The sequence below is a fragment of the Haliotis rubra genome, unplaced genomic scaffold, assembly GCF_003918875.1.
Source record: "Haliotis rubra isolate DU_JTF1 unplaced genomic scaffold, ASM391887v1 Scf34, whole genome shotgun sequence".
Classification (NCBI taxonomy): domain Eukaryota; kingdom Metazoa; phylum Mollusca; class Gastropoda; order Lepetellida; family Haliotidae; genus Haliotis; species Haliotis rubra.
Window position 1 is genome coordinate 3,329,940 of NW_025767013.1, and position 144,179 is coordinate 3,474,118.

Below are 144,179 nucleotides of genomic sequence, written 5' to 3' on the forward strand. Positions count from 1 at the left end.
CAATATTGTTCAATAGATTGTATAATGCCTAAATAATCTAAGTAGTTTATGACAATATAGTTTAGCTTACAAAAGTCTATGTAGAAGTAAAATTGTCCCTTTTCGTCTATAAAATCGTTTATGTATCTTACGCCTATTTAGTACAATCTTTCTATAAAGATTGTTTTATATCCCACGTGCATGTTATCATTAAACCACCTATGAAGGTCCAGGTTAGAATTGATCTTCAGCAACCCTTGATTGTCGTAAGAGGCGACTAACGGGATCGGGTGGTCAAGCTTGCTGACTTGGTTGACACATGACATCATATCCCAATTGCGTATATCGATGTTCATGCTGTTGATCCCTGGATTATCTGGTCCAGACTCGATTATTTACAGACTGCTGCAATATAGCTGGAATATTGCTGAGTGCGTCGTAAAACTAAACTCACTCACTCACCCTTTGTAAAACAGATTATTTATGTTAGAAAGGAGACACGTGTTTTGTTGTTTCCTCGACATGATTTCATACACACTATGGTTTTTGACACAAGGGGTATTTAAAAAAACAGGTGTTTCCACAAAGCGTTGGTAGTAAAGGCGCGTCTTAACATAGCTAGTTTCTGAGAGTATATAGTTTCTCTTATTTTGGAGCGATTTATTCCCCCATCTGCATTATCAGTCTTACTTAGTTTCCTGCTTCTTCTTGCTTTTGTCCGGCACGGGAAGAGCAGTTTTCACCTATTTCTGGTGGAATCTGACGGGCGAGGAAGCTAGCTACAGCAGGCCAGACCTCGTTCCTGTATCTCTTCCCATTATGTGTGCAATATCAATTTATCATCTCTTTTACTTTCAGCTCCTATTTGTTTAACAACCCATATAATATGTATGTGAGAACTACTCTACTGATATACAACAAATACAATGAACCATACCATATCAAGGCGTATAAAATTACAAACGTCCTCTAGTTACACACATGACGCACATTAACACCTGTCCCCATACACAATCCCGTGTGGCAGTCGTCGTTTTCACGCAGTAAGTTTATCTCCATTCCCAGAAGCAGGAGCCGGTCTGTGCGTTCCTCTGCTTTTCCGGTCCTATACCAATGTATGTATGTTTGTCTTCCTTATATTCTCTGGGCGGTAGGGTAGCCTAGTGGTTTAAGCGTTGGCTCGTCACGCCGAGGATCCGGGTTCGATTCCCCACATGGGCACAATGTGTTAAGCCCATTTCTGGTGTCCCCCGCCGTGATATTGCTGGAATATTGCTAAAAGCGGCGTAAAACTAAACTCAGTCAGTCAGTCAGTCCTTATATTCTCTTGTATGTTACCAGAAGCTTTGTTGTCGGTGACGATGATATCGTTATCTTTGTCGTTATAAAAAACCAAAACAACCTCAACTACAAGAGGGCGCATATTATTTTAAATATGTCGTTGAATGCGTCTCTAGTGCTAGGGTTACACTATGTTCCCGGCCGCCAAAACGGGATGGACGTGAGACAACGTGGGGGGAATGAATGAGCAAACGTGGCAGTCCGTGATTGCCGTGCCAGATTTTTAAACTGTTCAAAAATTTGCCACGACAGTCACGGTACTAATGAGAAACCTAGTAGGCCGTACTAAAACGGGGAGAACGCAACAAAACGTCACAGCACGTAATAGGCCGTAACAAAACCTGTAGACGGTCCGTAGTTGGTCCGTAGTGGGATTGAAGTGGAACGGGTAGGCATGTGTATTCCCCGGTATCTCACGGTCACATTTTGTCACGTTCGGCCACGTTTGTTTGGCGTTTTGTCACGGTTGTTTCACCCTTACTGTACGTTTTGTCCCGGTTCTCACGGCAAGCTAGGTTGTATGGTTGCCGATTCGTCCTGTTCTATCACGATACATCCACGCGTATGACGGTTTACAGGGCCGGCGAGATATGGCACGTTGCGTTCTCTGGCATTCCCTCTCTGCAGCTGATGCTGGCCTTCTTGTTGACACAAGGACTCGATGTATGCCCCCAGCAAACATACAAGCACACAATCTTCTTCATCTTGGGGGTTCATGTTACTCTTGTCTCTCAGGATACAATGACTGCTATTGCTTGGGAGGCCTTATTTTTATACCATGGGCACAAACGTGCTCCAAAGCTGGCCGGCGTCCATCATCCGTAGGAAGTCTTGACAGAACGAGCAAAACGTGTCAAAACCTTGATCAAAACGTGAGAAACGTGAGGGAACCCATCAAAACGCGACAGGCCGGAAGGAAACGTAATGACATCCGTAGTGGACTGCGTGCCGAGCCATAGTGCGCCTTTGAGCTTCCGGGACACTGCAGCCCGTTTATCCCAACGGCCCAACAAGGATACCGTGATAGATCGTGAGAAAACATAGCAGCACCGAACAAAACTTGACTTTGGACGGGAAAACTGGCCAACATCCCACGGCGCACTACGTTTCGGGGAAACGGGGCTGCCGTGGCCGCCGGGAACATAGTGTAACCCTAGCATAATGATGTAGGAATGAGCATGCATCTTCACATCTTCACATTTGTCTCAATCCGACCCTTTCTAGCCCGATCGGATGGAGTGAGTGTGAGTGAGTTTAGTTTTACGCCGCACTCAGCAATATTCCAGCTATTCATATGTAAATAATCGAATCTGGACCAGACAATCCAGTGATCAACAACATGAGCATCGATCATGGGAACCGATAACATGGGTCAACCAAGACCACCCGATCCCATTAGTCGCCTCGGACGGGGTAGCGAGATACAGAAAACGCTCTTCAGAGTAACACACGTTATGGTTAAAGCTATTTCTCATAACCAACTGGCCGGAGAAAGGAAGGTGTTGGGTTTGATTCCCAGCCGCTTCTTTCCAAAATACGTTAAAAGATGGTATTTTTTACCCTGGCTGCCGTTCGACAATAAAGGGATAACACATGGACTGGTCGCCACCGAGTGAGTGAGTGAGTTTTGTTTTACGCCGCTTTTAGCAATATTCCAGCCATATCACGGAATATGGGGACACCAGAAATGGGGTCGCCACGGAAACAGCACAAATTGTGTTATGATATCACAGAGGACATGCACGATCTATTGCAGATATATTGTGCGGACCTGCTTGGTTTTGTGTGTGGTTGACAAACGCTTTAAATGTTTGAGAAAAAATAATTTGGAAATTGTTTGCTTACGATCCAGGATATGTGCTTACTCCTTGATCATTTCATGAAGGGTGAAGAAAATTACTCCGAAACGTTGTGTTTATATGGATATGCACATCCATAAACTCTCTCCCTGATGTGTATCATTATAACGGCCATTCAAGGTTGTTACGACGTAAATTGTAATAAAAACGCAAACTGCAATACTTGCGGCAAATCGTAATAAACTTGACGTAAATTGTAATAAAAACGTAAATTGTAATAAAAATTGACGTAAATTGTAATACGCAAATTGTAATAAATATTTACGTAAATTGTAATAACAGTTTTAATCACTCGTAAATACGCGTGTGTTTGTTTTTCGTTGCATTTATTACATCATATAAGCTTGTTAGGGCGATAACTCAAGAAAGAAATGATGGATTTTGTTCAAATTTGGTACCAAGGTATATTGGCGAGATCCACCGACACAAGTGAAATTGAGTGACCTTGAGATAGCAAAAATCTGAGGGTTTTGCAAATATAAAGATTGTTAGGGCGATAACCCAAGAAAGAATTGACAAATCTTAGCTAAATGACGAAAATGATATTCGTCCTGATATATATTCGATATAAAATCTCTAACTGTTCTCTGTATCATGTCTTTTCGCAAATATCTGTTGAGGTTTTGATATGTATACATATAAAGTGGGGGTGGGTTTCTAACGGGTATATCTAACACACTTACATGCATGTTGAGTCGGAGGGGTGGGTGGGTGTTCTAACGGGGACGTTCAAAAGTAGTCAGCCTCACCTAGAATATGATACAAATGCAGCTGTTTTTATGTATATTTTTTGTGACTTTGTATCTTGGCTTGGTACTCCAAAAAACGGTAAAATCTGCAATAAAATGCATCACAAACTTCAGGAAACAAAATATGCAAGAAATATTTTTGTATGTTTGAGATTGGTAGAAGTCGGCTAGAATCAAACTTAGATATTAAACTGCACAAAAAAGCAATTTGAAACTACAATCGCTTGTTCAAATGACTCCCCCTTCTGTTTACTGAAAGAACTCAAGAAAGAAATGATGGATTTTGTTCAAATTTGGTACCAAGGTTTATTAGACGAGTTTTACCGACAGGATTGAATTTAATGACCTTGAGGTCATTTTAAAGGTCACAGCGAAGTTGTAACAGTTTTGCACATGCCAAGCTTGGTAGCCGCGAACTCAGGAAAGAATTAATAGATTTTGATCCACTTTTATATATAGGTGTATTGGCGGGATTCTCCCAACAACAATTGATTGGGGAACTTGTGCTTTTTTGAAGTTCACAGTGAAAATTGTTTTGCACATGTCCAACTTTTTAGTGCGAAAATACAAGACAGAATTAATATATTTTGCTTAAAAGTAGTACCAAGATGTGTTGGGAGTATGGTCTAACGCCAGTCGAATTCAGTGACCTTCGGATTATTTTCAAGGTCACAGCGAGTATTCTTGCGATATCTCCAAATCTAATGGATGGAATTTGTGATCAAGGCATCAGATGACAGTTTCGGTAACGTTTACAAAATTGTCAGGGTCAGTCAGAAGATTATTGCGACATTCAGATATCGACATGTGGCGGTAATAGCTATGTTTGTGACAAACGCTTTTTCATAAACTAATTATCAAATTTTTGTTAGCAAATGGTTTCTATAATTTCATGTTAATTCTACCAGCTGTGAAATTATTCGTGACACGTCTTAAAAATGCCAGAGATTATTTGTGTATGTTTCGAATATTGGAGTTATGGAGTTATTTTCGATGTTGACGCAAGGACATATTTTACGAGCAATAACTTACAAAGCGATATTTGAAGTTAATTTTATGTTTTGATCATATGTGATTTATTATGATTTATGTTTCGGTCATACATTCATATATTGCGTTGTCATAGTTTAACCTGGTTCGTATTATTTTCTTCATCATATTACTACATATTATTGTATTTTCATGAGAGGGAATTTTATGCTACATTTGCTAAGGATATCATGAATCGCTGGCGCCTGGTTATTCCTTGCCACATAGCGGTCAATCTGTCTACTCATTTGTTGTATTTGATTGATGCATTTAAAATATAATGTAGAAATGCTATTGAATTGTATCATTTGCTTCAAGGAATCGATCATATGGGCTCGTTATCAAAGTTAAGTCAAAACTTCTTTCTGTAAGGTATTCAATGTAACTTGACACCTTAATTGTTATGGATAGACTAAAGAAAACATTTATTTAGTTTCACCGCTCAAAATACAACAAAGAAATCAACGGGTGGCATTAACCTCAAAGAATGATCATAACAATGCTTATAATCTACGAGGGCAAACATATCGGGGATAATTTGTTTTCATGCGATATGCACCGGGTAAAATATCACTTTGTGTTGGTAACATGACATCATGAACAATGTTATGACGTCACGTTGCTTCTAAGAAGCCGCCTTCTAAATACAACGATGACGGGGAGCCTGCCTTTGTTGGAAAGTAGATTATCGCGTAATGTCCTCAATTAAAGACTTCGGTAATAAATAGAAAATTATATTCGTGAACATATCATGCTATGTCAACGATCTAAATATCGGCATATCCCTTCTCTGGTTCCGAAAATACCAAGATTTAGGCAGTTGTGTTGTAAACTCATATTTATCTTCTTTAAGGTCGTCTATATTCAAACCATGAGAAATGTCGTCAAATAATGTCTGATAAGAGTTACCAACATCCCAAAAGTGTCCATAGAGTTTAGAAATCTATAACAAAAATGCACAACCTCACTACTTTATTGATAAATGACAAAGGATTATTCAACTATATTAAAAGGTTTTCAGGCTTGAAGGACGAAGTTCATTAAAAATCTATTGCCAGCTCCTTTTTAGAGACTGATGAAAGGTTCGTAAATGTGGGTCATAAATACATGAAAGTTGTGGTATGTTAGGCCTGCCGCCTCTACAAGTATTTGAGATATAACCGTTAGAACCACCACCCCCTCTTTGTCTTAAAGTATGCTAGATATAAACTCTGTCAAAAAAGAAACGCAACCCCTGTATTTTAGAGATTTTGATCTGAAGTTTTAGGACGACACGGCATTTTTATTATTTAAGACAGAAGTCTGAAATTTGGCAGAATAATAACCCAGATGGGCATGTTTAAAATTGTCATTTCAAAAGTCATCTCACAGACACCAGTTTGTCACCAGGGGGGCGTCTTTCTCAGTATCTCGTATGAGCACCACGCGCTGCAATCACTGCACGGCATCTCCTTGGACAAGAACGGATAAGACGCCGGATTCTTTCCTGGGGAATGGCTCTCCACTCCTCCTGCAGTGCAACGGCGAGCTGTTGCAGCGTCTGTGGCGGCGGCTGACGTTGACGTACGCGTCGATCCAGAGTATCCCACAGGTGTTCAATAGGGTTGAGGTCTGGTGATTTAGAGGGTCATGGCAAGACATTGACGTTGGAATTCTGCAGAAAGTTCATTGTTGCACGTGCAGTATGAGGTCGGGCGTTGTCCCGTTGAAAAATCTGTGTCTGTTGGTCAATAATCGGGAGAAGGTGAAGCTCTAACACGTGGTTGATGTAACGTTGGGCTGTCAGGTTCCCTGGAACGATCACCAAGTCTGATTTCTGGTTGTATGAGATGGTTCCCCAAACCATGACGCTTTCTCCGCCAAATCTGTCCACCTGTCGGACGCAGATGGGCGCAAAACGTTTATGACGTCTCCTATACAGACGCTGTCTTCCGTCGTGACGTTGCAAAGAAAACGTGATTCATCAGAAAACCAGATTCGCCTCCAGTTTTGTAAAGTCCGTATCCTTACGTTGTTGCACCACCTGAGTCGTCGGCGTCGATGTAGGGGGCGTAGTACAGGTCCAACAACTGGTCTACAGGCACGTAAACCCGCTTCTTTCAGACGGTTCCTAATCGTTTGAGCTGACACTCTCCTCAAACCTGGTATTTGTGTGGCAGTCACGGTTGGTAGGGCATGCCGATTACGCAGGTGATGGACCCGGATGTACCGATCTTGAAGGGGGGTCGTGATTCTTGGCCTTCCACTTCTCGGGCGATCGTTGGTCAAATTGAAGTTGTTGTAGCGGCTCCAAAGTCGGGATATCGTTGTTTTGTGAACATTTAGGTGCCGTGCAACAGTTCCAAAACTTTCTCCGGCTTGAACACGACCAATGGCGATATTTCGGTCGGCAGCACTCAATCGTGGCATTTTAACACAGCTTTTCGGCGACAAATGATTGAATATAATACGGAAGCACATGGGCTTTTATACACCCCTACATTAACTGCCATTTTCATGATTTGCATGTGTTTTTTTTGTGCGAAGTCACCATGAGGGTCATTTCATGCGTTGTGACGGAATAAGCAATAAAATACACTTATGCGTACAAATGCAGTTGTTTGGATGGTAATCTTCATTAATTACGTGTATCATTTCAATACATTCGAATAAAATTTAGTTTGGAAGCAATACCTTCATTCAAACGAATTTTTCATATCTGAGGACAGGGGTTGCGTTTCTTTTTTGACAGAGTTTATAACCGTTAGAAAACAGCACACCACTTTTCTTCTCATTTATTCAATTTAGCTAAATCATAATTGAGAGTTGCTTCTATGGATTTTACATATTTTCCCGCAACACCAATTGATGTGTGTGTCATCGGCCAATATTATTATGATATTTTGTAAATTTCCAGGTAAATCATTGATATATACAAGGAACACAAATTAACCACGGACAGACTCTTGAGGAACCCCTGCAGTAACATTTAGTTCTTTTGATAATGTTCTTTTGAGACACACTGTCATCTATCAGATAGATAGTTAGTTAACCAACTAAGTACGTTTCCACGAACACCATAATTTTCTAATTTGTGCAATAAACCTTTATGCCATGCCCCGTAAAAAGCTTTTGAAATATCACAAAATAGCATACAGTAAAGGTGGTGATTATCTAGGACTGAGCATATATTATGATAAATGTCTATGTTGAGATGTAGTAGAATGACAAGCAGTGAAACCTGACTGGAATTTACTTAAAATGTTATGTGCACATGCTTTACCATTATTCTTTCAAGGATTTTCCCAAGGATAGATAATAAACTAATAGGTCTGTAATTGGTTGGGAGGGATGTATCTCCTTCTTTCAAAACAGGAGTAACATTACCCATTTCCACATTGTAGGAAATACAGTTACTCAGTGATGCTAGTATATTATACAACAAACTAAGAGGTTCAGCTATAGATGTACAAATTCGTTTTAACACTCACACTTTAATGCCATCAGGTCCACTAGATTTGTTTGCTGGTAAGGTCTTAATCATCTCAGATACCTCCTTTTCGGTTACAGTGACATTTGTTATACTGTTAACACAGCGATGGCTAACAGGTGGAAAAGTCTTGCCGCCATCAGTAACATTTGAAACAGATACAAAATATTCATTTAGTGTTTGAGCTTTATCCAAATCTGTAAAAACTGAAGGTATCCCAGATCATCAGTGACAAGAGGGGGAATGGGTCCCTATGAAGTAGCAACCACCTGATTAAGTAGACTGAGGTGATAAATAGTTATAAAAATTAGATATAAAGTTTTCCTTGGCTATTCTTTTCAGATTATTTACTTTATTCCTTTGCTTTTTGTATTTAAATAGTTCAGAAGTATTCAGAGATCGATATGTTTTTTTCCTTAGACGTTCTCTTTTCTTTTAAGCATGTTACGAGGGGCGTTGAAAAAGTAGTCAAACTAACTATATTATCGATGTCCAATTGTTGAAAAAAGCTTCCATTTTATTTTGAAGGAATCATCATGTGGGTAATGTGGTTAACGAGATATTAGTCATCACAACATTGGGGTATAATGTTTCTTGCAAATTTGCAGAAAATGGAAAACGATCTGCAATTTGGTATCTAGTAATAGTCCGCTTATATGGCGCTCACATCCAGGCACATTACCTGCTCACGGCGCTACGTACATTACTATCCCCGATCAAAGGATACTATCGTACTTTCCGATACTTTTTCAACTCCCTGGGGATCATACAGCCATGCTGCATGTTAGGCGCAATGAACTAAACACTCACATTGCCAGCACATACTCACGGGTACACATTTTACAGCTGGGTGAACTGAGACAGTGTGGATATAAGTATCTTGTCCAAGGATACTACGCAAATGTGCCCATCCCGGGACCCGAACCTCGGTGCCTCCTCGAAACCGGGCCTTTAGCGTGATAGGCAGACGCCTTACCACTGCACTATTGCGCTATCTCTTGGATAATGGTATGCCCTCAGATAATATCATATAAAATATGTTCAGCATAGTATTGGATGACTTCCCGACATCATCAACATTCAAAGATTTCGATTGCTTGATTTATATTTAGATGGAACTTTTTTTTAGGACACCCTCATTTTAAGTTTTCAAAAACATTGTGTCCAGATATACAATATATTGAGAGCTGACACTTATGTGACCATTCAGTATTTAGTTTGAACCCTTGACATCATGTATGAATAGTGAAAACTTTAGGATGAGTTATATCCTTATGATGGCGTCAACTGAAAGGGGGTCGGTAGTGTCTCCAAAACAAGCCCTTTCAGTAACTATCAAGGGGGAGTCACTTGAACAATTATAGTTTCAAATTGTTCAAATTCAGTTTAATATCTAAGTTTGACTTTTACCAACATACAACATGCTTCTTTCATATTTTGTTCCGGTTGGTGTAGTGGGATTCCCGCCAATACACCTTGATATAAAATTGGATCAAAATCTATTAATTCTTTTCTGAGTTCGCGGCTACCAAGCTTGGCATGTGCAAAACTGTTACACCTTCGCTGTGACCTTTAAAATGACCTGAAGGTCACTAAATTCAATCCTGTCGGTAAAACTCGTCAATAAACCTTGGTACCAAATTTGAACAAAATCCATCATTTCTTTCTCGAGTTCTTTCAGTAAACAGAAGGGGGGAGCCATTTGAACAAGCGATTGTAGTTTCAAACTGCTTTTTTGTGCAGTTTAATATCTAAGTTTGATTCTAGCCGACTTCTACCAATCTCAAACATACAAATATATTTCTTGTATATTTTTTTTCCTGAGGTTTGTGATGCATTTTATTGCATGTTTTACGTTTTTTGGAGTACCAAGCCAAGATACAAAGTCACACAAAATGGGGATCATGAGGCTGCAACATAGCAAAACCAATTTGCTTAAGGCTGACAGATTATATGTAGAAAACTAAAACATAAAAACAGCTGCATTTGTATCATATTCTAGGTGAGGCTGACTATTTTTTGAACGTCCCTCGTAGATATACCCGTTATAACACCCACCCACCCCTCCGACTGAACATGCATGTAAGTGTGTTAGATATACCCGTTATCTCAAGGTCACTCAATTTCACTTGTGTCGGTGAATCTCGCCAATATACCTTGGTACCAAATTTGAACACAATCCATCATTTCTTTCTTGAGTTATCGCCCTAACAAGCTTATATGATGTATGAAATGCAACGAAAAACAAACACACGCGTATTTACGAGTGATTAAAACTGTTATTACAATTTACGTAAATATTTATTACATTTTACCGCAACTAAAACGATTACAATTTACGTCAATTGTTATTATAATTTACGTTTTTATTACAATTTACGTCAAGTTTATTACAATTTGCTGCAAGTATTACAATTTGCGTTTTTATTACAATTTACGTCTTTCTTTGCTCACATGTTATTTTCCCCAAGTTACGCCAAACTGTATATGACAAGTGAGTGAGTTGAGTTTTACGCCGCACTCAGCAATATTCCAGCTATATGGCGGGTATATGACAAGACCGACAAGACCGACAAGGCTGACTGGGTGACTTGTGGCACATCATGGCAAAGCAAGGATTCTGCATTACATTTTCTGCATCTGAGAACCTAATTATTCCGTTTAACGTTCATAGACATCAACATGAAGTATGGCAGCTCTGTCATTTGCATCAGCGTTTTGCTACCTCTAATCAGCGGCGAGATGAAAGTGGTAGACCTTACCTGGGCCCACAAGAAAGGCATACCCGAGTGGCCAGACAAGGGAATTCCAAAATTCAAGTTAACCATTGGAAATCGTGGCTTCCTCGCCAAGCTCTGGTAGGTGTTTTGTGATATTTTTGTCACGGTTGAAAGTGGGATAAAATCCTTTGGGCTGACAAAGTCGATTTGCTAGTCATCAAGTCAGTGAGTGAGTTCAGTTTTTCGGCAATATTCCAGCAATATCACGGCGGGTGACACCAGAAATGGGCTGCACACAGTGTACCCATGTGGGGAATCGAACCCGGGCTTTCGGCGTGACGCGCGAACGCTTTAACCACTAGGCTACCCCACCGCCTCCCTGGTCATCAAGAGATGAATATTATGTATGCAGCTGTTCAACAGCTTCAGCTTCTAAAAGCGGCGTAAAACTAAACTCAGTCAGTCAGTGCGAGTTCGATTCCCGGTTCGCCCCGCTTACCTATCTAGGTTGTCTGCACCGTAGTCCGTGCTGGTGGTGAGCGGCAGTTTCTTAGCGCTCACAAAAAGATTACTCGCCGAGATATACCTGGAAAATATTGATCACATGTCATTTTTTTCTCGTCCACAGGCAAGAATTCAACTGGTTTGTTACCCCCGAACACGCAGGAACGCATTTCGATTCCCCCGCCCACTTCGCCAAAGGTAAATGGAGGGCGCATGAGATTCCGCCCGAGCGTCTGATTGGTCCAGCGGTGGTTATCGACGTGACGTCACAAGCAGAAAGGGATCACGATTACAGAGTAACAAAGTCTGACTTCGACAGGTACGAACGAGAGCACGGTCGAATCCCACACGGTGCCATTGTACTCATGAATTCAGGTTGGGGCGCCCGTTTTCAAGACAAGAAACTTGTTTTCAACAGCGAGAAGGTCGACGACCCCTCTACTTTCCATTTCCCAGGTTACCACGAGGACGCCATTTCCTGGCTGTTGACCAATAGAAAAGTCAGTATGGTTGGGGTCGACACTCCCTCCTTGGACTACGGGCAGTCGACGACCTTCAGAGTTCACGTGCTGACTGGAGAGAACGGAATTATCGGACTGGAAAATGTGGCTAACATTGACCAGATTCCAGTCTTCGGGGCCACAATATTTGTAGGAGCAATGAAGGTGTTCGACGGAAGTGGCGGACCTGCCCGAATTATAGCGACCTTTGACCCGCTTGTTTCCCACGAGTACAGGGCAACGTGGATTGTTGTCATAGTTACCAGTGTATTGTTCGGTATATATGGTATCTATGGTATATATAGCACGTGTTTCGGGATACAGAGAGTAGGTGCGAGACATACTGAATAAATTGTTAGGAGACGAGGGATCATGTTTAATTATTCGTTTAAGGGAGTTACACTGAATCTGGGATAAGTTGTAGTGTGACCAAAAGTTTCCAGTTGAGACGTGTGAATATGGTACACGGGTTGAGGTAATTAACATAACGGTATTTTTTTATCGTGACAATGCCAGTTTATATTTAGTTTCTATATTTCTGTTGAGTATACTCAACAGAGAAAGTTAAGGACCACCCCAATATTCAATATTACTTTAATACTGAAAATTGGGGTGGTCAATACATATTCTTTGTTAATTATAATATTGTTTGCTTGTGTCTGCATTACATTGAACATAAAAACCCTGTTGTAAAGATGTGTGTTGGTCGCCTTTTACATGCAGGAGATCCGTGAAGATCCGGGTTAGAATTGGTCTTCAGCAACCCATGCTTGTCGTAAAAGGACTTGGTTGAGTCATCGTATCCCAGTCCCGATTACTGGATTGTCTGGTTCAGACCGCCATGTTGCTGGAATATTGCTGCGTGCGGTGTTAAACCAACCAACCAGCAGGAATTGAGGTTGAATTCTCACCTGGGTGTTCACTGCCACACCTTGATGCAGTTTAGAAGTAACGTTTCCTCACGAACCCACAACCAGTGCAAATAGCTTCGTTTGAGACTAGCATCAACAATATCCACATAAATACGGGCAGGTCGGCGGAAATGCTCGTCCACTACATTTGGTTAAGCTTATGCACGGCCACGTTTCAAGAAACCACATGTGAAGTGAACTAAAGAACTGTCGGAAATAGAAAACTTTTTTTCACATTTATATCTACAATTTATGTAGTTAATATGTGAAATATCTGTTAAACTAGGTGAGGTGAAAGTGGGTTTAACGTCGCGCTGGAGAATATTTCTCTCATATGACGACGTGCATGCGTGTGTATGTGTATGTGCGGCTGCTTGTACTAGCCCAGACTGAAGCTGGTTTTATAGTGCTAGCCCACCGAGATACCATGCCGCAGTGAAGCATGAATACCCAATTCAGACACATTATACTGACTCCAAGCCGACCAGTCCTTGTGCCGAGCGCCAGGCAGGGACAAACAAGTACCATATTTTAACGTCTTTTGGTATGACGCGGTCGGGGATCGAACCCGCGACCTTCCGCTATCCGGGCGGACGCTCTAACCACTACACCACGGAAGCGGCCTCCGTTAAACTAAGTTCGGCCTAACTACAGTCTCAGTGGGAGGGAGATAGGAAATGTAAAAAGGATTTTACTGAGGAGATATTAGTGCAGAAATGAGCAATGCGGGTTTTTTCAAATCCGAAGGACTTATTTGGACCAGACCATGGCTTTATGCAAAGTAGAGTGCGATGATATTGTAGAACAAATGACACTTTTAGAACGTCTATTTTGAAATTACACTTAGCTTCATTATAAACGATAGCAGGCGTAAAAATAACTTTAATACTGAAACTATTAAGGATGTAGGAGGGATCGTCTCAAAAGCAAAACCAAGACGGGTGTTTGGTGACGGTAGTTGGGGTCGGGCTTGGGGATAGAGATATTACCTAAGATTAGATAATCAATAGAGACATTCAATATACATGAAAAAGCATAAAAAATATTTGAGATGACCCCTTGTGTCTGGGCAGCACGTGAGTCGACGGTCCGTCGTCATACCTGTCTGAGCAACCTAATCTATGGTCTGATCTACTGTTTTCAGCAGCTATTCGTATTTTTTCTAACTTTCGCCCGATTTTACGAGTAAACATGCCTTTCTGGATATCCTATTACACATACCACTGAACGCCCAGTTAGGCCGATATGGGTTATTTCGAAATATGCTATTTGCAATTGTGTAAATTTTAGGGATACAGAGTAACAGCCTAAAAACAGGGTGTTTTTTTATTTTCCGACAGTACTTTAGAAATAAAGTGAATTTAGTTTAACGCCGCCTTTAGAAATATTCCAGCAATATCACGGCGGGGGACACCAGAAATAGGCTGCACACATTGTACCCATGAGGGGAATCGGATGAGAGCTGACGCTAACCACTAGGCTACAATACCGCTCCTATAAATAAAGAATAGCCCTTGGTGTCTGATATCGTTTATTGTGTCACTATGATGGGACGGACTCTCTCCTGTTGAAAAGTACAAAGCTATACAGTGACAGACCCAGCGACATTAAGCACAAGAGGGTCAGCGCCACGACTGCCGGCCAGGGAAGGATCGGCCAATCCGATGTGCCACTGAGCACATCTTCCTTGTTCTGTTTGACAAATGGTCGGTGTGCATCGTCCATTCTCAACAACGGTTGGTGTCTGTCGGCCTCGTCAGCGTTGTGTGGGGATAGATCAGGGTTGTATAGGGGTAGATGAGCACTGTCTGGACCCAGAACGGCCTCTTGGGACATCTGCGGTGGCAAATCGTCCCAATCTGAAGGAAGATTGTCATCTTCGGCCTGTGGTGGGGACAGTTCAAACTCGTCAGCCGATCGATCGTCGTCATTGGCCAGTGGTCGGTGAAGATCGTCCTCATGGGCCAGTGGTCGGGAATGATCGTCCTCATGGGCCAGTGGTCGGGAATATTGGTCCTCATTGGCCAGTGGTCGGGAATGATCGTCCTCATTGGCCAGTTGGTTAACTTTGGGCGATATTCTGATGACCTCTGATACGTGCTTGGTCGTGCCTATTTCTCTGTCCGCAGGGCTGTACATATCCGACTGAATTTGTATGGATCCATGATCTGGAACAGCAAGACATCGATCATGACTTTGCGCAGTTCTCAATTTGCATATTCTGCATGAACGTGTATTTTGGGTGTTCTTTATACAACTTCATATCTTATGTATTTTACCATTGGCTATTCTAGGAGTGGCGTGTTACTTGTTTCGAGTCTTCAGCCGTTGGTACAAAACCAGGTACGTTCATTACAACTAAGCCAATACACTTTCGGGGACAATGTATTTCTACTTTGATCACAATATTTTAGCAACAATGTTCCCACGAAACACCGATCGTAATTATATCGATATTTTGAGTATTTTCTGTTTTTCCGATAAAACATTCAAGTTGAACTAAACGTGGTTTCATTTTATAGTTACCAACAGTATTTCATGCATGCATAATTCTTTCAAAATCGACCGTTGAAGCGCAAAGTTACACACGTCACTTAGTATCGACGTTTACACACCTATGCTCTTGAACCGATATTCATGACGCAAATCACCGGATGTCTGGTTTAGACAAATACTTAAAGCGGCCGTCATATAGTCGGAATATTCCTGACTGCTGTGTAAAACAAACCCTTAATGCGAGTGAGTTTAGTTTAGTTTTACGCTGCACTCAGCAATATTCCAGCTGTATGGCGACCTTAATGCGAAGAGCAAACAGGACAACAGGTCCAGCCGCGCGCTTTGGACAGAGTACAACCACTGCGCTATGAAGGTGGCCAGTCCATAGATGATGGCATCGGTGCAATAGCATTTACAGTGGGTCAAGGGCTGGCATAAAGTCAGGAATCTAGGAGTGTGGATGTAACAAGTTACGCCAAAATCGACATTCCAGGTATGTGACAGCGGCTTATAGTCATCGAATCTGGACAAGGCAATTCCTGAACCGATTTGGTGAAACCATTCACACCTTCGGGAACGATGACTCCCGAACCTGACCATTGGATTGATTTTGCTGGGTCAAGAAAAATACCCTTGTAAGTTGACCCCATTTGATTCGGTTTTCGACGTCCAATTTAGTTTAGTTTTACACCGCACGAAGCAATATTCCAGCTATATGGCGGTTTCGACGTCCAAACAAAAACTATATTACTGCATCCTTGGCCGCGATTCGTCGATTTTCTGTCCAGAATATTATTGTTACGCACTGTTAAAATAATTGCTAACTGAAGAGCGGGAGGACGAACATGACGGAAAGGATTCTAAAATATCATTGAAGTTAAACAGTACAAGATATTAATCCTGAACAGAAAGGATCAAGTCCAGTGTAAAATTTAGGTATCGAGGACGATTATGTACGTACGTTCTCGAGATTCAAGAACAAACCGTCTTCGACGTTCTGTGCGACACGAGCTCTGAAACAAAAACATGAACCTCATCATAGTGGACAAGACCAATGGTTGCCAGCATCATCAACTTGTCGAGGTATTGCCACATATCCATAACGGTACCATACCTCTAAATTAGGCTCATACAAATCTCTACGCTTTTCATACTAAGGATACAAATATTGGTGTAGGTATAGTTTTACGCCGCTTTAGCAATATCACGGCTCGGGGCGGTGGACATGAGGTTCAGATTGTACCCCACATGACTGTCGAAACCACATGGCTACCCAACTGCCGTCCAAACAATACAGAATTGAAAAATCAAGATTTGGGGGTTTAATTCATTCAGGATTAATCAATAGGTGGTCATATTTTGGCTTCTGGTAATAAGCGTGCTTTTTAAAGCAACAAGTTAAATTTGAATTAAAGTGAATATCAAAGTTTATTTTGACGGACACACTAAAATACTAACTTTCCCAAAAGATGTACACAATATTTTCCCCAGGAAAAGTAATGCATGGTGATAGAGTATTTAACCGAGATCGTAAACTAAAGTACTGTCGGAAATAGAAAAAAACCCTGTTTTTTCGCATTGATATCTACAATTTATGTAGTTAATGTGTGACTGTGAAATATCTGTTAAACTAAGTTCGGCCTAACTACAGTCTCAGTGGTAGGGAGATATGAAACGTAGAAAAAGGACTTTACTGAGGAGAGATTAGTGCAAAAATGAGAAATGCGTTTTTTTCTAAGTTCAAAGCGACTTGTTTGGAACAGGCCATGGCTTTATGCAAATTAGTGTGCGATGATATTATATTACAGAGGACAATTTTTAAATGTCCATTTTGAAATTAAACTTAGCTTCATTATAAAAGATACCTGACTTAAAAAATAATAACTTTTAATACTGAAACTATGAAGGATGTAGCTGCCATGGAGTCTCACTATCACTATAAAAAGAAACAGGTAGGAGGGGTCGTCTCAAAAGCAAATCCAGGACGGGTGTCGCAGACGGTGGTTGGGGTCGGGCTGGGGGGATAGAGATATAAGCTGAGATAAGATAATCCTTTAGGGGAAGCAAACGGCATGTCATAACGATTTACAAATAATATCCAGTCCTGTCGATCTTCGGGTGGTCATGCCACCTATATATTTTGAGACATTTAATACGATGGCTGATTTAAGGTTTCCATGGGTATCATACCCATTTACGTATCTCAACATTAACTTTATGATTAATAAATGAGACATATTCAACACACATGAAAAAGCATAAATATCTTCGAGATGACCCCTTTTGCTTGTAGGCAGTACGTGCATTTTATGCCAGGCGAGTCGGCGGTCCGTCGTCATACCTGGCTGAGCGACCTAATTGCCATCTATAGTCCCATCTATTGTTTTGAGCAGCTATTCGTAATTTTTCTAAGTTTTCACCCATTTTACGAGTAAACATGCTTTTCTGGAAATACTATTATGCATCCCCTTGAATGCCCAGTTAGGCCGATGTGGGTTATTTCGATATATGCCATTCGTAAATTTGTCAATTTTAGGGATACAAAGTAACAGCCTAAAAACAGGGTTTTTTTCTATTTCCGACAGTACTTTATAAATATACACTTTCGAAACAGGAAGACCACTTACTGCATTACTGCATATTCTATGAGGAAACAGATTAGATAGAGATTAGATAGATATTTGATAGATTAGTGAGGGAGTTTAGTTTTACGCCACACTCAATATTCATGCTATATGGCGGCGCTCTGTAAATAATGGAGTCTGGACCAGACAATCCAGTGAGCAACAGCATGAGCATTGATCTGCCCAATTGGGAACCGATGACACGTGTCGACCAAGCCAGCGAGCCTGACAACCTGATCCCGTTAGTAGCCTCTTACGACAAGCATGGGTTACTGAAGATTCATTCTAACCCGGACCTTCACGGGTTTAGATAGATTAGAGATTAGATAGAGATTAGATACATTTAGACATAATATATAAAAAATAAATTAAAACAAATCCCAAAAAATCGCATCCAGTATTCAATTTTACTAAAACTTTAAAACTTGTTTTTGCTCACGCTCAGTGAGGACACTTGCAGTGACGCATAAACACGATTGTGATAATATTCAAATTAGATCCATGATGTGTGTCCAAAAGAGACATGGGAATTTGGGGTACGAGTTTTGCGTCGCTTTGGAAAGATTTACCATACTGATACAAAACGAGCACGAGTACCTGGACATACCTGAAACAATCGGGGGACACAGGGATTCAAACCCACTATCACAGGTTTATAGCATAGCAACTCCTGCTCCAGACAAGGTGAGCGAGCCAGACCACCCGATCCCGTTAGTCGCCTCTTCCGACAAGTATTATCCTCGATAATCTCCAGGGTATACGTTACGATCACTCTCCATTATCGAGGATGGACAAGCATGGGTTTCTGAAGACCCATTCTAACCCGGATATTCACCGGTCTCCTAAGATATTGATAATTCACTGGTCCAAACAGTGCCAACTCAACTCACCCCATCACAACTTGTATTGCAGGTTGTGAAATTGCAGTCAAATTTGATATTCTTATCATCGCCAAGGTGAAACGACACGAAGTAAGGACTGAATGAACTTTTGCCAACAGTTGTAAATCCTTCATCCTTCCGGAAAATTATTCCGTCGCCGCAGCTGTAAGAAAATACATTCAAGGTGGCATTAGAACACAGGGGTTCGAATCACTGTTTGGACAATAATTTTTAAAATAAAAGTCTAGACTTTTGCAATCGTTTTTTAATGTTATGATTAACCTATGTTTCAAATTTGAACGAGATCGGTGAAGGAATGAAGTTTTAAGAAAATTCCACCGCTACACTCATTACATAAAATACAAATTTATATAACGAGTGTAGCGGTAGAATTCTCTAAAAAAAAAAAGTCATTTTATTTTTGAAAATTGCCCAGTGATTCGAACCCCTGTGCATTAGACCCAGAAACCGCGACAGTGGCCGATGCGGCAATACAAAGTGTGAAGGCAAGTCCAAAGTCTGTTCTGTGTTTGAAGCGGCAATCAGCAAACTGACGTCTGCAATTGGTCCAGTCTGGATCACACTATCCTGTGATTAACATTATCATCAATCTATCAATTGGTAAACAGTGATGGATCAACCTGTTACAAGGATTGACAATTCCTCACTGCTGAATCCACCAATGTGGAGTTGACAACCGAAGTGTCTCGGAATGAAATCCACTCATTTAATCTTGACACGCCCGAGATGAAATCCTGCTCAGCAAATTGATTCAGAGGACGGTCTCAACTGTGCCCTTTCTTTTCACCGTCTCTTATCCTTCTATAATTTAGGAGATTTCCAGCTGTATGGTCCGTAAATAATCGAGTCTGGACCAGACAATCCAGTGATCAACAGCATGATCAACAGCATGAACATCGATCTTCGCAATAGGGATACGACGATATGTCTCAACCAAGTCAACGAGCCTGACCACCCGGATCGGGTTAGCCACCTCTTGCGCATGGGTTGCTGAAGACCAATTCTATCCTTATCTTCACGGGTCATTCACCACCTGACTGCATACAGAATGGGTTGGGAATATCAAGGCATGACTCATTTTAACATAAATTGTCAACCTAGTCTTGCACATGCAAAGTATTCATAAGTGCATAATCTGCAAGAATTCTACACGTTGCGTTTGTGTGAGTGAAGGTCATGTTTTGATAGTTGTTAAGCTGCTACTTGGTTCATGCAAGGTGTTATTGTCCCACAATGCACCAGATGATCACTATGTACATACCCTGCACGAAGAACGGCATATCTCTCCTTGGAGTTGATCCCAACCACGTCACAGGAAGATACCCTTATGCCCACTTCGCCATCCTTACCTACAGGAAACAGTGAGAATTCACGAGACATGTTTACAATGCACTCACCACAGTTGTGAGCAATCTTGCGTGGATTGGGTGAGAATGGTTTTACGCCACTTTTAGCAATATTCCAGCAATATCACGGGGGGCATCAGAAATGGAATCACACATTGTATCTATGTGGGGAATCGAACCCGGGTGTTCGGCGTGACAAGCCAACGCCTTAACCACTAGGCTACCCCACCGCCCCCTTGTGTGGACCTACCTTGACACCGAAGTGCAAGGTATGATACTAGTATATATACTTATCACTGCCACGGGTGCACGCAGACATGAGGGTACAGTGCAGCAATTCAAATGTCAAAAACGGAAATTTTAAATGTTACACAATGAGTAAAATATTAAATCGATTATATTTACGTTACCTTGACACTATAAAAATGTTTTACAAATGTTTAAAAAGATAAGCATTTTCCGGCGCCTTCTAGGCAATTTAATATACTGATTCACAAAGCGGTCCTAACTATAGTGTATCATAGGCTTAGGAAGGTCCAAAAGCTACGAACGTTTTGTGGATCAACTGTCACATTACTGAGACCGGACCAGATGAACCATTTGGGCAATATGTCATCTGTAATAAGTAAATAGCCCAGTTAAAGCAACCTTCTCTACTTGGCTCTTACATTGGTGCACAGACCAATTCCCCACTCTTTCATGTACAGTTTATCTTCAGCAATGTTTCAGCCATTTTGGGCGACTCCGATCGGGAAGCGTGTACGTTAAGTTTTGTCATAGTGTCATACCATCTGTAGTTGCCTTGATCTGAATCTTCCTCTGGGCTGGGATATTTGGCCCAATACTGGCGCCTTTCACATCTACAAGACCCAGGTGAATCGATGAGGAAAGCCGAGGGCCTTTATTGAACTGCAGCTCTGCCGGGGCGATAAGTCTAAACATGAAGTAACGAGTGAGTGAGTACGTTTAGTTTTACGCGGCTTTTAACAATATTCCAGCTATATCACAGCGGGGGACACCAGACATGGGCTTCACACATTGTACCCATGTTGGGAATCGAACCCGGGTCTTCGGCGTGACGAGCGAACGCTTTAACCACTAGGTTACCCCACCGCCCTGAAGTAACGAGTGAATATGGGATTTTTCCAGTATTGTTTGTGTCGGGCAAACAGGGAACTTTTAGCGTTCAAAACTGGATTTTGCTTAAAAAGGTTCCAATTTTCTTAAATTCAAAATAATGTTTAGGTATTTTAAAGGTATTTTGAAATTCCATTAATATAATAAAGCAAACAGGTTTAATGGTTACGTTAGTGAATTAAAGTCACATGATTCTTTTTCCAATCCAGTGACCAGGAAAATTCAAATATGTTGCTTTTGACAAATAATCACATTAGACAGTTCTATTGTATAAACACATCTTCCCAGTGTATGGGAACTGACTGACCAAAAATAGTTTTCACGCTTGGTCTGCAAATACTGCATCAATAATCTCAACGGCGGTCACCGTGTTAATGACCCGGATGTTGATTTCACCAAGCGATTTTGATTGGCACCAGTCTCGTCAGCCAAATTACAAGACCACAGTACGAAACTAGTTTGGAAAGGTTAGAACCAGTCTTGGTAAAGTGCACTGCCTTGGGATAAATAAACCGGGGCTGCCATGTGTACTACAGAGGTGATCCGATTATGATCGTTGGGACAGCTGCTGAGCAGCGGCACCTACCCGCGTAGCGCCTGTTTTGAGGCGGTGGACTTCACACCGTAGTCGCCGAACGAACAGGAAACCACGTACTGCTCGGCATTCGTAATGATAGGACTTCCTTTTTCGCCCCATGCTACGTAAACGGTCGTGGTGTACACTGTGGCCCCTTCCCGTTTCTGCAAAATGTTAACAACTTCTGTAAAAACAAACACTACCATTACATTTACTATTTGTGCTTACGATGGTTTTGTGTTATGATATTCAACAATCTCACAAATTGTACATACCTCCCGAGATGACTGGGACACCAGTGCCAGTGGCTTATTATTATACAATACGATAAAGAAGAATCGTTGGTTCAAATCTCATTCTGCGACGTGACGTCGATTACAGTTATACAACCTTCGCCCAAATCTGGTTTAATATAAATCTGTAAACGTAGTAGCGCTGTAGGTATACTGAAACTTCAACACTGTTCTTTATTACCAGATGTTCACATTAAAGGGCAAGTTACGTACAACCAATAAAGACGGATTTGGGTCCAGTACACTTCATGATGGAAAATGATGAGCAATTAATACTTCTTTGTCCCATATTTTTATCGATCTTATGTCAAAACGTTAGCCTCATTTCTTCATACGAACGACCAGAAGCAACGTTAAGCAGTCATACAATGATAGTATGCTACCACTCACCGCCAGTGCAAGTTCAAATTACTGTAACTTACCTCCAATACGCAACGAGCGCCGCCATTGTCTTTGAACGTGATTGGCAGGATGCAATGTGCAGCATCGGTTGCATTGAAAAGTTGTAGGCCGTTCTTACATTTTGCTGTCACACGAACACTCAAGTCAGATATTACCTCAATGTTGCCATTTGACTTGCCATCTCCACAATGGGCAACGACTGAAATCATAAAATCAAGTCCGGTAAGATTTTACACAAATCTCTCCCATTCGGCTCCATTGACATTGTTATATTTTTATAAACCTAACCTTGACATTTTAGGAAGCAGCGAGTTGGGCTTAAGAATAATATATATATATATATATATATATATATATATATATATATATATATTCAAGCGTATGGGACTTTCACAATTGGTGAAAGCTGTTACGGATATGTGTTGACAAACCTAGAAACAATCAGAGCGAGTCGATATTCGATTTCTGGCGCGCCTAAGGGGACAACTCCGCCCAGGGAAAGAAATCTACATCAAACACTTATCGAAAATCGGAAACCAATGTTATCTCTGGATGACACGGACATCATTGAGGCCCTCTTATGTGTATATAGAGCAGAATATGAGTGATTCATTGGTTGATAGGACAAGCAGTGAGTGAATATGATTTGACGCCGCCTTCAGCAATATTCCAGCAATATCACGGCGGGGGACACTAGAAATGGGTTTCACATTGTACCCGTGTGGAATCAAACATGCCTTCGGCGTGACGAGCAGGACGCGTCATTAGGCTACCCAACCGCCCCTGTATGACTACGAGAGCATGGCATCACAGACAAAATCAAAGAGGTAACAGTGTAACCGGCGTGTCCTCCGTGGAATGCTAAAGAATTGGTTGTGAATTCAGTACCAAGCGATGTTCAGTTTATTCCAATATCCATCCTCTGATTACATCAGTTATAGTGCCCGTTTTTCCCGATCGTTAGGCCAGTTTTAATTCACTGTATTCATCAATATTAAAGACTGGATTTTTGAAAACATTAAAAGATACATGGGTGGTACTCACCTTTAATGATGAAGTTCGAGGGCAGGCCCGTCACATACACGGGGACCTGAAATAATTTCATGCACACCCCAGGTTTACACACAAAGAATACTTAGTGTTTAACGTTGTTTTTTCAATAAAAAGTCCTAATTGAAGACCCACTTGGGTAACATTTCCGCCCGTATCCCCGCCATATTTTAACGATGAGGAACAATTTCTTTGAGTGGCATTTTTAGAAGTTGGATATGTCTTTGAATATATTGAGATACAATTAAACGAACATGTTAAAACTCATCCTTATCAGATGAATATATATTCAGGTAATTATTTGACTAGAATGATACTTAAGGGGGGCACGGGCGGAAGTCTTTCCAATGTATTTTTATAAGATTCGAGTAAAAGCATGGTGTCACATTACTAACCGCTGTATCGAGTAGTAAAAGCGGCGCGAATTACAGCTACGATTTCCCAACTACCTCATTGGTTACAAATATAATGTAGACAGTTGCAGAAGAAAAGAGGTGAGGTGAGGTGAAATTGGGTTGAACGTCGTGCTTGAGAATATTTCGCTCATATGACGACGTGCATGCGGGTGTATGTGTATGTGCGGCTGCTCGTACTAGCCCAGACTGAAGCTGGTTTTATAGTGCTAGCCCACTGAGATACCATGCCGCAGTGAAGCATGAATATCCCACTCAGACACATTATACCGACTCCGAGCCGACCAGTCCTTGTTCTATCCATTAACGCTCTAACATCTACACCACGGAGGCGGTCACAGAAGAAAGGAAAAACCCAAATGAAAATTCGAAACAGACAATAAACACGCTACTCACAGATATTGCCAGAAGTAACCCAGCAACCCACACAGCCATACCTGCAGAAGACGCCGAGAAGATACATTACAATCTCTGTAACAAACTGCACAGCATATGGGCGAATAGTGGAAACTGAAATATTAATCTCCACATAAAGTTGTATCAAAAAATGTAGCCGAACCTAAACTATTTGAAGAAAATATATTGCAAGCATTGATAAAAATATAGTACGTATTATTACGTGAATATTATGCCAATTCACTTTACAGAATATTCCGCTGTTTGTAAATGCAGAACTCAAATGCTACGTTTCAGTTGGTTTTAATTTATTTGTAACTCAGACAAAATTTTAGAATATTTATCAACAACACATTAAATTCTGAATACATTTGTGTCCGAGGAACGAGCTAAGTATGAAGACAACGCACCTGTTTTGTTGCAGATACAAAACAAGAGCAACAATTTCACCAGTAAAGATAATTTATCTCCGGATTGAAAAACATTCTTACCGACATGGAGTGAAGACACGCTCTGAGCAAGTCCACGGGGTTATGAAGCCAGGGACGGAAACACCAGTGTTACTTTCAGGCAAAACTCGTGCATTGTTATCCAATCAAATTGGCTGTCACAAATAATCTCGTTTTGTTAACCTATCACTAACACCGTTCTAAAGAAGCTCGAAGGCATAAAAGCATGAGGCAGCGCATGGATTTTTCAGGCGTCCGCTGTCCATCGCGTGCTAGGCAGAACTGAACATTTTCAGGTAACACTAACTTACAGCCATTTTGGATAACATCTTTTGATTATTCACAAAATGAAAACAATAATGGTTGCCCGTGTCGTCGATTCTGCTATCAAAGAAATTAAACTGATCCAATGTGAAGCGCTCATGCATACTTCCACGGTCGTGTATTACGTTGAAATATACAATAAACATTATTTTGACTACACGACATGTATACGGCATAGGACAGAACTGAAGGAATATGAACTGATCCGATGTGAAGTGCCCATGCATATTTCCACGGTCGTGTATTACGTTGAAATGTAGGGGAGACCGGGGTCAATTGTAACATTTTTACTTAAGTTCTTGTAATTCGATATTAGTCGACCGCTCACAAAGTTTATCGGTACTAACTAATACATTGGCATCTTGGCTCTAAACCTCGGAGTCATTTAAAGTTCACGATCATGTCGTTACAAAGTCAAAACGTATCAAATGCAATGACTGCAATTGTAACAGATGGATGGGGCAATTGTAACAAAGAAGGTTCGAACGTAAGAATCTGTTTATTTTCCAAAGACAATCAAAATGAAATGTGGAAAGATGTTACCTTGATCAATTGAGGTGGATATGGATTAACATTGAACCTTTGTCACCATCGACATTAAAAATGTTTTTCGTTTAAAATTCTTGTTTTCGTATGCACAAAATATATAATACAAAGACTAACACCAAAATCTTTCACCGGAGGGCTGATACTATCAACATTAGACTGAAAATGTTCTAATATGATGAAACTAGTAAAGAACTAACATAAAACCGACATCATAATTTGCTTCATTATCATTACATAAGGGAAAATTACATGGGGGCAGTTGTAACACAGTGTTACAATTGCCCCCGATGCTAGTAGCCATGTTTCATGCCACGACATATGTTAACAACGTTGGGCTTCTCAAATATTTCTACTTCAAAATAAGTCGTTATACCTCAATTTTACACATGAAAAGTTAATTTGATACCAAGCAACATTTACTGCATTAAGAACGTTTTACTGCGTTTTTTGAAAAATTTACTTATGTAAAAAAGGATGTTTCGTCCACTGTATCTCGCCATGAGCGAGCAGCTGAAAAACGCCCGGATGTGTACCGCAGGAAAGCAAAGGAAAATAACTCTACTCACCTACATTATGCTTGAGGGAAAACTTTTAGAGTAATCGCCTTTACAATTGACCCCGGTCTCCCCTACAGTAAGCGTTGTGCACAAAGTTATTTTGACTACCCGACATGTATACGGCATAAGATAGAATCTTTCATATATTGTCTAGTTGAAACTCATTGTAGGATCGTATGGTCTTGTTCTTTGAGTAACTTGTGTTTCACACACAGGGGCGTGTCACGCTTAGAAACAGCGTTAGAAAGACATATCTATAGACCCTACCCTAGAACCATATAAAAGGAAAGGGATGTAACGACAGAACCACCTCTCCTCAAATATAGATTTCACCACGTAAACTATTTTTAAGGCCCCGCCCACATAGGTGCTGTCAACGTGGATGATAGCTGTTTTCGGTGAGTCGTTGCGTATAACTTTTGAAATAATGATCCGATTGTGACCATTTATAGCTTTTTTTGTAGGGAAATTATGTCGCTTTCGACCCGTAGGCCTCGACTGGGCCTTAAAAAATAGTTTACGTGGTGAAATCTAACTTTGATTGAGGAGGGGGTGGTTCCGTCGTTACATCCCTTTCCTTTTATACACTAGTAGTTCTAGGGTGGGGTCTATATACCTGTCTTTTTAACGCTGTTTCTAAGCGTGACACGCCCCTGTGCTTTCACATGTAACAGGCTGGGCTAGGCATGGGAAGCCTCTGTGAGCAGTTGGGGTGGTTTTAGGCGAGTTTAGTCTGTCATCCTCGATAATCTGCAGGGTAAACGTTCCGATAAATCTGAAGTATACCCTGGAGATTATCGAGGATGAGTCTCAGTGTTCTACTTTATTTCCCCTGATATCTCGAGTTCTTATTTCAATGTGTTTCTCACCCCAAGCAGGCGGCGGAAAACTTATGTAACGTTTTTTATTAAATTTTAAACTTTACATCACTTTAGTCATTTGATTAATTTATGATATATTTCGGGTCGCTTTACTTCAGAAACAAACATGCATATATAGTCCAACTACATGTATATGGCGGCAGTCGTGAATAATCGTGTTTGGACCAGACAATCTAGTGACCAACATCATGAGCATCGGTCTACGCAATTGAGATACGTAATTGACACGTGTCAACCAAGTCAGACAGACTGACCACCCGATCCCGTTAGTCGCCTCTTAGGACAACCACAGGTTGCTGAAGGCCAATTCTAACCCGGATCTTCACGGCTAGAATCTATTTGTACAAGATTGCCACAACCGGTTGAACACGATTTTCTAAAGTATTAAAATGTCTCCACTGGGCTAGGTTGTTTATTACATTTATTTCCCACTTGACTGTTGCAGCAATGGCACCGACTTCAGCCGCCATCACCGTCCTCCTGATGTTTCTGTTGCCGGTACGACTTCCAGGGAGACCGGGTGGGGGGGCTCTAGGTTAGACCAGTCTAATGACTGTCCGATCTAAATTAAAATAGGACCAGGACCACCTTATTCTTTTAGTCTGTCTAATGCATTTCTGCGTGATGCTGAGAGCCCGCCCAAAGCTGTTTTATGAGGATTTTCGAGGGGAAACTTGGGTGAGGTAAAATGCAAATGTGTAGAATCTATATTCCTTTCATAAATCATGTTTTAAAAAATAACGGGTAATTCGGTCTCGATTGGTAAACTGGAGTAAAATGTGTTATATTTTGGGGGATCACTTCCCTTCTGATACTGTTCATGTGGAAGACATGCTCCTGATGTTTCAGCGTCATTTGGTGGCTATTCCTCATCACTTCATAATGAAGGGTGAGTAACTTCTTGGTTCATATTGAGTCAGCTAATACGAACTGCATCATAGGAGTGAGTGAGTTTAGTTTTACGCCGCACTCCGCAATATCCCAGCTATATGGTTGCGGTCTGTAAATAATCGAGTCTGGACCAGACAATCCAGTGATCAACAGCATGAGCATCGATCTGCGCAATTAGGAACCGATGACATGTGTCAACCAAGTCGGCGAAACTGACCACCCGATCCCGTTAGTCGCCTCTTACAAGCATAGTCGCATTTTATGGCAAGCGTGGGTTGCTGAAGACCCATTATATCCCGGATCTTCACGGGTCACTGCATCATAGGTCTTATAAACTGACAACATGCCACAGTGAGATAATATTTAATCTTCGTTACTGCATCGCCTGTTTGCAGCCCGCGGTGTTGGTTAGGTAGCCTACTGGTGAAAGCGTTCGCTTGTCACGCTGAAGGCCCGGGTTCAATTACCCACATGTTACAATGTGTGAAGCCCATTTCTGGTGTCCCTCGCCGTGATATTGCTGGAATATTGCTAAAAGCGGCGTAAAACCACTCGCTCATTTTAACCCACACATCGCGGTTTGTAAGGGCTGGTATTTAAATGGACACGGTCGGCAAGATGTTTTCGGATATCGAAAACCACACAATGACTTCACAAGAACCAGCACGTAATTAGGTATAGTGATGAACTGGTGTCTGGATATCATAGGATATCGACGACTTTGTCCTCTTGTTTCAGCTTTGTAAGACCCTTATTCCTCACTTCAATCTTGAACCGCCCCCAATATTGAACAGGACTTGCATCCAATCAGATTCCTTGTTTTGCCAGTCGCTCCGGAATGTGGTCCTAATGTGAAGAGTGTGGCGAAGATCAACATCGTCACCGATCTGCATATAACGGGCTTTGCCAGGTGCAAAGATGGAAAGAAATACGAATTCCGTTCCAGCAACCGCGTGAACCACTTTCTGGAAGTCTCTTATGCGGGATCTGGTTGTGTTTTCTTTGTGAGTGGAAACATAAATAAGAAATATTCTTATATTCTTTGAACTTTGCTAACGCTCTGCTGTTCGTTCCAGTATCTTCAAATAAAGACCTTTCTTGGAAATATTCCCATCGACGACTGAAACTTGTTTGACCGATTCTATTGTATGTTGCAGTAACTAGCGTTAAGGTTTAATTAAAATGAATTTTTAATTTATATGTAACAGAAAATGGACTCGTCTAACGTGTATACCGTCCCCATTTTCATCCAATGGGGGTCGCCCGCCAGTCCACTGCAGACAAGTGAGGAACAGTACCAAGTCACGTGTACCTTCGACAAGAATGGGGAAAGTAAAAGTGGTTCTAAGATCATTACAGACGCGTGAGTAGATCGTCTTCTCTCTACATGTAGGTCATTAATTTATTATTTCCTAGGCATGTGTCGTGCAGGTGTACCGCCCTACCGCCTGCCAGAGTCCGGTGGTTCGAATGCCAGGTTCACATCCGTATTTCCCGCGTTTTGTCAGCGTTTGCAACCAGCGCCTGTATCGCTCTTTCACTCGAGCCTTCAGAAGTGATGTCAGGAGTCTGTTAAATACTTAAACATTTAATTTCGATTTTTGATGTATTAAATGACAGGATATAATTTGCATCAAAGTGGAAGCAGTATTCAAAATGACCGTAAATTGTTCGTTGTCCTGTTGTCTGCACCCAATTTGTTTCCATTATTTGAAGGCATGGGTCACACCAGTTTAAGCTGGAGACCCTGGTTCGGTCCCCCACATGGATGCAATGTCTGGTGTCCCCTGCCGTGATATTGCTGGAAAATTGCTAAAAGCGGCGTAAAACCAAACTCTCAGTATTTCGTTTCTGAAATACCAGGTAGGATAGTTGTCCAATCGTAACTTTTAAGCAGTCGGTTAATCTTTCAGACTTCTCGCCCCTCGGGAGATTCAGACAAACCTTGGGCCCTTGGCCAAATCTGGATATACCCTGGACATGACAAACGTACTGGGGAACGCCCTGCCCAGCACTGTAGACATCGGGAGGATGGTGAAGCTAACGGCAAAGTCAGATGGTAAAGGCATTTGTCTTGTACAAGATTTGCTCCAAAGCCAGATGTTCGAATTTATGATAACCATATTATATATTTGTTTAAACGGAGAAAAGGCTGCATCCTGGCAAACATGGATTTTATTCATTACTGAAGTGGGTTATTCGATTTGAATGAGAAATACATTTTAAAGTACTTTTAAATAATACTTAAGGATATGTGAAATGTTGAAAGGATTTCTATTAACCAAATAATTCGGCCCGGTGCATAAACCTCTTCATGAACTTCCTACATTTCTTAAACCTTTAATATCTTCTGTTAAGCTGTATTCCAAGATATTTAAATATGGCTTCTTTGAAACATTATTTTCATAAGCAAATATTGTTGCCGATCAATATACGTCATTGAAGAATTACATACACAAGTTGAAAAAAATACAAGTGGATATATGGGTTATGTTATAGTGTTTGGTTTTGTCAGTAACTTGAGTATGTATGTTCGCAAGCAAAGTCAGAATTAATTTGTTTACTGTGATTTATATTCTGTAACGTACGCAACTGGAGCTCTAACGAGATGTAATGTAACCGATACATAATGTACTAGCCTCACTGAATGGGGGCGGTGGGGTAGCCCAGTGCTTAAAGCGTTCGCTAGTCACGCCCGAAAACCCGGGCTCGATTCCCACATGGGTACAATGTGTGAAGCCCATTTCTGGTGTCCGCCGCCCTGGTATTGCTGGAATGTTGTTAAAAGCGGCGTTAAACTAAACTCACTCGCCCCTGCGTAATGGCAGTTTGTTTCTTCCAAAGGACGGGGTGGAGAGTCTGGACTCAGAGCGCTGTCATGTGATGTCGTTGGAGTCAAGACTAACAAGAGATACTCCATCCTTAGAGCTGGGTAAGCAACGGAAGTAAACATCAGAGCTCCGCAAACCTTCAAAATAAAGTCTGGGATGGGATTAAAATATTAAAGAGTTTGTTAGCCCGTAGCTTTGAACGCTTCTAACAGTTAGAATGACATGAAATATTAAACGACCCTTGGCCGTGTTTCTTTTTGAAATTGGTTTAGTCTTCAAATTATTGTCCATCTAAAGAAATATTCATTCGGTTATTTTATACCTAAGTGTTACAATTAATCATGTGCAATAAGCATCATCCGAAATATGATTTCAAAACGAAGCGCATGTTTCATAACACTACCAGTTTCTTTTCTCCTTGTCAGCAAGTGATGTGGCGTTCAAAATAGGTTATTCACGATTAGTCCACCAACCAGACCTTTGTTCCTGGATATATATATATATATATATATAACTCGTATTGTGGCGTTTTTCCAATGGTGATTGTATCTCCCGCACTTGAAGGTCTTGGGCAACCCATGCTTATCGTAAGATGCGATTGGGTAGCCTCGTGGTTAAGGCGTTCACTCGTCACGCCGAAGGCCCGGGTTCGATTCCCCACATGGGTACAATGTGTGAAGCCCATTTCTGGTATCCCACGTCCTGATATTGCTGGAATATTGCTAAAAGCGGCGTAAAACCCAACTCACTCACTCACGTAAGATGCGGCAAACGAGATTGTGTTGTCAGGTTCGCTGACCTGCTTGATGCATTTTATCATACGCCATCGATGCTCATGTCATGTCTGGTACATGTTCGACTGTCTGTAGGCCACCATAATAGCTACCGTATTGCTGTCTGCAGCGTAACAGTAACACATTAATTCATGTCCACTTTACATGGCAGAATCTAGTCTTTCTAACCCTGTGACTTGTGTAAAACTGGAACATCACGTCATTGGACTGTGAAGTGAGTTTAGTTTTACACCAAACTCAGCAATATTCCAGCTATATGGCGGCAGTCCGGACCAGAAAATCCAGTGATCAACAGCATGAGCATCGATCTACGCAATCTACGATGACGTTTGTCAATCAATCCCATTAGTCGTCTCTTACAAGCATGGGTTACTGAAGATCGATTCTAACCTGAATTTGGATTATGAATCATATGCGAGAATAGTATTGCATATTGCATGGTATGGAAACGGTTTACGCATTAACTTTCATCTAAACGTGACAGGGCTGCTATCTGAACCCTGCTTGGTCAACATTAAAGGGGAAAGGATGCTTGTTTATGATGTCGGGTTGCAGTTGCGGTGACGGTATGATCTTCAACAAGACTGCTGGGTTCACCACCAAGGGCCTGACATCCATCAGCCCATACTTTGCCACCTTCAACCTCTTTCAGGACGAAGAAGTGTTCTTTGACTGCAACTTCACTCTCTGCAGAAAGGCTTGCGATGGGGTGAGACCGTCATGCTAGAAGGTCTCAATTGTAATGCCAGTAAAACGACGTTTAACTATATTTTCATATTAATAAACATAACGATTTATTACGTCTTTTGTTATTTCAAAGTATGTGAACTGTTTTGAGGAAAGTGTAATCGTAAGCCTTACTCTTCGTGTTCTCAGAGTTCCTGTGCTACGGTTCGCCGGAAGAGATCAATGGACAATGATCTGTCTGGTAGGTATTTCACCCGTTTTGCTTCAGTTTACGAACGCTGTTCTATTGATGATAATAATAATGCCGAGACCCAAACACCCTTCTGTAAGGCCACTAAAAGTGTCTTGGGTAATTGTGTCTAGGTATGCCAACGATATGTTGGCCGTAGTAGGGCTGGGAAAACTGCGGGAGATGGGATTGTCTTGAATGTTTTTTTTAAAATACATGGTTGACTTGGTGACGTTCCAGAGAAGTGTGTGTTCAGTCATTGATAAATATGATGACGCCGCCAAACAATTAATTTGGGTTAATGTAATCAGATTGTTGTCGAAATATTGGTGCCAGATCTCTGACGGCATGTTTCGACCAACGAGGAAACCCTTAAGAGAATATATGAATACTATAAATTTTGAAATCCACATGGCAATGTGCTTGCACATCCACGAATGGATACTCCGGGTCAGAAAAGAATCCTGTCCCCTTCTTTGATGGACTCTTTTCTGTTTATAGATTGCATGACCCTGGAATAGTTCACGTAAATTAGAAGGAAAGACAAGTTCGTATCTTCAGGAAAGACCATATTGCTGTAACTGCTATTATGGAGATTCACAACAGGTCCTGAGCACCTAAGGCTTATCACTGAAATTAATATCTGAAATTATTACGTTGTGACCTTGACTCTGTCTGAATGTGGTGACGTATGCAACTGTTGATCATATTACAGTACAACCAGAAATTATTGAGAATTTAAAAATTGTAATATTTTTATTTTTTTCTCACATTACTCACGTATTAAATGTGAATATTAGCAGAACATAACTCCAGATTCAAAGACAGGTGAACAGTTAGTATTTTGTCAAGTCACCATGGGCAGCAATGAAGGCTTCAATGCGGCGGGGCATACTACTGATCAAAGAAGTTACAAAGTCGTGGTCCATGCTCTCCCAATATCGGACCACCTCTTCTTTCATTTCAGCAATATTTGTCAGATTTTTCGTATTGACTTTCCTTCATAAGTCCCCAAACATTTTCTATTGGATTTAGGTCTGGGCTATAGCTTGGCCAATCTAATAATGTCATATTTTGGGTCCGAAACCAGGCCTGTGAATGCTTTGAACGATGTTTTGGGTTGTTGTCCTGCTGGAAAATCAAAAAATTTCCATAGAACACGTGAGCAGATGGAAGTAAATGTCCCTCGAGAATATATGTGTACCGCTCACTGTTCATATTCCCTTCATCTACACAGAGGGGCGTTGACCCTAACACAGATATGACACCCCACACGTTAAATTTCAGACTGTACTTGGGCGCTGATACAAAGGTTTTTCAGTATGTTTGGTCCAGAATTTCAGTGTATTAGGAAACAGCCACACAGAACTTTCATCTTAGAAAATCACATTGTCCCAGTTAAATTTTCTATGCTGTAAGCACCAGTTCAACCTTCGCTCCTTTTGTTCAGATTTCATGATCGGTGATGGAATTCCTCGTCTTTTCTGCCAACCCATTGCATGCAGCTCAGTTGTAATTGTCTCCTTACAGACAGCCACAGTTCCTCTATCAATCATATCCAACATTAAGATTTCTAAACGCCTTCGTTTGTTTTTAGAAACAAGAATACCAAGCCGCCTCCTGTCACCGACAGTCAATTTTCTGGGCCTACCTGCGCCTCCCTGGTGCTCAATGCCATATCCATTTGCAATATTTTTCAAAACACGATAAACAGTGGACAAAGGGATGCCTGTTCTACATGAAATAATTTTAGCTGATCTGATGTCCTTGTTATACTACTCTAAAATCAACTTCCTCTTCTCTAAATCATCCATACTGAGGATCACTGAAAATGTCGTCGGCTAGCAAGTAAACAAAGGGATAACTCTTCACAAACTAATGAAAAGGATTAACAGAGTTGTCTCTCTTGAATGAAACCAAGCACTTGATAGCTGGTCAAGGTTGTTTATACTAGAAATCCAATTAAACATGTTCCAAAAATTCTCAAATTCATACTATATCAACCACTGTTTTCCTGCAACTTCATTTACTTGAATCTGACAGCTTTAAACATTCAATCAATTATTGTAACGTTTCAATATCGAGAGCACCTCTTTTTAGGAATAGTATCGACTACACTCATGTGAACTTCTGTTCCAGGAGAAAGTATCAACGGAATCGCCTCAAACACTGTCAACGTGAACGCCTACGACGATGAGCTTGTGGGGATATTAGACCCTAACGAACCCTCACCCTGCAGGAGTAGTGGGCTCTGGAAGGTTCTGGTAACCATACATTGGGAGTATGTGATGCTGTCCTTGTCACTAACCATCACGTTCCTGATCGTCATACTGGTTGTCAAGTCGATTTCAACAAGATCGGTTGTTAAGGAACCAGACATGAAGCCCACTTTACACATGTAAAGGATGCCTATTAAATCATAATAGACCTGATCGTGGTTTGTTTTCATCAAGAACTCAAATCTTATCCAGAATTAGATTTGGTTTTCTAAATGACCACTGTCAACGATTGGAATGCTGCAGTGTGGATCCCTGTGCCTGCTTAACAAACCATACATTAAGATTCGACCCTTGGCTGCATGGTGAGCTATCGTCCAGTTAAGATAATAAACCTTTGCTCTGTTTCACTTACAGGTGAATAGGACGTTAACTTTGTTGAACTTCAGTGGCCATACAGTTCTAACTATGCATAGGGGCGGTGGGGTAGTCTAGTGGTTAAAGCGTTGGCTCGTCACGCCGAAGACCCGGGTTCGAATCCCCACATGGGTACAATGAGTGAAGCCCATTTCTGCTGTCCCCCCGCCGTAATATTGCTGGAGTATTGCTAAAAGCGGCGTAAAACCAAAGTCAGTCAGTCAGTCTAACTATGCATACTTTTGGGGAGTACTCGTGAAGAACCAGGTTAGAATTGATCATCAGTAACCACGGATGTTGTGGCGTTTGTCCCATGTGGTGGTTGTAATCCCCGCCCTTGAAGGTCCTGGGCAACCCATGCTTATCGTAAGAGGCGCCTAACGGAATCGGGTGGTCATGCTCGCTGACTTGACTGATACATGTCCCCTTGTCCCAATTGCATAGATTGATGCTCATGCTGTTGATCACTGGATTGTCTGGTCAAGACGCGATTCTTTACAGACTGCCGCTATACAACTGGAATAATCCGGCGTAAAACTGAACTCGCTCACTTTTTATGGGTACGACCAGCCAATGCAGTTACTCGCTATTCAGGCCTCGTTTAGGTCTGACGGCAACCTATGCTCATTGGACCCGGATTTTATCAAGGTTAGTCAGCCGTGCTCGTGGATTGACCGGAAGGATTTGCATAAAACTTATTTCACTACAGTACTGTTCAAGACATATAGCTGTAGAAATGAGATACAACTGAGAACCACATAGTGGTGCAGGAGTGATCAGCCATAATGTTGACTGTTCTGCAACCACACACGCACAACTACATGAAAGATTAAAGAATTGAGTCTGAGCCAATATGAACAGAAGCTTAGTTGTATGGGGGACTAAAAGTTGTGAGCATACAGGAGAAAGATCGGTTAACGAGCCTGTGGCGATTACAATTTGGCCAGTTGATCAATGATGACTATTCTTAAAAAGTGACCATTATTAACGTGTGAAATATATCCCAAGGTAAACTCATCCATTGCTGTTCAGTCCCTGGTTGTTTTGTGGTGGTTTGTAGTCTTGTGCATAGAGCTCAGGTCACAAATCAGATGAAGTTTGATAAGGTTAGGTGCAGAGATTCCTTGAATGGGTGACCCTGTTTGGCAGCTTGACTCTTGTGACTTTTTAGAACATCAGCCCTGCCCCACATGGAGTGAGTGAGTGAATTTAGTTTTACATCACACTCAGAAATATTCCAGCTATATGGCGGCGGTCTGTAAATTATCATGTCTGGACCAGACAATTCAGTGATCAATAGCATGAGCATTGTTCTACGCAATTGGGATAAGATGACGTACAACAGTCAGCGAGCCTGACCACCTGATCCTGTTAGTTGCCTCTTACAAGCATGGGTTACCGAAGATCAATTCTAACCCAGATCTTCACGGGTCCCACATCAAAGAACATGTGATACATGAAGTCTCACCTTAGGCAAGGTTGGTTTGTTCAAACTTGCCTCTGTTCACCCAGCAGAAAATGGGTACCTGATGGGATAAGTCGTGTGACTATTAACCTTCTAGCGACTCACAGGCAGTTTGGGTTATCCTGGGTAATAATAATCAGATTGTGTGTTAGCTTTGAACATGTACATTATGAATGTAAAAGGTGCATTATAAATGCACAATTATTCTTATTATTATAATAAATAGGAATGACTTGAATGTACATACATTAAAATACTGAAGTCAATTCTTAATAGGTCTTAATCATAATCATACCAAGGAATTTGAAGGGAGGAGGAAGTTGTGCACCAGTGTGTGTACGAACGGACCCTCTGTCATGTAACCATCCTTTTGGTCCAATGGAAAAGCCATAGATAGTACGTGAACAGAACATTTAGAAAAAGTGCCAATGTTCATAAAGTTTGGTCTTCACTATGAATACTCATACTCCAGTGAACTGACACAAAGTGAAAGTCAGTTCTTAAATGACTGGGGCGGTGGGGTAGCCTAGTGGATAAAGCGTTGGTTTGTCACACCCGGGTTCGAATCCCACATGGGTACAATGTGTGAAGCCCATTTCTGGCGTCCCCCGCCGTGATGTTGCTGGAATATTGCTAAAAACGCCGTAAAAACCATACTCACTCACTCACTCAAAAGGGATAGTTGTCATTTTAAAACTCAGTCAGTCTTAAATGACTGTGGTTTTGTGTTCTGCACGTCACCAGACAGAAAGACAGCTGATTCATCAGATCATCATCCATTTTGACAGGCGACTACCCAACTTGAACACATCCGATCAACTAATACAAGCCTCCCATTTTCAGTGTAAACATTTTATTAATAAGTTAACATGTTGTATAGTTTCATTTTCAAAGATGAGGCAAAAACCTTAACTTTGCAGTGCAAACATTTTGTTCCCCATTTAAATGAATCTGCAGACAATCCATATCCATTTTTTTCAGTTCTGTTGCAGTCGGAACTCTACAGTTTCACCTCCTGCAAATTGGTAGTTGTCACCTCCCAGTATACAAATGCCTTGCAGAATTCCTGCAATTTTGACAATGGAAGTTTGTGTTTGATAATCATCATCACTTGGGGCCTTTCCCTGATCCTGCAAGAGAGGATGCTTGTGATGGCCTGTTGATAAGTGATCCTTGAGATCTGGAATGAAATAAATATATAGTTTTCTGAGAGTTATGCTTAGTAGCATCCCTGTAATTTTTGTATTTCCTACACCACAAAGCCCCACAGAAGACCTTGATAATGTCCCAGGGTTATTCTTTGGCCAGACTGCCGTAATATAGGTGGAATATTGCTGAGTGCAGCATTAAAATATAACAAACTAAACCTCTTTGCCCTCACATATTGAAAATGTCAAATGTCTGTGGTTACATGTTCTCAAAATATTCAGGCAATTAAAAAAAAAAACTGGTTTAGGTCATAACAAAACCAGTTAAGAATAGGATTTAACGTCTTATTATGTAGTTACAATTTCCATTCCTAAAAGTATGCTTACCCTTCAAGGACAAAAGCTTATATTTCTATGTGTGTTCACAAATCCAATCCAATGAAATGTTGGTACTGTTACCATATGTAAAGGTCATCAGAAGTTGTATTGAATATTAAGACAGCACCATATTACTGTTAGATTATTACAAAACTGTGGCTCTAAACTTTGCTGATGACCTTCACCTGGATGTAAGTTGTGGCACACTACTAGAGTAGAAGCTTACCTTGCTGACGACCTTCACCTTGATGTAAGTTGTGGCACACCACTAGAAGCTTACCTTGCTGACGACCTGCACCTTGATGTAAGTTGTGGCACTTCACTAGAAGCTTACCTTGCTGACGACCTGCACCTTGATGTAAGATGTGGCACACCACTAGAAGCTTACCTTGCTGACGACCTGCACCTTGATGTAAGTTGTGGCACACCACTAGAAGCTTACCTTGCTGACGACCTGCACCTGGATGTAAGTTGTGGCACACCACTAGAAGCTTACCTTGCTGACTGACCTGCACCTGCCTTTGATGTAAGCAGGTGGCCACCACTAGAAGCTTACCTTGCTGACGACCTGCATCTTGATGTAAGTTGTGGCACACCACTAGAAGCTTACCTTGCTGACGACCTGCACCTTGATGTAAGTTGTGGCACACCACTAGAAGCTTACCTTGCTGACGACCTGCACCTGGATGTAAGTTGTGGCACACCACTAGAAGCTTACCTTGCTGACGACCTGCACCTTGATGTAAGTTGTGGCACATCACTAGAAGCTTACCTTGCTGGCTGACGACCTGCACCTTGATGTAAGTTGTGGCACACCACTAGAAGCTTACCTTGCTGATGACCTGCACCTTGATGTAAGTTGTGGCACACCACTAGAAGCTTACCTTGCTGACGACCTGCATCTTGATGTAAGATGTGGCACATCACTAGAAGCTTACCTTGCTGACGACCTGCACCTTGATGTAAGATGTGGCACATCACTAGAAGCTTACCTTGCTGACGACCTGCAGCTTGATGTAAGTTGTGGCACACCACTAGAAGCTTACCTTGCTGACGACACTGGTGGTTTCTTCTTGCCGGCTTGCCCAGTCTGGCCGGCATTCTGAGCCCCTGCAGCTTGTTTTCTTGAAAATAATAAACATCATTGGCTGAATAACCTGTCTAATCCTGGCAATATTCCTTGTATTGTCCTGGGAGATAAAAACATCTAAACCTCTCGTGTCAAACTCATGACAACCTTTCTCTTCATGGGTAGCAATAAAAAAACTGACAATAAAATGATTGTGATAAAATGTTTGTCTAGTTTCTGGGAAAAGTATTTTTTTAAAGTAACTCCTATGTATAAGTGTACTATGGGTTGTGTGACAGTAATGACTAAAATATGGCTACTGGGTATCTATACTACTCAAAACAAGTTAAGGGTCATGCGATCATGTAATGTTAGTGATGAGGCTGGTTGCATTATGTATAAATAACATTTTACATTCTGTGTATGGTAGTTTATTCAAAACCACTGCAGAACCTGGATAAAGGCTGCAGATAACCGTGGTGCCAATAGTCATCATGTGGTAGGGTGTTAAAAAATGAACAAATTGAAACACCGAGTGCTTCACAGAAGCACCACCACTGTGCGTGTGAAAGATGATGTTTCATCATGAACAACATGGGCACGTGTTCTTCGTGGGATTAGTGCTGTGCATGCTTATTTTCCCTATAAAACTTGTAAATGTCGCATTGTTATTGTCACTTGAAATTCAACAATGGCAAGACGTCAACTGAGCATGACAGACATAGGAAGAGCTCTTGCGTGGCTTCAAGATGGCGAACCTCAACGCAGTGTGGCTCAGAGACTAAATGTGAGTCAGAGTGTCATTAGAAGGTTATGGCACCGGTTTCGTGTCACTGGAACGCTGACTAATCGACCACGTTCTGCCAGGCCTCCATCAACAACTCCTAGAAAAGACCGATACCTGACAAATATGGCTCTTCCACAACGCAGAGTAGCTGCCAGACAATTCCGTGACTAACTGAGAACTGCCACAAGTAACCTGGTATCTGATCAGACTCTCAGGAACCGACTGACGAGGAATAATCTTCGGGCACGGTGACCAGCAATACGACCACCGCTCCTTCAGCGACACACCACGGCAAGACATGACTGGTGTAGACGCCATGTTCGTTGGCAGCGTGCTCAGTGGGCATCAGTTCTTTCCTCCGGCGAGTCTAGGTTTACTCTACAGTACATTGATGGCAGAACTTCCGTGTGTATCGGCGCCCAGGAGGGAGGTTTGCTGATGTTAACGCCAACCAACGTTTGCCATTTGGAGGCGGGGGTGTCATGGTTTGGAAGTGCGTTTTCCTTTCATCAAAGGACACCTCTCTATGTCATTAATGGTACCCTGACCGAAATCGCTATCACGGGGAGATTATCAGACCCCTTGTTTTGCAATGTTTACAACGCATACCGGCGCCGGATCCATATTCGAAGGTGGCAATGCCCAACCACACCGTGCCCATGTTGTGACGGACTTTCGTAGACAGAACAATGTTCAGCACATGGAATGCCCGGCATATTCAGCAGATTTAGCCCCTATGGAACATGCTTGGGACGAGTAAGGACGTCGGCTTCGTAACAACCACGCCCCTCCAATCAACCGTGCAGAACTGGCCCAGCATCTCATTGCAGAATGGCAGACAATACCCCAAGCCTTCTTCCAACGACTGGTGAACAGTATGAGACAGAGGTGTACTGCTTGTCTTACTGCTCGAGGTGGTTACATCCGTTATTAGTCCAATGTTGGCATTTGAATTTTCACTTCTGACAGTTGGTCACTTTGACCTTATTGATCAGCAATCACTGACATTCCTGCTGTTTTTGTCTCCCGTTATGGTTATCATGAAATGTTGGCTCGAGTTGTTATATGATCGCTACATTTTATTGTTATATATATTTGTAGTTATGGCCATTAAAAGTTTTGACCCTTAACTTGTTTTGAGTAGTATATATCTCATACAGAAGCTACAGTGTAGGGAGCGACAGCTCCAGACTTACTTCCTATCAGCCCTGGATTTGAAGACTTTGCTTACGTCCAGCGTACTGATCACTACACTTGTGTCTGTGGCTGTCTTCTCTGGATGCATCTCCGTTATTTCTCCATCCACTTCCAGCCTGATGGGAGCATACATGTTGAACCATTGCTGGAGACAGTAGGTACAGATTGTGGCAACATTCACATGGAACCAAGATTAAATGACTAGTTGTGTGACGATTCATCGATACGCATCGATGCATGGGCCGCCGATACAGTGAATCAATACAACGATTTACATTGTTGTATATCCCGATATGATACTTCAAATGAGCCACGATACATTGATGTTTAACTTTTAATATTGCCAAATCGCGATATCTGTCAAGAAAAAAGATTTACTTTTGTTTAAGGATAGAAATATATGCTTACTTATTTTCCCTTCATAGGTAAATGTCTTCTTGGAAATTCTTGCGTCAAGAACTGTGTCAGACATAGCACTCACATGTTTTCAACATTCAACAAGTTCGTGTATAGACTTAATTATCTTGTTTCGAATGAACATTGAACAACGCTGGCAGAATTTGTCATAATACTTTAAAATTGATTTTGTTTTGATCTTAAGGTGTTTTATAGTTGGTGTCAGAATTAAAGATTTTAGTATCATGTTGCCACCTTTACATCGGGATTTGTATCGTATCGCAGCTTCAGTGTACAATACTTTGGCAATATATCGTCGTGACTAAAATTTTAGTATCGTGATATATCATATCTCAGGTTGTATGCCAATACCAGCACTATAAATGACTGCACACATTCACTTTTTAAACAAGAATATCAATCAGAATTTAGGATACTGTTTCTGATTTCATTAATATCAAGTAATCATAAAATATTATCCTCTGAAAATCGTTGGTTCATCCTACCATTTTCTGAGATATTTCAGATTTTCTAATTCTCTCGAACCCACCCACTCAATAATAATCTCTATAATTCATTGTAGGCCTGAGTAGATGAGTATGGTTTTTACGCCTTTTTTCAGCAATATCACTGCAGGGGACACCAGACATGGGTTTCACACATTGTACCCGTGTGGGGAATTGAACCCTGGTCTTCAGTGTGACGAACGGACGCTTTAACCATTTGGCTACCAACCCCCCACACCCTACACCCCCACGAAAACCCCGAAACCTGTGACACAACTTTAGGCTCCTGAGCTCAATGAATGTGTACATGTTTGTATTTAAATGCCACTTTCAAAGTTCCAGGTATATGATGGTGGACTGCAAATGGTCAGACCTCAGTCACATTTAAATCAGACGGCTGGCTCTGATATGATGTTATATACTTTTGTACATCACGTGAACTCTTGGTAAACCAACCCACCAGTCTGAAGGAAGGATGCATGGGCTAGTCACATATCAGTTTCATTGATGAAATGTCTTTACTACCTAAAATTATGACTTTAAAAACAACTCCAAACAACAGGGTGTATTAAACACCCACAATAATGTAATGGCACTGCATATTATTCTACTTTCGAACCTAATGTTTTAGTTTGCTTTTGAGACACTGAAAGCAGAGATTCTGGTACAAAATACTGCTTAATCATACTAAGAATTTAGTTGCTGATTGGCTGAATAAAAGGTTCACCTTACACAACTTTCTATACAAGGGTCCCTTGGTCTTCGCCAGAGAAGAATCACTCTGAAGAATAGATCTGAGTCCCATTCAACAAAGTGACAGCCTTCGGAGTTATGATCACCTTGGCACTATGATAGCTTTGTGGAAATTTGAATGAGATTGACTGAGTCACTGCCTGTTAACAGAGCACACATGGATCTATGAGGAATGAAAGTGGTCCTACTGAGCATACCCTGGCCTGAGCACTGAGCCCGATGTCTGTGAAGGCATACTGCCACTGTGGCAGCCCCAGGTGCATAAGCATGAGGCGGTAGTACTCCAGGAACGATGAGGCCAGGAAGTGCCACCGTCAGGGCACGGTCCAGAAACCAGATCTCCACGGTGGGCTCGCTCACTCCTACAATAAAATATTCAAATATTAGAAGACAAAAGTCTTGTGCAATACACTAATTTTCATCAATACTTGTCAAAAAGATTTATTTGTGAAAAGCATTGTCATTGTAATATATACATAACTTCCTGAAAAGATTTTAGTAGTTTCATCTAATCAGTTTTTGCTGTTAACCTCTACATGGGTTTGGTTGGTATGTACAGGTGTTTCCAGGAGTGTTCAAGTGTGCAGAGGTGTGTCAAGGAGTGTCTAGGTGTGTCTAGCCATGTCCAGGTGTGTCTAGCCATGTCTAGGTGGGTCAGGCAATGACCAGGTGTGTCAAGGCATGTTCTGGTGTGTCAAGCATGTCCAGGTGTGTCAATGCATGTTCTGGTGTGTTAGCTATCTCGAGGTGTGTCTGCAATGTGTAGGTATGTGTTGGTGTCTAGTCATGACTCAGAGTGTCTAGCCATGTCCAGGTGTGTCAGGCCATGTCCAGGTGTGTCAATGCATGTCCTGGTGTGTCAAGGCATGTTCTGTGTGTTAGCTATCTCGAGGTGTGTCTGCAATGTGTAGGTATGTGTTGGTGTCTAGTCATGACTAAGAGTGTCTAGCCATGTCCAGGTGTGTCAATGCATGTCCAGGTGTGTCAATGCATGTCCAGGTGTGTCAAGGCATGTTCTGGTGTGTTAGCTATCTCGAGGTGTGTCTGCAATGTGTAGGTATGTGTTGGTGTCTAGTCATGACTAAGAGTGTCTAGCCATGTCCAGGTGTGTCTAAGCATGTCCATGTGTATCAAGGCGTCCAGGTGTGTCAAGGCATAACCTGGTGTGTCTAGTCATGCCCAGGTTTGTCTAGCCATATCCAGGTTTGTCTAGCCATGTCCAGGTTTGTCTAGCCATGTCCAGGTGTGTCTAGGAGTGTCTAGCCATGTCCGAGTGTGTCAGGCCATGTCCAGGTGTGTCAATGCATGTCCAGGTGTGTCAAGGCATGTTCTGGTGTGTTAGCTATCTCGAGGTGTGTCTGCAATGTGTAGGTATGTGTTGGTGTCTAGTCATGACTAAGAGTGTCTAGCCATGTCCAGGTGTGTCTAAGCATGTCCATGTGTATCAAGGCATCCAGGTGTGTCAAGGCATGTTCTGGTGTGTCTAGTCATGCCCAGGTTTGTCTAGCCATATCCAGGTTTGTCTAGCCAGGTCCAGGTTTGTCTAGCCAGGTCCAGGTTTGTCTAGCCATGTCCAGGTGTTTCTAGCCACGAACAGGTGTTTCAAGGCATGTCCTGGTGTGTCTTGCCATGTCCTGGTTTGTATAGCCGTGTCCAGATGTTTCTAGCCATGAACAGGTTTGTCTAGCCATATTCAGGTCGTCTAGCAATGTCCAGGTGTTTTAGCCATGTCCAGGTTTGTCTAGCCATGTCCAGGTTTGTCTAGCCATGTCCAGGTGTTTCTAGCCATCGCCAGGTTCGTCTAGCCATGTCCAGGTGTTTCTAGCCATCTCCAGGTTTGTCTAGCCATGTACAGGTCGTCTAGCCATGTCCAGGTGTTTCTAGCCATCTCCAGGTTTGTCTAGCCATGTCCAGGTGTGTCTAGCCATGTCCAGGTTTGTCTAGCCATGTCCAGGTGTGTCTAGCCATGTCCAGGTTGTCTAGCCATGTCCAGGTGTTTCTAGCCATCTCCAGGTTTGTCTAGCCATGTCAGGGTGTGTCTTGCCATGTCCTGGTTTGTCTAGCCATGTCCAGGTGTGTCTTGCCATGTCCAGGTGTTTCTAGCCACGAACAGGTGTTTCTAGCCATGTCAGGGTGTGTCTTGCCATGTCCTGGTTTGTCTAGCCATGTCCAGGTGTGTCTTGCCATGTCCAGGTGTTTCTAGCCATGAACAGATGTTTCAAGGCATGTCCTGGTGTGTCAAGGCATGTCCAGGTATATCAAAGTGTATCAAGGCATGTCACCTATGGTGTGTCTAATCATGTCGAGATGTGTCAACGCCCTGGCATGGAGACATGGTAGCTTCTCAATACCATGCTTCTAAACTGTACATCTGCCTGCAAGATATGCATCCTTCAAATAATCAATTACCGAAAGGAATCAAACACCATCATACCCTGAAAGAAACTTACACTGAAACATCTTCATACACTGACACAAACCATGATATACAAGTCAAAAAGCAACATCTTAGAGATACAACATATACAATGTACCTCTGTGACCATCATCAATAGACAAGGGTTCCAGATATTCTATTGCTATGACCAATTTAACTTTTATGATGAAGTTACAATAAAATATTAAACTAATCACAATAAGCATTGAACTGCAAGGTATGTTTTCCCTGAAAATTTATGATGATAACAAAACTTTGTATGTATTATAAAATATATGGCAGTGTAAGGCTGTCCTGCATCTGTCATTAGCCTATATCAAAATAGGGATGTTATGATTATCTAAGAGAATAGATCATACATGGCAAGCACCTGTGTTACTGGAGTCAGCCTGATTCCCTATCTATAATATCAAAGAATGTAACAACAGCAGGGTGAGGATATTACAGATGCAATAAGCCAATGCTGATAATACAAAGGAAGAAGACTCTTAAAATAGATATATATTAAATACACAAAGCAGAAAATGTAATTTTTAGAGTAAAATTGATATTTTATACTTATCCTGACTCATGCTCTTTTTGCTTGTCTTCTTCTTCTTGCGAACATAGTGGAACACTTGTATCTCCCTAATTGAAGCTCCCTTCAATTTAAAATCACTAATTAGTATTCACCACGAGTTACCTCCTTTCCACAAGGGGGAGGCGAGGAGCAGAGCCACCCACCTCTACCCATGTGCCTCACTCTCTCCTCATATACTGAGCCCAACATTTGAATTTACAGGAAATCCAAAGTGTTATTTGGGGAGGATGGGAGGGCTGACCTCATGAGTCAGGATAAGTATAAAATATCAATTTTACTCTAAAAATTACATATTTTTCCTTATCCTGACTCATGCTCTTGCTTGTAGCATCCTACGGAACGGAGGTGGGAATATCTAATACTTTGGATTTTTAATAATTAGTGATTTGAACTGTGATGATTGTAATAACCCTATGGGAACTTCATAAAGGCACTGAACTGATGAATTCCTGCTGCTAACTTATCAGCTGCCATATAAAGGTTATTACCATGTACTTATTATGATAAAGTATATATAACATTAATACAATGCTTAAGACTAATAGACTTAAGCTTGTTAATATGCTAGTATAAACTCCTTAGAGTTTGTTAGCTAAAATACTTTAAGATATAACATAGTACTAAGCTTAAGATATGATTAAACTTAAGCTAATTATATAATAGCAAACTCTTTAGAGTTTGTTAGTTAATATACTTATATGATATAGATATAATGCTGAGCTTAAGATATGAATAAGCTTTAGCTACATATATAATAGCAAAAACTCTGTAGAGTTTGTTAGTTAATATATTTTTATAATATGAGTATAGTACTGTGCTTAAGCTATAATTAACTTAAGCTACATATATAATAGCCAAACTCTGTAGAGTTTGTTAGCTAATATATTTTTATAATATTAGTATAGTACTGAGCTTAAGATATAATTAACTTAAGCTACATATATATAGCAAAACTCTGTAGGGTTTTGTTAGCTAATATATTTTTACAATATGAGTATAGTAGTGTGCTTAAGATATAATTAACTTAAGCTACATATATAATAGCAAAACTCCGTAGAGTTTGTTAGCTAATATATTTTACAATATGAGTATAGTAGTGTGCTTAAGATATAATGAACTTAAGCTACATATATAATAGCAAAACTCCGTAGAGTTTGTTAGCTAATATATTTTACAATATGAGTATAGTATTGTGCTTAAGATATTATTAACTTAAGCTACATATATAATAGCCAAAAAACTCTGTAGAGTTTATTAGCTAATATGTTTATAGTGTAACCATAGTACTAAGCTTAAGATAAGATTAGACTTAAGCTAAATGTATATAGCAAAATAAACTCCTTAGAGTTTATTAACTAATATACTTTTTATGTTAAAAACATAGTACTGAGCTTAAGTTATGATGAAACTTAAGCTATATATATATAATAACAAAACTCCGTCGGGTTTTGTTAGCTAATACCTTTATAATGTAAACATACTGCTTAAGATATGATGAAAACTTAAGCTAATTGTATAATAGCGAAAACAACCCTTTAGAGTTTGTTAGCTATGATATAAACCTAGTATTGAGCTTATGAAGGAAAACTTAAGCTACATATATAATAGCAAGAACTCCGTAGAGTTTGTTAGCTAATACATGTTATAATGTAACCATAAAGCTTAAAATATGATAAAACTTAAGCGAAATATATAATAGCAAAACCCTCTTTTAGAGTTTTGATAGCTAATATACCTATATGATATAAACATAGTACTGCGCTTAAGATATGAATAAGCTTAAGTTACATATATAATAGCTAAAACTCTGTAGAGTTTGTTAGCTAATACATGTTATAATATAACCATATTGCTTAGAAATATGATGATACTTAAGCCAAATAGCAAAAAACTCTTTAGAGTTTGTTAGCTAATCTACTTATATGATATAAACATAGTACTAAGCTTAAGATATGAATAAGCTTAAGCTACCTATATAATAGCAAAACTCCTTAGAGTTTGTTAGCCAATATATTTTAATAATATGAGTATAGTACTATGCTTAAGGTATAATTAGCTTAAGTTACCTATATAATAGTAAAACTCCGTAGAGTTTGTTAGCTTAATTAACTTAAGCTATGTATAAAATAGCCAAAAACTCTGTAGAGTTTGTTAGCTAATGCATTTATCATGTAACCATAGTATTACTCTTAAGATATGAATAACTTAAGGTAAATATATATAATAACAAACTCTGTAGAGTTGTTAACTTATATATTGTATGATGTAATAATCATAGTACTGTGATGATAAAAGGAACTTAAGTAAATTATATATAGCATGAAGCTATTTAGTATTGTTATAAGATAAGTAAAAATCTGTTAGATTGACTTATCTTCTCCGAGAACTGTCAGCTGTTGTGCGAGGACCATGGGATCGAATTGGTGTATACCTGAGACGTCCTCGGTGGTGATATCTCTCAGATAATGGTTTGCAACCACCATATCGGATTTCCAGAAATAAACCCTCCATTATTTCAATCATATTTGTGTACAACAATTGTAGAAGTTAGAGCTATAATATCATGAGTATTAAGCTCATGGAGGGTCGGAATAGGTCCATCCGCATATGCACGTAGTATGACAGTTCTGATCCAAATGGAGATATAATACATGAGACTTCACTCTGCGTAAGTTGATGATAGAGAAAATAATCTGTTGCATTTTTTCCTCCTGTTTGGTTTGGTGGAGATAAATTTACAGTGCTCTTGCTGGCCATCTTGATAGAATCATCGTATCATGGGGTCCAAGTATGTCATCCAGGCGTGTTCATAAACCTCACTTGTGAGGTGTTGGAGCACTATATTCATATCCCCAGGTTGGGCGTGAAATTTCCGTTTTATTCTCCAAACAGAAGTTTAGTAGGTTTACTAACCATCTAGTTGTGTTAGTCGCTTGATGAAATTCAGCTGTAGTCTGAAACGCTGTGGATTTAGATCCACTTGTATCTTTCGTCTAGGTAATTCGCTGCGAAGTCCTTGATGATGTAGGTGCACAACCAGGTGTGTCTGTCCTCGTTGAACTTTATGTAAAATCGCCTGACTGCCGATCCCTCGTCTTAACTTGACAGGGGAGGTCTCTAATGAAGAAAGGCAGTCTAATCATGAATGTTCAGGTTAACTGGACTGTAATGAGGCTTGCTCGTTCACTGATATATAGTTGTCACTTGTGACGTAAGTCTTGAACTGTGAATAGAGATCGACCTCTGTGTAGGTCGTTGTCCCTCGCGGTCCAATCAGAACAAGGCATTTTGATTCTGTATAATACCCGCGCTGTGATGTCACCGGTGTAGCGGGAAAAAACCCACCTTGAATAAATTCTTGTCGTCGTTGATATTAGCATAAACGTCGGTCTTCACCGTAGCTTCCCGAAGTTATCCGAGTGACCACGTGTTTCGAGGGTTAATGGTAACCGCGCGAAACCTCCGGCGCGAAAAATCTCGCTCTGTAATTTTATGCTGGGTAGGTTATTTTCCTGGTTGTCGTGAAAGTAATTTCAGTTTTGAATATAATTCCGACTTCCTTATATATAAGGGTATAAACAACTTGCAAGTTGTGAGCTTGTAGACTGTATACATGAATGTATCGTCATAATTGTAGAATTAACGTTGAACTTGTACATATTTCTTCTCAGAAACTTTGACGATTAAGAGTTATACTCGCTGTAACAAGGCTGCTGTTCAATTTCGATATTGAATTGTCTGCAGATATGCGTAATGGTCACGCATGTAGATAATCGTATCGTCGTCCGGGATTGTATATTAGCAATTTATACGGAATAGTTGATTTCTGTGAAGATCTATGAAATGTCGTTGACTAATAATACAGCGACGTTCTGTGTTGTAAATAGCCTGAGCAATTATCTTCGCGTAGGCTTATAGACGGCATCTGGCATACAGTTGATAATCAACTTATGCGACGTCTTGAACGGACTGACGAGTAGCTATATATGACGAGTGGCTAGTATATGGAAACCTTGGAGGAGACTTCCTCGGTGAACGCCGGAGACTTCGCGAAGTTCTCGAAGTATCCCTTCTAGATCTTCTGGGTGAAGTAGACTTGGAGCCACTTAGCCTTCGCGACCATCGCGAAGGTGTCGAGTCAAAGCCCGATTAGTAGTATATATATATATATAAATATATATATGAGCGCTTGCTTCGTGAACAGCCTCTGTGTTTAACAGGATGTGGGATCGGCGAAGCGCTTGCCTAAGTAGGGCCGCATGGATCATCTTATCATATTCAGAAGTCGTGTTACGAAGTCTGGTGATAAGTGTCTAATTGATCGTTCTAGATCTATTTAGGCCAGCGAACATACGTCTCGTCATGGATTCAACAGAACCAATATACGATTGTAGTTCTTATACTTGATATCGATGATCAACTTGTCTATGGGTTGATCTTCTCGGAGACTTGTGAGGGGAACGTTGATAGTTTCGCGAAGCTCTTGTATAGTCCCTCGATGTCCTTCTAGATGATGATGATCTGGATTCAGGTGTCCTTCGCGCATGCCTTCGCGAAGCTTCCTCTGCGTCCGGTCCGGGGGAACGACGATATGACCTTCGCGAAGGCTTCCGTGATGTCTGATGGTCCGAGTCCACATCTAGGGATGAAACCGCATAAGGTGATGATCTATCCTGCCTTCGCGAAGTCCTTCGCGAAGGCTGTACATCTAGGTTCTTTCCGCCTTCGCGAAGGCTGTACATCTAGGTCCTTTCCGCCTTCGCGAAGGCCTTCGCGAAGGCTGTACATCTAGGTCCTTCGTCAAGGTGGTCCGTGACTTCCTTCGCGAAGGTGACATCGTCCTGGCTGCTACGTTGACGGGGGGTGCCTCTGGGGTGCTGTCTACGTTGGAGCCTTCGCGAAGGCTCGGACCCTGCTACCGCAGATATTGGTCCTCCATGATGTTCATAATTTGTCGCATCATGTCTTCTGGGATGGTCTGCGACGAGGTCGTCGGTGCTTTATCTGCGGTGTTAATGGAGGGGTCCACCGGAAAATCGTCCGACATCAGTGTAGAGGCATCAGGCTGCATGGTGATCTCTGCTGATGTCGTTGTAGCTGTCACCGGTCGTTTCTTGTGGCGTACGTCGGGGATGATGATCAGCTGATCATCGTAGAGGTCCAGGTCATCGGCTGGAACAATCTCGGTTGAGAAAGTCCTAGTAGACTTCGTTGATTTTCCCTCAGAGGTCGACGCTGCCCTGGGTGTGCGACGTCTGCGTTGAGTGTTGGTAATGATGGGACCCTCAGGACGATCATCGCATATCTGCGTTGGTACATCAGGCTGCATGCTGATCTGTGCCGACATCGGTCAATCTTTGATGTACATCCGGTATGATGACCGGCTGATCATCATACAGGCCCAAAACTTCGATGGGAACGGTCTCGGTTGTTGAGATGTAGTAGAAAAACCCTCTAGTCTTCTGCTGCGACGATGGGATGTCTGGGGAAGCAGGATGCTTCTTGGAGATGGCGGACTACGTCCCACACCTCTCCACCACTCTAGCGGAACACCACACGGGAGGGGAGTCGGCCAACAGCAGTAGACTGGCGAGGGGTTCCGGTGTATCAGTCATACTAGACTCTGCATACGCGACCTATCTGCTGTGCGTGCCAAACGCAAAGTAAATATTAATAAAAAGGTAGAATTGGATAAATTAGTACCGCAACTGCAATGTGAATATAATAAACATGGCGCCGTACATCATATTAAAGGCGGATCAGCAGCAGCATAAAAAACGTAATCTGCAATAGTACAGAATTTTCATCAACGTAATCCACTGAAACAAACACGGCGTCCCGTGACTAAACTGTAGAAAAACGACTAAATATCAATATATAATCGTTGAAGGATACTAGCTAAACCTCTATAGATGTCTATACGAGGTAACTAACTAAATATAATTCAAAGGATATAGTGTGTCGGGAGACACAGGCGCTCTCACGTCCAGCTCACTGGGCGAAGAAGGAGAGAGTGAGGCACATGGGTAGAGGTGGCGCCCTCGTTCCCGCGCTTGTGGAAAGGAGGTAACTCGTGGTGAATACTAATTAGTGATTTTAAATTGAAGGGAGCTTCAATTAGGGAGATACAAGTGTTCCACTATGTTCGCAAGAAGAAGAAGACAAGCAAAAAGAGCATGAGTCAGGATAAGGAAAAATACATGGAAACGCCAATATAAACATAATTAATATGAACTGCCACTTGGCATAGCCCACATGGTCGCTGAAAGAGAGTGAGTGCAGAGTGTCATTTATCGGAACTTTTCCCTTTTCTCTCTTAAATAATCAAATTCTAATCAAATCAAATCATCATGCAGAGCTGACATGCGTGCACTGTAAATATGTTTTGAGCTAAAATCCAGAAAATCCACCTGTAACTAAATTAATATCGGTCGTTTCGATGGAAATGAAGAAAGAGCTAAATTTCAATAGTTACCATCAAAGTAAATGATGTAAGCTGACAATTTTTGTGATATTTTTACAGAAAGAGCTGTTTTGAAGTTTTACTTGCAGACTGTTAAGAATGAGGCTATATCCATAGATCGTGAAACATATGTACAAGGACATGGTCAGGGTCATCCCAAAATATGACATGCATTAGAGGTGGGTAATAATTAGTGCACAAAAATAGTGGATGGAACAAAGATCTGGTCCCTAAGTATCATTAGGATGGAAACATCAACGGAATGAGTGAATGTTGTTTTAAACCAGTAATACTCCAGTTACATCTACGGGCAAGACCGGGAAACAAGGATGATATCAAGATGATAAATGACACACAACAAGCCAACTTTATCACTGAAACTGCTTGTACAAACTCCAGGAGGGGGGACCTATTCCGCTCTGCAATCCCTTGAACATGAACAGCTTGTACAAACTCCAGGAGGGGGACCTATTCTGTTCTGTAATCCCTTGAACAAGACCAGCATGTACAAACTCCAGGAGGGGGACCTATTCCGCTCTGCAATCCCTTGAACATGAACAGCTTGTACAAACTCCAGGAGGGGGTTGAACAGCTTGTACAAACTATTCCATGTTAAACTCTTGTACAAACTCCAGGAGGGGAGGGACTTACTCCGCTCTGCAATCCCTTGAACATGAACAGCTTGTACAAACTCCAGGAGGGGGACCTATTCCGTTCTGTAATCCCTTGAACATGAACAGCTTGTACAAACTCCAGGAGGGGGACCTATTCCGCTCTGCAATCCCTTGAACATGAACAGCTTGTACAAACTCCAGGAGGGGAACCTATTCTAATCCCTCGAACCTAAACAGCCCTTGATGCTGTTTTCAGTCAACAGACAGAGTCAAAATGTGAGAGACAGAAGCATTTCATTGTACATCTCCAGACAACCTTGCAGCAGGGAATATCTGAGATGTTAAACTGGCACTAGGCTGTATATACACAGAATATCAATTTAAGTAAGTATCTGGCTTTTTTGCTCATTGATACAGTGAGTGAGTTGGGTTTTATGTCGCTTTTAACAATACTCCAGCAATATCATGGTGGGGACACAAGAAATGGGCTTCATGCATTGTACCCATGTAGGGAATTGAACCAAGGCCTTCAGCATGATGAGCAAGCGCTTTACCTACCAAGCTACCTGAATGCCCCCACTGATACAGGTGAAGGTGACAATGAAAGTATCTCCTGGACAACAGGTCTTATTGTTTTATATTCTTTTAAATATGAATATTACTTAGCATATATATAAACTACCAAATACAAGGAGAATACAGGGCTTTAGCTGGGATTTTCCAATTGACTTCAGAAAATCCTTACTCTATTCAAAATTCAACAGGTCATTAACATGGGTGACAACTGAAAGCATATTTTAAGACACTACTGAGGTATAACTGCATAGATGTACTAACTGCAATGGTGTAGATTTCCATGTACTATTCTACATGACAGCATTACATATCTTGATGGCCACGCCCATCACATCTCTGTGATCTCCTACATCCTGGGCTGATTCTATTTATTACCTACTGATATACATTTATAATATTATCAGAATAGAGACCCATATTCTCTATTATGTCTATGAATGCTAATATTTATGAATATTATCTGAAAAGAGGCCCATGTGCACTTGAAGTACAGTTTATTTTTCATTCTACAATGTCTACTGGTATGTTCAGTTGTGTACTGCAGTGCTGATGTAAACTGTTGGTAAATTAAGTTGTTATGTCTCAGCTTTCTGCCATAAGGCCACTGACAAATGCAAATACACCACAAGAATTTTTGGTCACATTCAATACAACAATGAGAAACTAAAATACGTAGCATTTTTCTCTGAAAATATAACATTCTAAAGCAAAGAGATTGCTCTGTTTAATAACCTGAATTGGACATTTCTTTCCAAATAGGAACATTTGAGCAACATTTGCTGTAGATATTCAGATAAATCCCTGCTTTACAGTGATTTCATTCAATAACAAACCCTCTGCAATTTTTGCCTGCCACGTGCCAAAGGACAAGTAGCAAGTCAACAACCCCTGTAATACATGATGAAAGATAGAAAAAGAACAAACATACAAAGCTTAGAGCAATGGGTATACAAAGATGACAACTGATGCTATTGAACACTCACATTCATATAATAGACACATATAAATTTTCTTTTGTGTTTCATGAACTAAAGACAATTGAAATCTCCTTAAATAATTGACCCGTGAAGATCCGGGGTAGAATAGGTCTTCAGCAACCCATGCTTGCCACAAAAGGCGACTATGCTTGTCGTAAGAGGCGACTAACGGGATCGGATGGTCAGGCTCGCTGACTTGGTTGACACATGTCATCAGTTCCCAATTGTGCAGATCGATGCTCATGCTGTTGATCACTGGATTGTCTGGTCCAGACTCGATTATTTACAGACCGCCGCCATATAGCTGGAATATTGCTGAGTGTGGCGTAAAACTCAACTCACTCACTCACCTTAAATAATTAAGTTCCATGTGTGAGAGAATTGTTTATGGTTAGTACAAACTGTGTAAAGGAGTAAAGATAAATCAATCCACTAGCAGTGCAATACAAAGCAAAGAGTTTGTGATACAATTCTTGTATTTCTTTACAGTCGTTATCAAGGCATGAGATTACAATGAAGTGCGCATCTCAGCATACTTGCAAAATCAGTGAAGGGAAATTCAAATTCATCTGGACTTGAGTCATCAGAACCTAGTTGGGCTGGTTACATCACAAAGGAAAGTATTTCATGTATATATGTGTGTAAACATAGTTGGTTTGGTCAGTAAGACTAAAATAGGCACCTAGAAATGACATAAAAAATAAAGCTGAAATAAAAATCCTGAAGCAAATGAAGCACAAAAATTTAAAATAAAACAAAATTGCTAGAACTATGACTTGTTTGTTATTACCCGGCAGAAAACAAGGGTAGTCTTCAGTACGACACACTTCAACACAATCAAATTACATCAAATTACAAAAACAGAAGTAATCAAAGAAATCAAACAACATTTATTTCATCATGACAATTGTATATCTTGTATTCAGGAGTTTGAAGAGCCACAGATCCCTACAAAGGGTCCAAGTTTAGTCTAAAGGCCAGTTAATCTTCTTTTAACCCTATATTGCTTCATCTTTAACAAAATCTTTTAAACACATTGATCAAAAGGAGATTTCAATTGAGAAAAAGGACAACTGTCATGACTGGTATAGCTACCAGATAAGAAATTGTTTTAACACAACACAGAGGCATAACAACAAAACAACTATATATATATACAATTTTTGGTAGAATTTTCACTTTCCTGATATCAACAAAATCAGACAAGTCAGACCTGTCTAAAACGTTGCATGAATGAAACTTCGGTTATCTGTTCAGTGACAAAAGGAATCCAAAGAGAAAACTGAGATTAGAAAACCATTTGGAGCATGCATACTTGCAATACATGCAATAAACACACAAATCAACACTACAGCAAGACACACTCATACAGGGTAAAATGCCTGAATTGTTGGTACCAGTATATCTGATGTACTGTAGACGAAGGATATCAATTAAATTCCTACCTGCTTTTGCTTCCTTGTACACAAGACACACTTTGCTGTAGCCATCACAGGAGTCGAGTTCATAGAGCCGATTACGTCCAGTGAAGGTGGGCTTCTCAATGCCTGTAAAAACAATACTAATTGGTGATAAGAACTGGTTGGGATCTACTCATCAGTTCTTATTGGTTAGGAAAGTGGGTTTTTTTGGTGGGGACAGATTTTGATAAAGAAATATGTGATTAGCAGGATAAAATGAAATAATGTATAAAATGGATGGCACAGAATGTTTTTGAGCACCTTGAGTATGATTTGAATTGGCAAGACAAACAACATTATCTTTGTCAGAAAAGAAATAAGTTTCAGTCATATACAAATCCCTTGAGATATTTTTATTATAAAAAGCTCTCTTTGCCATTGTCAGTATGAAAAAATAATTCTAACTGGATTATATTGTTTAGTTTCTGTTGTTCAGGTCCGAAGATCTTACATATTACATATGAGTAAAATGACACTCAATGTGTAACTCAAACATTTCTGTTTCATGACTTATATATATAAGTACATAAAGTCAGCTGACTAAAACATATTTTATCAAACATGCACAGAAACTCCTTTCTAATAATCATAATAAGTGTGTGTTTAGCAGGTTCTGACCTGAGATGGGATCATCGTTGTCAGAGTCTGTGTCCAGGTCGGCCAGGGAGGGTTGAATGTGTGTCAGTTTGTCACTACTGACATCAAGACGGTTGAGCTGCTCCACCCCATTGATGTGCATCTTCCCTACAGGGAGCGTCTGGTCTATAATGCAACAATGTGTCACAAACAGAGAAACATCCCTGATCACATGTCCGGTTGCATTCTCTTCCCACAGAGGTTACTTATCATATCTTCCTACGAACCTCTGTTCTAATACATCCCGTTCATGGTGCCAGTGTTCAGGATTCGTGATTGGTTGCAATCAGATTTAGTTGTGCAGTCAGCGACGTTGTTTCAAATGTGATCAATTGCAAGGCCTCGGTAATTTCCGTATGCTTCGGGAAAACTAGAACCTCTTCTCCTGCGCGATGCGCAAACGTTTCTTCTAGACAGAACTCAGTCGTGAAATGGTGGATCAATGGCGTCTCCATCACCCTCATTGACAACGGACAAGCTAGCCATTAAATGTCTTGTGTGTCACATTAACATATGTCCCCGGCAGAGGAGGGATATTTGTGGCCCCATATTTACTTGCATTAGTCAATTTGGATCTAAGTCGATGTAACACGTGTTCTGATTGGATAGAAAGAAGGGAGATAATTTGTGTTGCGATTTTTTGCCGCTAGGGGATTTTACGAGAACCAGGAAATATGGCTGTATTAGAACAGAGGTTCGTAGGAAGATATGACAAGGAACCTCTGTGGGAAGAGAATGGTCCAGCTGGTACCAAAGACATTTCTTACACTTGACAAATACACAGTCTGAGTGTACAAGGATGGCATTCTTTAGCCCTTTAAAAGTCATGCATCATTCTCAAATTAGAATCATACATGTTTGGTAACCATAATCCTAATATATCTTCTGACAAGTGCCAAAACGTTCAGATTTGTTGTTTCTCTTTAAATGCCCAATGGTACGTATACTTGTGAAAAGGAAAGTTCAAATAACACATATCAGTGTAAGCAGAACTTACTGTCCAGTTTCACAGACCATGTGAAGTGAAAACCATTTGACGTCAGGTAGAAACTTTTTAAATCCTCAGGTAAAAGACAGCAGTTTCTCTGAAAAATGATAGTCATGAAACAGTTATATATACTACACAAAGAACTTAAGGACCACCAAATTCTTTCATAGTTATCTACTTATCATTGCTTATAGTGTCAGTGAGTGAGTTTAGTTATACGCCACACTCAGCAATATTCTAGCTATATGGCAGCGGTCTGTAAATAATCGAGTCTGGACCAGACATTCCAGTGATCAACAGCATGAGCATTGATCTGTGCAACTGGGAACTGATGACAAGTGTATACCAAGTCAGCGAGCCTGACCACCCGATCCCGTCAGTAGCCTCTTACGACAAGCATGGGTTACTGAGGAGCAATATTCTAACCCGGACCTTCACTGGTTACTTATAGTGTGACATCACAGGGGAAAAGCAATGTAATGAATTAATACCATGATGAATGGTCATCCAAACTGAACCACATCTCATACATTTAGTTGTACATAATTACAAAGTGTGTGTGTTATCCTATTTTCCCCCATCGTTATCAAATGACTTTGACTTTGAATTGTATTTTTATAATACTTATCCTAAACAATAAAAATGTCTTGTTAACTCCCCTCTTTCAGACAGGCAGTAAATAAATTAAACAAACTTTTTAACATGTTCAAAGCAGAATATTTCTTTGTTGTAAGAGCTCATAATAACATTCAGCACATGGTTTCCTTTCATGATTTCATGTATAATTTTACACAAACTGTGCCAGCTATCCCTTGAAAAAAGGGGTGGAAAAGGAAAAGAATTCCTAAACAGATGCAAATTGAAACTTATTGTTACAAGCTGTGGCAGTGCTGTCTGCACTACTGCCTCACAAACCTGAGTCAGCTTGTCCAGTCACAAATATTTCCTGTGGGCTAGTAGCAGAGTTTAGGGTTATCGTCATATGTTTACTATATAGGTGGGATGATTTAGTAATTGCAACTTGTTAGCTTGTAATTATAACAGACTGTAACTGTGTGAGGTGTCATTCAAGACCTTTGGTTTTCAGGTCCAATATATTATATGAAATTACCTGTTCCCATGTCAATACTGCATGGCGATCTGCTGGGACTCTTTCATCAAGGGTGATCTTACATACTCCAGTTTTTTTCTCTGAAAATATATATAATCAAATTCAATTCCTTTGCCAAGCCTTTGAAAATTCTTGCTTCTTGCAAGCAGAAATGAGAAAACTTAACTGTCATAACCATTCTTTCATCAGCTTATCTAGGAAGTTGGAGGCCACTTTGTTCAACAAGATGGTTTCACCTTGACTGCACTTTACTGAGAATATTTGAGTTTCCCAATAGCACCCAAACACTTATTCTAACTACCAAGTAGTCAAGACATGGTAGGACTGCATCGCAGCTCTCGGCTAACTACCAAGTAACCCATAGGAAGGTGTGTACAAGCCTTAGGATTGTGACTGTTTGGGGATGTTTGAGCAGACAGGCGCTTAAACAGAACATTGATTTCAACTATGAAAGCGACTCCTGGAGCCAATATAGCTGGTACAAGCAAATGCAGTTTGGGGCCTTTTCTTTCAATGTCAGTGTGGTATGTTTTGCACCATGGATAGTCTATATGAAACAATTATCAGTTTATCTTCAGTAAATAATGAAATATTATCACGGAGTAAATTAGTTCAGCCAGCTAAACGTCTTGTTCATATATAAAGTTCTTTCATAGTGGTATTATGCCAGGAGTTTACAGCTTGACAAAAAGACGTCCAAGGGATAACACATTTCTTCTATATGTTCATTGATATATGTACCATTATATCGTATAACATTAAGGTATTTCAAGTGCAAACCTAGATATTTTTCTATTCCTATGTTCATTTGTTCGAATGAAACAGCTGAAAAATCAACGTCCTCCATTTCTGTCCCTGTTAGTCCGAGAATACGAATGTCACCGTTCCCAAAGCATTATTTGGCAGCCATCTTGTAACTTAGGACGCACCTGTTTGGAGAGTCTTACAAGGGAGGTAACTGCTACGATCGTTCACATTCGTGACCAACTCGTGTTATTCCGGGACAAGCCGAATATATATCGCGATTTTCATCCTTTTTTGTATGGGTTGATTTAGTGGCAAAAATATATGTTAATTTTCTTTTGTGAAGGATATTTCATTTATGCACACAAAAAGTAAATTGTTTGCAATGGCCTCGATGTATTTAACTTTTTTGAAATCATTATGTGATAAGTTAACAGTAGTTTATCTAATAATATTTACTTTAGTTTGCAGTTGTGTCTTTTAATATTGTTAATTCCTAAAATACAATAACATGGAGTGGTCGGCTTAGGGACCGTTCATAATTTATGGCTTGGGGTTGGGGGTTCGGGGCTGGTGATAGGTGGGTGGTGGTTCACCCATTTTGTTCGGGGAAGCAATTTTGTACACATGTACTGTGTGTGTGTGTTGGGGGCAGCGATTTTGTACATTAAAATATTGTCAAATACTGCTTAGAAACTATGGGAAGGCGAGGAGGGGGGTATTGATTTTGTACATGATATGCAAAGGAGAGGGGGGGTCACTTACTTTGTACGTAAATATTAGCGGGGGCATTCACATTGTACATGTTTTTGTATACAAATCATCATTCCCCCCTTCCCCTTGCCATAAATTATGAACGGTCGCTTTTTTTTCCTGATTATGGCCATTTGCTCCAACCGTTCGTAAGCATTGAGGTGCAAAGTCAAACTAATCCCTTCCATTTTCAAATACACAAATGGGTGAAACTGTACACCGCAATACTCCACATATTTTTATGCACATAACTTGTTATTTTCACATTTTAGATACAGTTAGATCGTTAAGTACGTTAATTAGTACATCGTGTTAATGTACAACTTCCATTAGCGACATAGCAGCTGTTGTATCTTGCTGCCAGACGGAATATTGATAATTGGTTCATACTAACAGATAATGGTGTCGATAATAACCCGTGAAGATCCGAGTTCAGCAACCCATGCTTGTCGTGAGAGCCGACTAACGGGATTGGGTGGTCAGGCTCGCTGACTGGGTTGACACATGTCATCATATCACAGTTGCGAAGACTGATGCTCATGCTGTTGATCACTGGATTGCCTGGTCCAGTCTCGATTATTGTACAGACCGCCACCATATAGCTTGAATATTGCTTGGTGCGGCGTTAAACAAAACCAAACAAACACACAAACAAACGTGCGTTTGTGTATGGCATGGTACTGTTATATGAATGGTAGCATTTGTTGACCTTGTCCTAGCGTAGGTTCAGGTTTCTCGTTCAAGTTCGACCCAGTTCAGTCCGTATTCGGACATTGTAAAGACGAACCCGAAGTGTAAATGATAATTATATGTGATTAAGGTGCAATCACTTACTGCCCATCCACCCAAACTGTTCTAGCATCGTACATATAAAGTAGAACATGCATGTCTGTAATCTTCATGGTTCTTCGTTAACTGTTGCTAACACATCACGTAAAAAGGACACTAGTCACGAGCTGTATACACGAGCACCGTACGTTATAGAGCTACGATGTCTCAATGTTAGAATATTGGAATTACTATCATTGCTGCGCTAAGATCGCTTTGTGCAAGTGGGCCCAGCAGTATACAGTAACAGGTGCAGGTAAACGTGTCCAGCTGTATAGGTGCCCAGCAACAAGTAGGTAGAGGTGTCCAACTGTATATTGGTAGATAGGGTCCGTAGGTAGAGGTGTCCAGCTGTGTATTGGGGCACTAGTAACGGTGTCCAGCTGTAGACTGCAAGGCTGTAGGTGAGGTGCCCAGCTATATGCAGCAAGTAGGTAGAGGTGTCCAGCTGTGTATTGGGGCACTAGTAACGGTGTCCAGCTGTAGACTGCAAGGCTGTAGGTGAGGTGCCCAGCTATATGCAGCACAGTGTAAATAAATGTGTGAAGATATTTTAAACAAAAACAAACATCCCATTCATTAACATACTTTTTATTGCAAATGACTGATTACACAAGACACAAGACAGCTTCACTGCTACAATGACAATGAGCAATACTGAGATGGCAGAACAGACAAACCTACAAATAACCTGTCAATACGAATATATTTAATCAGGGTTTGCTGGCAGGAATATATGTATTCTTATTTAAAGAACACAAGAATATGTTTTCGTACTTTAGGAGCACATTATGACCTTCTAGTTAATAATGAGTTCTATATGCATGCCCGGGTTAAGTGTCCCAATTGGAGGAACAGAAATACCATGTTTGATGTCCACAAACACCGCATTACCAGCAGCAAGTGAAGTTCTCCGTGGGATCTGTAGCAGCACCGACGTGTACTGTTAACAGGCGCCATACAATTCCTCAATCCGTGAAGTGTTTACTCTTTGCGAATGATTAAACTCTCACATGAACTATAATCTTCCATGCAGTTCGGAAACTAAAAAAACAGATTGGTGCTTACCACAAAGCCAATGGGGCTTTTAATCGAAAGTTTAATATCTAGAATCCTTAAATTATTTTCGAATGTTTTTAACAAGTTTAATAACTCTAGCGGCATCTTCATCTAAATTAGTCAGACAACATAACGGAAAATGTAAATACGAACGTTTGTTCCTTGTTGTATCCTAAGGTACAAAAATGTCTCTCAATGTTCAATATATAGGAGACTGAACAATAGAATGTTGTGATTAAATAAATCCCAGTAAATAGCATCAAAATACAAACTATTATGCGAAATGACATCCACTGTATGGACTCAGTCCGCGTAAAACAGCCGTCCTTCTCTACAGACACCAAACGACCTGAAACGAGGAATTCAAAACAACTAGAAAGACAATATTAAAGTAAAAAGGCACAAAACAGTAAACTTATTTTCATTAGTGACAACGAAATGTCGGTTGAAGTAGTGGGTCAAATTAATTTAAAAACATAGATCGCAGGAATGCGTCTAAATCTATACAGGATGCAGTTATTGCTGATAAAGTTTACACACATCGTCACAGTTCACATTCTTCAGTAACCTACCACTGAGGGGGGCTCCCACGTAATCTGACACGACACACTGGCTTAGCATTCTGACCCGTGCTGATTCTCTCAATCACTCCCCTTTCTCCTCTGTACGCGCCATTAACGATGCACGTTACATCCCCAACCTCAGGCACAAGAGTCATGAGGTATTTCTGGTCCACCATCAAGATATTGTCATTACACAGCACATGCGCGACGCCAGTATAAGGAGACAGAAGACCTATGATTCTGCACTTCTTCCTGTGGTTACTTCTGCCATACTTGTCTGTGATGATGGTTACCACGATCCCTGCCCGCAGCCAACTGTCCCGTCGGTTCATCCTTTCTTTCTCCTTCTCCTCTTCTTCCATTATTTCTGCGAGTGCGGACTTCCGGTTGCTGTTGGGTTTCACGTGGTTGCTGAGAGATTTTTGTGATAAAGATGTCCTTTGATCTTTCTTGTAGGGAGATCGTCGCGGGGACATTTTGAAGACGACTTTTTCTCGTTTAAGTGTCCACTTCTGATTGTTTTGTTTTAGTGGCTCTGAACCTGTGTTCATTATCGGAGGCACTCTTGTGTTTTCGTCACACTGCGGAGTGTTGTTGCACATATCTTCTTTAGTAGGCGTGAGTCCATTACGATCACTTTGTCCTTTAAAGTTTCTATCAACGTAACGCGGTTTAGGACGTGACGGCAAAACGTGCGCGGTAGCCTCCACTTTCTGGAGATTTTTAATGTACCAGATTTTGCTTGAGTAATCCACAAGGAAACGCCCAACTCTTCCTTGGTATCGAATAAACTCGTCAAGTGTCTTCCATTTCGTTTTGGATATATGAACATTGCCTTTGTTCAACATGTACTTCATGTACACTTCGCTGGCTTCCACTTTCTTGTCTCCATAGCACTGCTGAAGAACATTCATAAATCCATTCTCAAATTTTGAAGATAATCTGTTTCTTCCTTCCTCGCTCACTCCTTTGAATTGTTCCATCACAATGTCGTGGAACAGTGTTAAATCAACAACCGCGCTGTTCTTCTGAAGAGTCTGAATTTTGGCACGCTTATCCATTTGTTGGTGTTGATGCGTCCTCGTGCAGGTTCTGAACTAAATGAGCTACTAGCCTATGTCTCAAACGTTATATATAGGACCCCAATATACGTTCACCGTACGATCCATGACGTACATGACATTGACTTGATGTGGTGTGCGAGTCGTGAACGTTATCACAACGTTTTAGAATATCTAGCATACACATGTATAACTACATTGCAGGGCAATAACCAAATTATCTGTTTGTATTATTAGATGAACAGCTGATATTATTGCTGAGTGGAAAAATAAATAAATTTAGAACTTTCGTGCAGCGTAGAGCTCTATTATTAGAAACCGCGGGTAAACGTATGGAACGTTTTCCTCATGTTGACCACGTGATTTGTTTGGACCCAAATATAGAAATCACATGGCCTGTGACGTCAGACATGTAGAAAATGGCAGCAGGGCCGAACTGGGCATACTCGCCTGGTGTAATTATTGTTGAAATTCTTTCCTATTTGACGCTTCGTGACAGACTCAGAGCAGCGTCTATTTGCAAGAGATGGAGATCGTGCCTTTTCCACCCCTCACTGTGGAACAGTGTTGTGTTTGAACTGGGTGAAAGAGGCAGAGCGAAGTCAAAATTTCTTGCTGACAGATGTGGCCGTTTCGTGCGTGGAGCGGTTGTTAAATTCAACTCGCTCAGTGTCGCTGAAGTGAGAGAATGTGGCAGAATACTAGCTATCCTTTCGGAAAACAAGAACCTAAGGCATTTCTCTCTCCAACCTTCGAGTTGCCACATCGAATGGCCCGACACTGAGGCTGTCCATATTATTGACAAGTAAGCATATTCCACTGTTTATGTTGTGCTTGTGACGTCAGCGGGTCAAGGCGCTCTGATGGAATTTCGTCGAATTGCGCAGTTGCATCAGTTTTTCTGACCATTTATACTAGTGACACAAATCGACATGAAAAAAACATCAGCTGAATGACTACGTTTATACAATATGTAATACCAGAGTACTTATTAGTTGATTATTTTGGTAACATCTGGCCATGGAGGCAGCGGTCCATTTGTAAACAAACAGCTGTCAAAACCAACTGTTCCGAAACACGACGAGGAAGGAGTCGTTTCGTGTGCGATTGAAACGCTGACGAGAAAGGTCAACTCTGTGACCTAATCATATATGATATGTTGAACATTGTTGATGGCGTAAACAGTTGATAAATAATGTAACTGAAAGCTAGCGTATGATTAGGGAGTAGTATTGGATGTTGCTCGCACATATGTTTCATAAATACGCCTGAAAAAGACTCCTAAGGATTAGGCATCACATATTGTTTGAATGCAGGAAATTGAAAACAGGAAAACAAGTGTGCAAACTTAACTGTTGGTGTGCTGCACTGCATGTTGTGTAAGGTTAAGTGCTCACAGGTCAACAAAGGCCTGCTTGGTTGATATCGCTCAAAGATAATGAATTGCACGCTGTTTTTGTTCCTTGTTCTAAATTTCTTTTAATTTTTCAGCATCTTCATTTCCTCATTTTGAAATGCTTTTTAAGGATAATAGCAATGCAACATGGAGGCAGTTTTCTACTGATATAATGGTTCTTTTTCTTTTAATGTTAAAGCATAACTGGATACAGTGTTCGAAATAAATTTCGGTCCTCAGGCCTGAAGCCGACTGAAAACCACTCGGACCCACAGCTTTTGTTTTCTGCAGGTCCTTATGGCCGACAGCTTTTTCATCCCCAATTACTAAGGCTTAAGTTAGAGTATTATTTCCATATTAAAATATAGGACCTACACATTCTGATCGGGACCCACAACTTTTTATGGCTCTGGGCCCTGTTTCGCAAAGCTATCGTAAGCCTAAGATCTCGTAACTTTTCTTGTAGCATTCGTACCTCCTTAGTCCTATTCTGTAACATAGGGAGTATGAATGCTACGAGAAATGTTACAAGATCTTAGGCTTACGAGAGCTCTGTGAAATGGGGCCCAGGGTCCTTAAAGCCTGCCTCTTTTCAGGGTTAAGGGCAAACACTGACTGGAGACTGTCTTAAACACCACATATTATCTACAGTAGATTGCATTAATTTATCAAGACCTGTTCAGGGGCTGATATTCAGCCCTGAGTCTGCAGCAAATGACAATATAAACCTCAAATTAAAACAAAACTTCTCAAAACCTATCATAGCAAGAGTATTGAAACAAATACAATTTTGAACAATATGATTTTTTCCAAATTTAACTGCCAACTTAGAAACTTGGTTTGGCATCCTAATTCAATCCTGGTTTTTCTTCCTTGATAATGTCTAAAACACTACATATTATAAAAGATAGTTCTTTTGTATGACTGGCTCAACTCTTCGTTTCATCTTCATTATATGTGATAGGTAATTCTCTTCTACTGGACAATGTCTAAACACTGCATTATCTGTGTTCCAGGTACCTGGACTTGATTGAATGTCTGATTGAGCACAGTTGTAAACTGAGACACTTGTCTCTTGGATGTGTGGAGGAGCTCCTGGTACACAGCAGTTCCCTCCTGCAGAAGCTGTCCTCCAAACACGGCTCCAGCCTCCAGTCTCTCCACCTGGCCAGTGTCAAGGAAGACAGCGAGAACTACGGCATCATTGACCTCAGCCCCGCCAAATTTCACAACTTCTACCTTTTGCAGAGCCTCAGTTTGGACTATGATTACTTGACAAATGAACTGCTGGATCAGTTCGCTAACCCTGACAGAGCAAAGCTCCAGAAGCTCTGCATCAATGTTCATGGTATTGAAGCCGACCATGAACGCATCACAAATGATACATGGAGGAAGATACGAAACTACAGCCCCAAACTGGAGGTGACCCTCAATCTGATTCATTCCTATGATGGAGTTGCCTCCCTTCTCGACATCTTTCAGCCAGCCATGCCACTGATTCATTTTCGACAGTTCTTCTGCTCGCATGTTAACATGGCTTCCATAAGTTATATCTCGTCACATTATCGGAACAGCCTGAAGACACTCCACATTGTTGATGGTCTGGTAGATGATATGTCTAGTCTCTATGACAACCATGACATGGAGGACCCCTTTGTCATGCTAGCATGGCAGTGTCAGAAGCTTGAGCACTTTACACTCATGGGTAGGTTCACCATATATCATTGACCTTTTGTAATCAGTATAATTACTGCTCTTCCTTTAGTAGTAGATGCCAACTAGATGTGTCACCAGCATGTTTGTGTCCAGTTCTGATCTGGGAAGCCCCACAGATTAATATTGAAGTAAGCTGATTGGTTGATTAGCATCCTCTTAAATTTGATATGGACTTTTATTATATGACCTTATCTGAATCAATCGTCTCACCTCAGCAAGTTTTGGGTTGATTTGAAGAAAGTGACCAGCCAAATCAATAGCCCAGGGCTGAATACCGTTTTTTGAAAAAGGGGGGAGCACGGTTCATTTTCACCCATTTTCACGGGAGTGTCAATGGTCCTTTAATAAACTTTCAGGATTGGATGGGGTGGGGGTGGGGTGGGGGTGTGCACCCCTGCAACCCCCTCTGGATCCACCTATGTAGCCATAATGCACCGTTGTAGTGTGATATAAAGTATAGCTCTAAGTACACAGGGAAGGAATAGGAAAAATCATTGATTATCGAAATCTTGAGAGCTGCAGCAAATGTCAGTAAAATTGCCAAATGTAGAATTTGTGTATCAATATGCAGTGAACTCTGAAATCAAACTGTATATAAGTAGCAGTACTAATGAAGTGTCTCTCCCAACCTGGATAATGCTTGACAGATCCAGAATGCCCTTTGTGGCTTCCGGGCAGTGGAGTAGCTTAAAGGTTAAAGTGTTCGCTTGTCATGCCGAAGACCCAGGTTCGATTCATCACAAGGGTACAATGTATGAAGCCCATTCCTGGTGTCCCGCTCTGTGATATTGATGGAATATTGCAAAAGCGGCGGAAAACTAAACTCACTCACTCAAACACTCACTGACCTGCTTCTCTGCACATGGTGAAGATGGAAGATGAAATAATCAATCAGTCTTCATTGTGAAAAGCTTCAAAATGTAATTATGTTCTCTACAGCGAGTCTGAGTACAGGATCACAAGGATTCTTGCCCAGCATCATGTGTTTGACATATTTACCAGAACCATGTTAAACCTCAAAATACATGTCCTTGTACCCTGAGCATGCTGAGGGCAAAGATTGTTGCTAGAGGTGTGACGATGCAGAAATTTCATGATGCGATACTTATCGCGATATCTTGGAATGATACGATTCGATACGATGCGTATCACGATATGCTATCTTGAGTTATTTTCTTGAAAAGTGTATTTTGATAACAAGTAACAGTGTAAATTTTGACATAACTGTCAATTTCTAGTGAAAATTCACAATTTTTAGGTCAAAGATACATATCATGATACGAAAAAGAGTATCGATATATTTATTGTCAGAAAATGTATCACGATTATCGATACTACGATATATCGTCACAGCTCTAATTGTTGCTTACCTTATTAATGCTGGATTGTCTTGTCATCATTTGATTATCCCCTTGTTATTATGTCCTGATCATGTTAGAAGTGGTACCTAATCATAGCGATGTGGTATCATCAGAAATACATCTCAAGTAAAAACAGCTGCACTGAGCAGTGCATTTACTACTATATTGTTTTGTATAACATACATATTTTTTCGCAGGTTATGTTATTGGGGAGAATGACATTGTGGCAATAGCTCGTCTTCGAGGCCAGCAACTGAAGACGCTCAACATTCCAGCGCGCTGTATCTCCACTGCTGAAGACGAGGAGGAGTCGCACTCATGGTTCTCAGTGGGCTGTGTCAGTCGAGACTTTGCCAAGAAGGTAACAATATCACTCACTGAATAAGTGTCCCTTTTTTGAAAACATGCAACATTATTACTGTACTTGCCATTTTTATTTGACATGTAACATTTACATGTATCTTGATGTATGCATAGCTTCCAAGTGTGGCTGCCATATTACACTCACTAAACTGAAAATATGGCAGCTGGCGCTTTGGCAGCTGCTAATGAGTAATCAGTGGTTAGAATTGGCTTGTATGTTCTTTGTGATTCATTATACATGTATAGTTGATGTAAAAAGTTATCCACTGTAATGTTGGTTCAGTACCTTAGAACAAACGGATGGAGAATGAAGTCCCAATAGTCAGTGTTGAGATGAGTGAGTGGTTGTTAGACTGGAACAGTATAACAGTTAATATGTTGGTGCTTCCTACCGCTGTATCTGCTTCATCCCATTACAGGGGCGGTGGGGTAGCCTAGTGGTTAAAGCGTTGGCTCGTCACGCCGAAGACCCGGGTTCGATTCCCCACATGGACACAATGTGTGAAGCCTATTTCTGGTGTCCCCCGCCGTGATATTGCTGGAATATTGCTAAAAGCGGCGTAAAACTAAACTCAGTCAGTCAGTCATCCCATTACCATGATTACAGTTCACATCAGAATGACCTAGTGCAAACTTTGACCAACCACAAAACAGAGACAGAATATTTACGCATGAGAAAAAAATCAGAATAAGCATAATCAGAAAGTTACTTCCCGGAGCTTCACAGCCCCAAGGGTTGGAAATAACTTCAAAATTACTAGTGTACTCCGGTACAGTGGCACATGTAAAATCACTTGCCCTGATACTTTTTCCACTATACCAGACGTTTTCTTGTTGATTTTATAAATAAACAACATAATTAACATTGGAAAGTCAACTGGACACCGGTACAGTGTGATATACAAATTTGTTTGCCTGATAGAAAAAAACACTGGACTCGGACATCGGGCAATGGGTTATTTCCACCCCTGAGCTCTCAGATTCCCAACTTCCATTTCAGTCACCGCTGTGAAAATTTGCAAACTGAACACAAGATAATCCCAGAAGGCCTAATATATTGTAAGGCAATTTTGATGTGACCTGTAATGAGATGTCCTCAGATCATTGGGACGGTGGGTTAGCCTAATGGTTAAAGTGTCCGCTTGTCACGCTGAAGAACCGGGTTCGATTCCCCACATGGATACAGTGTGTGATGCCCATTTCTGGTGTCCCCTGCTGTGATATTGCTGGAATATTGCTAAAAGTGGGTAAAACCATACTCACCCACTCACTCCTCAGATCGTTGTGTAGTGACAGTGGGCCCTTAAACAAGATTTTAATCAGTTTAACCAGAATTTAATTGATGCCAAGTGTCAAAGGTTGGCAGGCCACTGATAAAAATTATATTTTCTTAAATTGGGTGGGCTTTTAGACCACAAGTATTTTGACTTGACTCAACCGCCAACTAGTTTATCAGCTAAACCTCTAAGAAGGACCAATACCGGTATGTTCTGCATATTGTGTATTTTCTAACTAACCCTTTTCTTCAGGTATCTGAGAGCCTGCGCTACGATTGGCTGCCCATAGAAGATGATGATTTGCCAGTGGCTGTCCTGCGAGATGAAGCGGACGCTGAGGCTGCCTACATGAACACCCTCCTCTCTGACCAGGTGTGGGAGGGGGACTAGATGACACGGGTACCACCTGACGGAGAAGGGGGTGACATGGCTGTGATCAAGTACCTGAGTCAGCACATGGCTGTCAGCAGGAGTTGTAATGTTTCGGGGAACCCATCCTTCAAGATCAAATTTTCCATTCTCTGATGATTTTGCAGGCGTTCTTATTTTTGACCACAAACAAAAAGTTCTGTACATCATTAAATCAATTGGCCATGTTGGGTCTTTTTTAAAGGAAGTTTCCCTGATGATGTTAGATATTGTAACAATTTTGAACTCCTGGGTATTTCTTTAACTTTGGATGGAGAGACTTTTGACAGGTAAAGCTGGGATTGTCTATCAAAATTCCTTACTTGTTGCATGGGTTTCACTCCAGTTCTTTGTAGAATTTCGGTATGATTCTTTGAATGCCAATTTATATCCATGTGAAACTATGAGACCATACTGCTGATGGGGTCATTTCTTTTGCCGGTATATTTTTAAGGAACCAAATTGTGATGTATGTGAAACTGAAATTGATATAAGGCTAAGTTTAACGATTTATGAATTATTCATAATCCTATGATTAATCCAAATTGCTGTTGTGGTTTGTCCAGAAGAATTGTATTTGGTTAGTTTGTGAATTTTCTGGTAGGATAGCCGACTGGTTGTAATAAATTATTCTAAAGAAGGACCACTCGGTTCTTTCATATTACGACAGTTATGGTCATGCTATGAATGATAAAGTACAGCAGTGTGAAAGAATCGAGTAGTCCTTCACTTCTTGTGAGTAATATATTCACTCAACATGTCCCAAACCCAAGTTTCGATTACATACAACTGTACTGTGTGACTCTGTCACTGTTCGAGCTAGGATTGATCAATGTGACTTCATCACAAATCTATTATTAGTTGAACATGCCATGATGTCGATGCAGTATGGTATTGATAAGTTCCATGTTGATACAGGTGGGGCCAGTATGGAGATGAATACTCATTGACGTAATATCAGGAATTGTGATGGTCTGATGTAAACGTTCATAAATGTGTGTAGATTTATTGTCCATAATCAGGTCTGTGTATTAAATTCTGGGCATTACAGACTGAAACAATCAAAATGCTGAGTTTGGGCACTGAACATTCCACCATAATGAATATGGTCAATACATTGATTATCAACATGTTCAATAGTTCTGTATATTTGCGATCAGTATTCATTCAAATGAAACTTAAGGAAATCAAACATCCCCAGCCTGAAAATTATTTAAAATGTTTGAATGTCTTGTAAAATCATGCTTGTGTATGACTGCTCAAGCTGCTTACATCAAACATACACATATGCATTGCTTCAGTAAGCATGTTTGTTAAAAATGAGTTATTATTCTAGAAATACATCATGTAACTCTTTTATTATCATTAGTTACTTTACCAATCAACCATCATGAAGACAAACATTTTGACTTGAAAATTATGAAGTACAAGTACATTTTAACATGGTTTATAAAGAAAATGAACATCTAATTTGTGCAATATGACTATAAGTGAATCTCAGAGGGGGCACAAATTTAAATCAACTTCAAGTCAATGATTGTTTCAGAATGGCATATGTGAGACATGTTGTGCCGTGTCTATGCAGCAGGTGTCATAGAATTGTTTTGACCCACCTCAGTATATATATGTATACATCCACTGTGGAGTTCAGGATTTCTTCTACATTTTCTAAACATGTTCTATTTTGAACTGAACTATTATCATGATTATAAGACCCAATACTGAATAGTGATATGGCCACCTTTGTGAAAAGTGGTAGGTAGACAGCAGGATGGTTGATAAACTGATAAGGAAAAGTGCCTGTGAGATTGAACTAGTTTCAGAGATGGATATACTGTTTAGAATTTGATTTTTAAAGATTATTATAACCTTTTGTCAATCTACAACGTGATTGTCATGTCCAACTTGAGCAAGTAGCTCAGTGCAGTGGCTCCTAAAGGAGGATCAAGCCAGCACTGTTGATTCATCCTCTAGTAAGACGTTAGCATATCACTTGCTAGGAAAGCAAAGATGAATTTGTTGATAGATCTCATGGGGAAGATGCATATGTTCCCAGTGGTATTGGGAAGATTGTGTGTTATCTTGATATATGGAATAAGTATGCTGCCCGAGGCCCACTTGTTTGAAGATACCTGTGTCGTTTTGTCACATCCTTTTACTGGAGCGTTAAAACACATTGTGCTAGTTAAGAAATTATTTCTGCAAGAGGGCCTCGGGAAGGGCCTTTGTGCTCTTGAGACAATACCTTATGACCATGATTTAGTAAAGTGTCTTTTTAACAGTCGTTACACAAAATCTCTATTATTACAGAGTATTCCATATTCTGCTGCAGGATTTCTTATCAGTCTTGTAATTTTGTTTTAGATTTACCAAGTAGTACCTGAGATATATAGGTGAAAAATGTTTTGAATGTAAGAACCATGAAGAGCTTTGACAAGATGATGACCAGACAAAGATGTCAGGATGGTGGCAGAATCTTAGTACAAAAGATTTTGAATTATTTTCCATTTGAAATTTGCTGTTTATACTTCACTGAACTTGTTTATCTTTTTTTCAAAATATTAATTCTAAATAACTGTCCAGGTAATAAGGTGACAGATCTTTTATTCAGGATATGTTTATTGTAATGACAAGGTCTTTACTGTTTTTTCTTTCTTCTACTAGTTGAGCCGAGTTTGTAACTCGTGTGTTTAAAATTGTAATTGCTGTTGAACATGTTTGACCTTTCATCTGCTGGTAAGATGTATTTAGATGTATTTTCCACCATATTTGGTAGTTTCAACCAGTGTGTTAACACATGAATGTTATGAAGCCCCAGATCCTTTGTTACTATCTGTGCATTAGCCTGGTGGTTGTTGAGATTGTGGTGCTTTGTTTGAGACCAGTATTAACGTTAACACCAGTGTCTTTGAGAGAGAATCATTACTGCCTTATATTGGACTTCACTAGGGCAGAGCGTTCGCTACAGCGCAGTATGAAAACTGGCCGCACGACTCTAGTACAACAAGACAATCAGGACTCATTGTTGTTCAAATCATTCAGCGGTCTTTCCATTCCAGTTATTATGTGATATACATCAAGATACCTCGCGCTGGCTGGACCACACTGAATGTTTCTGGCTGCATGGTGTTGACTGACTAAAATCGGTTGGATTTAACTGTGATATACTGCCATACGTGCTTGTGTATTGTTGTCATCGGCATACGTGACCTGTTCATGTAAAGACTTGGAATCTCATGACATACATATACCTCCAAACCACACAAAGACTAACTTGTGACGCCATTCAGAGAGTTGTTGCATGCTTGCCATGCTATGTTTGATATCTATCAATCGGCAGATACGGGTGATCAGGAATCTTGTTAATTCTAGCATTGTGAATATGAATACTGAGGACCAGAAGTCACATGATCCAAGTCCCACAACTCCTTTACCAGCTGTGATACCCACATTTCGTCGACATTGGAGAGATTTTTCAGCACCGAATGAACAGTTTGCCATCTTTTGTTGTTGTTTATGATTATTTATCTCAACTATTCCAGGGGAAAGAGAGAGAAAGAAAGAAAGGGATGAGTGCTATTTCCACCATTGTTTTCACCGTCTTCATGAGTTACAGGAGATTATCATGACACATATGCAACAGGAGTTTTTCATGCCATGGTACAGGCTGTTGATGGAGGCCTGCCCCTAAACAAAGGCTGTATATGTTTTGCCTAGGGGGGCTGTTTATTATGTTCTATTATTATCTTTAACCATGGTCATTTGAGATCTGGGGCTGAACTGATAGTAAGACCATTCAGAAAGGTTTCTCATTCATGCTACATTTTACCGAATACTTCTACAGAATGTTCAAGAACGGGAGAGGCTGTGTGTGTTGAAGAAATGTTTTAACTTGAGGTCAGGAGTTAATAGGTAAACTTTTAATCTCCAGACTTTTTGTAGATACTCCTTAAGTTTTTAAGAAAACCTGAAGAACTTGTAAGCTAATGAAGATCGTTGGTTTATTTTCTGACTGCTTCTGTTCACTGGGTATTTGAAGACCTGCTTTCATATACAACTATTGCAACAACAGAACCCAAGGCAGTGTGCCTAAGGTGTTTCGTATCTATATATTGGAAGCGTTTCAGCCAGTGTTGTAGACCATTCTTTTCCACTATGGCTGATTAATCTAAATTGTCTTTTGACCATATATAAATAACTCAAGTTCCAGCTTTACAAAACGATTTTTAATCTTTTAGTATAAATACAAGAAAATATTGACTTTTTTTAGTGTGAAAATAAAAAAAATATTGTATTTTGTCATGAAGATGGTTGATGTAAAATATTGAAATTCCTGTGTAGATGTGTTTTCTTAAATATTTGTCTGTATATGTAAATGTCATGTCAAAATCTGTGCTGTTTTTCAATGTCATGCCCTTGGACATTACCCGTTTATTGGTGTTTTGAAGATACATGTATCTATAATCCATGTTCAGACCTTTTGGTGTTAGCACTTGGAATGTAGGGAAGGTGCTCATCACATTTTAACTGATAATGCGAACAGAAAATTAAATTTGACTTCACTGTTTTCAGTAAGAGACCATATCTACCTACCTATGTAGTATATATATGAAACATCATTGACTGGGAATATTGCTTCAGGAACATTTTGAAGACTTTCATATTTTAAGTTGCTTAGCAACGTGTATCTTGTCAACTTATTATCACAGGGTTTTTTCAGCAGAATCACTTTTGTGAACAAGTTTATATCTAGTATGATAAGTAAGTGTGAGAAATCTGATGGTTATTTTTGGCTATGAAGTGATTTTTAGAAATGACTAATGGTTTGAAGCGATTTTATTAAAAACAGATCTTTTACTCCAATGCCATATGTCAGAATGTGAGGACACTTCCTTAGAAGGTTGTCAGTGAACCCTGCTCATACTTGACTGTCCAGTCAAAATGAAGGCTGTGTGGACGTAAGACCCAATTCTGTGTTGGCTTTCTAAAACAGTTCAACTTTATTTATTTACTCAGGGATGGCAATTTTCTGCAGATTTCCGTCGATATTATTCAAACTGATCAATTCTGTGAATCGTCTAAATCCGTTGACAAACCCTGAACCCCATTCGATGACACAACATTAAGTTTTCAGCTGAAAATAGATTTTCCTGTTGCCATCCCTGTTTACTGCCTCACATTGGAAACTTAGATCTGCCAAAGATTGCCATATGTACCCTCTCAAAGTAAACTTTGAGCGTAGATGTCTTGCCACTCACAAGTGTCGGAGACATATGAACATCTGGATTCAGACTGATCTTCCACAACTCATGGTTGATGTTAAGGGCAACAAATTGGATTGGTTGGTCAGGTTTTTTGACTTGGTAAATGATTGTCATTATATTCCATTTGCCTAGATAATGCTCATAATGTCTGCTGAGGACTTATATAGCTGGGATATTGGTGATTGCAATGCTACACAACAAACAAGCAAATGAGCACACATAGGCAACAGAATGTATAACATATCCACAACAGTATCGGGTGGTATGCTTTGGACTTCAGATTATCATTTAGGTTTACAAAATCTCATACCATGAATTTTTAAGCCAGAAGATGACTGATGGATGAGAGAGTTCACCTGACAGGACCGCCCATAGAGGTGTCCTAAGATATTCATGCAGTGGAGTAAAAGATCTATTTTAATTAGATTGGGTTGGAGACATATAAACAAGTCCAACTTGATATATATATATATATGATAAGCATTATCAAATATTACATAGTCATTCAGTAGAGCATCCAGATTTTCATGAATAGAATTTCATGCAAACATAGAAAATGTTGCATATTATCTTACAGGGCACAGTCTACTGATTTATACAGATTATTAAATGAGTTCCAGGTTTTTTGGAAGAATAGAGAAATAATTTCAAGCTTGTGTAACATGCTTCAGTTTTCAAAGACTTTAAAAGTAGGCTGGACATAGTATTTATTTCAAAAGCCATTGACAAATAGTAGCATGTTTTTTTGTGGATTATTAGCAGTTTTTGCAGTTTGCATGTTATAATACTTATCTTAAGGGAAGTCTAGTGAATTCTGTTTGACCTCCGTCGTTAACTTGAAATTGTCCATGTTAGAACACTACCTGTAAATCTTCCGAAAGTTATGCAAAGAGCTGCACTGTGTTGACGGAAGAAACATCAGTTGCTTGAGATATGTCTCCAACAAATTCTTGTCCACATTTCGAGGTTTTGGTTTGGTGAAGGACAAAATGATGTAGCACTTTCTAGTCTAGTTTCTAGAGTTACAAACACCGAGAGATTTATCATGTCAGTGTAAGTATTGTGTATATATAATATGTCGTACACACACTAGTGTCCTTTTAGCAGGTTTCTGCAGTGCAGTTTACAAGTCGTTTTTGCCAGATTATACTGATGTCTTGTACCTATTTTATATTATATTGCATGGAAAACATGGCAAATACAAGCTGGGGGAGACAGTCCTGTATACTGACACACTTTGAAAATGCAAATAAGGCAAGGCAAAATGGACAAATCAAGTTGCGGGTATTTTTGTGTGAGATCAACAAACACAGCAATGGATTCAGATCTGATTTAAAGTGCTTTGAGATGAACCCAGTGCAAAAAGACATATTGTCTCATCCACTTTCAATGTGTGTCTGTATGATTTATAACCTGATATGTTAGTTTCAGTTTTGACTTCTGAAAGTGTCCCTCTTAATTGAAATTCTTGTTTCAAGAGTGCTGTTCGAGAAGGGGGCGGTGGGGCAACCTAGTTCGCTAATCATGGTTCGGGTTCGAACCCAGGTTCGATTCCCCACATGAATACAATGTGTGAAGCCCATTTCTGGTGTCCCCTGCCGTGATATTGCTAAAAGCAGCGTAGAACCAAACTCACTCACCTGTTTAAGAGGAGGTGAGTTATGCAGTTGTGAGATTGTTTGTTGACTGAAACATATGAGGGCTCCCTAAAATATGTATTTCAACTGATGGTTATTGGAGATTTTTATGTTCCCTTCGTCATTTTGACCCCAGTACCAATTTCCTCAAAGCAGTTTAGCTGTAAATTGGCTTGAAGGGACATTCCAAATTTGTCATGTGATGTAACAGGACAACATGTGGGGAAAGACAGTGCCGAAGCTTTGATGGCTTCCTATAGAATTGTATGATGGTTAAGAAAGATAGTTAACCTTGAATAATGTTTTTAAACAGGCTACAGTAGACTTATGAAAGGGAAGACTATCCTTCCAATAGTTGTCATATTTGCAAAATATTCCCCAAAATAGTGACAATATCTGAATGGATAAAAACTGGTAATTATATTTCTATATTTCTTTTGAGGAATTAAGGTTACTCATTGTCTTCTGATTCGATTCCCCACATGGGCACAATGTGTGAAGCGCATGTCAGGTATCCCGGCTGTGATATTGCTGGAATGTTGCTAAGAGCAGCGTAAAACTAAACTCACTCGCTCATTTTCTTCTCTCTGTTAGGTGTTTTGGTGATGCTGGTATTTGCCATGTTTTCTGTCTTTGACATATCCAGGTTTTGTGGTGTAGTCTTGGTGTGTAGTTACAGTAGTTAGACATTCAACTTTTCATGTTTGTGTTCTAGTTTCTGCAAGGAGCACCAGCTGTCACATGGAAGGTCACCAGGTCAAAGGTCATACTCAGTCACGTGATTATGTGCACATTTTGTTATTACACAGATATTTACGTATATTTTGATTATAATGGACATTTGACCTTTGACCTGCAGTTCCTATTTTCTAGCTGCAGTTATGTAACTACAAACATCTAGTCAGTTATTTATGAATGTACACAGAGAAGAGTTTTGTCAACTCCTTGCATAGAAAAGCATTGAGAATCATGACTTTTCAGTGACTTGACATCACTGAAAACAGTTTATGCTTTTGGGAACAGCTTGTGACAAACAAATATGACAAAGAATTTCATCTGTAAATTTATTAATTTCCAAAGTGCCAGTATAGTCAAGGCGATCACTTGTTTATGTGTCTTTTCAGTGGTAGTTAAAGCAGAGAATCTGCAATGTACATAGTGAGAGGCAATACCAGTACACATGGTATTTGAAGATATTTTAAACATGGCTCAGAGAGGTTTACCCATGTTCTAAATGCTGGATCCAGCAGTTGGAAATGAAATCTTCATATTTTTACTAGGCCACCCTGACTGAAAATACACAGACTCGCTATTCTAAAAAATATTGAGTATGGAACCGTAATGGGTGTACAAGCAAGCCAACAAGTCTAGATCAAGCCAACAAGTCTAGATCATGGACAAAGAACACAAGCTATGATGCCATTTTCAGTGTTGTCATTTTAGGGGTTGTTTTGTCAGGGGACATAACTGCAGCTAGAAGCGAGTCCTAATGTAACACCATGGTGTACAGAAGTAACACACGCAAGCTTTACATATTCATGCACTTGTGTGTGAAATGCAGCGGCATCATCCATAGGGCTATACCTAGTTTTAACACCGTGATGAGGAGTGGCTGCAGGCTTACTGAGGCCCCACTCTGGTTTGTGTACATACGGTATGTTTTTACGATGTCTTTCAGAGCTTAGACAGGGAACAATCTGCCAACGTATAGATCCGGGTTTTAGAGCAGATGCGATGTTCTCTAGAAAGGGCTACCAACGTGTTCTGTAGTCAGGGTGTTCATCCTACATGTGTTGGGCCACTTGTCTGAGAGGTCCTGCATCAAACTGACTATTCTACCTCAGAGAGATAACTTGAGGCTTGTAGAATATCAAATATCACTGGGAAGAAAAATGTAGGTATCACGGTTTCATAATTTACTATGAAACCAGACATATTTTATTTTCATTCACTCTGTCATTTCAAAAGTTGGAACAGTTTCTTTTTTAAAAAATCATTTGGAAGTCAAAATCAGATGACTGCAGAATTTTGAAATTTGTTATTTTCAATGACCAAAGAAAATAATCCTAGTCATTATGGACAAACCTGCAGGTTGACAGGATTAACAGTCTTCCGTTTTGTTAAGTATAATTGATGAAAGGTGGGCCTCACTTTGATTCTCCATGTTTACATGTATCTATCAGGTGAAGACATTTGTTCCATATAAAAATGTCTTATCTGGTACAGTGTTGATGCAGGAGGTTCTCACACACCCCCCATCTTGGGTCCTGAGACCAAGTTTCATCTGTCATTGAGAATGGTGGCCTCACCCACAAGGGATCACTTTTAAAGATGTAAATTATTGATGGATATCACATGCATGCTATATAGACTGATATCACACACTGTTATTGACTGATATCTCATGCATGTAATACCAAGTGATATCCCACTGCAATATGCGGGGAGAGTGGTACGAAGAGTCTTTCATCATTACATTGCCAGCAACCATCACGCCAAGTGCCAAGTGAGTTGAGATCGTCGAGTCATGTCTTGCCAGATCACATGACCCTCGATACATTGTTCAATTGTTATCAAATCAAGCAAGTCAACTGTTACTATTTAAGAAGAGAAGATGGGGTGTTTGAAGGATGTTTTAAGTGTATGAATGGCTGTACACAACGTCAATAAAAGCTTGCATCTGTGCTCCAGCCCTGATTTCTGTCTTCTTTTCCACAGTCACCTTGACTGGCTTAGAATATCAGTCTTAGAAAACAATGGCCAGTAGTTTCAGGCTGGGATCAATGCTCAGCAGCCATTATGACTACCTAATGCCCCTTTCTTGTTTGACACTGGACTTTGGCATTGTGGTCGAGCACTTTAATCATGAGGCTGCCCCACCACCTCTTGTGCCTACACTAAGCTGAACTTTATGACACTATGAGCAGTGTAGGAAAGATGTAGAAAATCTAGCCTGTCCACAGGACTGGCTGGTCAATTTTTTTACCAGTCCTGCCAAAATCTAGCCTGTCCTCCAAATATAAATAAGACACCATTTCAAGACTTAAAACTGGTTTGTTTTATTTTAAGCTATAATTTAATATGCACACACAGAGCTTGGACTGTTAAATCTCTCCTAGTGGAATTATCTGGTTACAACATGACAGAACTAGTCTTCAGACAAGTCATCAACATCTCCATCAAGATCTGAAAAGTCAGAGTCATAGTCTGAATCTGCATCCTTGCCAGTTGCACATTCAACATTGACTAAAATAAGAGTAAATTCGCTCAGTCATAGCAGCAGACCGACCGATGAGGGTCGCGCCATTTTGGTTTGAAATTGGGGGAAACAAGAAACACGTTTTCCTATTCGTTGATTCTGTGACAACCGGCCAATCATGCACTTCCTTACTAAACTCGTTTCAAGAAGCTAAGGGAGAGAACTCTGTTCTTATAGCAAACATCTCGATTTCGTTTGCGATAATTTTATCTGTTTGATTATTCTAGTATCCTTTGGCAGTAAACATTCAAAAAGGTTATAATATAATAATGATTATGTCATTGGTTTGCTAAAACTGACCCGACATGAGGACGGACCAGATTTTTTTTTAACCCGTCCTCCACAAAATTCACCCGTCTCGGACGTTGGGACGGGCTATCTTTCCTACACTGCTATGAGGTTTGTCACAAAACTGGCCAATCAGTCACCAAGGGCACAGGTGGCCCACTGTATAGAGGAGCAGCTCATGGGTGTGCCTGAAACCAATCCTGGTTCACCCAGATTATGTACAAGTTTGTCAGCACCATGCCCCGTTTGTAGGTTTCACCAAGTGCTTCACTTCCAGCTTTCCTCCAACATTAAGCTGACACGTCTTGTTAAAACTGGAATACTGTTCAGATAAAACTCACTCTCAACATTTCGTTAATATTCAATCCAAAATGCCAACTCCTGAAACAATGACATTTTTTGCAAACATACAACAGGTAAAAGTTAGATGACTCAAGACTTTATTCAGTTTGCCATCATTCTACATTGTACTCTAACTTTCACATCAGCATATACAAAATGAAGAGCTTATAACTATTTGGAACAACATCTGTTGGAGGATGATTAATGATGTCCATCGAAAAAAATAGGTTCCAAGTCATTTCTTGTGCATACATACCAGAATACACTTTCAGAACAGTTCCCAGCTTGAGGATGGCTATGAGGAAGTGTATCATATCACACTTAAAGAGATACTTGTTTATAACACCAATGTCTAGATCATCCTGCTGAACTGATAGGGTCAATATCACTTATGTCTCATGCTTGTGTGCAAATCTTTGTTCTGCTTTAACAATAAATATCCCCAAAATATTCATGATCCATAACTTTTTTTGTTAAGTATGGAAATAACGTATTTGGTGGATATATTGTCACATCTTTTGTCTTCATTTGTTGTTATTGAAGATAGCTGACACAGTGAGATATGGAGCATAAAATACCACTGTTTGGAATTCCTCTACTTTTGTTGCATTCTTGGCACCTTAACCTCACTTTGTAACCTGACATCAACACTGACGGCAACTGGAGATTGTCATCCTCTCAGGGGAGGCAACTCTGTCATATGGCTTTCCTGTGATACTCTGGAGGAGCCACGAAAAAATCGTTCAGACTGAATAATGTTGATGAGTTCTTGTGTAGGTATCTGGAAAAGAACAAAGATTACAACTAATTTACTTTCAAATGATTCTAAAGGTTTGGTATTTTTAAAACAAACTTTGCCTGAGAGCCAAGCCATGTAACATACTAAATGTACATGTATATCCACACTGAAACACACTTCTAACCTACCCATATACAAGCTATACTGTCCGATTTCATCATCTTACTCCATAGTGGCAGATCCAGGATTGGAAGTAAGGTGATGTGTACTAGGTTATTTCATTCTAACATGAACGTGAATCATATCTGAATACACGCATGCATGTGTGGCTGCTTTAACCTGAAAAACATAATAATGTGACAGAGTTGTCAGTCAACATGTAAATTGTCTACTGTTATGCAGCCATAGTGGTCTTGTCTGCAACTCATGTATCACAAATCCACTCTGATCAAATTCAGCTCCCCTTATCACCTTCCTTCATAATAATAGCCTGTATATTTACATTAATTACATTAATTAAATCAAAGGTTAAAAGATACATTAATTTCCAGCTGTATCCTCACAATAAGCTTAAGGGACTACTTTCCTGTGTCACTTACTTGAGGAAGTCGTGGATGTGGGTGAGGAGGAGCTGCACACTCTTCTCATCCAGAGCTGTGTAAGCCAGCATCCCACCCAGCTTCACTGAAAACACATTCTAACACTGTAACACTAGAACCCATTGTAACACGAGAACCCATTGTAACATGAGAACACATTGTAACACTAGTACCCATTGTAACACGAGAACCCATTGTAACACGAGAACCCATTGTAACACTAGTACCCACTGTAACACTAGAATATATTGTAACACTAGAACATATTGTAACACTAGAACATATAACATATTGTAACACTAGAACATATTGTAACACTAGAACATATTGTAACACTAGTACCCATTTTAACACTGTAACACTAGAACACACTGTAACAGTAGAACGCATTGTAACAGTAGAACATATTGTAACACTAGAGCACAGTTCTTATACACTGCCAGGATTTATCTTGGATTTCAAACTAAGTGGCCTTGGGAGATTAAATAGGAAACACATAATTTTTGTTAAAAATTGTTACTTTCTTAAAGGTTTTTATTTTCTTAAATTCATGGGTACGTTAATATCAAATTCAATACCAAAATTTGCAATAAAGTCTTAGCAATAAAGTCTCTTTGTTTATTGTTTCTGTTGTCACCCCTTCAAATGCTACAACACTAGTTATTAATAACTGATACAGTTTGCGGTAATATAACTGGCAAAAATGTATTTCAATAGTTTGTTGTTAAATTGTTAATTAAACAAAAACACAATTATCACTTCTTCATGACATATAATATGCATTGCTGATTAAGAAAAAACAAATAAACAAAATTATAAGCGTATAATCGCAAATGAAAAGTGCAATATTTTGTACTTGGGTTTACCTCCCTCGAAACGAAGCAGCCGGGATACCGAACCCAGTCAGAGCGGGTGGGTGTGCACTCAAGTGTAACGGCTGGTTCATTAGCAGATGCCGCCTTCACGGTTCATTGTGTGTGTATAGAGATGTTGGGTTTTGTAAATACTTGCTCATTTTTTGTGTATAAGATTTTGCAATCAACAGACATGATAACATGTCATGTGTTCAAGTATCACACCTGCCTGTCTGTGTAATTACATAATGTGACAGAGACCGAACTCGGGCCATAAATCAATGCATTTTGTTTATGGTGTATAGCCTGATTGGTGTTAAGTTCAAATTGCATGTGGGCAGTGATCGCAGTTGTGTATTGAATATTGTCATTAGCAGACAGGCAGGCAGACACACAGGTGTCAATAAAACAAGACATTGAGTTTTGTCTGTGATAACGACATATCTATATCACGGTTAGAAATTGTGTCAACGCTAAATAATGACATTGCTTTTAAGTATCGAACTGAGAAAGTGACTCGGTAAGAAGACCGTGTGGTGAAATAGACAAATGAAATTATATAAACAGTTTATTTACTGTCATAACATATTAAAAGCTCGCGCTTGTGAGATATCAACAAAACATTAGGAAAATAGCTCACACCAAAGTTTTCACCGAGTATTCACCAGACAGCCCGCTTCCAAGTTGCGCGAACCTATTTCACTGCGCACATGCTATGAGCGCAGCCCAGCTGTTGAAACCCGTATTCCCCAGAAAAGTCGGGGGAAATTTAGTGAAACGTTTGAACTCCGATTTCGCGCGTTTTTTTTCATCGCGTTATTTTTCAACTTTATAACTTGAATTTGCATTTTTGATGATTTGTTTCGGTAAGTCCATACCGAAGGTATCAGAATCTGCAAAGTTGTGTTTTACGTTGCATGTGACCTTTAATTAATGATTCCCGCGTAGCGAACAACCGAAGAAGATGCACGGCACCATAGATGCTGCACATACTGGTGTCCGATTTTTCGGATATAATCTGTGGACAAGAGACAATCAGTGGTATTCAAGCAATCAACAGAATAAACTGAGAAGCTCATTAATTGCCTCAGGTTTCATAATTCAATCACGACATGGATTCATGACAAACAAATGTTCAGTTTGTATAATATACACCTAAAAGATCAACATACATGGTATGAGCAACTTCATTAGATGATTAATGTCAGTTGTGTGACTTGCATCCATTATGATTGGTTTAGTTTGTTTGTTGTTTAACGCCACACTCAACAATATTCCAGCTCAATGGCGTCAGTTTGTAAATAATCGAGTCTGGACCAGACAATCCAGCGATCAGCATGATTGGGATTCAACCTGACCATCTGATCCTGTTAGTCGTTTCTTACGAGAAGCATGAGTTACTGAAGATTAATTCTAACCCGGATCTTTATGGGCTGCATCCATTATGAGAATGTAAACAATGAGTTGATAACCAGGCTGATATGACACAATGATAATGGTGTTTACCTCTCCATATTGGGGTCTCTCAAACTTGTAGAGGAGCTGTGTGCCCAGCATAACATTGAAGTACTCCTGGATACCATGGGACATTTCAATCACAGCGTCTCTGTACAACACAGGAAACAAGTGATCTGTAAGCTCTGATTGACCAAACAGAAGCAAGTATTCCAAAGTCAGGGTAGAATACACCATCAGCAACTACATGTACAATCAATATATAGTTGAGTTCAAAAGTTACATTTGTAAGTGTTAAATTTAACGGTTTCAGCAAGGAAACAATGTTTATGATAATGTAATCATCAACCCATTAATGGCTTTAACAAATAGCACCTGTTGAAAAAACACTGGAAATTTGGATCCTGAGCAGCCAAACCAAAGTCCATTAGTGTGGGCTTAAATACCACCCTTACCAAGTAGTGCAAGTTACCTAGTTGTCAGCAAAATGACGAGCGGCTTTAACCATTAGGCTTCCCCATTTCGTCCCCTCATTTACAAGAAAAATTCAAGTGAACATGGTGAATTAATGAGTAAAAGTTGCTTTAATCAGACCTTGCAATTCAATTAGGATCGACCGTTCATAATTTATGGCTAGGGGGTGATGTAATTTTTATGGAGAAGCATGTACCATGTAAGTGACCCCCTAAAATTTATGTACAAAGTGACCCCCTGCATGTCATGTACAAAATCAATGACCCCCTCCCTTCCCATATGTTTTTAAGTGTACTTTTTTAATAATGTTGTGTACAAAATTGATGACCATCCCTAGTACATGTGTACAAAATTGATGACCCCACCTACCTCACCAGAACAAAATGGGTGACCCCCCTTAAAATCATCATCACCCCCCTAGCCATAAATAATGAACGGTCCCTTACGGGAGAGAAATACTTACTTATTCGGATTATTGGCTTTGGATGTTTTCGTCTTGACATAATCGTCGAGGATATTTTCCACAGTCTGCCTGGCCGGAAGAGTGACCAGCTGTAAACACCAGGGAAGGTCAGTGCATACCGTATTTGCTCTATTTAGTGCAGGCTCCTATAAGTATCCCCTGAACAACTTTAGGACAAATATGTAAATTTTGGGAGTATCCCCGAAATAGTGAATGGGTGAGTGAGTTGGGTTTTAGGACGCTTTTAGCAATATTCCAGCAATAACACCACGGGGAACACCAGAAAGTCCTGAATAAGACACAAAATCTTTATAACAGTCCATATTTCTAGTGTATATTACATACTTTTACAGAAAGCTGCACAGAGGGTTTATATAATTTCCAAACAAATATGATTAAACATGCTTATCTTTCATTAAGTTTCTACAAAGTTTAATCTGAGAAAAACATTTTTAACTTTTTTTAACTATGGTTTAGTAAGCACCACATCTTTTTCAATTTGCTATGCATGCGAGGCACTTGAACCTTGAACCAGCACAGCAGCCGGAAACAAATTGTGCCCCTATGAATTTCATTTTAGTTTTTACACCAAAGATGGGACACTAGAGACCCATTCAGATCAGGAATCTCCCGGGGGCTTCATATTTCCAATAACTAAGATCAACCAGGCCAAAGCCAATACAATGACAAAGTTCTATAACCAAGTCAGTGAGGAGGATTTTATACCACTTTCAGCAATATACCGCACATTGGGACACCAACGATAGGCGGAACATGTGTACCAGTGGTAATCAATAAGTAGGCTTTTTAAGCCTTACTGCTGGAAATAATATGCCAGGTATGAGGTAAATATTTACCATGAGCAGGGATGAAAATTACTGGTGTTAACTTTGAAACTTGGAATATACATCCACGTTGGGAACTGAACCTATGTCTGACCAGTAAGCTCTGTAACCACTAGTTATCCCTCAAAGTCACATGACACCCACTGGATAATTCATCATAATTCTGTCTCAGTATCTCTGCACAACAAACTGTTGCAGTAATACAACTATTACATAAATCCCCTCAAACATGGACAAGGGGAAGCTACAGATAAACTTAGACCTTACCATTTTCTGTCTAGTTATCAGGTCCCAGTCATCAACCAGCCACTGTTTCAGCTCATCTGGCACACGGATCTTTACCTCAATCTTTGATGTGAAAGACTCATCCTGGAATATTGGCCAACCATGTTCAACATGGAGATTATAAGGCACACAACATGGAGATTATAAGGCACACAACATGCAGATTATAGTGAGTGAGTGAGTGAGTTTAGTTTTCACGCCGCACTCAGCAATATTCCAGCTATATGGCGGCGGTTTGTAAATAATCGAGTCTGGACCAGATAATCCAGTGATCAACAGCATGAGCATCGATCTGCGCCAATTGGGAACCGATGACATGTGTCAACCAAGTCAGCGAGCCTGACCAACCAATCCGTTAAGTAAGCCTCTTACAACAAGCATAGTTGCCTTTTACGACAAGCATGGGTTACTGAAGACCAATTCTAACCCGGGACCTTCACGGGTACATGGAGATTATAAGGCACACAACATGGAGATAATAAGGCACACAACATGGAGATTATAAGGCACACCAGCGCTCAATGGGGGGCTTATAAGCTTACAAGGGGAGACCAATGGGTATTCTGGCTGAGAACACAGGCCCCAGAAACTGTTTGTCGTAAGAGGTAACTAAATGGACTGGGTGTCCAGGCTTGCTGAGTTGATGCATGACATTATATCCCAACTGTATGTATTGATGTTTAAAATGCCAATCACTGGATTGTTTGGTCCAGACTTAGTTATCTACATACTACCATCATAGTCAGTGAGTGAGTGAGTTTAGTTTTCACGCCCGCACTCAGCAATATTCCAGCTATATGGCGGTCTGTAAATAATCGAGTCTGGACCAGACAATCCAGTGATCAACAGCATGAGCATCGATCTGCGCAATTGGGAACCGATGACATGTGTCAGCGAGCCTGACCACCCGATCCGTTAAGTAGCCTCTTCACGACAAGCATAGTCGCCTTTTGTGGCAAGCATGGGTTGCTGAAGACCAATTCTTTCCCAGATCTTCACGGGTCACTACCATCATACACCTGAATAGTGCTGAGTGTGTTGGACCAGACAATCAAGTAATTGATATCATGAGCATCGAACCATGCTATCAGGGTACGACTACATGCCATCAACCAAGTAACCGAGCAAGACAACCGATCTACTTAGTTGCCTTTTAGATTGACGGGGACCAATATTCTACCCCGGAATCCCCATGTGTGTGTTACATCTTACAGTAGCCAGGTATCAAAAATAACTTAGAAGCTTGAGGGAGAGTAATTTCTAGGGAGTGAAGAGTTATTTCTAATGCTGCAAACATGACTTATTGAGATATCTGATTTCTTGCTGATGTTCACATGATAGACGTTTAATAAAGCAAGATGAGATTTCAAATTCTAACTTGTCTTGACATACCGATTCTACAGTGGCATCAGTTCTGGCTCTCTTTCTCTTTGGTTCTGGCGCAGGAGTCGGTACCTCTGCTTTAGGTGGTTCAGCTGTAGGTGGTGGGGGTGGCACAGGTGTGGATGTACCTGCAGAGACAAATGCAATCAGTGCACCAAAACACTGAGCAGACTACATATCAGTATTACAACAATAGCATACTCAAAGTGGCCATCTTCACACATTATGTGGATGGAAATTATTAGACATGTCCAATACACCAAAACGTCCGATGATTTACCAATAGTAACAAGTAGTATCCACACCGTAACAAGGTAATCAGGTTTATTGCAAAACCCAGTTGATACATTTTTCATGAGATGCAACCTCCCTACTGAATATTTAATACGTAGAGGTAGGGTATGAATATAGAACTACCTGATGTTTGTTCTTTCCCTTCCTTGTTGGAGCTGTTATTGACCTTCTGCTTCTGTTTTTCATTGGATGGTGTTGAAGCTCTCTCCTTTTCTTTATCTTTATCCTTGTCTTTTTCCTTTTCTTGCTTCTTGGCTGTTTCCTTCTCCATCCGTTTTGCCGCTCGCAGCTTCTTGTTAGCAGCTCTGTCAACATGATCACTATCTTAGCGAAAAGTCTCCAGCTGTTTACATGGCAGGCAAAATAACAAAATAACAGCTCAGCAATATTCCAGCTATATGACAGCGAGGTCTGCAAATAATCAAGACTAGACCAGACAATCCAGTGATCAGCAGCATGAGCACCAATCTGGAGATATGACATGCATCAACCCAATATATATCAATATGTATTTGAGTCTCTATTTGTTGTTTTTAACCCTAAACTCAGCAATGATCCACCAGTGTGACAAAATCTGCAAACAATCATATACGGACCTAACAATCCAGAGAGTGATATCATGTGCATGAGCTAAACTGGGATATAAGGACATGCATAAGTTGGAGATCAAGAGATCATGTTGGTTGCCTCTTACAAGGTTGTCTCAAACTCACAAATGTTGAAACATTTACGTACCCATGAGCTTTTGATAATTCTTTCTGTTTCTGCAAACTAGCCTCATTGAATTTGAGAACACGACTCTCAGGAACCCATTCGTCCCAGCTGAAAAGAAAACCACAGCGGTTATATTCATACCATCTGATCATAGGATTCAGACGGCAGTACTCACTTGGGCTGTAACAAGCGATGTTCTATAACATAGACATCGTAAATTCTTTATTGATGGCTTGTGTTTAGGATAAAGCTGTCTTTTATACGTGAGTGATATGTTTTAGGATTGTTCAAGTGATAATCAAGACAAGAACGGATGTTCTTAAGTGAGTGAAAACCCATAACACGTGGATTCTAATGACAGTGATATGTATACGTGTCTTGCTAATCTTTACAATCCCTAAAGTGTCAAGCTGTGTAGACAGCATGAAGCATGCATAAAGCAGATAAATTGAGTGCGTTTTAGCTTTACGCCGCTTTTAGCAATATTCCAGCAATATCACGGCGGGGACACCAGAAATGGGCTTCACACATTGTGTCCATGTGGAGAATCTAACCCAGGTCTTTGGCATGACGGGCGAATGTTTTAACCCCTAGGCTACCCCTCCACCCCAAAGCAGATAAACAATGACATCAGACAGAATATCACACAACTGTCAGCTGTAATATTTTCACATAGTACTGGTATGTACATCTTGCATTCCTTATTAGTAATTTGGAATGATAAACCTTGATGATGCAGGGGTGGAAATAACTTTAAAATTGCTAGTGTACTCCGGTACAGTGGCACATGTAAAATCACTTGCCCTGATAATTTTTTCACTGTACCGGCCGTTTTCTTGTTGATTTTTTAAATAAACAACATAATTAATATTGGAAAGTCAACTGGACACCAGTACAGTGTGATATACAAATTTGCTTGCCCAACAGAACAAAACACTGGACTCGGTCGTCGGGCAGTGGGTTATTTCCACCCCTGTGATGGCATGACATGGCCAGGCAAACCAGATTTATTTAGATGTAAAGGTAAGCTATATCTACTTGATAATCAATGCAGTATCAACTACCATACAAAATATTTTTTGTTTGCAATATGTCTTGAAGCTTTGGCATACAATCCACTACCAGTACTCACTTTTTGTTCCATCCATTGTAATGAATGAAATAGCGGGTGATCTTCTCCTTCACCTCATACTTGACACACTGGAAGAATACAAAGCATGCAGTAAACTGTCACTTGAACACAGCACACACAAAGACTGTAAGATACTTAAACAGTTTTACTAGTTTCAGCCAAACACATGATTTCTTGACATCTCCAGGAACTGTGAAATATTTTTCTTGCTTGAAGCTTAATCATATATTGGCAAAATCTTCTTACTGAAAATTTATGAAAAATACTTCCGTAAGAGGTTAAACAACACTCATGTTTCTTAAATGACTATAATTAATCTGCCACGGCATAGTGTGAAATTCAATAAAGAATAAACAGACAAAAAGAACAGAGGTTCTTGAGAGAGTAAGTTGTTTGAGGAACTACTTCTTGAGACTTGTGAAAGAGTTACCTTCCTTCCCATACTAACCTATGTTTTTTATTACAGAAACTTTACAGACAACCCTTATTTATCTAAATTTTATTTCAATGACACCAAGTAAAGAATAACATGGCCTTTATGTAAATCAAACATGCTTCTATGTCAGTAGGGGATGCCAGTCAAATCAGAACAGGTGATTTTGTCGTAACATCACATCTCTCAGAAAATGTGGGTATTTGTAGTTTACTGACGCACTCAGGAATATTCTAGATTTGTAATGTAAATCATATTCAAGATTTGAATCTCTATCTGACAAAGCAGTGATTGACATAACCATTGACAGATATCATCTACACATGCATTAGCTGTTGCTTGTCACCCCCATCTTGCACCTTCTGTTTTGGTTGTCATCAAGAGCTAATATTCAAGTTGTCATACAAACCTTAGCTTCATACAGGAGAGGTCCATGGAAGCACAACACCTTTTCTCCTTTTAAAAATAGGAAAGCAATATGTTAACAATGTAAAAGAAAAAACTTGATGCAACAGTTCATGCACATCCCTAATAGTTCAACTATACTATTCACACTTTGCTAAGGATCAAATCATGGATTCAACAGAAAACTATGATGTGGGGTCAAATTTGGTTGAAATATCTAATGCCTATTGTAAGCATGGATCCTAAGTTTCAGTATGTCATTTCATCTTGTGAATCCATACCTGCTATTGACAGGTGTTGTGTACTTTTCAATGACTCGTTCCATGATTCATGGTTGATTGGTGCCATGAAAACCATTTTGATGGTTACTCATGTATCAAGTGCATAAGGTTAGATTAAAGTGACTGTTTGCCTAAAGAGGGTTACCATATTATTATTTTTCCAGTTTTAAATGGATACAATTTCAAATTATGAATCTACATTTAAGTAAAGTTGTGAATTTTTGTGATCCTTAGCAAAGTGTGAGTAGTATAGTTATCATGAAGGCACACACAGTGATGACAACCACCTGATATCCAAACCTCATGTTCATCAAGTCAATACTATTTCCATGTTCTATTTGGAAAATGAAAACAGTTCAGGCATCTTAAACACAGATAACGTCCCATGAAATGACTTGTGTTGATAAATAGCTTGCAGGTCTGAAGTAAAAGTTTACAGCCCAGACTTTAAGGGTTTTTTTGTTTGTGAAATAGTGAAAACCACACATATTGTATATTTTCTTTGAAAGGCATTTTAGAAGTTGGATAGATGAAGGAAAACCAAGTTCTATGGATAGTCAACTTCTTTATTGCAATGGGTGCGACGTTTCACTATTAGCAATCCAATGTATATCAACCTTGTCAATTGAATATACACACTATGCAGCTATGTATATTTTCTCCATGGTACAACTCTATGTATCACTTGCTTTATAATGGTGTTAGTACCTACACCGAAACGTTGCACCCATTGCAATAAAGAAGTTGACTATCCATAGAACTTGGTTTTCCTTCATAATCATATTGTATATTGTCAAGACAAAATATCGAGGAATGTATACAACAACCTAAAGTACTGTCGGAAATGCTAGAAAAATCCTTTTTAGCCTTAATATCTTTATAAAGGTGATAAATATACTATGTTGTCAATATATCAACTCGCCTATTGTCTACCTAATTTTTATTGCAATCGATTTAACATTCCGATGCATTTAAAGGGCAGTTTACAGGAGAGAATTTGGTACCAAAACAGCAACTTAAGATTTTTTTCAGAGTTCAACAACAGAAATCTGAAATAGTCTTTACATTTATGCTAATAATACAGGTGGTGTAAAAATATGAATTAACGTTTTTCCTAAACAAATAAATGTTGAATGTTTGTTTTACTTTACTTAATTATCGTTTTCTTTATTGAAGAAATATTAATATAAATGTTAAGTCTTGATAAATAAGTTTCCGTCATGCATGCACATCTTTATCACAAGCGTCCACTATGGCCAACGATTTGCATTCCATTGTTGCAAAGGTTTATAGTTTTTTCTGCTTAAAAGACAGAGGTAAACCTTTCATTAGTTTAGAAAGGGTTAATTACAGACCGTGTAGAGCTGTTGGCATGTCTTACCAACAAGTTTACAATATTGTAAACAAATCAGTCAAGACAGGGACCGTCTCAAATGCAAATCCGGATCGATAAAACCATCCTTGACAACTTTGACAAGGGAGTGCTTAGACGGGCGGTCTACAAACTTTATGAGAAGAAAATATATATATTCTAAAGAAGCTACACCAGTGACCGTTAAATCTTTGGCCAATGTTCACAACTAGATTAAACTGACCGAATTACATCCATATTTTTCATTGAAATAAACTGTTGACATGCAAAACATTAATTAAAAGCGTTGCACATTTCTACAATCAATGGATAAAATAACACAAGTGATAGGATTCTTTCAATGTGTACAGTAATTCGTATGTTTATTTCAAAACATACACACATACACAAATGATCCCTTACATAACTGATAATGTGATACTATAATGCACACATATTCAACATTTTGCAGAAAACATCTATTGAGATGACCTCGCCCGGCGTGTGCTCAGGTGTCAATTTCACCTGTCGATAGCGTGCATGCTGATGACGTGAACACAGGCAGTTAATGTTTTTTTCAAATAACGTCCCACTATCCCTTATTTTTCTAAGTTTTTGGTATTTTCATCAGTAAAAACACATTTTAGAGCATGTCTCAAAATTTATTCCCTCGGTCTACATTAGGTAGATGTTTCTTGAAGTGATATTTGTTATTTAAGTAACTGTAATACCTCTGAATTTTAAATATAAGTCAAAAAGCATTTTTCTAGCATTTCCGACAGTACTTTAGAAGATATTTTCACTGAGACTGAATAGTGTCACAAGTTGGATTTTAACATTTAGGGAGTAGTGCACTTTAGCGGGCGCGCTTTCTCAGATTAATTAACACTGCTGGGGCTCGAACAAGCTCCAGCCGGATTACTGACTAGTGACATAATTACAGACACTCCAGCACAGTTAATGAGTGCTCGTTTAACGGGTCATTAGCACAGCAGTGAGGCGCATGCACCTTACTATGCCACACCCTTCCTATTCACTTCTTTTTGAGCCTACCCGTGAAGGTCTGGGTTAGAATGAACCTTCAGTAACCCATGTTTGTCTTAAGAGACCACTAACGGGATCGGGGTGTCAGGCTTGCTGGCTCGGTTGCCACATCATGACATGTCATCGGTTCCCAATTGCGCAGATCGATGCTAATGCTGTTGATCACTGGATTGTCTGGTCCAGGCTCGATTATTTACAGACGCTGACCGCCACCATATAGCTGGAATATTGCTGAGTGCAGCGTAAAACTAAACTCACTCACTCTCTTCAAGCCATTGTTTCTGGGACTGTACTGAGGAGTCCCGGATGGAGCAAAATGTATTTCAATTGGATATAATCGGATGACACTGCCGTAATATCTGTCTAACACGCAATGTGTCATAAATAATGATATATCGAGAAGGCCATATGTCATGTAGAAATCAGCATTTTGGTAATAATCTACTGGATGATTTTTAATTTTGTGGGGTTTTTGTTTTGGCAGAGATCATTTAAATGTTCAAGACAAAAATGCACAAGGATATAGGATGTGTCATAAAAAATATGATAAGCAACAGGGAGTTTGTAATCGTTTCCATTAGGGACCGGTCATACTTTATGGCTAGAGGGGTGATGATGATTTTTATGGATCGAGAAGCATGCATGTACAATGTGAATGACCCCCCCTAAAATTTATGTACAAAATAAGTGACCCCCTCGTCCCCATTCCCACAATTTCTAGGCATAATATTAACATTTTTTTATGTACAAAATTGCTTCCCCAACCGTGATATGTGTACTAAATTGCTCCCCCTTTAGCTCCCCCAGAAGAAAATGGGTGACCCCGGTTTACATCATCATCACCCCCTAGCCATAAATTATGAACAGTCCCTTACATTCCACACTCATTACCCCATTAAACAGGGTCAGTAATGCTTCACACTCTTGCATTTACAATGTCAAACAGACAATTTGGTTGGCATAATGCCAAAAGACTGTTGATATCACAGAAACTGAACTACTGTTGATGGAATCAATAAATTCACCTCGTTCTCTCTTGTTATCAACAGAACCTCTCAGCTGTATCCATTGAATAGATTCCTGCCAAAGTTTATGACATTTAACAAAGGTCATCTCTCCATTGACCAAGTCACCTAACATTGACATGCCATACAGTATTTTACTCTGCAGAGATGTATTCCTTAAGCATGCAAGAATGTATGCGTATGAGCTTTACCAAAGTGAACTTAAGGCTGGTGACACTTTTTGAACTCTTCCTACAATCTGTTTGATTTCATTTGAGTCCGATGAATTGCCCACTAACACAAAATCTAATAATTGCAACAAAACCAAATTTTGCACAGTCACATGAACTCGACAGACCAACTCTGATGATTTATCTCATAATTTGGGACACCCGGAAAAAAAAGTTGTTTAACTAATGATCATTATTTTTTTGTCATTTTTCGCTAATTTTTATGAGGGGGACCACTTGCTGGTAGAACAGCCAGGTAATCAAGAAGCGTGTGCAGTGAAATTTCAATTTCACACGTGCAACTCGCACACCTTTATTGCAATTATTAGATTTTGTGTTAGTGAGCAATTAATCGGCCTCAAATGAAATCAAACGGACTGTACATTAATCTGACACACCATGATATAACAGAAACATTGTTCAAAGGCGAGTTAAACCCATCCAGCTCAAATATTTGTAAATAGTTCTTTCTTTGCTTCAGTATGTCTAGCATGCCTAAGTCATGGCAAACCGAAGATCTTTAAAAGGGGTGCCAAGTGAGAACTTTCACAAATGGCTGGATGGTGTATCAAAGACGTTTCTGCTTCTCTCCAATGACCAAAGAAATAAGACACTGGACCAACTGATAGACTGCAGTGGATCTCACCAGCTGAATCACCTGTCAACTCGGTTACCTCAGCTTCTGTACAGAGACTATATCAATCTTCTACCTCAGGAGGTGGGTCATCCCCTGGGGATTCTGGGTTAGAACTTGTCCTCAGTGACTTCATGGATTGGAAGGGGCGGTGGGGTAGCCTTGTGGTTAAAGCATTCGCTCGTCAGGCTAAATGCCTGGGTTCAATTTCCTACATGGGTACAATGTGAGAAGTCCATTTCTGTGTCCCCCGCCATGATATTGTTGGAATATTGCTAAGAGTGGCGTAAATACCAACTCACTCATGGGTTGGATGGGTCCGACTCTGTGACTCCGTGCTGACAATGCATCCTACCCTGACATTGTAAATTGTTGCTCACAGTATACATCACTGGATTGTCTGGCCCAGAGTGGATTATTTGCAGGCTGCCATCATATAGCTGGAATATTGCTGAATACATCAAACAAAAACCACAAACATGTTTTTTCATATCACTATTGTATTCTGTATTGTCTTGTAAAAGGTCTTTTCAACTGGGATCTTTTGTGAAAGTGAAGTCTGTCATACAGACCCTGAAACAAATATATCCATGAAATCCCACGCAAGTCTAGATTATGTGGCAAGCCTAGATTTCCACAGTTTCTGAAAATGAAGAGAGCTCCTTTGAATTATATTTTATGATTATAATTTAGGAACTGTTTTTCCCTGTAAAATATTTTCATATCAGAGAGTAGATGTTAGTGTAATTACAACCATGACAGGCGCTCAGTATAAACAAAAACTGGTTGACTCCAAGCGAGTACTAGGTAAAATGTGATGATGATATTATTTTCAGGATGCCATGATATTACTGATACGGCTAGGTGCTGCTGGAACAAATGTTAATGTTGCCACCTCTCCCACCAGGTTACATGCCACATCCTGCAGTATCTGCCAGGACACACTCTACTGGAGTGCTGCACCGTCAGCCGAACCTGGAACACCGTCATCCAGGGGGCAGCACGGGTATGGTGGATGAAGGCGATACAGAGAGGGGCTGGCGATGTTGTGTACTATGGTGGAACAACCAGGAAGTATATGATGCTGTATCAACAGGTGGAGAAGCTCCTCAACAAATGTTGCCGGGGAAGCTGTTTTGTAGACCAGTCTCTGGAGGGGCACACCAACAGAGTGATGGCCGTGTGTTACAGGGATGGAAAAGTTGCAACAGGTACAACCAATATGCTAGTTATATTTACATACTAATTTTCCACAAGATGTGCTCGTGGGATTCAAGAAATGATTGAAAGGATTAGGTGGTTATTCTCTTGATGACTTTGTTTAATACATTGTGTCATATAAGTAGATTGATGCCCATGACGTCAAACACTGGATTGTCTGGTCCAGAATCAATAATCTGTTGTCATATAACTGTCATATTACTGACAACCAAACAGATCTTGTAAATGTTAGAGGAAAGTTAGATGTAAAATTACCATTCATCTTATATTTGTAAGTTTTTGATGGTGTATGAATGTACTTCAGTATGGTGCACTTCATACAGTATGGGGGCGGTGGGGTAGCCTAGTGGTTAAAGCGTTGGCTCGTCACGCCGAAGACCCGGGTTCGATTCCCCACATGGGCACAATGTGTTAAGCCCATTTCTGGTGTCCCCCGCCGTGATATTGCTGGAAAATTGCTAAAAGCGGCGTAAAACTAAACTCAGTCAGTCATACAGTATGTCATTGGTTCATAATTGTCCACTCACGTTGTGTCATGGTCAGATGACCAGACAGTGAAAGAGTGATAAGTGGTGGGGGCGTGGTGGGCGAGCTGGCTAAGGAGCCAGGCTAGTGATCCAGTGAGCTTGAGGTGCCGACATTGAGCCCACCTGTGACCGGGTGTAAAAACCTTGGAGTCAGCTTTGTGTGCAGACTCTTTCAGTGTTGCCACAACCCCTAGTGTACAGTACACAACCCTGTGCACTTAAAAGAACCCACGAATCCGTTGGTATATGACCAGATGGTGGCCACATGAATACGATGTGCAAACACCTAGTTGTGGGTACAGCAACGTGCAGTAAACTTGGACAAAGTACTGTGACTATGTCTCCCAGTCCACCCAGCTGTGAATGGGTACCTCGCATATAACACAAGCCGCAATAACTCAGTGCGCCTTGTGGCAGCAAGAGTTGTATGATCCCCAGGGAGTTGAGATTGATAATAAGATGTGCCGTTGAGATTGTCGTCCAATCAAGGGGGAAAATACCAGGGCCTTGAGCATGCACTAGTGCGTGGATATGTGCGCTATATAAATATACTATAATAATGATAATAAAAGTAAAGTCTGTGTGTGTTATCACTGGTTCATAAATGTCCAATCACATTGTTTCAGGGTCAGATGACCAGTCAGTGCGAGTGTGGGATGCTCATACAGGCAGATTGCTGCATAAGATTCACACCCACACAGTGTCGGATCTTAAACTTAACGCAAAACACATGTATACTGCTTCCTTTGATGGCACTGTGGCATGCTGGGAGCTGTCGACTGGTGAATCGCATTACTGGTTAGTTGGTCACACTTCAGCAGTGTTCAGCATCGATGTTCATGAATCAGGTTTAGTAATCAGTGGGTCTTCGGACAAGACGGTGAAAATCTGGCATCGGCAACACGAGGAACCATACCTTCTTACCTCCTTAGAAGATTACCACTCTGAATGGGTCACAAAAGTCCAGTTCCTGAATACAGCAGAGTTGTCAAGTGATTTACTGTTTGCCAGCATTGATAAGCATATCTGCCATGTTTGGTGCACTGATGCTAAAGGGCATTGTGAGAAGATGTTTTCAACGAAGAAAACAACTGGCGTACAGATTACCTCCTTCTCCCACAGCAAGCCAGGTCGGTTCTACCTGTGTACATGGAAGGAGAGGGAGCTTTGTAACGAGATATTGACGTACACATTTACCAGCGACAGCCTCACACTGGTGTCCACCATGTCCCTGGGTGGGGACATGCCCCTCAGGTGTCAGCTGCTGGGGGCAGGGGACAGGTTTGCTGCCCTCACCAGCTCCAGTGAGATTAACCAGCTGTTTCTGTTCAGCTTTACTCAGTGTTGCTGTGTGGCAAAAATCAACATTCCTCTCTGTCGGTGAGTAGTGTTGGTGTGCTGTTCATAACACAGTCCCTAGTAGTCCATGCTGATCATCCGGGTTAGAATTGATCTTCACCAACCCATGCTTTTTGTTGAGAGTCAACTTAAGGGATCAGGTGGTCAGGCTTGCTGACTTAGTTTGACACATGTCATCGTGTTCCAATTGCGTAGATCAATGCTTATGCTGTTTTATCACTGGATATTCTAGTCCTGACTCGATTATATACCAACCGCCCCCATATAGCTGGGATACTGCTGAGTGTGGCATTAAACAACAACCAACCATGCTGATCATAAGCATGTTATAATTGTCTTAAAAGGAGATTTAGTATTTACACGGTGAGGTTCAAGCAATTATAACACTGCCTCCAGTATTCTGTGCGTATGTTAAGGATGTTAGGATTTTCTAAAGAGAAGACCGATTTGTCACTGTGTGCGTGAGATTCCATCTTCAAAACCAAGATGTTCTGTGTATCATATGCAATTTATGATTGTTTATAAAGAAGATTGAGCCAAAGGTCAGTAATCTCTAAAACTGTTTATCATGTGGAAGCCCATTCTTCTTCTTCCACAGTTTAAGTAAAGGAATGTGAATTTGGAACATAATCTTGAATTTATGTTTGTAAACTGACTATTCCAGGTTTACCCGTAATGTGAATTTGGAACATAATCTTGAATTTATGTTTGTAAACTGACTATTCCAGGTTTACCCGTAATGGTGCTACCTTGACCCTCGGTGAGCAGTCTTGGCTTGATGGATTCAGTGGGACACCACCAGAGGGCACTGTCATGGCAGCCTGTCTGCAGAACTCAAGTCACGTCATGCTGCTGAACTGGAAACTCTGACCACACACATATATCAGACTATTGCTAATGTGGTCAATTGTGTCTGAAATAACTCAAATGTACGACTAGACAGTGAGTGAGTGAGTTTAGTTTCATGCCACACTCAGCAATATTCCATCTATATGGCAGAGGTCTGTAAATAATCAAATCTGGACCAGACAATCCAGTAATCAGCATCATGAGCATTGTTCTACGCAATTGGGGTACAATGACATGTGTCAACCAAGTAGGCAAACCTGACCACCCGATCCCGTTAGTCACCTCTTGCGACAAGCATGGATTACTGAAGATCAATTCTAACCCGGATCTTCACGGGTCCTGTAGGAGAGATGTTGAACTGACAACAAGAGGCTCTTAGGGGCTTACCATTTAATATTCTGTGGTGGTGATGGTGGTGTGTGTGTGTGTGTGTGGGGGGGGGATTGTAAAGAGAATATTTTTAAAGAGAAAATAGGTTCCAGAAAATGCTGATCAACCTTTCACAGACATGCTGGATGCTATGGAAAGTATGAGGTGGCTGGTCATCCTGTCAGTTAGTGTGTTTAGATGAGTGTGTGAAGAGTCTCAGATGAATAAATCCCATTATTTTCAGCAGAGGTCGTTAACTGAGGGGAGACCACCCAGTCACCCTTGAGACCATCTAGTACACCGTACTTAGTCTACAGCACTGGTCTCCCTTTGTCTTCTCAGTTGATCAGATCATTCATCCAAGGCTGCAGTTGAACTAAATGAAGATTTTTTTCTCAAATATGACATTATGTCCTGTATGAACAAAATGTTATACTTTTGGCCACATGCTTCCTTCTCCATCAGGGAAATGGCCTGATTTCTTCATCAGACTACCCTTAGACTCTGGGCTTGCCCCAGGTCATTGAAATCAGATCCTTTAAACAAATCATGAAATAGTATATGTTTCATGCTGATTTCACAAATGAATTTCTGTGTGAGAGCAAGAGTCATACATGAATTGATACAAGAATTTTGTGAAATCAATGTGGCACTCATTAGATTATATAATAGCTTCTTTATTACCCATTGTTTGTGAATCCCTTTGAGCCTTTCTTTAGAAAAATGCACTGATCATGACCACCATCATAGTAAACAACAATTGTCAATTCACATCAAGATTCTTCCACAAGTAAATCATGTATTTTCTGATGTCATTCTGACCTTACATCACAATAAGACTTGACTTAATTAATTAATCGATCAATTATGCTGTCTGGATGATGTAAACAATACATCGGGTGCACTTGAAGTGATATTTGAACTAGTGAACATACAATATTTTTTAAATATGTCATGATGCCACTGTGAGTAAAGATCTGACAAGCTATCCCATGAGGTCATGTCAGCTGAACAATGAGTCGGTTTTGCCATCTCGGTATAAATGAAGGATGCACATGTTCTTGTGGAGATCAATGTCAGCTTTCTGAAAGAACTTCGAGGCACTTCGAGGGTACTCCCATGGTTGAAATGCCATGATTCCTAGAAGGAAGAGGATGTATAATATATTCAAAATAATCTAATCATGCAGATTTGGTGGCCATTTCGCTACATTTCCAAATCATATTGTAGTGACTGATCTGATTTTAATGAAATTGCTCTGTTGGTAAATTACTGGTAGGTGTCCAAGTTGAATGTCTTGTCATTCATGTGGTACAGACTGATCAAAACCTATATAGAGAATCTCACCCATGTGTCTACTGATATCAATTATATCAACACGAGTTGATAAAGTTACAAATATCCGAGGCTATTGATAGCAGTAGACACGAGGGTGAGATTCTATTTATCATCAAAAATCATTCTTCATTAGTTTTCAATGAAAAATGTTCATCTCTCATCACTGTACTACCATTAGACTTGCTGTTCAGTGATGTCATAGCATTGTGACGTCATCAAGTTGATGATGTCATAGCACTGTCAGGGCATTGTACAAAATCTACTGTCATATGATCTCACACAAGCGATATCTCCTGTAGAACACAGTTTTGGATGATAAATGATTGTATTACTACTGTTTACTATACAAATGTATTTACAATATGTTGATTTATTTTTTACTGTTGAAATGATATGTGTGTGATAATTATATTGAATAAAATCACATTATAAGGAAAGTGTATTTTCGGTTCTCAGTATCACTTTCTAATTTACAAAGTCACAAAATCAGTTTCATTCTATGAGCCAACTTCATGCCATATAAGACAATATTAAGGATGGTACCAGAATCTGTTACCATGTGCATCTAACTGGTATTCAGGACATTCTGTTTCTGTGGTGCCAATGTCATGGAGTGGATTGGGCAGAGTAGACATACATTTAGAAGACAGAAGACAAAGGACTGTTACGGAAGGAGGATTGTCCCTACCAGGATGTTTATAAAGACCTCTTGTTTCTGCGCATTTGTGATTCACACTGGGTGCATTCCAGGTTTTGAGTTGGTCCCAAACAGCATTTTCGTTGTATAAAGATTTGATTGTCAGGAGCACTGTTGATTGAGTCCAGATTTGTATTATATGAAGCTCATGTACTTGCTATAGTGTTGAGTGTAGCACTAACAGCAGTGAAAACTTACATTAATTTATAAATACTTCTAAAAAAGTCTATTTCCCAGATAGCATTCAGACGTTGGCCAAACGTTTGCAATGGTTTTGCCAACATTGCCAACTTTCGGCCAACGTCCGAATGCTATCTGGGTTATTATCTAACCAGCTTTCATGATCAAATCATGATCGTTAATAAACATCTTTACAAAAACAAAATTAAAACGTTCATACTAAAACAGAAGCAGACGTAGCCAACATTTTCCTAAATACATCGAAACTTTTCTGTATTGATGTCAAAGGAAGTTCAATCTAGTCTTGTGCATAGAACCTCTTTAGTTTCATTCTTCCCAATTCCATATATTCAGCCTATTCTGACATGCTCATAAAACAATGATCTTTACGTTGGTGGATTTGTGCAAATATTTTCTTTTCCCTCCTGTTTATATTCAAGGAAAGATAGAGAGCACATGAACAAATACTCTGGGACCAAAGTCCTGACTGATGAGTGAAACTTCTTGACATCAAGAATAACATTTGCACACACTGTTGATGAAATATTAATTTGTGATACGCGAAAACCTAATGACTCCACTTTGGGAGCATAATTGAATGGTTTCTTTATTTCAAATATTCATTTTTAAATATTTCAAGTTACACATGTCATCGTATCCCAATTGCGTAGAACGATGCGTATGATGTTGATCACTGGATTGTCTGGTCCAGACTTGATTATTTACAGACCGCTGTCATATAGCTGGAATATTGCTGAGTGAGGCGTAAAACTAAGCTGACTCTTACTTGGTGTTATTATTTTTATTTTTTTATTCATTTACATTTTTATCTTCTTAGGAACTCGTATCTATAAACTATCGGAAATAATGGAAGTAACAAGAAATAAACCCAAATAATAATAATTGAAAACGAGAAATTTTGGATTAAGAAAAAACAAATTTTCACATAAACTTGCCTTTTACGGCGCTTCATGTCCATTTCATGTCAAAGATAATGGCGTAAAATAGTTACTACTATTGATAAACTTATCTAGTGATTTGAAGATTGGGCATTTGAAAGTATAACGAAGATGAATATAGTTTCCTGTTTGGAAATTTCAGGTTAAAATTGTTTAATGTCGTTTCAGCAAGGATAATATCATTTATGGCAGTGACCTTCACCTCGTAACATTTCCGGTCGTACACATGCGAGTTTTGAAACCTTTACATTTCGATTAAGTCATAATGAAAGAAGTGGAAAAGAAGGGATGTGAAGCGATATTGCGTAAACTTGACCAAGATGATGTAATGTTATTGAAAGATACTGTCACAAAACGGCAGATTGCAGCTGAAAGTAAAACAGGTTTGTAGGCAATACTCGGAGATATGGACTCGTACTTTCACTATGTTCTTGAACTTATTTATATCATGCTAGCGGCGATGAAACATTGCGGGTATGGATCGGAGCTTCCTCACTTGTTTCACGTAAGGTTGTGTATGTACGAAGTGCTGTCATTAGGCCCAGAGCGCAAAGGGTCCCCAGGCCCAAGCATGATGTGAATAATTTACCATAATAATAATAGTTTACTCTGGTGATATGAATTGTCTGGATTTACCTCAAGCTCAGTGTGCGAAATAGTTTCCAAATATTTCTAGCCTTTCGGGCTAGTTATGCCTGAAAGTTAATATTCCACAAAATAATTCCTTATAGTACTGTCGGAAATAGAAAAAAACTGTATTTTCTCATTTATCACTACAATTTATGTAGTTGATATGTGCAAGTGTGAAATATCTCTTAAACTAAGTTCGGCCTAACTACAGTCTCAATGGTAGGGACACAAGAAACGTAGAAAAAGGACTTTACTGAGGAGAGATTAGTGCAGAAATGAGCAATGCGATTTTTTTCTATGTCCAAAACGAATTATTTGGAACAGACCATGGCTGTATGCAAATTAGTGTGCGACGATATTGTATTATAAAGGACACTTTTTAAGTGACCAATTTGAAATTAGATGTAGCTTCATTATAAACGATAGCTGGCGTAAAAAATAATAACTTTCATGCTGAAACTATTAAGGATGTAGCTACCATTGAGTCTCACTGTCACTATAAAAAGAAACAGATAGGAGGGTTCGTCTCAAAAGCAAAACCTGGACGGGTGTCGCAGACGATCGTTGGGGTCGGGCTTGGGGATAGAGATATCAGCTGAGATACGATAATCCTTTAGGGGAATTATACTGGGGAAGTACACGGCATGTCATAACAATTTACAAATAATATCCAGTCCTGTCGATCTTCGCGATCGGGTGGTCATGCCAACTATATATTTTGAGACATTTAACACGATGCGTTTCTATGGTTATCAGGTATCAAACTCTGTTACATATTTCAACATAAACTTTATGAAAGAAAGACACTTATAAAAAACCCATATAAGCTGTTAATCAATAGATGAGGCATAGTCAACACACATGAAAAGCACAAAATATCTTTGAGATGACCCCTTGGGCGACTGTAGGCAGCACATGCATTTCATGTCAGGTGAGTCGACGGTCCGTCGTCATACCTGCCTGAGCGACCTAATTGCCATCCATAGTCTGATCTATTGTGTTCAGCAGATATTCGTATTTTTTCTAAGTTTTGCCCGATTTTACGAGTAAACATGCTTTTCTGGATATCCTATTACGCATCCCACTGAACGCCTAGTTAGGCCGAAGTGGATTATTTCGACATATGCTATTTGCATTTGTGTAAATTTTAGGGATACATTTTAGGGAGCCTAAAAACAGTTTTTTTCTATTTCCGACGGTACTTTTGCTTGAAATTTGGATGTAGAAACTGAGCTAAAGATTACAAATATAGATGGAAATAAGTTTTTGTCGGCATGACATGGGTTTCATCATTAAACTGCAGACATGATGAACATTTTTATCAGGCCATAATCTTGCATGATTTAAAAGTGTATTATAACTTAAAGGTCACATGCAACCAAAAAATCAAACATAATTAAAACACAATTATCACTTATTCAAGACATATAAGATACATTGCTGATTATGAAAAAACATATAAACAAAAATTATAACCGTACAATCGCAAATCAAAAGTGCAATATTTTGTACTTGGGTTTACTTCCCTCCAAACGAAGCAGCCAGGATACCAAACCCAGTCAGAGCGGATGGGTGTGCACTCCAGTGTAATGGCTGGTTCATTTGCAGATGCCCTCACGGCTCATTGTGTGTGTATATAGAGATGTTGGGTTTTGTAAATACATGCTCATATTTTGTGTATAACATTTTGCAATCAACAGACATCATAACATGTCATGTGTACAAGTATCACACCTGCCTGTCTGTGTAATTACATAATGTGACAGAGACCGAACTCGGGCCATAAATCAATGCGTTTTGTTTATGGTGTATAGCCTGATAGGTGTTCAGTTCAAATTGCATGTGGTCGTGATTGAAGTTGTGTATTGAATATTGTCATTAGCAGACATAGGTGTCAATAAGAGAGACATTGAGTTTTGTCTGTGACAACAACATATCTATATCACAGTTAGAAATTCTGTCAACTCTAAATAATGACATTGCTTTTAAGTATCGAACTGAGAAAGTGACTCTGTAAGAAGAACGTATGGTGAAATAGACAAATGAAATTATATAACTTGTTTGAATGGCATTTTTAGAAGTTGAGACGTACAATATGGAACACGTTTTTATGGATCACAACTTCTATATTTCGTGAGTGCGACGTTTCGATACAGGTTCTTGTACCGTTGTCAAGCAAGAGTGATACATGAAGTGGAGGAGCTGCATATATATACTGTATATAACAATGAAACAACATACATTGTAATTTACAAAGGAAACAACATAATTGCCATAATTGGTTAAGCAGTAAGCTGATGAAGCCAGTGAGTACACAAAGGATAGTGAATGGAAGCCAGAGATGTATGAATACAGGAGTAGTTACAATGAAGGAGATGTTTATACAATAGGTGCGATGTTTATACAATAGATTGGGCTTGGTGGAGGAGTGGATCATAAGCTGATGGAATGAAGTATCCTTGGTCACGGTTGATGGTAGGCTTATGGCGTTTGATGTGAATGGCTTCGGTGAGCTTGCGTTTAGTGAAGTCCGTTTGGTTGTTGGCGAGCACATCAAAGCATGTTGTTTCCTTTGTAAATTACAATGTATGTTGTTGCATTGTTATATACAGATTATATATGCAGCTCCTCCACTTCATGTATCACTCTTGCTTGACAACGGTACAAGAATCTGTATCAAAACGTCGCACTCACAAAATAAAGAAGTTGTTATCCATAAAAACGTGTTCCATATTGAAATTATATAAACAGTTAAATCGATATTCTACTGTCATAACATATAAAAAGCTCGCGCCTGTGAAATATCAACTAAACATTAGAAAAATAGCTCACACCAAAGCCTTCACCGAGTATTCACCGCCAGCGAAGGTTTTCAGTCTTGCAATGTCGAAAACCTCACTGGTTGACACATAGCTGAGTAGATCTAGATCCTAACAAGGTTCTTTTATGTAATGAGTAGATTATTTATTTTATTTTTTTATTAGACTACTCCTGCTCACGACCTTATAATCCGGACGACCCACTTCCAAGCTGTGTGAACCTATTTCACTGCGCAAGTGCTATGAGCGCAGCCCAGCTGTTGAAACCACTTTTTCCCCCAAGCGCTGGGGGAAAATTAGTGAATCGTTTGAACTCTTGATTTTCGCGCGTTTTTTTCAACACGTTATTTTTCAACTTTATAAGTTGATTTTGCATTTTTGATGATTTGTTTCGGCAAGTCCATACCGAAAGGTGTCAGAATCGGCAAAGTTGTGTTTTACGTTGCATGTGACCTTTAACATTCTAAATAACATGTCTGAGAGAGTGGACCACCTCCGTGGTGTAGTGGTTAGAGCATCCGCCCAGAGAGCGGAAGGTCGCGGGTTCGATCCCCGACTGCGTCATACCAAAAGACGTTCACATATGGTACTTGTTGGTCCCTGCCAGGCGCTCGGCATTAATGGGTACAACAAGGACTGGTCGGCTCGGAGTCAATATAATGTGTCTGAGTGGGGTATTCATGCTTCACTGCGGTATGGTGTCTCAGTGGGCTAGCACTATAAAACCAGCTTAAGTCTGGGCTAGTACAAGCAGCCACACACACACATACACACGCATGCACGTCGTCATATGAAATAAATATTCTCAAACACGACGTAAAACCCAATTTCACCTCACCTCACTCTGAGAGAGTGATGTATTTACAAAATGACCCCATGAAATTTCACTAGCCAGTCGCCCAAGTGACTGGAGATTTACTTGCCCAACTGGACTTTTACTAGCCATGGGTTTAGCGTGCCAGTGGCTATTTCACACACTGCCTCAAACTACACTGTATTAGTTGGTTAAAAGATGTGATCTGGTTAACCTTAACCTGATCATGCTGGTGATGTTAAAGGATAGTGTCCCCAGTCACCAGGATCAGACAAGGATGAGTGGCTTACACTTCACTTACAGTTACAATGCACACTTCATGGTAACTCAGTGCCTTGTCTAACATGGTGGAATTACATGGCATTGCATGTAGTTCTCTTATCAACACAGACCTATTGCAAGAAATGTTAATATTGTATTTGGCATTGGACTTATACAATATTTGTGTGGTTACACTCTTATAGTAATGCTATTAAACATTTTCAGAATATATTTCATCTCTAGATAGCATTGCCTTCTTTAACATCTTAACATCTTCTACATTATGGTGGCTGTACCCCCAAAGGGGGTTAAAGTACTGTAAAATAATTGTCCTCCTGAGAGGGTACGTAAGTCCCAAAACATTCAAAGTAAATTTAAACCTACTACCATTTTAATTGTAGAATATATGTTCGTTTAATTTGTGGCTAGGTTATCTAAAATTGCTAATAGCTGAAGGGATGATGTAAATCCAGCTAGCGTCCATGCAGGAAGCAAATGTACTGTAAGTCCCCATGGTCCCTAGTATGGTGATCTACCTTCGGTTGTTGGCATTACATAGCCTGTTTTTACCTTGTATTGTCATCTATAGTTAAACTGTTTTAAATTTAATTACTAGTTTTAAATTCGAATCTGTGATAATCTAGTTATTTTACTGTCCTTCGTTGACAGGTTTTTACAATTTACCATTATTTACTATGTTTAAAATTAATTGTTCTCGTCAAGATATGGCTGAAATACTGCCAATGTGACGATAAATTTTAACTCACTCACTCAATTCTACATTATTTACCATTCGGATGGAAATATATTTTTCAGAAGCCATTCGTGCTATAATAACATACAGTGAAACATCTGCTGAACTGCTGAGGAGGAAGAAGATCCGCAGGGAATTGCTGTTCCAGTACCTTGATGACAACAATGTTCCAGTCTCGGTCAGTGCTGAAAAACAACAGTTAGTCTTCAAAATACTGGAGTTCTGGGGTGTCAGTATTACTAATGGTACACCAAACAAACAGGTAAGACATAGTTATGAAACACGACAGATCTTGTATATGTTCATGGTATGACCTATTAGTTACTCCCAACTTTCTGGTTTGTAGATAAAGCTGTGAAGTTTATCATTACTGGCAAAACACTACCTTCTTTATCCTATTTTAAGTTGGAACATTGAAAATATTTCTGATGTCTGGGGTGGTGGGGTAGCCTAGTGGTTACAGTTTTCGCTTGTCACACTGACAACCCAGGTTTGATTCCCCACATGGGCACATTGTGTGAAGCTGATTTCTGGTGTCCATAATGACATTTCTGGAATATTGCTGAATGTGGCATAATATTAAACTTACACACTTTGATAGTTTATGGTGTGCTTTACATAAATGCAGCTGAGTCAGTATCTATGGTTATGATTGTCCTGCGTTAATAGTTTGACTGCAATCAAGAGAAATCTGTCGCATTCACCATGGTGACTAACTTGTATGGATTTTTACAAGATTGTGACTGGTCATAGAAAATTCAGGATTTGTAATGAGCTATGTTGTTATCTGCTTGTTTTACAGGCTAACAGTGCAGGTGGAGACTTCAGTCATAGCACAACAGAATGTCAGACAGATGTTCTCAGCAGGGCGTCCAGTGGTACCCAGTCACCGCCTTCAGGCTCTGAAGCCAAACACTCCATGGCAACCCAAGCTGGAGAAACTCCTTCAGGTACACAGATTCAGCTGCGACAACGACATCAGCCTGTTCCAGTACCTGTTCCTTTAGTCCTTGACCTTCAGGGCGATGAATCATCTGCTGTGGTCATCCAATCAACTGTTACATCGAGATTCCAGTCGAGACCTGATTATCAAAAGCTAGGAGAAACGTTTGCATCATGGTTCTACAAGATACTGAACTCACACAATCCGTCATTGAATCAGGTTCCTGAGGATTTTGGTCCACATCACTTCTGGAATGATGTGAAGTTGTATCTGTTGACTCAAACCCCTCATGAGAGCAGTGAGGAATATGATGGTGGTGTATTGGTGGCGAAGAGGTTTTTGGCTTTAGTGAAGGAAGAGCAGCTTCTGTTCAATCCTAACATCACTGGCGATGGGGTGCAAGTCAAGTCTGACCCCCACGGACTGGTCATAGTCATGGTGTGTGGAACAATTCACAGGAGTAATGATTGTCTTGGGGTCTTCCAGCAAATGTTTGGGTTAATCGGGGATCCCAGATATGACAACAACTGGAAGGTGAAGGTCACTAAGCTGAGGATTCGGAGCAGTCAGGTGACTTCTATCCCACGACTCCAGGATAGTGACAATAATGACTTGTTGGCTGTCATACCCTCATCCAACACATGATGGATTTAGATCACATTAGTGCCAAGTTGTGAAATGATCATGTGGATATGTTGGCGGATGCATGTTGAACCGGTCCCAGGAACTTCAAACTTATTTATACATTTGTCTAGGTCAGTGAACTCTTTGTGTGTATGGTCACTGATCTTGATGGAGTGGATTGTTATCTGCTTCTGGTTTACAGAGACCAAGCTTGATTTAATGTCAGGTAACTGTGGTAGCGGTGACTACAATATGTTTAACCTGAAGTGACTATAAAATGTGATACATGTTTGTAGAACAAACTTTATGGATAACAACTTCTTTTATTCGTGTGTGCGATGTTTCGATACAGATTCTTGTACCATTTGTGGTGTATGGCCCCAGTCACTGATCAGAACTTGTTGAAGGAGTTGTGAATCCACTGCAAGAAAAGACCTGTTTGCTTTTCAGTGTAATTGATAACACTGACTTATACATATATATTCCAGGCTTGGGTAACCCAGTGGATGTGCCCTTCAATTGTATTGGCTGCTACTGTGATTTCAAATCTCCGGGTTTGCACTGTCAGTGATCATTGGTGCTTTTAGTGAACAGTTATACCCTGCACATGTTGGTCTTTTCTCACACATAGGGTATAAAATTAACACATAAGAACAGTACTTACTCACTCACACTTAAAATAGCATTGTCAAGGATTTATCTAGATCATCTCTGAGGTGAATAATAATAGTAGTAGTAATAGTGATAATAATAATAAGGATTTAATACTAGGTGTTATTTTGTTGAGTCCAATTTCAAAATACAGTGGTAAAAATTTCAAAATACAGTGGTAAAATATATCTTCATTTAAGAAAATGAGCTTTAAAATCCCATCTTTGAACAAAATAACAACTCTTTTGTAATTAGTCTGCTAGGGGCTCTTCGTTTAGAATCTGATCGAAAATAATCGAAAATCGATGGAAAGAAGGATTAAAAATGATGATCGATTGTAAAAAACATATTTTCAATTATCAGAATTTGGTTGTTTTAGTATAACACTCCTGAATGAATTAAGCTAAACATTAAATTTGACGAATATTCACGAACAAACATGCGCTCAAAAACGTAACGCTATGCGCATTGTAAAATTTTAACCACTTTTATTGTTTAATTACAATTCCAGTGTCTTTCTTGCATGTGTGCATTTTATTTCATGACAGTATTAGTTATAAAAAACATTAATTAGAAAAAACCTGGGGGAAATATCCTTATAATTGGTGATTTCATTAAAAATGTATATATTTCAATGATAATCGTTCACCTCAAGTCGATTCGCCACATGGGTACAATGTGTGAAGCCAATTTGTGGTGTTCCCCTCCGTGATATTACTGGAATATTGCTAAAAGCAGCGTAAAACTATACTCACTCACTCACCTCAAGTACTCTGATAGTGGTTTTGGTTTCCGATTCCCAACACTGATTCCATGTGTGTAGCGCTTTTTCACACTGACATATGCTCATAGCACTTACAGAGACAAAATCACACATTGTTCTTAAAAGACATGCCTTCAGTTGGGCTTTGAAAGTGTGTTGGGATTTAGAGTTTTTCAAGGTATCTGTAATTTCATTCCATTTCACCGCAGCTGTCTAAATGTCTTCAGCTTGAATCGTGGAATATCCACTGGGTTGTTCAGGCTGGATCGCAGACATCGGGATGACTGTTACCGTGACAGAAGTTCACAAAAAGGATTCTGGTGTAGATTCATTTACACACTGATATGCCAGGCCAAGGATTTTAGAATGAACCTGGGCATGAACAGGTAGCCAATGTTATTAACTTATGACATGGTTTTTATCATTTATGTCAGTAGACTGTGGCACCTTAATCACCAGTATCAAACCGACTGACAACATTTTGTGTTATATCTGGTTCGCATCATATTTGCAAAGATGATGAGGCTGTTATAGTTTATAATCATGAAGGTAATTTTAATCTGTGTAAGCGTTGGAAGCTAGAACTGTGTTTCCATTGTTTGACAGTGTTTTGTTTGTATTGCCATGATTACTGTTGGATTAACCATTAAGTTCGCTGTATCAATGCTAGAGTTTATCAGTTTAAATATCAACTGGAACAAGTTTCCTAGGATGTGAGAGAAATGAAAATATATGAACTAAAAATAAGTGCTTCACCATGTGCTTCTCACCTGGCTACATGATTCCGTTTCATAAAAATGGTTAAATATTGTGGACAAAAAATGAAATCTAAAAACATTGTAAAACTATTTCAAATTAGAAAATATTTTTGCAGAGACCATACTTGAAGACCATATGTTAGAAAAATGAGAAAATAGTTCACCTCTATTTGCATCATATCCTTTCTATCTTTAGTTAACCTTACATGAACGCTGGTAACATTTTGGCCGAAAAGATTTTATATCAAAGTATATGGTGGCCATGAAGATGTGTAAATGACAATGAAATTATGCAAAGATAATGTAAAGGCCTGCTCTTTGAACTGTAATAATGAATGCATTTGCTACAATCTTCATAGGATTACACTGCATGGGTACACTCACCCAAATGATATTGATTTATGTTTTGTTATTAAGGTGTAAGATGTCTTGTAGTCAATACTGCCAGATGTATGTTCTTTGTTGTGTTATAAAGAATATTAAGTTTTGCATTAATCGTGTGTTCTTACATTATAGTAGTATTTGTTTTTTCTCATTGTTCAACACTGCTGTCAGCAGTTTACAAGCGATATCAGGACGGTTGGTAAATAATCACGTCTGGACCATACAATCCAGTGATTGAGATCCTGACATCTATGTATAGAACTGGGCTATGATGACATGCACCAACCAAGCCAGCAAGGTAGACCATCCGTTAGTCACCTGTTACTACAACCGCTGTTTTTTTAATTCTTACCGGAATCTGCCCAGGTAGCTACTACTCAATCATGTCATCTACCTGTATATTTTTCTTTTTGAAATGATCCATGGGATATTACTTTTCTTGGCTCATTTAGGGATTCCGGGTAAGAATGCATGAGCAGCAATCTCTATTCGTTAAAATAGGTGACCAGATCCATGCCTGTTCAGTTGGACAGTTGCAGTGACTTGGTTGATCTTATTTTAATGTACGTCAGCAATCACTGGATTGTCAGGTCAATACTCGATTACTGATTAGTCCACATCATGTTGCTAGTATAGTGCAGTGTGCGCCATTTCTGATACAAAATACGAAAACAAATCTACCCCTTGATACTGCTTCGTCCTTATATCATTTTTCGAGAGAATATTGTTTCAACCTTGCTCTTGAAACTTTAGTGAATGTCTATGGTGTCCCTTAAGGCAGATGACCATAAATACACGAATAATATTAACAGCTTTATAGCCCAAGTTATTTCAGCAAAATAGTTGAATATGTCTACACTTAACAATATTTACTGTAATGAGTGAAGTTTCACATCCACTGATATTTGTTGAAATTTGTGTCAATCCCTAAGTTTTCAAACCTGTAATGAAACATGCTGTGTTTTCAATGACTCTCATCTCGATCCAACTACCAACACTTACATATACCTGGTGTGTAATCTTGAAGCAACTGTCGATGATCCGATGCTACTCCGTTGTACACAATACCTCATGAGCTGCTGAACAGTAAACACTCATCCAGTTGATTTCATTTGCAATGGTTGTTTCTTAAAAGTCGAAACAGTTTGCAGAGCTGCATCCGTTTGTTTTTTGCTTTGAATCCCGTTGTTATGTATCCAGTTTTGTCCGAACTGCACCCGTGGTCCGTTTCTTCAGGGGCGGTGGGGTAGGCTTATGGTAAAAGACCAGAGTTCAGTTCTCCACATGGGTACAATGTTCGAAGCACATTTCTGGTATCCCCGCCGTGATATTGCTCGAATGTTGCTAAAAGCGGCGTTAAACCATAATCACTCCTGTTTCTTCAGTGTTAAACGTCCAAAGCGTGCATCCCTTAGGGTGTTCGTCCCGAATGAAGCAGACACGCACGAGATATCTGTTCAACGCATCGTTAAATCCAACTCACTCACTCACTCCAGCGCCATACTTGAATCACACGGGTGAGACCTGACATCATGCCATTTATCCTCCATTTCCAAATATTGAGGTTCGATATCAGGCCAGCATATGTAGAATTTTAAGAATTCTTATCGCTCTCGGTCCGTTAAGATCACAAATTTAACTTAAGTGTTCATCTTACCCTGTTAACTGTTCACAGTTTAGTATAATTTTTGTTCACTATGTTTTCTTCATGCCACGCACAACAGAATGTGAAACGCTATGGAGTTTGGTAAAAAATGTCGTCCTTACAATAACGCCATATCTTTATCTGCACTATGCTGTGGAGAGGCGTGTGTTCTACGAAGACAACGGGCGTGTTCATACACCAGTCATTATTATGGCTAATTTGAAACAAGAGTTGACTTGAACTTATTTCCCGTTCGTGTTTCAATGATGAGAGAAATTACGTTAAATTTTTTTATGGATTTAATGTTTAAGTCTATACACGTGAATCTCAGAACGCATGAACAAAATGTGTCGCTTTGGACATTAGGCTTTTGTGCATTTTGTTTGGACCACAACGCGGTAAGCTACAATGTCCCTATGATACTAGCACCTTCGCAACAGTGCACTTTTCTACTGTCCTTGCGGAAACACAGAAACAAATACGTCGCTTAACAGCAATCTCATTTTAATCACTCGCTGAAAGCTAAGAAGCAGCCCCTACGACACACGTCGTATCATTCGTCACCACTCGCCCCTTTCCGTAACCTGCAAGAAGATTCGGCTTGTCCCGGAATAACACGAGTTGGTCACGAATGACGTCGTATTCCTACTGAGACGTTAGTGTTCACAATGCATGAGGCGAAAACACATCCGGCTGATGTGACGGTGTGATCTGCTTCTTTAATTTATTACAACTGTAGCGAGTTCGTAAATACCAACCTGCAGTTACACATGAAACGTATGACACTCAAAAAGATATTAAAGTTTCAAGTTCATATTCCTTGTGTTTCATCGAGTTTCGATCAAGACTCGTTTAAAAAATACTGCTTAAAATAATGGAAGTGTGAATGCATTTTTCCGTGGCCAAGACATGTGAGGTGTCAGAATCCACAGTCAGCGCTGATATGGTCTGGGGGTATCATGTGCCACTATTGATCACTATGAACCTCCTGCAGTAATTAGATGCGCTGGAATGAAACACAGGCCCCCACTGCAGGTCAGAAAATCGATAAACTAGGCCCCGGTAGGGGGTGTTGATACTAAACCGGGGCCTAGTTTATCGATTTTCTGACCCGCAGTGGGGGCCTGTGGAATGAAACACTAAGGAATAATAAAGAATGGGCCTCATTTAGTTTGACATTGTACAAATTGTGGTTTATAAAGCGAAGTAAATCTTTGCTTTATAATGGTGTAGTAAAACCATGCAAACATCAACATACAGAACCATTGTCTTTGTTTTGCTGTGACGGTGAGTGTGAAGAAACAAACTCAATTCTTCATGCCTGTCTTTAACACGAAGGGGAGACTCGCATCGTGACAATCCCAGGTCATGTTACATTGTCCTCCAAGAGTTCTCCCCCCTTCATCAGAAGTCCACCCCGTGGCTGAACCCGTATGTCCGTCTGATACTCTCCCTTGCTCCATTTGGGTTATTCTGGTAACAAAAATAAAAATAAACTCAATTTCGCCATACTTCCCTGATGAATATAAGCAGTTGCGGTGATATTTGTGGTACTAGCAATCATCCTGGACTAGATCGACATGGCAAGCCCAGTTGTCTATGTCTCCGCTATTCCCTGTGTTGAGTAACATCCCTTATGCCTGGGTTTAATATCTCAGATTCATCCTGGTAATGCTTCGTCAGCGCCATCCCTGTGTTCGGGAGTTTCACATCAGCGGTAAACGTCTTAGACCTTTGTCATTTCGTTCTTCTGATGCGCCGTGGTACATCTACGTATTTTCCAGAAGCCAGATCATTATGATTTTAACCTTTACCATCGACCTAGCGTTATTAGTATTGGCCAAATGTAGTTGTGTTTTAGCATAAGCAAACCCCTTCTACCTTACGCAATTGGGAACCATGTCAAATGAAAATGGTAAAATAAATAAAGCAAGTAAACTTAGCTGCTTGGCAAAAGAAAGTATACCACCACGTTTGATGATGACTCAAGTGACACAATACAGAAACGTATTGTTCGATGGTGGTGTAAGTGATAGTTATACTATAGTTGGGTTTATAACTTTAGTTTGCAGCCAGATTTTTCACAGTTGTTGAGAGTTTTAAATCTGGCAGCGTTTTGATAACGTTAATAATATTTTTGTCAAATGCAATTTTAGTGTATATGCTTTCTTTGGCCAGGCCTTTTTTATTAACAAAACAATTACTATCAAGTGCAAAACAGCTTAGGTTAGCAACTGCATTAGCAAAACTGCCGAAACATACTCTTGTGTTGAAATAACAGTTCTTATATAACAAACTCAGTATGGAATAGGGCACAGGGATCACTAACCACAGGAACATCTGGATCTAAAACCTATTTGCAGTGCAGTTTGTGAATTGGCATTGTGAATCAAGGTACACACACCAACGCGCACGCACGCACGCACGCACGCACGCACACATGAATACACACACTCACGCGAAGCGTTGCCAGCTGCAATAGTTGTAAAAACGCAGAAAGGGATAAACTATTGAGGTTCTGACCAATCCCAAACATCGATTGTGTCAGAACAACAATGTCTGGCGGGTCGTTTACCGATAGAATTTAACGCAGTGCAATGCACATTCACATCACTGAGGCTAACATTAAAGGCTTTACGTATACCAAGTGCATATCTACTTTGCTGTGGCCAGTATACAAAGTGCAGATGTGGATGCGGTACCTCTATCACATAGCGGTTGTAGGAGTGTGTCGGATAAATGCTGCCATTACGTCTTGCCTGCTCGTACATGCGTATCCATGACAACACGGCGGCCTCGCCAGCCAGCTGAAACCACACGTGATTCATCATACATGCCCTTGACCTTCATTTATTAAGTCAGAAACCGAACTCTCATTGTTACCCATATATAACACATGAACAAGAATCAGGCAAGACCCACATTTCAAACCTAAGTACGAAAACACGACATGAAAACTCGCGTATTAATGGCAACCCTAACATTTGTACCAAAGACATAAGCAAAACTGATATATACATTTCATAACAATTAACTTGGCGTCCAAGATAGCCTCAAAGATGTTCGATGGGGTTGACGCTGTTCTACAAATGGGCAATGGCGGCTCAGTATCGGTGAGGTGAATCAATGAATATCGGATGACTGTCAAAGGGATGGTTATCAAAATGTATCCAGTGCTCCTGTTGACAAAGTTAACCTCAGAGAGTCCCAGGTCCCAGATCCAACTTTCAGTCATACGAAACGCGCCCCGCACTATCACTGAACAACCACCAACAGGGTTCAGCTAGTGACGTGCTCGTGACGACGTCTCCATACGCGACAACTGCCTTCGGTAAAGTGTAGAAGATAGAGCCTTTCAGCAGACGAATGAACCCCACGCCATGTCCTCAAGTTGGGGTTTTCTCGGAGCCTGCACTAAGCCAGATATCCCTGCCTGTGCCTATCTGTGAGACAGAGACTAATCGCACGAAGCATTCTCAGACCAGCATCACACGTCCTCCTTCTGATTGTACTGGTTAAAAGTCGGACTCCCACTCTCCAGTGCGGCATGAGTCATGGGCTTGGATCTTGCTAGACAAATTACATAATCACACTCATTGGTCTTCCATGGTCTTCCAGGTCTTGGACGGTCTTTTCTTCACTGGTGGCCATTTGTTAGACAAATTACATAATCACACTCATTGGTCTTCCATGGTCTTCCAGGTCTTGGACGGTCTTTTCTTCACTGGTGGCCATGTGCTTCCGCACAAGTCGAATAGTAACCGTTCAAGTTAGCACAGTACTTATGACAGAACATTCCTGCGTCATGAGACCAATAATGTTCCATCGTGTATTTTTGAAAGTCTACGTGTTGCCATGCCAAGAAAAGTTCATTTTTAGAACTGTCTTTTAAATCAGTTCAGAAAACTGTGGTGCACCGATTGCAATCATGAGCCCTTGTGCTTGCTTGCTCATTTGATTGCTAGAGTTTGGCCCAAAATTATATAAGTTGACATTGTACTTGGATTCAGATAAAACACGTTAATTCATGCTCATGTGAATATATGGCTTTGGTCGAAATATCATTTTATATGATGATATAATATGCTTGCTCTTTCACACATGACGCAGACCTTGCATGTGAAACAAATGTTCAAAACTGCATTTGGTTCTACCTGTACTAACAGACCCAATGGTTTGAGTATATGAATCTTCTTCTAAGATGTATGCCTACAAAGTCCATTAATCATGTTGTTAAATTTGGGCAATTCTCATTATTGCACTGAAAGAATGTGTTGTATAACCTTGTTCTCTTGTTCTTACGAATGACATAGTGGTCACTGGTCAGAGGTGAAAGTATTCATGCTTCAAAGTTGTGTCCCCTGCTAGCCAGAATTATTCAGATCGTAAATAGCCATCACTATAATCCCCAGTCTGTCGCCCCCACAAGTGAGTGAGTGAGTTTAGTTTTACGCCGCACCCAGCAATAGTCCAGCTATATGGCTGCGGTCTGTAAATATTCGAGTCTGGACCAGACAATCCAGTGATCAACAGCACCAGCATCGATCTACGCGACTGGGATATGGTGACATGTGTCAACCAAGTCAGCGAGCCTGACCACCCGATCCCATTAGTCGTCTCGTACGACAAGCATGGGTTACCGAAGATCAATTCTAACCCGGATCTTCACCCCCGTATATACTGCCTGTGTGTTTCAAGAAAGTGGTCAACATCAACGACATTCGCCTTTACGACTTCCAACTGTTCTGACAAGTTATGATCTGCTAGTATCACTAAGTCTAGGTGATGCCGTACTATGTGTAATGATGTGGGTTCAACTGTACGATGGTGCCAGTTTAGAGCGAATAAACAGTTAAGCAACTACATGCATGCTGCAACTACATGCATGCTGCTGGTGTTATCAATGTCCATCGATCTCACCGCTGGTCAACTCACTATTTGGAGACGAGTGTCCTTTTCATAGTCATCTTTGCTGAATTGCGTTGACGTCTATTTTGTGCATGACTACACACTTTCCCCTTACAAAGAGGGTTCGTACAGTCGCACTGACTTTGATTCACGTTTTCTTAAAACCAAAGCATTATCACCAAAGTTGTGAACTTATAGGACCTCCACCATTGACCTGAGACAATAAGGACTGGAACAATGTTCAAGGGGGCGGTGGTGTAGCTTAGTGGGTAAGGCGTTCATTCGTCACGCCGAAGACCCTGGATCGATTCCCCACATGGGCACAATGTGTGGAGCCCATTTATGGTGTCACCCGCCTTGACATGGCTGGAATATTGGTAAAAGCGGCGTAAAACTAAACTCACTCACTCACTCACTCAAAGAAGCGCTACAATCAGCTCCCTCATTATACCTGTATATAATCAATAATTAAATTGATAAACAAGTGTACCTCCATAGATCTCCTCCAGTCGTTGGAATATTGCCGCCTCAAACTGTCTTCGTCGTAGTTTGTGCCCATCGTCGCCACCGTCACTGCTGTCATCGCACCGACCTCGCTGTTACGGTCGCTGTTACGGCCGCTGTACACTAAGGGCTCACTGTCCTGTATCTGAACCTTCTTGATGCCCTTCGATGTCTTTGCAGCAACTACTGGCTTGGCTACGCGTCGCTTGGGACGGTTTGCTGCACCATACTCCTTATATACGTACTCTCTGTATGGAGTGATGTATTGCTTGAACTTCACATCCTCGAACGGCTTGTCATAGGGTTTGTATTTATAGTCTCTTGTCTTAATGTCCGCGCCAAGTGGCAAACCCATGGAGATCGGGATTTTGTCAGCGAATACGTTTTCATTCTTGTCATACTTGTTTCTTGATTTGAAAGATTTATTCATGTCCTCATAACTCGTGTACTTGTACTCTCTGTACTGGATGTCCGGGCCTGTTGGCGTGGTCATGGAGATGGGAAGCTTGTTGGCATAGTATGGTCCCTCTGTGGCATTGTATGGTCCCTCGGTGTTGCCATGATGACCCTGGTTCCGCTCGGCTCCTTGAAACCCGACGGCGACGGCCCTGGTGGTCCTGGGCGTGTCGTACTGGTAGGGTTGGGGCTGCGGGTACGCTGGGACGAGGTTAGGCTTGTACTGGTACTGGTTCGTTGGCACATACGGCACAAAGTCGTCGTCAATGGGTTCTACCCTTTTAACCCACATAGGGGATAAACCTGTCATTTCCTCGCTGTTGCTAGAAGGTGAATCTGCGAATAAGAACGGAGATACCTAAGACAAAACAAAGCATTCGGGATTTGGTAGTTTCTACGAGTGACTATGTAGATTTGTAAGTATAAGAGAGGGATATCACACAGGTGCGGATCCAGAATTTTCAAAACAAGATGGCGAGAGAGGTGACTGGCCGATTAGGACATTAGTCTAGGGTTGGGATAGGTGGTGGTGGTGGTGCTGCTGCTGCTCGTACACACACACGCACGCACACACACACACACACACACTCACGCACGCACGCACTCACACACGCGCATGTACACACGCATATATACCGGATCCGTCACATCCACAGTCAGCGGAGGCATACGTTGTGTCTGTTCTTATTATTATCCATGCTTAGTCGGTATTGAGAATAGTTGTTTTTCTGGGTCAGAGATATAGGAGGAGTAACAGATAAGAAAGTATACATTCTCAAATGGTCCAGCACCTGTGTAAAGGTTGATGCGGAGTATAACCGATAGGAATGTAATGCGTTTGATGCCTGATACTCGCACATCTCTGTTTAAACCCAAGTTAAGCAACTTTATACATGTGTTTAGAATCATAATATATTTCATAATCCAGCTTCGCTATAAGATTGTGGAATACAGCACACGTATTAGACGTTTTTGTGAGTATGCGATAGAAAGAATACCTGTAAACGTTAATAATATTACAGACTTACACAAGAGTTTACATATATAAAATATTATTAAATACATTTCGACATTATTGTTAGTGTATTGGTTATCAATCACTTCCGACAAACTAAACATCATCAAGTTTTTGAAAGGCATTTAGAAGTGGAATGCATAAGAAAAGCAATATTTGTGGATGTCAACTATGAACGTCTCTATTATGAATAACACGACGTTTCGGACCTCATACTCCCAACCATTCACCAGATGAAGGAGCAAGAATATGCTCCGAAACGTCGCGCCATTCACAATAAAGAAGTTGACATCCATAAATCTTGCTTTTCTTGAACATCATCACACAAAGCTTATTTGATAATAACACTGTAAAAACTACACACGCTGAAACAATCACGTACCTGACAGACTGGTGAGTAGTACTGAAATACTCTCATAGTACTTGAACCTGTATTTCCCAATATTATGACAACGTCAGTGAACGCCCGATATTGGCCGACCGCTGTGTCAACACAAGACGTTATGCGGTGTCCCTAAGACTCATAACGTGTTGACATAGCGCCTGTTATTAAATGGGGTCGAGTCATGTGAATAAATATATTCAACCATCCCACATATGGGGTGACCTGGTCTCCAACACATGTTCCAATCATTGTGGGGGAGCAGCGATAGTCGATGGTTGTGGTATTGTACGGAGACCATCTTATGTTTGTTTTAATGTTTACATTGTGTATATTACACCTGTAATGAGGGTTTGGATTTTACGACCTTATGTCCTATGACATGGCTTTTCAACGACTTTCTATGACTGGGATCGTGTCTACACACACGACTAATTGACTAGAAGTGCTAAGCTTACTGCGCGAACCAACAATGAAACCAGTTCACGTCTGTCTAGGCTACGTGTTCTAATAGTAGCCACGTTTTTTAACGTGTTTAATCATTACAGTTATTAGTTATGTCACATGACGTAGCGCGTGATGGTGTGCACACCGCACAGGGTCTGTTTCCTAGCTAAGCGACGGCGGCCTGTAAATGATCGGGCCTGGACCAGACAATCCAGTGATGAACATCATGAACATCGATCAACGCAACTGGATATGTTCAGTGAGCTTGATCATCACCATATCACCTTTCACGACAAGCATGGAGCTGAAGACCAATCCTTCCCGGATCATCAGGGATAGAACGTACAGACGCAGTTATCCTGTAGGGCGAGGATGTTATTAAAATGAGTGTTAAGAGAGGCAGCTTACATAGTGTGATCCGCAGAGGTCTGAAAATGAAAATTTAGTGCACACTGCTATATTGATGGTACTGGCTCTTTGATCATATGTCAACGGTTGGACTATATTGGTATGTTTGCTGTTTAACCCCGTAGTGGACAATTTCCAGCTATATGGCGGGATCTGTAAATAATCGAGTCTGGACCAGACAATCCAGTGATCAACAGCATGAGCATCAATCAACCAAGTCTGTGTCAACCACGTCAGCGAGCCAGACCACGCGAGCCAGTTGCCTCTTACGACATGCATGGGTTGCTGAAGACCAAATCCAACCCGGATCTTCACGAGAGGTCCACTATATAGGTCCATACAAATATCCATTTTGGCATCATCATTGTCGTTATGTCTTAGGAATTCTTAAAATGGGTACACGCTGTGTTATGATATGTAAATCATCATCGTCGTCGAGTCGTCTTATTCGTAAGGGGGACGTAGTGTGTGAATGAGTGTTAACCTTGATGTGCCATGGCGAGCAATAGATGATGGAGTCTGGTCCAGATGCAAATTACACACACATGGAAATTGAATTTGAGGAAAACACAGCTGATACCTGTTTAAAGTACATCACCCATCGGATAACCATTTCTCGTTTGGTTCATTGCAAGCCCCACGAAACATGAGTCTACTCTTTCTTTTGCCTCGTTCTATCTGGCTGAAATAATTCTGATGCTACGTAAAAAACTCCATGACAAATAGCAAATATTTAACAATACACGTTACGTCCCGAGACTCCAGCAGCCGATGTGCTTTCAGTGCGATTCATCATGAGGGGGGTTGTCTCCCTTAAATCACGGTAAAGCACCACTCAGATGTTCCGTTTCTCCCTTGAATCGCAAGGACAGAAACTACGTCTTTGAATAACATTCCGTCCTGAATTACGTCCTCCGATCAAGCCAAATCTCGTTGAAAATGGACGTCACGTTACTCCCAGCATTAAGCATGAAACAACAAACAAAGCCTACATCTGAATAGGCAAGCATATCTTCAAACCTCCCAAGTTCAATCAGGTAATCTACAAATGATCAGGTTGTCGTTATTTTCAATTCTTGTATGTGCTTTGACACAACTTAGACAATAAACTGGCGTCAAAGCAAATTTCCCATAACACACACGTTTAGCATATTTCTTCTCCTTCTTGACATTATTGTGGAATTAGCCGACATCAAAGAAAGGGAATGCGCTTGTGACTGGGGCGACCGTTTTATTTAGGAACCTCAACACAACTTCATACAACTTGGTATACATCATACCAATCTCGTACACAAAGAAATCATGGTATACTTATACAGGCATATAATAATATACATGTTTACAGAAAACACCCTGGAACCGTGTTCCCTCTACGAATGTAACAGCATTATACTGGAGGATTTACAGTACATGTCAATCTGGTATGGATATATGTATATACCATATACGGTGCATTACATAAGCAGTCACAACACTGGAATACACAACTTGAATTAATTTCAAGATAATGATTGGAAAATGTACAAATGACATATGCAGAATATAAAGAAATTTGCAATATTCTTATGGCTTGCCAGCCCATAACTTTCAGATATAGATTTCATATAGAAATATGCAATATTCTAATGGTTTGCCAGCTCATAGCTTACAGATATAAATTTCATATGGAAATATGCAATATTCTAATGGCTTGCCAGCCAAAAGGAGAACAAACTCATGCAGCCAAAACCTTCATATAGAACAGATGCAATATTATGACTTGCCAGGCTAATGAACAAACATGAAGCGTACAGCTTACTTATATTTGTTCATCTTCACCCCCATGATCCATAAGTCAAATTGATAACATGAAACAGTAAAATATGATTAATCATACATGGACCATTTCACATAATATGGTCACTTGACTGTAGTTACACACCGCCAAAAGAAAGCAATTTCCCATTTATTCATACTTCAAACGTCGGAAATTTTATTTCTCCTTACCCCATCGTTCCACAACATCACAACACAATTTACTGGAATACGCTTGTAACTGGTGAGATATGCAAAGAAAGTCACAGGCCAAGAGACTTTCATCCTCTGCTCCAAACTATCGTTAATATACCCGTCTTTAGCTTTTTCGCTTCTCCGCTTCTTGTATCTGTGACGTTTAAACATTCGATTTGGTTATCCGTTATTTGCAGCCGCCGTTGCTCCAAACTATGCAAACCAAACTGTTTTATGTTGTCAACATAAGGCCGTAAAGCATCAATGAATATCTCTCTTAATCTTGTATATGAGATAGGAACATTTCCTTTTCTGAGGATATATCCAGAAGCCAATTTTGTCAAACCTCTATAAATATAATGACCCGAATCAGAATCAATAACAGCCATATCAAGATAACGTTCTTAACAAGCTACTGGACAAATCTCAGTTTGTGTATGGCCTATAACAACCCATGCACCGTCTCTGTAAATGTCAGTCTTTGATTTTTCAATGAAAACAAGGATATGAGATTGACAAAATAAAACATCAGAACGTGATATATACAATAACTCAGCTCATCGCAGAAATCCTGCAGATGCCAATAAACACATAGGAAGCAATCTAAGCTCTGGTAACCCAGCTCCTTGTATTTTGTCACCATACAAGCGTTCACGGATAACTACCATGATAGGTTCTTTCTTAACTACAACTTTAGCCAGCTTTCTCTTAGCTGCTTCCATGGAAATTCTTGACTAAACCATTCTCAGTGGGACTTACAAGCCCTAAACTTGAATGCGCATCACAGGTGAAACAGTTTCGATTTGTTGAATTACTGATACAAGATATAATGCACAATGCAACGGCGATACAGGTAAAATCACAAGAAATCTCATTGTATATCGCCCACTTTTCCAGGCAGCAAACCTGTACTGATACTTTCTGTTTGTCGAATCAGCTGTAGCTTCAGACAAGATCGATGTGATATCACCAGCCAATGCTCTAACACTTTCTGGGAGATCACTCAACTCGTTCTGTACACATAGTGGAAAACCTCTGTAAACACACACAGCATAAATTAACGAAAATCAATGAACAGAGCAAGCATATTAAATTCTAAATCTTTCTGACCGTACAAAAAACGGGTGGCATCTACTTTATGGAAAACATCCCGAGAAACACCCCAGTCATCACAGTCAAGCAACAGACTGAAAAGTCAGCTTTTTTGGTTAGCACAACGGGGAATCCACTGAACCACTAACACTGTACTTCAGGCACAAACCGAAAATCCTCAGAGCAATGGACTGTAGATGTTGCTTCATGCTCCCCCTTGTTATAGCGTTAACAACATTCTCATTATCAGTGAGCCACTTCACGTGTTGATGACTTAACTATGAAGTCAATCTTTCGAACGCCAATTGCACAGCTTTGAGCCCTCTCCAAGTTGAACTAAGCCTAACTTCTTCACTTGACCACTGACCACAACTTGGTGAACAATCTACGTTAACACTATACCCTGCAAATCCAACATCACTCGCATCTAAATAAACAGTACCGGTAGCAGTAGCTGATTGTACAAGGGATCTAGAATCATATTTTTCTATGTTCTCGTACCAGAAGTTCAACTGTTAGTTACTTACATCCGACAAAAAAATCGTGCAGTACCACGAACTAGCCTTAAGAATGTCTGTACTGACTGATTTGACCAACGACAGATGCAACTGACCTTACACAGACTGGCTTAGGAATACACTGAAGCAAAGTAACAATCGCAAGTTTAACCTTGTCAATCTTGCCTTTTGGGACAGAAATAGTCATCGTAGTAGTGTCAATACCAAATCCTAACTATTCAAAATTCTGTGATGGGACCCACATAGATTTCCAAACTTTAGGTAAAAAAAACAGATGAGAGAAGATCATTCTTGAGATCCAAACCTGCTGAAAAATTCGTTGCTGACGAGGATCCAGACAAAATACCATCATCCAAAAATGTCACTATTCTGTGTCCGTCTGACCTCCACCTTTTAACCAGCTGTCTAGTCACTGTCGTAAACACATAGGGTGCCGACGTGAGTCCAAAGTGTAAAACCATAAACTTATAGAAGCATAGTTTACCAGCTTTATCTGGCAACGCGAAACCAAGGTAATCTGTATGAGCAGGATAATATCAATATGGTGATAAGCCGAATGGATGTCAAATATTATAAGCCAATCATCTTTATCAATATAGCACAAAGCAGTTTTCCAATCTTCATATTTCACAGTTCTTTTAAAAATAAACGCAATAAGTCAAGAATTAGTCGTTTTCTTTGCCCGAAGATTGAACAGAGACTGTTAAAGGATTTACTACGGTAGGTGGTTCAGGACAGGTCACGATCAACTGCTTAATCATCAGCCCTTCAATAGCCTGCGTGACAAAAACATCGTTCTTGAGAGCTGACTTGTTATTGGGTATAAACATAGGAGGGATAGATATAGATGGAATTTTAAACCCGAAAGCAATCAAATCAATGACAAATCGTGACTCACCAGTTTGTCGCCCAAAACCAAAACTCTGTTTGAGCCTACCCTTGACAATTGTTTCTGATATACCCTGCTCATACTCATAATAGTCGTCAGTTAGTTTGTAAGAACTGCTCTCAACATCAAGAATCAACAGTGAGAATACTTAACTGACAAATCATGACTACTTATTGACTGGGGTCGAGACTCCGCCTGTGACCCCCGAGGCTTGGGATGTGCTGACATTGTAGTGGCAGTCTCGTCGGTAGTGCGAGAACTCGCCGCAGGTGAAGCATGAACCTGACCTTTGACTTTAGGCACGAAAAAGATGATAGATAGATAGATTATCTTTATTTCCTCCAAAAATATGAAGATTGTTACATGTTACAACAATATGTCAAGTTGAATATACAATGAATCAGTAAACAGGTAATTGTGCAGATATTTTAGAGTGACAGACTGACATAAAATCAGCCACTAATAACATAACTTTCTCCCATTCTGTCATATTTTAGTTACCAAGTGTTGTACAAGATCCACCAAGCAAATCAGCAATTATTACATCGTCATCATTTTCCCAAACTTCAACAAAATCAGATATTGATATAATATCACAAATCCTTTCAAACATTTCATTTCTCAAATTAAGATGTGTACAGGACATAACAACATGTTTAACAATATCAGAAGCTACAATTCCACATATACACTCTCTGGATTCAATCTTTTTACAGCTAATGTGAATAATATGAGAGATTTTGTAGAATTCATGCTTATTAGTCAAGGCTAGTTCCCACAGTCTACTTGGATTAAAGGGTTCTCGGATAAGGCAACATCTGGAGAGATCCTCTCTCACTGCTATCTGATGACACAACAAACTCTCATAAGCGTCACAGATTGTGGATTTAACAATATCATTCCATTTTGCTTTAGACCATATAATACCTGTTGTGATTTATGTATTAACAGCGTCAAACAAGCCATACTTGTTTACGAGCTTAGCCATGTACAAGATAGGTGACGGGGATTTACCAATGATGGTCATACATCTGGATTCAAATAGACGATGAAGAAATAATTTCTTAACAACATCGTTAGATGGCAGATTCTACCAAACATAAGCAAACAAGATTTTTCTATATACCCTTGAATTGGCAGTAGGCCCAGGGTATCTAGAACCACAGGAGCAGTGCGTTAGGCAGACCTTGTACCTTTCTACAGAAATACCTTTGCGTTAACTCCAACACGTCCAATTCTTTTGACGTTAAGCTGCTCCAGACAGAACAACCATATAAAGCACATGGTAAAATGACATTGTTCCATATACGACAACCACAAATAGGATTGAGTGAACCATAGCATAAGCCAAGGTCATGATACATATTAACTAGTTTACGTGCTTATTCACATGATGACATTGTTCTATCATACGATTTATTACATGAAGACAATTGAACACCAGCGTACGTAACAGATTGCACGAGAGGGATGGCCACAGAACCAAGATACAGACTTACTGGTGTAAGATATCTGTCTGTATTGAATACAAGCAAGGCACTTTTACTGACGTTATACTTCAATTTCCACTTCAAACCATAATCATACACAACTTCTAGAAGAGTCTGAGAATTACGTGGATTGCTGGAGGTTAAAGTAGTATCATCAGCAAGAAGAATACCTGCACAGTGTCCCCCAAGTCGAAACATTGATCACACAACAGTCTCGTTTCCAGCTGACTGGGTTTCGTCCTATTGCGCAACATAGTTCAATAACCAGTCCATAATTTTGAGACCAATTCATTCAACTGGATACATAAATATTAGTCAGTATTATTTGATGCATCTAGGCACTTGTATATTGCAACACTACGCTCCTTATTATCCTTGCAAACACGTCGTGCAGCGTGCTCTGTCGTACAGCGTGCTCTGACAAACGTAAATCGAGGAAATCTCAAAACGAGCCTCTGCCGCTAGAAACGTTTGGCGGTCTGGTACGGACTTGATATTATATCAAGCACATTATGCGTTACAAAACTACATTGAATAAGCGCAAAAAAAACATAACAGGTGTAACCAATGAGCCAGATAACTTGTGAATCATTTTACGACCTCATCAAACAGGGGCAGTCTGTGAATTCTTAGTTAAGGTCATGCTGCCTACACCTCGCCATAAAATATAGAAATAAGATGTTGTTAAAGTTTAAAATAAAAATTAACTTGAAAATACCATTATCTTATAAAACAAGAAAATGGATTTCATTGTAACCATAGTTGTTTCACACTAGAAAATTCGGATCGGCTGAAAAGTAGGTCATTGTCTGAATAGGTTAATGAGACTCATGTTTCGGTTTGTGGAAGCTGGAGACCTAGACCCGACTTAAATAAACTCTGTATTTGATCCTTGATGTATAGGCTGAATAGCCAAGCGGAAATCACTTGCCCCTGTCCTACACCTTGACTAATTCTAAAGCCATCAGACAGGAAACCAGCATAGGAAACACATGATTGCATGGACAAGTATGACATTCGAAGCAGTCTCCATTTTTTACCTCTTATCCCGAGATTATACAGTTTGAGGAACAATCCATCCAACCAAACTCGGTCAAAGGCCGTCTCATTATCGAGAAATAACACAAAACACTGGGGATTTCCTTTCTTTAAAGTATGATATGGTTTCTATCAAGGTCAGTGCAGCTGTATCAGCTCCAAGATGTTTTCGAAACCCAAACTGAAGGCGATGTGGATAGTTACTTAGCTTAAGTGAAGCCCATCTTTCAATTCTAGACAAAATGAGACGTTCAAATAGTTTGCCTATAGTTGAGATGTAAGGGTTATCCCGCGGTAATTGGAGGAGTCACATTTATTTTTTCCCTTTCCCTTTATGTATTGGTATGATATGTCCAATATTATATATCTCTGGGATATACTCATACTTTAAGATGTTATAAAACAGGACACAGAGCTGGGATGTTAGGGACCTGCCTGCATACTTTAAGTGCTCATTACACAAGAGATCAGGGCCAGGAGATTTGCCATTCTTAAGGCGTTTTAACGAAGAGACGATTTCATCACTGGTAAATGGAATATCCAATATTTCTTGGAAAATATCTTGCTTGTTGTGAACAATAGAAGAAATGTCCTCACAGACACCCTTTTCAAAACCATGATCATAATCGTCTAGTTCAGAAGGTGTAGCTAGTTTACCGAAATATTTGCCAAATGAGTTACATATCTCTTGAGAAGTGCTGCTAATTTCAGATTCAAAAGTTAGGGTTCTTATATGCCCCTTTTTATTTTTCAATCATTTGGTTGTTCTAAATTCAGCAGCATTATAAACTTCCTGTAGCTTTTCATTTTCCGATTTTCGCTTAGATGTTCTAAACATTCTTCTGAACACAGACTTTGCTTGTTTATAGTGTACATATGAAACATCCTTTGAGCGTGGTTTCCCCTTTTCTACCCAAGTCTTACGTCTTCTTCGCATATCAACATGAAGAGGTTTAATATTGTCTCTCTTCCAGCCAGGGTTAAGATATGGTCGAAAAGACGTTACTGGGATGTATGCAACAGCTGCTGCTAGAAGACACTGGGTAATGTACTCATTATGTGCTTCAATACAGTCACTAGCACATGAATAACTATCAGGGGTAAAATCCAGTCCACGGAAACAGTTTTCTGTTTCATAGCGGTAGAGAGTCTGTTCGTCACAGCTAGCTTTACGCCAGTTCAGTCTATATCCACTAGACTGAGCTGGTTCTGGTGGAACATTGAAGGTCATCATCACGGGTAGGTGGTCCGATACTGTGAAGGGAGCGTTGGTATCTATGCAGTGGGTTAACACACTGCTCATGTTGTCCTCTCTAAGGAATATGTAGTCTATCAGCGATTTGACAGTTCCACTTTTGTTTCTGTAGGAGTACGCCATGTTGTCGTGTAGAGGTATAACAGATGATAGATGTCTCGTGTTCACAGCCCGCCACAGATGTCTAGCACGCAGTTTCAACGCACAAGCTTGTCGTAGGTCCGCATTAAAGTCTCCCATAATCAAAGTGGTACCAATCTGAGAATAAATGTCATACAGTGCCATGACGTCATTAAGAGCTTCTGTATAAGCACTATCAGGAACATTGGACGACGGGAGGTGGGTACCCAGTAGGAATAAGCTTTGTGAAGAAAGTTTGATTTCAACTCGTATTATCCTGTCACTCGATGTGTCAATATGCCACATAGATCGACATATAGCAGAACGTATGAAGAAGCAGGCGCCGCCAGATCCGCGTTGATTACGTTCGTGTTGTTGCGAGCATCTAGAGAACACATTAAGATCACTGTTTATGGACTCAAGGAAATGTTCATTATGCGACTGCAGCCAGTGTTCACATACAAGGACAATATCACATGTTCTTAGTTGTTCTGTAAGATAGCTTGTTCCGTACATAACTCCTCTCACATTCCAGGTAAGTGGAAAGTCGTGAGAAGGAAAGTCAATGGTATATATGATGTCATGTTCATATTAGTCATGTCGACTTATAATCGTTTCCATACCATTCTTTGCTTGGAACCCATTCTCTGCATCTGACTCCATCTGGCCAAAACTTGCTGTCTTGGGTTATCTTTCTGCTTGTACCTGAACTTGAGGTGTCACGCTTGGTTGGGCTGGGGAAACGATAGGCGAGTCGGGGTGGAGATCAGAGCGCAAGCTCAGGGTCGGGCTAGCAGGTGATTGGACCATTGTTGCATATGTCGGACTCAGCTTGTCTGTTGATAAGTTCACATTGTCTGTCACTGCAATCTTGGTTCGAGTATCCATACAGTCTATTTTCCCGTCAATTGTAGTGGCCTTTTTGTTAATTGCTAAGAGTTCGTCAGAGATTGTCGTTTCCTAGTGAAAGAATGTGTTTTTCTTTTCGTAAAACGTCTCCTCTCAATAAATTGTTTTCTGGTGTAAGAATAGACAACTGAGATGATAAATGATGATTTTCATCTGATTGACGTTTCACCTCATCATTTTTTCTTTCCCATGAAGTAATGAGCTCAAGCATGTCTGATGTGTATTTATCATACGTCTCAAGAGTAGTTTGTAGATACTTTGCTTACAGTTTCTTCATGCATATTAATCATTCGTGTGAACATCATAGATAGCACATCTTTACTTCCTTCTGTACTTGCCTCACTGCCCCGTTCATCATTAGTTTTGGTAGAGGCTTTACTGTTCCTCGGTTTATGTCGACTTAAAACTTCAGTTTGAAGAACATGTGCACTCACCGACCCCTGAACAACACTGTATAGATGGTAAACATCAGCAGCATATTTCTGTATCACAGATTTTCCTACCTCCGCCCTGTTGACACGTTTTGTCAATGAACCTTCTGGGAACATTTCACATTTCTCTTTCGAAATATCATACAGTGACTTCGAACTGCATTCAATCCGTCTTTATCCTCTCTGTACACATCTACCAGCTTCTTCTCCGCTGTAAGTTTATCACACCCACCAATAAACCTCATCGAGGTCCTTGAACATTTCATGATCTCTCACGTCAGTGGGTTGTGTATCATAGATGGTGTCCGACTCATTCATCTTGACACATACCTTGATAATGTTCCAAATATCAAAGATTGTTTATCCAGATGTATCCAAATCACAAGCTCAGATAATACTCTCAGACATGTGCGGCATTGCATTGATTCTTCAGTAGGCTTAGTACATAGGGACTTATGTGATGCGGGAGACGCGCAAACTTAGGCACGAAAAAGATGTGCAAGCTGGCTTGGCTGAAGAGCAGGAGCAGGCTGCACAGCAAACTGTAGGGGCCGAGTGACCGTCGACGAACGGCGAGCTGACTGGCGTGCACGCTCCTGACGAAGTTTCCTGACTGCCTTGTTTTCAGCCGAAGTAATCCTCGTCAAAATCATCAAGGAGATAATTAGCAACATCGTTTCTCACAGTTTCCCAGCCCCCTTCACTAGAATCCGCAATTTTAATGTGCTTATTTCTTTTCTGGACACTTTCTTTTGCTGACGTCAGACCCGTCTCAGCCTCTTCGTAACGTTGATTCTGTAATTCCAAAAGAACTGTAATAATAAAAAAAAAAAAAAAAATAGAGCTGTATTCAAAGAGTCTATTGTCTCACTGTTGAAATTGTACTGTATTTTATTCCCTACCATTGACCACGTATAACCTAATGGTTAAAGCGTCCGCTCGTCACGCCGTGTCTATTCTCCACAAGGGTAAAATGTGTGAAGCCCATTTCAGGTGTTCATCGCCGTGATACTGCTGGAATATTGCTAAAAGCGACGTAAAACTAAACTCACACACTCATATCTCAGTTCTTAGTGTATCCACGTATATTGACATCCCTTCTAGCACTAATACAGCCTAACGATTGCATGGTACACTATCAGATATTTTATTTAGTCACTCAGCTAAGATTCAGGGACATTTATAGCCATCGAACACAACGACATCCTGTTTTGTGTGATTTGACTATGTCTTGCAATACAGTTCACACAAAGATCTCGCTGGCGAGACCACCCCCTTCTCTCGTCTCCTACATCGGTGATCGCCGCCGCCTGGTGATCCCCATGTAGGGGGACATCCAGCTGGTAGTTCAACCAAGAAAACCACGTATCTGTCTAACTGTTTGATCGGCAATCTTGAAGTTTTTTTGGAAAAGTATTTTTATTCACTTTACTTGGTTACATTTGAACAAGATATATGGGTAGAGTAGAATGGTACAGGTTGCATAATAAAAAGCAGACAATGTATAACATATGGTACTTGGAATATAGATTAACAATTGAGATGCTAGCTAATATTACAGAGAATTAAAAGACTACAAAATAAATTACAGGACTGCATCTAGGACATTCCATTTTCTGTAAAAATGTTTCATATTATCGTTTTTCTTCTCGATAAATTTCTCTATCTCGTAGACATTAATAATGTTCTGTAGATGGTGAAGCTAGGTTTGTGTCCTTTTGTATTCATTACGAAAATGTGGCGCTTTGCCAATAGTATCATGTGGTTGAGTAAGTGGTTACTACTGCAACAAAATAGAATATCATGGTTTGACATTTCATACGTTTTACCAAGGACTTGAGTTATACAATTGTTAAATTCAGACCAGAACATTTTGATGGTTGAACAATCAAGGTATACATGGTAAATATCCTCACTTACTGAACCACATAATGTACAAAGGTCATTATCTATCAATTTCATTTTTAGTAATTCTCGTTTAGTGTAAATGACTCTATGCAAAAACTTATATTGAAAATCTAAGAGTTTCGTGTCTTTAGTGCATTGTCTATATTGTGAAAATATGGTTTTCCAATTTAACAACTCATTTAGTTCCCCGTTCCATTTGAGACACACATTCGGAATGTTATAATCAGATATAAAATTATCATAGAATATCCTTGAACCTTTACTAGGTTTAATCAAATCGTTCCAAGGAGAGCACAGAGATAACGACGGTATATTAAAATTGTTATTTGTTCGTATAACTTCTTTCCACTGTTTGGGTATACTAAGGAGAACACGATTAAAGTCAAGTACAGTACCAAATTTTGCCTTAAGTTCTGCGAATGTTAGAAATGCGTGGTCCTTACAAATATCTTTAATATAAACTTTTCAACATTTAATCCAGTTCTGAATGATCAAACTTGGCTTGTTACACTGGTGATTTAACCATAGTGGCTGCATGAGTATTTCATTAATGTCGTTATTGTTACATACCGATCTTTTAACATATCTATGCCAGGCATCAAGAGAATCTTTCCAAAATGAATGTTTAATATTATAATGTTTTGTGATGTTGGCTCCTAAAAAAAAGAAGGTTTTGTAGAGGGAAACCGGCGAGAGCATAGTTCTTAGGTTTTGAAATATATCTCTTCAAACATGAAAGTTTTAAAGAGTCGATAAAGGTTTTCACGTCGACCATTCTTAGACCACCTTCTTCGTACCTTCGTACTAAATTAATTCGTTTTATTTTATCAATTTTATCATTCCATATAAATTTGAAGAATAATCTGTTCAAATCAGTAATAAATGTTTTTGGGGGATTAGGGAGAGAAGAGAAGATGTGGACAATCGTGGATAAAGCTAAACTTTTAACGACGGTTATTTTCCCTATCAACGTTAGGCAATCTTGAAGTTGATCAGAGGTTTGTGGCCTTCAAGGCGGGAGGTTTTTATATACTCCTCACAAAAAGTTAAGCAACACACATTTTTAGTCTCATTACATTTTCATTTATGGAATTTGCAAATCATGGAATGATGCAATAGAAAGGTGAAACATACGCACACACGATTAACAAAATGAAATGAAATGGTAGTGAACAATAATAGACTTACAAATCATCAAAAGCCTGTACCCGTGAAACAGTCGTGCAAAATGTGCTGCATTGATGGAGCAAACTGTTCACATTAAAGTTCAAGTGAGTTTTGGATAGTGAAGCAGTGTAACGCCTGTTCAAGTTCATCCAGAGTCTGGGGGTGAACATGGAGACGGTAAAAACGACTTCCAATAATGCCCCAAACATGTTCAGTGGGACCTTGCAGGCCAGTCCATATGTGTGATGTTGATCTAAACAACATCGTTAACAACTCATTCTCAGTCATTATCATCCATGGGCGGGCATTATCATCCATAAAAATGAAGTTAGGAAGCGCTTGTTGTATCAGAGGAATGATTACAGGTAGGTTTTAACCGATCTGACTGCATGTGTGAAATGTGGAGCACATTCATGGGACACATTTTGCATGTTGTTTCTGATGGAGGCTGTGTTCGGGTGATGTTATCAATGTTATCAGATAAATCAATCTGACAGCAACTAAAGGTTATGTATTCTTTGAATATTTACCTTTCAGCAAAATGCCGGCAACAATCGCTATCGAGATTGATAAAGATATTACACTGAAAATACTTGTTGCTTATTTTAACTGCAAGGGTAGATACCCGCGTTAAAGACCATAAAACGTCAACAGCCAACGCAGACAGTGAATAATCCTTCTTGGACCACCAGCCAAAATTACTCAGCCATTACATTCGGTATGACATGTTGAAATCCTCGCCACTTAACACAATGACTTCACGAAGAGCCATAGCAATACGCCGCCACTAACCTTTGACCAAAGGAGTAAATGGTACTTCATACCATCGGCTGCTGATGAGTTAATCAATCGATAGGCTTCATCAAACTTGTATTCTATCCGTTGTTGACTTGTTAATCCTTCCTATATCTCGGCTTTATTACTTATTGGTTGTCCTTACTTTCTATCAGGTCCATATGTCATTAACAGTATGTCCACGTTTCACTTACAGTATGTCCATGTGTCACTAACAGTATGTCCACGTTTCACTAACAGTATGTCCACGTGTCACTGACAGTGTGTCCATATGTCACTGACAGTATGTCCATATGTCACTGACAGTATGTCCACGTGTCACGAACAGTATGTCCATGTGTCACTAACAGTATGTCCATGTGTCACTAACAGTATGTCAACGTGTCACTGACATGTCAACGTGTCAATAACAGTATGTTCATGTGTCACTAACAGTATGTCCACATGTCACTAACAGTATGTCCATGTATCAAGAACAGTATGTCCACGTGTCACAAGCAGTATGTCCATGTGTCACTAACAGTATGTCCACATGTCACTAGCAGTATGTCTACGTGTCACTAGCAGTATGTCCACGTGTCACTGACAGTATGTCCACATGTCACTAACATTATGTCCACATGTCAATAACAGTATGTCCATGTGTCACTGACAGTATGTCAATGTATCAAGAACAGTATGCCCACGTGTCACTAACAGTTTGTCCATGTGTCACTAACAGTATGTCCACGTGTCACTAACAGGAGGTCCACATCTCACTGACAGTATGTCTTTGTGTCAGTAGCAGTATGTCCACGTGTCATTAACAGTATGTCCATGGGTCAATAACAGTATGTCTATGTGTCACTGACAGTATGTCCACTTGTCACTGACAGTATGTCCACGTGTCACTAACAGTATGTACATGTATCACTAACAGTATGTCCACATGTCACTAACGGTATGGTATGTCCATGTGTCACTAACAGTATATCCATGTGTCACTAACAGTATGTCCACGTGTCACTAACAGTATGTCCACGTGTCACTAACAGTATGTCCACATGTCACTAACAGAATGGCCACGTGTCACTAACAGTATGTCCATGTATCAAGAACAGTATGTACACGTGTCACTAACAGTATGTCCACATGTCACTAACAGTATGTCCACATGTCACTAACAGTATGTCCACATGTCATTAACAGTATGTCCATGTATCAAGAACAGTATGTCCATATGTCACTAGCAGTATATCCACGTGTCACTAACAGTATGTCTACATGTCACTAACAGTATGTTCACGTGTCACTTACAGTATGTACACGTGTCACTAACAGTATGCCCACATGTCACTAGCAGTATGTCCAGGTGTCATTAACAGTATGTCCACTTGTCACTAATAGTATGTCCACGTGTCACTAACAGCATGTCCATATGTCACTAACAGTATGTCCATGTGTCACTAACAGTATGTCCATGCGTCACTAGCAGTATATCCCCGAGTCACTAACAGTATGTCTACATGTCACTTACAGTATGTCCACGTGTCACTAACAGTATGTCCACGTGTCACTAACAGTATGTCCACGTGTCACTAACAGTATGTTCACGTGTCACTAACAGAATGTCCACATGTCACTAGCAGTATGTTCATGTGTCATTAACAGTATGTCCACTTGTCACTAATAGTATGTCCACGTGTCACTAACAGCATGTCCATATGTCACTAACAGTATGTCCACGTGTCAATAACAGTATGTCCATGTCTCACTAACAGTATGTCCATGCGTCACTAACAGTATGTCCACGTGTCAGTAACAGTATGACCACGTGTCACTAACAGTATGTCCATGTGTCACTAACAGTATGTCCACGTCTCACTAACAGTATGTCCATGTGTCACTAACACTATGTCCATGTGTCACTAACACTATGTCCACGCGTCACTAACAGTATGTTCACGTATCACTAACAGTATGCCCACATGTCACTAGCAGTATGTCCATGTGTCATTAACAGTATGTCCACTTGTCACTAATAGTATGTCCACGTGTCACTAACAGCATGTCCATATGTCACTCACAGTATGTCGATGTATCACTAACAGAATGTCCATATGTCACTAACAGTGATTTCTTGCTCAGTGTCGGTGGTGGTGGTGTGTGATGGTGGGATATCGTGTCGTGCTGGTGTCGGTGTACTGTGTGATGGCGGGACATCGTGTAGTGGTGGTGCATTGTGTAGTGTGTGATGGCAGGTGGTCATGTAGTGGTGGTGTCGATGGACTGTGTGATGGCAGGTCGTCATGTAGTGGTGGTGCATTGTGTACTGTGTGATGGCGGGATATCATGTAGTGGTGGTGTTGGTGTACTGTGTGATGGCGGGATATCATGTAGTGGTGGTGTTGGTGTACTGTGTGATGGCGGGATATCATGTAGTGGTGGTGCATTGTGTACTGTCGGATGGAAGGCGACGTGTAGTGGTGGTGCATTGTGTACTGTGTGATGGCGGGATATCATGTAGTGGTGGTGTTGGTGGACTCTGTGATGGTGGGATGATGTCCTGTAGTGGTGGTGTTGGTGGACTGTGTGATGGCAGGATGATGTCCTGTAGTAGTGGTGTCGATGGACTGTTTGATGGCGGGATGTCATGTAGTGGTGGTGTCGGAGGACCGTGTGATAGCGGGATGTCATGTCATGCCAGTAGTTGTCGTATCGGTGGTCTGTGTGATGCGGGATGTCCTGTAGTAGTGGTGTTGGTGGACTGTGTGATGGCAGGATGTCCTGTGGTGGTGGTGTCGATGGACTGTTTGATGGCGGGATGTCCTGTAGTGTTGGTGCATTGTGAACTGTGTGATGGCGGGATGTCATGTAGTTGTCGTATCGGTGGTCTGTGTGATGCGGGATGTCCTGTAGTAGTGGTGTTGGTGGACTGTGTTATGGCGGAATGTCCTGTATTAATGGTGTCGGTGGACTGTGTGATGGTGGGATGTCATGTAGTGTTGGAGTTGTTTTACTGTGTGATGGCGGGATGTCCTGTAGTGGTGGTGTCGGTGGACTGTGTGATGGTGGGATGTCTTGAAGTGGTGGTGTTGGTTTAATGTGTGATGGCGGGGTGTCCTGTAGTGGAGGTGTCGGTGGACTGTGTGATGGTGGGATGTCCTGTAGTGGTGATGTTGGTGGACTGTGTGATGGCGGAATGTTCTGTATTAATGGTGTCGGTGGACTGTGTGATGGCGGAATGTCCTGTAGTGGTGATGTTGGTGGACTGTGTGATGGCGGAATGTCATGTAGTGGTGGTGTCGGTGGACTGTGTGATGGTGGGATGTCCTGTAGTGGTGATGTTGGTGGACTGTGTGATGGCGGAATGTCATGTAGTGGTGGTGTCGGTGGACTGTGTGATGGCGGGATGTCCTGTAGCAGTGGTGTCGGTGGACTGTGTGATGGTGGGATGTCCTGTAGCAGTGGTGTCGGTGGACTGTGTGATGGTGGGATGTGTAGCAGTGGTGTCGGTGGACTGTGTGATGGCAATGGGATGTCATGTATCGGTGTGTCAGTGGACTGTGTGATGGTGGGATGTTCTGTATTAATGGTGTCGGTGTACTGTGTGACGGGATGTCCTGTAGTGGTGTCGGTGGACTGTGTGATGGTGGGATGTCCTGTAGCAGTGGTGTCGGTGGACTGTGTGATGGTGGGATGTCATGTAGTGTTGGTGTTTGTTTACTGTGTGATGGTGGGATGTCAAGTAGTGGTGATTTTGGTGGACTGTGTGATGGTGTGATCCTGTAGTGATGATGTTGGTGGGCTGTGTGATGGTGGGATTGCCTGTGGCAGTAGTGTTGGCGGACTGTGTGATGGCGGGATGTCATGTAGTGTTGGTGTTCGTGTACTTTGTGATGGCGGGATGTCCTGTAGTGGTGGTGTCGGTGGACTGTGTGATGGTGGGATATCCTGTAGTGGTGATGTCGGTGGACAGTGTGATGGCGGGATGTCATGTAGTGTTCATGTTGGTGGACTGTGTGATGGTGTCATGTCCTGTAGTGGTGATGGCGGTGTACTGTGTGATGGCAGGATATCTTGTAGTAGTGTTGTAGGTGGACTGTTTGATGGCAGGATGTCCTGTAGTAGTGGTGGTGTTGGTGGACTGTGTGATGGTTGGATGTCCTGTAGTAGTGGTGTCTGTGGACTGCATGATGGCTGGACGTAATGTAGGAATGGTGTCGGTGGACTGTATGATGGCTGGATGTCCTGTAGTGGTCGTATCGGTGGACTGTGTGATGGCTGGATGTCATGTAGTGGTCGTATCGGTGGTCTGCGTGATGGCAGGACGTCATGTAGTGGTCGTATCGATGGTCTGTGTGATGGCTGGATGTCATGTAGTGGTCGTATCGATGGTCTGTGTGATGGCAGGATGTCATGTAGTGGTCGTATCGGTGATCTGTATGATGGCGGGATGTCATGTAGCAGTGGTGTCGGTGGACTGTGTGATGGTGGGATGTCCTGTAGCAGTGGTGTCGGTGGACTGTGTGATGACGGGGCATCGTGTAGTGGTGGTGTCTGTGGACTGTGATGCCGGGGCATCGTGTAGTAGTGGTGCATTGTGTACTGTGTGATGCCGGGATGTCGTGTAGTGGTGGTGCATTGTGTACTGTGTGATGGCGGGATGTCATGTAGTGGTGGTGTCGGTGGACTGTGTGATGACGGGGCATCGTGTAGTGGTGGTGTCTGTGGACTGTGATACCGGGATGTCATGTAGTAGTGGTGCATTGTGTACTGTGTGATGGCGGGATGTCATGTAATATTGGTGTCGGTGTACTGTGTGATGGTGGGATGTCGTCTTGTGTGTACTGTGTGATGGCAGGATGTCATGTAGTGGTGATTGTCGGTGGACTGTGTGATGGCGGGATGTCGTGTAGTGGTAGTGGTGTGTACAGTGTGATGGCGGGATGTCATGTAATAGTGGTGTCGGTGTACTGTGTGATGGCGGGGCATCGTGTAGTGGTGGTGTCGGTGGACTGTGTGATGGCGGGATGTCGTGTAGTGGGCGTGCATTACGTACTGTGTGATGGCGGGATGTCGAGTAGTGTTGGTGTCGGTGGCTGTGTGATGGCGGGATGTCGTGTAGTGGTGGTGTCGGTGGACTGTGTGATGGTGGGATGTCGTGAAATGGTGGTGCATTGTGTACTGTGTGATGGAGTGAGATGTGTGGTGGTGGTGTCGGTGGACTGTGTGATGGAAGGCGTCGTGTAGTGGTTGTACATTGTTACTGTGTTCGTTTCGCTGGACTGTATGATGGAGGGCGACGTGTAGTGGTGTTACATTGTGTACTGTTTGATGGCGGGATGTCCTGTAGTGTTGGTGTCGGCAGACTGTGTGATGGTGGGATGTCCTGTAGTGTTGGTGTCAGTGGACTGTGTGATGGCGGGATGTCCTGTAGTGTTGGTGTCGTTGCACTGTGTGATGACGGGATGTCCTGTAGTGTTGGTGTTGGTGGACTGTGTGATGGTGGGATGTCCTGTAGTAGTTGGTGTGTTGGTGTGATGGTGGACTGTGTGATGATGGTGGTATGTCCTGTAGTGTTGGTGTTGGTGGACTGTGTGATGGTGGGATGTCCTGTAGTGTTGGTGTCGTTGGACTGTGTGATGGTGGGATGTCCTGTAGTGTTGGTGTTGGTGGACTGTGTGATGGTGGGATGTCCTGTAGTGTTGGTGTTGGTGGACTGTGTGATGGTGGATGTCCTGTAGTGTTGGTGTCGTTGGACTGTGTGATGGTGGGATGTCATGTAGTGTTGGTGTTGGTGGACTGTGTGATGGTGGGATGTCCTGTAGTGTTGGTGTTGGTGGACTGTGTGATGGTGGGATGTCCTGTAGTGTTGGTGTCGTTGGACTGTGTGATGGCGGGATGTCCTGTAGTGTTGGTGTTGGTGGACTGTGTGATGGTGGGATGTCCTGTAGTGTTGGTGTCGTTGGACTGTGTGATGGTGGATGTCCTGTAGTGTTGGTGTTGGTGGACTGTGTGATGGTGGGATGCCCTGTAGTGTTGGTGTTGGTGGACTGTTTGATGGTGGGATGTCCTGTAGTGTTGGTGTCGTTGGACTGTGTGATGGCGGGATGTCGTGTTGTGGTGGTGTCGGTGTACTGTGTGATGGAGGGTGTCATGTAGTGGTGGTTTTGGTGGACTGTGCAGAGGATAGTTGTGGTTAATAGCATTGGGTCTCCCGAACTGATGGTCTTAGTGTCTCATGGGGTGTTGGTGGTGACAACGGCGCTGGTGGTGCTGACACTGTCTCATGTTGTGGTGGTGTCCCATGTGGTGTCGTTGGTGGTGTCTGAGGTAGTGGTGGTGGTGTCTGAGGTAGTGGTGGTAGTGGTGGTGAGACTGTCTCATGTTGTGGTGGTGTCCCATGTGGTGTCGTTGGTGGTGTCTCGGGTAGTGGTGGTACTGGCGGTGAGACTGTCTTATGTTGTGGTGGTGTCCCATGTATTGTCGTTGGTGGTGTCTGAGGTAGTGGTGGTGGTGTCTGAGGTAGTGGTGGTAGTGGTGGTGAGACTGTCTCATGTTGTGGTGGTGTCCCATGTGGTGTCGTTGGTGGTGTCTCGGGTAGTGGTGGTACTGGCGGTGAGACTGTCTCATGTTGTGGTGGTGTCCCATGTAGTGTCGTTGGTGGTGTCTGAGGTAGTGGTGGTGGTGTCTGAGGTAGTGGTGGTAGTGGTGGTGAGACTGTCTTATGTTGTGGTGGTGTCCCATGTAGTGTCGTTGGTGGTGTCTGAGGTAGTGGTGGTGGTGTCTGAGGTAGTGGTGGTAGTGGTGGTGAGACTGTCTTATGTTGTGGTGGTGTCCCATGTTGTGTCGTTGGTGGTGTCTGAGGTAGTGGTGGTAGTGGTGGTGAGACTGTCTCATGTTGTGGTGGTGTCCCATGTAGTGTCGTTGGTGGTGTCTGAGGTAGTGGTGGTAGTGGTGGTGAGACTGTCTTATGTTGTGGTGGTGTCCCATGTAGTGTCGTTGGTGGTGTCTGAGGTAGTGGTGGTAGTGGTGGTGAGACTGTCTCATGTTGTGGTGGTGTCCCATGTAGTGTCGTTGGTGGTGTCTCGGGTAGTGGTGGTGGAGTCCCATGTAGTGATGTGAATGGGTGACGTGGTTGGGCCCCACGAGGTGTCGGTGGGAGTAGTGGTAGCTCACATTCTGCTTTATGTACCGTTTGTCTTTCTTAACATTTTTAAACCAAATTAGGATTTATTGCTGTACTTTACAGCTCTTAGCATGCAGTGACATAATTTACGTGAGACTGCTGAATTGTTTCCTTAAATGGGAAAGATTTCCTCCTGTAACCCCCGATTTTTATCATTCTATGCTTGAGAATAGATTTTTTATAGAAAGTCCACCCTAACCCTAAACCTAAACCTAACATAATGCTAAATCTTAACCCTAAACCTAAACCGTAACCCCTACAAATAAATCATAATAGAAATAGAATACATTTCAAGCGGGGGTTACGGGTGGAACTCTTACCTATCTATCTGTTCACTTCGCCTCGAGCGATGAAGGGCATATAAGTCATTATAATTTCTCACCCACTGATGAATGTTGAATTAAATTTGTCTGACTGGTAATTGAAATTTTGAAAGAATTTCACATTTATCTTATCAGCTGTTTGATATGTGCAACCAAGTATGTTTGCTTCACAAACTTCATGAACAAATCATTAATCAATCTAAAGGAATCAGATCTTCCTCGGCTCATGTTAAACTTGAAAGTTGCATAGTGTAAAGGCATGTCACAGGGGTGCTTGTGTTTTGTTTCTTTGTTTGAGGTTCAGGGACTGGGATTATGTTATGTAAGTTGTCTGGTTTGCTATTTATCTTTTACAGCAGCACCTTTTGTTGTAAGTGAGCGACTGAACCGCGCTTGGGATCCATGCACGAAGTCCTAT

The 144,179-nt window shown here is 40.5% G+C and overlaps 10 protein-coding genes and 1 long non-coding RNA gene across 15 annotated transcripts; 5 read left to right on the forward strand and 6 right to left on the reverse strand.

Annotated features, from left to right (window-relative positions):
* Positions 1-11,039: 11,039 nt before the first annotated feature.
* Positions 11,040-12,707, forward strand: LOC124284575 (isatin hydrolase-like). Its single transcript, XM_046720669.1, has 2 exons — positions 11,040-11,284; positions 11,775-12,707. The coding sequence occupies exons 1-2, from the start codon at positions 11,109-11,111 to the stop codon at positions 12,499-12,501; spliced, it is 903 nt and encodes a 300-aa protein (XP_046576625.1). The 5' UTR covers positions 11,040-11,108; the 3' UTR covers positions 12,502-12,707.
* Positions 12,708-14,575: 1,868 nt separating this feature from the next.
* Positions 14,576-25,295, reverse strand: LOC124284610 (vitelline envelope sperm lysin receptor-like). 2 transcript variants are annotated; one of them, XM_046720715.1, is made up of 10 exons: positions 25,189-25,295; positions 24,698-24,738; positions 23,883-23,928; positions 22,859-23,037; positions 22,153-22,307; positions 21,218-21,363; positions 20,345-20,432; positions 19,072-19,225; positions 16,519-16,570; positions 14,576-15,229 (listed from the first exon to the last, which is right to left on the reverse strand). In XM_046720715.1, exons 2-10 carry the CDS (start codon positions 24,734-24,736, stop codon positions 14,604-14,606), a joined length of 1,485 nt encoding a protein of 494 aa, XP_046576671.1. In that variant the 5' UTR covers positions 24,737-24,738; positions 25,189-25,295; the 3' UTR covers positions 14,576-14,603. The 2 variants fall into 2 exon arrangements, with proteins under 2 accessions (XP_046576671.1, XP_046576672.1); XM_046720716.1 differs by lacking the exon at positions 25,189-25,295 and adding an exon at positions 25,108-25,146.
* Positions 25,296-25,298: 3 nt separating this feature from the next.
* Positions 25,299-35,321, forward strand: LOC124284611 (vitelline envelope sperm lysin receptor-like). 3 transcript variants are annotated; one of them, XM_046720718.1, is made up of 10 exons: positions 25,299-25,442; positions 27,903-27,955; positions 28,307-28,346; positions 29,177-29,352; positions 29,557-29,711; positions 30,262-30,407; positions 31,193-31,280; positions 32,529-32,682; positions 32,850-32,901; positions 35,029-35,321. In XM_046720718.1, exons 2-10 carry the CDS (start codon positions 27,905-27,907, stop codon positions 35,289-35,291), a joined length of 1,125 nt encoding a protein of 374 aa, XP_046576674.1. In that variant the 5' UTR covers positions 25,299-25,442; positions 27,903-27,904; the 3' UTR covers positions 35,292-35,321. The 3 variants fall into 3 exon arrangements, with proteins under 3 accessions (XP_046576674.1, XP_046576673.1, XP_046576675.1); XM_046720717.1 differs by lacking the exons at positions 25,299-25,442; positions 27,903-27,955 and adding an exon at positions 28,022-28,135; XM_046720719.1 differs by lacking the exons at positions 25,299-25,442; positions 27,903-27,955 and adding an exon at positions 28,026-28,140.
* On the reverse strand, positions 29,026-37,060 carry LOC124284614. The gene is made up of 3 exons (XR_006900596.1): positions 36,960-37,060; positions 34,259-34,264; positions 29,026-29,036 (listed from the first exon to the last, which is right to left on the reverse strand). It is a non-coding gene; the product is annotated as an uncharacterized LOC124284614 (long non-coding RNA).
* A 763-nt stretch (positions 37,061-37,823) lies between these two features.
* On the reverse strand, positions 37,824-59,980 carry LOC124284618 (tubulin polyglutamylase complex subunit 2-like). The gene is given in 10 exon segments (XM_046720724.1): positions 37,824-38,167; positions 39,560-39,637; positions 41,566-41,711; positions 43,419-43,535; positions 43,537-43,583; positions 56,314-56,415; positions 56,947-57,090; positions 57,962-58,049; positions 59,064-59,143; positions 59,844-59,980. Coding segments are annotated over 10 exon segments (942 nt in total). The 5' UTR covers positions 59,911-59,980; the 3' UTR covers positions 37,824-38,094.
* Positions 59,981-61,978: 1,998 nt separating this feature from the next.
* LOC124284617 (DNA/RNA-binding protein KIN17-like) lies at positions 61,979-64,268 on the reverse strand. The gene is made up of 2 exons (XM_046720723.1): positions 63,020-64,268; positions 61,979-62,796 (listed from the first exon to the last, which is right to left on the reverse strand). The coding sequence occupies exons 1-2, from the start codon at positions 64,069-64,071 to the stop codon at positions 62,751-62,753; spliced, it is 1,098 nt and encodes a 365-aa protein (XP_046576679.1). The 5' UTR covers positions 64,072-64,268; the 3' UTR covers positions 61,979-62,750.
* Positions 64,269-64,470: 202 nt separating this feature from the next.
* LOC124284616 (F-box only protein 33-like) lies at positions 64,471-77,871 on the forward strand. Its single transcript, XM_046720721.1, has 4 exons — positions 64,471-64,876; positions 66,484-67,172; positions 68,742-68,905; positions 70,437-77,871. Exons 1-4 carry the CDS (start codon positions 64,491-64,493, stop codon positions 70,572-70,574), a joined length of 1,377 nt encoding a protein of 458 aa, XP_046576677.1. The 5' UTR covers positions 64,471-64,490; the 3' UTR covers positions 70,575-77,871.
* A 3,595-nt stretch (positions 77,872-81,466) lies between these two features.
* Positions 81,467-91,562, reverse strand: LOC124284619 (mortality factor 4-like protein 1). Its single transcript, XM_046720725.1, has 11 exons — positions 91,462-91,562; positions 90,620-90,687; positions 89,509-89,595; positions 88,897-89,078; positions 88,489-88,607; positions 87,079-87,180; positions 85,967-86,055; positions 85,081-85,180; positions 84,525-84,592; positions 82,721-82,807; positions 81,467-82,163 (listed from the first exon to the last, which is right to left on the reverse strand). Exons 4-11 carry the CDS (start codon positions 89,042-89,044, stop codon positions 82,079-82,081), a joined length of 798 nt encoding a protein of 265 aa, XP_046576681.1. The 5' UTR covers positions 89,045-89,078; positions 89,509-89,595; positions 90,620-90,687; positions 91,462-91,562; the 3' UTR covers positions 81,467-82,078.
* Positions 91,563-95,812: 4,250 nt separating this feature from the next.
* On the forward strand, positions 95,813-100,157 carry LOC124284615 (F-box/WD repeat-containing protein 2-like). 2 transcript variants are annotated; one of them, XR_006900597.1, is made up of 4 exons: positions 95,813-96,085; positions 96,909-97,212; positions 98,376-99,190; positions 99,837-99,917. XR_006900597.1 is itself a non-coding variant. In XM_046720720.1 (4 exons), the coding sequence occupies exons 1-4, from the start codon at positions 95,870-95,872 to the stop codon at positions 99,976-99,978; spliced, it is 1,416 nt and encodes a 471-aa protein (XP_046576676.1). In that variant the 5' UTR covers positions 95,814-95,869; the 3' UTR covers positions 99,979-100,157. The 2 variants fall into 2 exon arrangements, 1 of the variants encoding a protein (XP_046576676.1); XM_046720720.1 differs by having other exon boundaries at positions 95,814-96,085; positions 98,376-99,129; positions 99,837-100,157.
* A 3,545-nt stretch (positions 100,158-103,702) lies between these two features.
* LOC124284620 (uncharacterized protein C3orf38 homolog) lies at positions 103,703-111,474 on the forward strand. The gene is made up of 3 exons (XM_046720726.1): positions 103,703-103,883; positions 108,841-109,040; positions 109,581-111,474. The coding sequence occupies exons 1-3, from the start codon at positions 103,766-103,768 to the stop codon at positions 110,364-110,366; spliced, it is 1,104 nt and encodes a 367-aa protein (XP_046576682.1). The 5' UTR covers positions 103,703-103,765; the 3' UTR covers positions 110,367-111,474.
* A 27,712-nt stretch (positions 111,475-139,186) lies between these two features.
* Positions 139,187-141,510, reverse strand: LOC124284574 (pollen-specific leucine-rich repeat extensin-like protein 3). The gene is made up of 2 exons (XM_046720668.1): positions 141,309-141,510; positions 139,187-139,908 (listed from the first exon to the last, which is right to left on the reverse strand). The coding sequence occupies exons 1-2, from the start codon at positions 141,508-141,510 to the stop codon at positions 139,187-139,189; spliced, it is 924 nt and encodes a 307-aa protein (XP_046576624.1).
* Positions 141,511-144,179: the final 2,669 nt, after the last annotated feature.

Coding starts and splice junctions, on each gene's coding strand:
- LOC124284575 (XM_046720669.1), top strand. CDS start 11,109: ATGAAGTATGGCAGCTCTGTCATTTGCATCAGCGTTTTGCTACCTCTA. Junction 11,285..11,774: donor GGCTTCCTCGCCAAGCTCTG/GTAGGTGTTTTG, acceptor TCTCGTCCACAG/GCAAGAATTCAACTGGTTTG.
- LOC124284610 (XM_046720715.1), bottom strand. CDS start 24,736: ATGGCTGTGTGGGTTGCTGGGTTACTTCTGGCAATATCT. Junction 23,038..23,882: donor CTCGAACTTCATCATTAAAG/GTGAGTACCACC, acceptor TTATGATTTCAG/TCGTTGCCCATTGTGGAGAT. Junction 19,226..20,344: donor TATGCCGTTCTTCGTGCAGG/GTATGTACATAG, acceptor ATTTTCTTACAG/CTGCGGCGACGGAATAATTT.
- LOC124284611 (XM_046720717.1), top strand. CDS start 28,067: ATGCATTTCTGCGTGATGCTGAGAGCCCGCCCAAAGCTGTTTTATGAG. Junction 28,136..28,306: donor ATTTTCGAGGGGAAACTTGG/GTGAGGTAAAAT, acceptor CTGATGTTTCAG/CGTCATTTGGTGGCTATTCC. Junction 32,902..35,028: donor AATGGACAATGATCTGTCTG/GTAGGTATTTCA, acceptor CTTCTGTTCCAG/GAGAAAGTATCAACGGAATC.
- LOC124284617 (XM_046720723.1), bottom strand. CDS start 64,071: ATGGATAAGCGTGCCAAAATTCAGACTCTTCAGAAGAACAGCGCGGTT. Junction 62,797..63,019: donor CGTGGGAGCCCCCCTCAGTG/GTAGGTTACTGA, acceptor TCCTCGTTTCAG/GTCGTTTGGTGTCTGTAGAG.
- LOC124284616 (XM_046720721.1), top strand. CDS start 64,491: ATGGCAGCAGGGCCGAACTGGGCATACTCGCCTGGTGTAATTATTGTT. Junction 64,877..66,483: donor GCTGTCCATATTATTGACAA/GTAAGCATATTC, acceptor TCTGTGTTCCAG/GTACCTGGACTTGATTGAAT. Junction 68,906..70,436: donor GTCGAGACTTTGCCAAGAAG/GTAACAATATCA, acceptor CCTTTTCTTCAG/GTATCTGAGAGCCTGCGCTA.
- LOC124284619 (XM_046720725.1), bottom strand. CDS start 89,044: ATGGAGAAGGAAACAGCCAAGAAGCAAGAAAAGGAAAAAGACAAGGAT. Junction 87,181..88,488: donor CTGATGCCACTGTAGAATCG/GTATGTCAAGAC, acceptor CCAATATTCCAG/GATGAGTCTTTCACATCAAA. Junction 85,181..85,966: donor AAAGCCAATAATCCGAATAA/GTAAGTATTTCT, acceptor TGTGTTGTACAG/AGACGCTGTGATTGAAATGT.
- LOC124284615 (XM_046720720.1), top strand. CDS start 95,870: ATGGCAAACCGAAGATCTTTAAAAGGGGTGCCAAGTGAGAACTTTCAC. Junction 97,213..98,375: donor GGATGGAAAAGTTGCAACAG/GTACAACCAATA, acceptor ACATTGTTTCAG/GGTCAGATGACCAGTCAGTG. Junction 99,130..99,836: donor ATCAACATTCCTCTCTGTCG/GTGAGTAGTGTT, acceptor TGACTATTCCAG/GTTTACCCGTAATGGTGCTA.
- LOC124284620 (XM_046720726.1), top strand. CDS start 103,766: ATGAAAGAAGTGGAAAAGAAGGGATGTGAAGCGATATTGCGTAAACTT. Junction 103,884..108,840: donor TGCAGCTGAAAGTAAAACAG/GTTTGTAGGCAA, acceptor TATATTTTTCAG/AAGCCATTCGTGCTATAATA. Junction 109,041..109,580: donor ATGGTACACCAAACAAACAG/GTAAGACATAGT, acceptor CTTGTTTTACAG/GCTAACAGTGCAGGTGGAGA.
- LOC124284574 (XM_046720668.1), bottom strand. CDS start 141,510: ATGTACAACCACTACACGACGCCTTCCATCACACAGTCCACCGACACC. Junction 139,909..141,308: donor CGACATCCCGCCATCACACA/GTACGTAATGCA, acceptor CCACTGCTACAG/GACATCCCACCATCACACAG.